The 144,179-nt window shown below is 40.5% G+C and overlaps 1 protein-coding gene across 2 annotated transcripts; it reads left to right on the top strand.

Annotated features, from left to right (window-relative positions):
* Positions 1 to 18,738: 18,738 nt before the first annotated feature.
* Positions 18,739 to 69,324, top strand: flrt2 (fibronectin leucine rich transmembrane protein 2). 2 transcript variants are annotated; one of them, XM_042503863.1, is made up of 2 exons: positions 18,739 to 18,999; positions 66,303 to 69,324. In XM_042503863.1, exon 2 carries the CDS (start codon positions 66,727 to 66,729, stop codon positions 68,707 to 68,709), a length of 1,983 nt encoding a protein of 660 aa, XP_042359797.1. In that variant the 5' UTR covers positions 18,739 to 18,999; positions 66,303 to 66,726; the 3' UTR covers positions 68,710 to 69,324. The 2 variants fall into 2 exon arrangements, with proteins under 2 accessions (XP_042359797.1, XP_042359796.1); XM_042503862.1 differs by lacking the exon at positions 18,739 to 18,999 and adding an exon at positions 63,845 to 64,355.
* The last annotated feature ends 74,855 nt before the right edge of the window (positions 69,325 to 144,179 follow it).

Consider the following 144,179-nt stretch of genomic DNA (forward strand, 5'->3'; position numbering starts at 1 on the left):
TATATGAAAAAAAAAAAAGCAAGGTTAACACTTTTGGAAAGTCAAAAAAATTCCCAGCAGTGTTTTCAGAGAGATGTAAGAAAACAGATCCAAATCAACACATTTGCATAATTGTGTTTACGATGTAAAAAATGTACAATAATTGCTACTTTCACAGGAGCACGCACACCCGGACCGTGTAATTTGCTCCTGCGTCTGTGTGTGTGTGTGTGTGTGTGGCAGATCAGAGGTTTGTAAATTGTTTATCCGAGTACAAAAGTGCAAAATGCTCCACACAACTCGGGACGGCACGATGAGTCAGTGGAGCGTGATAATAACGCCAGAAAATCAGATGAGAAAAAAGTGGAAAGATAAAAACAAAGGAGCTTCGAAAAGAAAAGAAAAGTAAAACACCGAAAGCAGGGAAACGCAACATGCTTTGCTTTGGGGCCACTTTTGCAAAATTTGCAGCAGGTCTATTGATGTTCTAGGATTTTTTGGACATTTCTAGGACTTTAGGACATTTCTAGGATTTAAGGACATTTTTAGGATATTAGGACATTTGTAAGATTATAGGACATTTCTTGGACTTTAGGATGTTTCTAGGATTTTGGGACATTTCTGGAATTGTAGGACATTTTTCTAAGACTTTAGGGTATTTATAGGATTTCAAAGCATTTAAAGGATTTTAAGACATATGTGCGATTTAGGACATTTCTGGATTTTAGGATGTGTCTAAGGTTTTAGGACATTTTTAGGATTTTCGAACATATCTTGGATTTGGGGACATTTCTAACACTTATAGGATTTCAACACATTTCTAGAATTTTAGGACATTTCTAAGATTTTAGGATGTTTGTAGGATTTTGGGACCTCTGTCGGGGGTTGAGGGGGATTCCCACTGGCACTTCGATTGTATATATATAGAACAAGCTCTATTTTGATGCTGTTTTATGCACTCTGGCACCTTATGAATACTAAAAGTACAAAAAAAAATCCCCAGTGTGAATCACTTTATTTATTTATTTTTTATTTTTTATTGTGACTTAGAAAGTGGTTGGGGGGGCCAGCTGGGACCCTATCAGTGGCCAGATTTGGCCCGGGGGCCATAAGTTGAGTATCACTGGCCTACAGAAAAGGTTATGGAGAATCTGATGCAGCCCTGCAATAAACAAAATTACAGTTCAGCTTCACTTCACATTTCTGGAACCGCAGAGGCTGATTTCCTGTTTATGTAGATGGGGCGATAAGGGAGAGTTAAGGCGTAATTTGAGTCCATATTTCATCCGACTTTAACAAGAGGGTTTTTCCTGACACACAAACGGCCGGTCATATGACTCATTAGCGTGTCACGCTGGGTGAGGGGTTATGCTGTGTGAGTGTGCGAGCCGGCGTCTGTCAGCGTGTGATGTATGGTCGGATGTTTGTCCGCATTTTTAACACTGACATTCAAGGTTTATTGCAAGAGCGTGAAGACAGGAAAACCTGCAGGGCACTCTCTCATAGTTCCCCTGATGAGCCGCGCTGTGAGTAAGATGGAGGAGAGAGACGGGAACAAAGAGGGGAGAAGCTGTCAGGAGTCAAACTGAAATGAAATATACTGAAGATAGAAAACAAGCACTGAATCTGAGAAACATCCAGGAGAAATACTAATCAGAGCAGACGTGAACCTGTTGAACGAGGTCAAGGCAACAATAACAAAACACCATTTCAGCTCTCAGATTCTTGTCAACAATGAGGGGTTCAGTGACCAGTGGATTAACAGACTTTATTCATCACTGAGAGCGGCTGCACACATCACATCATTGTGTTGTTAGACGCTCACGCTCATACTTGTCCTTGCTGCCAAATCAAAAGTTTAGATTTAACATCTTTAAAGTAAAACTCACAAATTTCTGCCCTGAGCTGCTGCAAGGGAAGGGTGTGACGTCATCCATTTTTTAATAATCAGTGTGATGTTATGTCATTTCTTGGAGGATCCTCATAATCCTAAAATCTGTACAACCTAAGCTAAAAGGTTATGCAAAGAAAACATAATAATTGATTAAAGTATTCATTAAATAAATGTTATTTATGTTTATGTTTATGTATTTTATATATATATATATATATATATATATATATATATATATATATTTTTTTTTTTTTTTTTTTTTTTTTTTTTACTTTTTGTTATTAACAATTGTAGTTTCATATAAAAGACTTCAGTCATCACTCCCGAAAGCCGAAATACCAAACAGAACTCTCTCCATAGTGCTTAAAAATTATGACTGTAGCTTTTTACCTCTTTCACAAATTATGAACATTGATCATTTTCCTTGTTGGATGATTTCCAAACTCCCAGGATGGCGTGTTGAACTCGTCCTAAAACCATAAATCCCACACATGAACCCCGTTAATTATCACGGTGCACCACAGTGCGAGGAGGCTAATATTTTTGTAAATTGCAGCCTTGGAGTTGGTGTAAGAACAATCTGCCGAGGCAGAGTCGGAGGTAATTACAGTGCAGAGGACCTCACAGAGCGGCTTTTGTTGTGTGACAGAGGTTTACGTAATCAGTCAGAAATGCAAAAGGTGAGCTTCCCTCAGGCCGAGTCTTTGACAGCTTCAACTCTCACTGCTATCAAAATACATCGGCTTTTCCTGAGTGTGGCCCGCCGGCGAAACACAAGGCCAAGTCGCCCAGAGTCCTGCGTGAAACATTATACAATAGCCAATAAATTTTGAACCTAAGCTTCGGCCTTAAAAAACCTTAACGCATAAATGTAAAACGACCTCACTTGTCAGGAAACACCCTTTTAGCGCTGGCGGGACGGAGTGGGTGGGTGGGTGGGAAGGGGTTGTTGAAGTCAATCAAATGGACTTGCCAAGGATTAGGTCTTTCAGAGGAGGACTACTTAGTGTTCATTAATACGCGGCTCAGTCAGTGGAAAGCTCGATCCACGTCCAGTTAGATTCATTCACTGGTAACTTCCTCTGTCTGACGGACCTCATCGTCACTATCAGAGGAGTGTCCTTCAGCACCGCCCACCATTATATCCATCTCAGCTGGTTTTAAGGTGGATTAAAGTAACACTGTGTGTAAATGTCATTACAATATCATTTTTATTTGCCTGCCACAGTAGATGGGTTTGGTTTATCCTGTGCTTTTACCTGTATTATTTAAAACATTAGGCCTAGTCATTATTTTATCCATTAGTTTTCCATTCTTTTTTGTTTTGCTAAATATTTACCAAAAAATAAATTCTGTTACTTTAAGCTAACAATATTTACATTTATCCATTTTTATTAGCCAAATATTTCAACTGTTTATCCATTGACTTCAGCCATTTTAATAATTAATAATTACTTTTAAATATTTTAACCATTTATTCAATAGGCTACTTTTAGCAAATACTTTAGCCATTTAGGCTAAAGTATTTGCTTACTCGTTTACTCGTTTACTCGTTACATTTCGCCATCTTTTTTGACCCATTTATACATTATCTCAAAGGAACTATTCTACCCATTTGTCCGTTAGTTTTAGCCAACTATTTCAACTTTTTATGTCTTACTTTTAGTGAACTACTACAACTGTATTAAACCATTACTATTAGCTAACTGTTCTAACAGTTGATCCATAAGCCTTCTGTCAGACAGATATGTCAACTATCTGTTTGTATAATTATTCAAAAAATCCATTACTTTTAGCTAATTGTTTCAACTTTAATTTTCACTCCCAATTTAACTGCTTTTCAAAAACAATTAGTCAACTATTTAAAAGAGAAAAATACTTTTAGGTATGAGATTACTTGAAACGTCTTTTTTTAGGTATTTTAACTATTTATCCATTACTTTTAGCTACTTGTTCCAACCGTTTATATATCGGCCTTCTTTAACTGACTATTTTAAACTGATTATCCATTACCGTTACTTACTTTTTCAACCATTTATCCACTAAGGCTACCCCACAGCCAATTATTTAAAGCGTTTCTCTGTATTATTTTTATCCCTTATTTCATATGGTAACATGTTATTGCTGTCTCACTGTCTCTTACTGTCTCAGATTGGAGGTGTGTTTTGAACAGTCGGCCTTTTGTAGTTTGTAATGTAACATTTTTTTGTGACAATAAATCTACCAAACATCAGCATCACACCAATTTCCATTTCAGATGTTGATTTCTTCCCATAAAACAAATAATGTGGGTAGATTTTTTTAAATCTTTAAAATTCATTGAGCTACTCCACAGTTTGTCCGCGTCGCCGGCAGCTTCAGAAGTACCTGCGTCGCTGCTTGAGAATCACTAATCTATCCACCGACTGAGTAAACTGAAACTAAACCGAATGTGACTCGCAGCTCGCCCTCCGGGAAGATCGGAGAACAGCAAACGACATCGAGCCGCTTCGTGCCACATGTTCCCTGAACTTGACACCACTGATTGGTTTATTAGAAACAGCCGTCTCTTCAGACTCTAATATAGGAGTGGTGCAGTGGTGCACCGCCACAGGGCAGCCTTCACTGTGTGAACAGCAACAATAAATCAGCTGGCCGCTCTTTATCTCCGCACTGCCACTGCAGTTAACAGGATTGGAGAGTGACAAATTCCATGTAGCATAATTACATCAATCTGATAACAAATTATGCTAATCCCATTACAAAAGAGTGGTAATTGAGAAAATGGAGATACTTTACGACAGTCATCTGACGCATTTGAAGAAGTAGAGGCACATAGATTGTGATGTTACAGATGCAAATATGGATGAGACATTTAGGGACTTTTCTTTAGTTATCGGAGATGGAGGTGGCTGGACTTCAGCTTTTTTTTTTGTTTGTTTTTTTATTTTCCCTGAAGCTGTTTTTTCGTGCTTATTGTTTCTCAGAGGGAGAAAAAATGATGTCTATAGCAACCTAATGCATGAAGAATAGAGTAACACGGACATACCACAGAACAAGAAAGACTGAAGAAGAAATTATTCAGTGATGAGGGGAAAAGAAACAAAATTAAATACATTATTTAAATAACATAAAATGAAATAACAAGGCATGTTTTCTTTAAAAAATCTGCAAAACTTTAAAAAGAAGGAAATAAAGAAAATCACACCAAAATTTTATCAAGAAAAAAATGCCAGAAAAAGGTAAAAAATAAATGAATAAATAAATAAAATCCCCCCCAAAGGTGCTTAAAATATTAAAAATGGAAAAAAACTCACTATAAAGAGACAAAAGGTGATAACATTTTATAAAGAAAAGGAAACAAAGTTTAAAAATAGATACAAAATACAGCCATTTTCACTTGCATCTTCCTCCCCTCAGCCATTATAAAAAAACATGTCCTCCTTAGTGCTGAAAATATAATTTGACATAACTCCCTCTTTCTGCACCACCTTCTCATAAATAGCAAATAGTCTCCTAGATTATAGTTAGAAAATAGGAAAGTCATGATGATACATATTTTTTGCCTTTTTTTGGACATTTTTTGTGTTTAAATACCAAAAATCATCAGTGTAACACTCCTAAGCCGAGAGGATCTGATAACGGCTGTAACGTTTCATCAGGCAGCGGCGATGAATCTCATTGTGAGTGACCTTGCTCCGTCTCAGCCCAGCAGCTGCTCGCTCTGTCAGGCTTTTCTCCGTGGGCCACAGCAGCAGCTGAGGAGCCATTTTGGGGCCTGATGCATTCAACAGCTGGTGGTGCCAAACCCAGGGTGGGCGTGGGAGCAGGCGGGGGGGGGGGGGGGGGGGGGGGGGGGGGGGGGGGGGGGGGGGGGGGGTCGGGTGCCTGTCGAGCCGTGGAAACATGCGACGCAGAGCATGTCGGTCGACAGGCACGCGGGCCAAATGGCAAAACAATGTTTTCAGGAGCTGCGCTTCACCGGCAGCGCTGACCTAAAATCACATTTAAGCTGCAGCTATGAGCGTCACATCGCTCACACGGCTGTGTGATGCACGCCACGAGAACCCTGCGTGTTACTCGCCCTGCGTGCTGCGTGTTCGAGGAACGAGACGCCAGCACACTCTGTGCAGGTATGCATGTGTGCGCGTGCACGCGGTGAGACAATGCATGTGTGCGTGTGCACGCGGTGAGACAATGCACCACTCGTGTTTTTTAACTTCACGGCGGTGTGAGAAAGTGGACGCTGTCCCGATTTTCTTCAGATGTCTGGATGTGTTTACGTCACATGATCCCCAGAGGAGTCGTGGGATGGAAAACTGCGTTTACAGACACGAGAGGATGTGAGACAATAACCTCTTCACTCTCAGAAACAAAGGTGCTAACTAGAACCATATAGGGTTCTCAGGCTTTTACAACCTTAAAATTAAGGTTCCAACCGCAACCCTTTCAGAGGGATCTACCTAGTACCCAACATAAAGGATAATACTTAGAACCATGTGTGAAAGGTTCACGCAGAACCACCTATGAGAGGTTCCACGGAGAATCCCACTATGATGTGAAGGTTCCCCGCAGAAACCTCTCTGGATGTTTTATCCAGAGCTTTTCCACTTTCTAAAGGTTCTAACAAAAACCACCCGGGAGGCTCTTCCAAGAACCCATTTATAGTCCAAGGGTTTTATCCAGAACCTACCCAGTGGATTTTACAGAGAACCCGTTTATATTCCAAGGGTTTTATCTAGAACCCAACTAGATGATTCTGCTAGTTCCTCTATTTTATTCCAAGGATATAATCCAGAACCTACCCAGGAAATTTTAGAACCTTTTCATGTACCAGTAGAACCCCCCCAGGTGATTTTACCAAGAATGTGAACTAGAACCCACAGAGGGGAATCTTGTGAGAACCCATTCATGTTCCAAAGGGCTCAAAAATGTAATTAACTATAAAACCCATTGATCTCTCTTTCCCTAAACATGGTTTGGTTTTTAATGGATCTCTTAATCTCTTTAATGGATGTCTTGCAAAGAACCCTTTAAGAACTCGTTCTTCAAAAAGTGTTCTTCAGAAGCTAATAGTTCTGAGTAGAACCTCAGCCCTTCAGGATGAACCCTTTTGAAATCTTTATTTTGAAAAACGTAGCTGCACTTAATGCAGCTCGATCGTGCTATAAAGACTCCCCCGGAGTCAAAGCTGTTCTCCGGTGCTGTTCTCCGGTGAGGTTCTCCAGTGCTGTTCTCCGGTTCTGTTCGGGGGCTGTGGCGTGCACAGAGCATCGCTTTGGTTAAAATGAAGAGCAGCACATGAAGGTGGAGTTTACTGTGAAGTTGTTTTTCTTCATGTAAATCTTCTCTGAAGTGACGCTCAGGGAAGAATTTCACTCTGCCTTTATGTTTCTGTTCAATCACACAACCTGCTGCGAGAGTCCCTCTCTCCTCACACATCATGCACTCTGTGTGTCTGTGTGTGTGTGTGTGTGTGTGTGTGTGTGTGTGTGTGTGTGTGTGTGTGTGTGTGTGTGTGTGTTTTTTAAGGAGAGATGACAAGACAGCTGAACAAATGCAGAAAGAGATAAACATTTGGACAGGACGCACCAGGTGGATGGCGAGTAGTTTCCAGACGGCAGCGTGACGAATCAGACTGTGAGGCATTGATAAGAGTTTGAGTCTTTTCTCATCTTCCTCAGTTTATGCAGTCAAGACTTCAGAGAAAATTTCAAATGTTGGAAAGTCTCTTTAAATCAAATTAGAAATGCCTCACTTCTATGAGACTTTTTCTCAACAGTGAAATCTGTGTGCATGACCGGATTTTATCATTTTCTGCATCATTATCTCCGTCCTCAAACCTCGAATATAAAGCTGCACAAATAAAATGTGCACCAACATGCGTTTGTCTGCAATGCAACTTGACTAAATGTGCATTTTTACAATCCGTTTATCTGTTCTGCTGTTTTTATCATAAATCTGCTGTTTGAGTTTGTTTCTTTGTTTTAAACCTAAATTTAAAAGCTTGATCAGCGACAGATGGTGCAAATTAGCTTCTGCTTGATGCCTTTTTTCACATCTGTTGCATTAAGTCTTCTTATATGTTATATAGCAGTCTGTTATTTGCTCCCTGATTAATCAACAAACAAAACAATTACATTATTTTTTATTACTATCCTCATTAAAGTGAAAATTTAGACCTGGGTGCATAGCAATATTTCTACATTGGTGTCTGACAGACACACAGAATGACAACATTAGATGTTAAAAAAATGTTTTTAAAGAACAATTTTTCTAAGCTTTCCCACTGTAAAAAAAACCCATCAGCCAATGACATTATACAAAACAGTTAGTTCACATGTCTTGATGTAAAGGAGAATTTAGCAAATACAATAAATACATTGATAGAGCACCTATACGTATGTACACAGTCTGTATTTTTACCACTCGAAGCAGTTACTGAATCATAATTGCTGTAAAACGTATTTTTCTGATTATGCACCTTGAACATGTTCCTCTCAGTTTTCTTGGTTTGGACTGATAACGCAGCGGAGGCTCAGGTTTACGATGGCTCACTGCGATTAGCCTGCGTGTCCACGAACACTGCTGCCATCCCCTGCCTTCGCTCACTGTGCACACCTCCTCCGGGGCAGCCGAGGTGTGCCAATGAATATTTCAGCGAGTCAAAATGGATATTACTCCTGAGTCAGACGTGCTGGCAGAGGCGGCGCTGCTACAGGTGGGGCATTAGTGCCAGGCGTGCTGCGAGCGCCGGGTAATGTATCGAGACACCGCGGGCTCGGGTCACTCTCTTTTTCTGTTCTGATAAGAGAAGGTCGCTTGTGGAAGATTTCGGTGCAGTTAAGAGCTCCTCAGAAGGATTACAGCAGCGTCTGCTCGTATACAGCGTGCATCTGCAGCTCTGACAGCATCAGTTTGTCTCCAGCTTTTGATCTTAGTGCAGACGCCGTGCTAACTTTAGCACACGACAGCTCAGCTTTGCATTTTCCAACGTATGCTTCCCTCTGAACGCCTGAACAAACACTAATATCCCACTATTATTACAAATATGACAACGTTTTGAATTTGGTGCAGGTCATGTAAACAGCATTCAGTCTAGATCAGGGATACTTAGCTGTCTTTGTTTGGGGGCCACGTTTGCAAAATGACTAGGATGACTAGGATTTTTGGACATTTCTGGAGCTTAAGGACATTTCTAGGATTGTATGACGTTAATAATATTTTTGGACATTTCTAGGATTTGGGGATATTTCTAGGATTTTAGGACGTTTCTAGGATTGTAGCACGTTTCCAATATTTTTTAGACATTTCTAGGATTTGGGGACGTTTCTAGGATTTAAGGATGTTCTAGGATTGTAGGACATTACTAATATTTTGTACATTTCAAGGATTTTAGGACATTTCTAGAATCAAAGAACATTTCTGTGATTATAGGACATTTCTAATATGATAGGGCATTTGTAGGATTTTAAGACATTTCTAGGATTTTAGGACATTTCTAGGATTTTAGGGCATTTCTAGGATTGTAGGACATTTCTAATATTTTAGCACATTTCCAGAATTTTAGGACATTTATGGGATCTTAGGGCATTTCTAGGATTTTAGGACATAAGGGTCTTATCTAAGACCTCTGTCGGGGCATGTGGGGGATCCTCCACTGTCACTTTTTTTATACATGCTCTATTTTAATATATTTTCTGCACTCTGCATGTAAACGGTAGCATTATTGGAGTATTTATTTCGTTAGCTTTGTAAACAGCTCAGTAGAAATATTGTCTTTTTGGAAAAAGGGCAAAAAACCATAATGTTTTGTGCACGTAAATGTACGAAGGTTGTGCAAACATCGATTGCTTAATGTTATTTATAGATGTTCCTCATTTCACTAAGCACTCACAATCCCGTCCATTCAGCCACCTGCTCAGGTGAGATTAGATCCAGTGAGCATGCTAACACTGACTTACAGCCAGACTGCAGGATACTCTGAATTTAGCTCCAGCTGCTTGAGTGTCACACAGAAGGTTTCAGGCAATAGAGTCCTCACATGGCTCATCAAAAGATAAGCTCCTCTTTCACTTCTTGTATTCCAGCTGAGATCTCTCTTCCCACAATTATAAACCCGAGCACAGGAATTGCCTTTAACCAGCCACTGTGCAAATACTTGTATGTAAACCGCGCATGAAAGAGCTCAGTTCTTCCCCCAGCAGAATTTAATGAAAGAGGAAACGTGACACTGTGCTTTTATATAAACCCCTGAAATCAATGCAGGCTTAACAAGTGATAACGTTGGACTTGGTAAACTGTGTAGCCAGGATCTTATAAGGATGTGCAAAGCACAGCAGCCATTATTTGGACATGAGAGACGCATTATCCTTGGCTGCCAGCTCTGAATTTGCAAGAGGCACTTTGACTGCAGCTACAAAGGGGCTACGAACAATACGCCTTATCATCGGGTATCCATCTCCTTTCATGTCTCTCCCCAGGGACCGAACCAGTATCATAAGTAATATGCCATGCATCAACTGTGGTTCTGCCAATTTATTTTCCATAAGACTGTGTCAGTCAGGCTCTAAAGTAATAAGCCTGCGCCGCTGGTAAAGACATTTGCAAAGTAAATAAGGCCGCCTTTCTGACACCACAGATGTGCCTGTGACTGCTCGCGCCACGGTATTGCCTGTCAGCGTCACTGTCACCGGCGTCGTCATGGCCGTGTGGGCTGATGTTAATCTTTTCTGCGGCTGCCAGAGTTTGTGGTCGAGCTCAGTGGGTGTGGCAAACCTGTCAGTCAGCTACCGTTTAGGCCAAGGACCAGGACAAAGTCAGAGGACGGAAAATGGACATGGATAGAAGTAAAACTTTGATTCACAGACTAGCAGTTCAGTGAATTTTTTACTTTTTGGAATCTTTATCCTGACAAGCAACGGGGCTGAAGGGACGACAAGTTTTAGCTGCTCAGTCCACCTCTCTGATCCAAATTCAAAATATCTCAACAAGATGAATTCCCATCTTATTTCCGCGGATATTCGTGGTCCCCAGAGGGTTGAATCGTAATGACTTGGATCTTCTGCAGGTCAAAGTTTTCAGGTAGCCAGTAAAATATCTCTATGAGATGGACTGACACAGATGTTTTCAGACGTTTGTGGTTCCCAGCATCAGGTTTGGGTTTTTTTAGTGAAATATTACATCAACTATTGGATGGATTGCCATGAAATTTGGTTCAGACATTCATGTTTCCCTCAGGATGATTTGATTTCCTTTTGTGATTTCTTAAAGCTAATATTTGTCTTTTTTCTTCTTTCTTTTAAATCACATTTATTTCGAGCTGATTGTTACCAAAAAACTGCACCAATATCTGTCCCAACAATGACCAAAAAACTATATATTGTAGGTATTTTTAATCATGTTTTATAGATCTTCATTTCCTGGAAAATGATGAAAAATCTTATTAATAATCTTACTTTCCCAATTTTGTGGCCATTGAAACACTTCCTTGAATTGTACTGTCCTTTTAATCTGCCGGTTATTGATCAGTGTACAACACCTATTTTCTAGCTTTGTTATTGTGCTGCTGCTGTTAAGACGAGATGTGTTGCTAGAAAAGCGTTGCTGGTTACACCTTTGTTTCTCCCTACGGCACAGTGTGCCTGTCAGACGCTCCTCTTTTGCTGCTGAGCGGCACGTTTTACTGCAAGTTTTAAGGGGGCACAAACAGTTAAAATATTTTCAAATTTTAACTAAAGGCACGGAGTTGAACCACTCCATGGGCTGTTTTTTTTTCAGATGTGTTTTTGGAGCGGTCGTGCCTGGCGTGATGCGTCTCTGTATGATCGGCCACTAATGCTCGTCCTCCCAGTTTCCCCTCAGACCGCCCACTTTAACACTGTTAGCTCAGATGACTGAAGTCGCTGTTGTTTTATTGTATGCCAGCAGACAGCTGGACAGCACTGGGTGTGTCCACATGTAACACTCGCAGGTGGCGTCATTTCAGAACGTGGCCGCGAGAATCAGATCACATGCACATGAAACACTGTACGGGGGTCCCTCCGACAACTGAGATCCCTGCAGGACAACAGAGTTCACTTCCCGTGTGGAAGTGTTGTTTTTTTTTATTTCTGCACCTCACCATCTGCCTGTTTTGCCTAATCCTAACCATGTTGACGGTCCGTGTGCTGTTGTGTAAACATTAGGTCCGTGTTGTGTCATCCCACCATGTGCGTTTGTTAACACTACGGTAAAGACATCCAGCAGCGTAAACAGCTGAAGGATACCTAAAACATCATCCGCAGATGCAGATGGTCCCTGACGGAGCGGCACCATGTGACGAGTCGGGATGAGAGCCTGTTGGATAATAACCACATTAAAAAATAATAATAGTAAAAGTCAACAACTACTTAAAAAATGGGATCTAGCAAGAAATCTGGATTGAGCACTGAGGTTTGCGGTGAGGAGCTGCCTTGTAGAGAAGTTATTCATCCAGAGAGGAAACGTGGTGTCATCAGACAAGAGTCCTTTGTAAGTGTCGATATTTGGTGTTCTGTAGCAGCACTGTTCGAAAATGAAAGCCATTTTTCTTTGCTCCACCTTTCTGTTTGTTCAGTTCGGGGGGGGGGGGATTGGTCTGGACTGGTCTGGGTGTGTGTTGGACGGGGGGCACCCTCTGTAGTGTGGACTGGGTGCTGGAGAGAATCACTCCTGTTTTCTTTTTCAGTAGCGTGCCCTGCAGGTTTACATTGTAGCCGCGCCATATGCTCTGCCTCGGAAATGGGCTTTATTAATACATTTAAGAGCACGTCAGGCTCCGGTGACTTATGGGCTATGTAAGCCAATGTGAAGGTGCATTGTCGGCAACTTTTCACAAATAAAGACGGAGTGAAAAGGGGGAGAAAGGATGGAAAGAAAAACATTCTCCAGGGGCCGTGTGGAGCGGGGGCCCGGCTGGTTTCGGGGCCATCAGGGGGAGAAGGCTGTTTCAGCTGAGCCTCTGCGTTCCAGGTGTTGCTTTTTAATTGGCAATTCCACCAGCAATAAAGCATTTCACTTACTTTCGCTTGTAAAGTGCTTTCTTTCCATCTCCAAATGATGTAATTACCCCGCCGTCCCAGGCGAGAGGGCGGCAGGAGAGGAGAGGCGCTCGCTCCGTGCCGCTCGCTCTCCCAGCGAGGAGCCCGCTGAAGGGTTTCCTGGAGTATGTTTTCATTTAGGAATCCAAACACCATAAAGTGAGGTAGTCGTTCGCACAATAAACGTACTTTAATTTCATTTCGAGCCCCCCCCCCCGCTCTGTGTGCGTCTGATATTTCTGAAAACAAAAAGTACATAGAGGTTTTCTTTGATGTAAGAAGGGCAGCAGGGACGTTTGCTCTTTGTTCCCGGACGCAGATGGCGATTTGTCCGACATTAATCTTTTCTTGGTTTTCATAAAGCTGCAGGAGCACATTTCTGTCGTCCTCACAGTTTGAGACGACTCCTTTTAAAAGAGAAAGTCAATACATTTTTTGCTTTCATCTGTGCTGCCACACGTCACTTGTTCACAACTTCACCAGAGCCAATGCAAATACAAAATCACTGCTCCTCACTGCTGTAGAAACACTTTTTTCAGTCAAGGATGAGAGGTTTACAATTACAGATATGCTAATGAAGTCAGCTAACCCGCACAGCGATGTTATCATTTTAAATTTTATGGGAAGAGGAGATTTTTAAAAACGTATTTTTCTGTTTGTGTAGTGTGGAAATTCCCTCCGAGACACAAAAAGGTCAAAAGCAGAGTGTGTCGGCCGAGCGTGCGAGACGTGTAACACTAACCTGAAGTCCTTTGACTAAAACGGATCCCGTGATCCACCTGAGGATTGTGAACCCTCCAGAACAAGTTCAGCCTGTCAGCTCGTGGCTCTGAAACATAAACGCCATCTGATCAGCAGCGCCCACAGACACACGAATTCCACTGTGCGACCAAATAACTCAGCGTGGAGGAAACAACATGGAGTCAAAGGGGGAAACATCTGTGTTGACATCGGCGGGAGAGCGAGTTAATAGCCTTTTTCACTGCCTCTTCAAGGCGGGAATATCACACCGTTACGCACCTCGCCGCTCTGTAATATCATGTATGATGGTAGAACGGGAGACAGGATTGTCCTCCTCCTTCAAGCCGCCAGTGTCTATATAAAAAACAGCCAGCAGGATGACTGTGACGTTTTGACAACGTGTTGTGTGTGCAAACCATCGCTGAAGACTTAAAAAAACAGCTAATAGCGGTTAGCAGTGAGTGGCCGAAAATGTCCGCAAACTAGGAAACAGTAAGATTCAGGAGCTCCCGACCGTCCGAGCAGAGGACACCATCAGCCGCCATATAACGACACTAAATGATAGTCACTGACATGTTAGGCCTTTGTTATTGTTTCGAGAGGGCTGCCGATGCTACCAATGTTGCATGTTACATGACAGGAATGGAATAGATTACTCATATTAGATATCACAGAAATGTTTTAATTTTAATTTTTTTTATAGTTTTTTTTTCACTTTTTTGAGGTAATGAACCCATGTTTATTCGTCAATGAGATTTTTCCATCGGATTTTGGATTATTGCAGAAAATCATCTCTGCAGTAAACAAACATTTATGACAGTTTGTTCAACAAGGTTCATCTTTAGAAATGAAACACCACTTTTAGAAATATTGAGTCCTAAATGCCAACACCAGAGGTAGAAAGCTAACATTGGACAATAAATGAATGGGACTGCGGTTGAATGATTAAAAATAAAAAAGTGACTTTCGAAATGTCGATAAAACCCACATGTGAGCTGACTGTGTTTCCACTGAGGGATGTTGTGCAACTTCTCCTCTGGTGATAACATCCCAGTAACCATGGCGATGGACGTTCAAAACATTAGCAGTTTTATTTCTATTGCAGCCGCCGCACTAGCCGTCATAATTTCCAATCCAAGGCCACGTAGGCGTGTTATGGAGCCATGATGGAAAGGCGAGCCCCTTACACGTGGGAGCGACCACAAGCGACCGTATCATGAGGGAGCCAGTTTCTACTGACAAGCACATAGCCATAGCATCATGTGACCTAGAAAAGACTCAAAAGGGTTTTCCGGTCCAGTTTTTAGTTTTTTTCTAATGGGTTGAAATACCACCTCATGCCAGCGTAAAAACTTTTATTGTGATATATGGGAGGTTTTTTTTTTTTTTTTTCCAAAACTAGCATGTTTCAAGTATTTTATATTTGTAGTTTCAATTTTGTGCATTTAGAGGGTTAATGGAAACCCACCTTGTGACTTAAACAGATCTCTGGATCCACCTGAGCTCCATGAACCCTCCAGCACAAGTTCAGCCCGCCGGCTCGAGGCTCTGAAACATAAACTCCACGTGATCAGCGGCGCCCGCAGATACATGAATTCCACTGTGCGACCAAATAACTCAGCGTGGAGGAAACAACACAGAGGAGAGAGTCAAAGGGAAAACATTCTTTTCGCATAAAGTCTACCTGGCAACGTTTTTGCATATCAGACCTCCCCAGCGCCTGTCAGTATTCCAGCAGTGGCAACATTGCCAAGAAACACAAAAACAAGCTGTTCGCTATCACTGCCGTTCCCATGGGAACAGGCCCGCAGAGGGTGTGCCCGCTCCGACACTCATCTGCAAGCCTCCCCAGCATGCAACACAAACCAGCCTCCTTCTGCGAGAGCCGGGGCCTCATGCACAACCCCGCTATCAGTGTAAGCGATTAGCTGGCCCCGCTTGTGAAAAGTGCCACAAGGGGAAAAAAAGATCAAGATTCCTGAGATGTTGGGCCTGCAGAGCTCGTTCACACACTTCCTCTCCTTAATAAAGACCACACATTCCCAGCGGTGGGAGCAGCTCTGGGCCGGCGGAGCTGCAGAGGAGACGGAGAGACGTAAACTGCAGGAAGTCCACCGGATAAACAATAAACAAATAAATCCCAGGCCGCTTCAATCAGCCACAGTTACTTTAGCGACGCTGCGGTACGAGAGAGGGAAAGTCCGTCTGATGATCTTTACTTTGTTCTCTGCTTATTATTATTTTTTTTTTTTGTAATTGGCTTGTTGTCAAGTTATCCATCAGCAGGAATTAGCAGCCCTCCTCACACCTCTGCTGCTCCGCCACAGGTGGCACAAACACCATATAATTAGAGTGTGCCTGCAATAGTTTTGCCTCGCTTTATGGAAGCGCATGCAAATGCGCCATTAAACAGGTGCTGCTGACAGGTTACTCATTTACATATCAGCTCTGAATTCAACTAAACGGTCAAAAGGTCAAATACAAAAACTTTAGGCGGAAAGTGATTCTGTCGTTGCTTTTACAGACCAGATTAAAGCCAAAAAAAATGTGTATCAGTGGCATTGTTAGGCCTCGGTGTCCGAGGTTTAAGCAAGAATAAGAGGCCTAAGGGACTGTTCTTCAGTGCAGGGCGGCTGCTGGTCCAAAACTCCCAAAACATTTTAAAAAAAGCAAAAAATGTTCCCTCAAAGTTAAAAACACCACATCTTTTTAAAGGATAATAAATAATTTTCTTTTTAAAAACAATAGAGATGGCCAAAAAGTTTAAGAAAAAAAGGCAAAAATTTCTATTTAACAAAAACTTTTAAAAAATAAATAAATAAATCAGCAAAAATATTAAGAAAAAAAAATCCCAAAAATGTTCAAAGAAAGAAATTACCCCAAAAATTTAAATAGTGTAAAAAATCACCCAATTTTTTTAATAATTATATTTTTAAATAAATTTCCAAAAAGAATTTAAAGAGAAAAAATCCACAGAATATGGCTCACAATGGCCATTATTAGATTTTATCAAAGAAATAGTCTCAATGAAAACTATTATATTTTTCGACAGATACTCTCTGTCCAGTTTATTAGGTCCATCTAGCTAAAATTCATATAATCCAATAAATCCTGCAATGAACCTTCCTTCATGAAGGCTATGAATGTTATGAGCTTTGAAAATAGTAATTATTCCTCTTTAAGGTCATCTTGCAGGCTGTCTTTTGCAGTGCTGTTGAATTAAATTGCATTTTAGATTTTGTATTGCATTTATATTGGCAACATTTCTCCTGTGTACTTGAAACACTGCACACATACTTCGCTCTCTCCTTTATTTAGTGTAACAAGGCGACAGATGCTACCTACTCAGCACGCTAACTAGTCAGGTTGGCTTGTGTTCAGCTGCAGAGCCGGCGTGAATGGAAGCAGCTAGCTGAGTCATTGGGAGTTATCCTGGCAGCGTTATAAGTTTAAAATGTTCACAAAGACAAAGTCTGTGTGAAGAGGAAAAAGAAGCAGTCTGAAGCCAGCAGAGCTGCTAACAGGAGCTAGCTGGCAGTTGTTGTGCACTGAAGGACGTGACGAGACAGTGAAGATTTTTTAAACTCTTTTTAAGTTCTTCCTTGGCCCGTGCTGCAGCCTTCCACCAAGTTTCCTGAAAACTGGTTCAGTATTTTTTCTGTAATCCTGCTGACAAACTAAAAGCTGAAAACATGACCTACTTAGCGTACGTAGGCTAATAGCCCCAATAACATTTTTGGGCTGCGTCTGAGCGTTGTTAGTGGTTTCTTTCAAACCGTATTAAGTTCGCCTGTTCAGAACCAGCTTCCCCCTCATTTCCACTGCATGATTTGGCCCAACACGACTCGATTCAACTCAATCTTGGTGCCAGGTCTTTTTCTCTAACTTGTTTTCCACTACGGATGGTATCCCTCAGTGCATCGCCCCACGTGAAACACTCATGAATCCTTTTAATAATCCTTTATTTATTTTTAATTGTGATTTTGGCCCATTATGAAAATAATAACTGAAAAGATATTTGACAAAAAAATACCACTCAAAAACATTGCCCCAAAATTTAAATTATCACCAACAATTTCCAAAGAAATCAAATATCACTAATTTTTTAGAAATAAAATAAAAATCACGAAAAGGTTTTAAAGAAAAATAAATTGCCAAAAAAAAGAAAAAGTTTTAAAGAAGTAAATCACCAAAAATGTATTAAAATTTAAAGGAAAAAAAACCCCAAAACAAAACAAAAAAACAAGTGATAACAACATTTTTTTAAAAGTGATTTTTTGTCTTTGCTGCATAATGTTTTTGTTGTTGTTTATCTCCTTTTAGCAGTGGCCTATTTGTGTGTTTTTTAATAATTTGTTTCATACTGCAGTTAAATGGTGCCTGTGAAGCACCTTGGAACAATCTGTACTAAATGCGTGCTATGCAAATAAAAATAAATAAAAGCAGTATTATTCCAGTGATTTGGGTCACCCTCTTTATGTGTTTTCACTGTATAATTCATATCTCTGACTGGAGTCTGCTAAAAGTGAAAACACCACAAAAGAGGAAAAAAAAGCTTTTCCCCCTGAGGAAAACAGCGCTCTCTAAGTGAGCAATAAATCTGGCACTTAGGAGAGCATGTGTGTGTGCGTGCGTGCGTGTGCGTGTGCGCGTCTTTGAGCGTGTAAATGTACTCGGTGTCCTCCGCTCCACAGCCTCCAGAGCTGTCAAACGCTGCCCGGCCCCGCAACATCCGTAACCCGTGACCCCTGTGACTCCTGTTTTGTTCTCGGCACTCGGGGCCCTCAGATATCCCTCCGCTGGAACTCCCCCGGCTGACAGACGCGCCTCTCCTCTGCGGGTCCTCCGCGCCACCTTTGACCCCGCCGGCACCTCTGCCTCTCTGCGCCGCTGCCCTCGCATTCCAGCCGAGGCGCTGAAACCTGAGCCCGCGGTGAGCTCATCGCGGGGCCGCGGCATCAACAGTTGAATGATACCAAAAAGCGGAGAGAAAACGGAGAGAGGGAAGGGGGGACAGGTCTGGAACTGGTTCTGCTCGCCGGCGCTCCTCGCGGGTTAAGTTACAGCAGAGAGCGCGAGGAGGAAGAGGAAGAAGAAACTGCTGGCGTCTTTGAATTCTCGCAGCTTTTGTCTCGTTGTCCTCCTCAGCCGGCCTGACTGGCTGGTGCCAGCAGTTTCCTCTTGACGCGCTCCGGCGAGTCCGCCGTCCGCCGCCCGCCGCCCGCGCGTTAATCTTAACGAGCCCCGCCGGTCTGCGCGCTCGTCTGGGAGCTGTGAGTGTGATGCTGCGAGGTCGTGCTCTGCACTCTGTCCCCGTGTCTCTGTTTGACTCTGACCCTGAAGACGGTAAGTGTCCCTCGTTAAATTGTCCTCCAGTGTGTGTGCGCGCGCGCTCGCGTGTGCGCGTGTGTTTGTGCGCACATTGTAAAATCTGACTTGTTGATCTTACTTAAAAGTCATCTTGGAAACCTCGAAAAAGGAAAGTGAATTGACAGTTAATTTACTTTCTATCAGACTGTTGAGTTCACTCTACACTGTAAACTCCAGCATGATGAATGTAAGAAAATACAACTATTAGTTTAAATGTATGTGTATTTCATATATTATCAGTAAGTTTACTTAAATTTTACTTGCAATTTCTTTATTTTGCGAAGTTGTTGCAACTCAAAAATGACAAGTGAATATGTAAGTTTTTATAGCAACTTAAGTTTACTGGACTTAAATGAACTGTTTTATGGATTTTGCAAGTTTAAGTTTGATGATTGTTGTTTGTGATAAAACCACACGACAGGGAGTCCTGAAATTTTATGTGAATCCTAATACATGGTTGTTTTTTTGTGTGTTTGTGTGTTTGGTTGGTTGTTAAGATTTTTTTATGTGGCTGAAATGTGAATTTGTTTTGATCGTATTATTTCCACTAACACTGGTCTGGTCTCAAGATTTTGTTAAAATCCTGCCAACTAATCACTCTGTTTTGCTTATTTAATTCATCAAATGCAGTTTCTCTGAATATTAACAAGTAAACAAAAACTAAGTCAGACTAACTTGGTTTACTGAAGTTGCTAAAACTTAGAAAGAATAGGGCAAGTCCAATTTTTAAGTTGCAACAACTTTACAAAATTGAGTAAAAACAAAATTGACCGTATGAAACCTGACTAGCTAGCTAGGAAAATATATTGAGATTAATTATCGTTACTGTTTTACCACTGTAAAAGATATATAGTATACATAGTAAACATGGTTTCCTGAAATTAAGCTTTAATTTTGAAGTTGCAAAAACTTCACAAATGTAAGTGAATATATATTAAAAAAAATAGCAAACTAAACAATTAGATGAATTTAGCCTAATAGTTATATTTTTCAAGAAAATCAGTTCAGGTCCTTTTTTTTGTAAAATCAGCTTGTGAGATTTTACAGTGCAGAGTGTGTGAGTGTGTGTACATTTGTGTGATTGTCTGTGTGCTTAAAAGTAAAGAAAAACAACTTATTTTGCAGCCCAAATGTCACATCTCCGAATCATTGTGATTCATGTCTCATATTGTGACGAGTACCATTAAGACGCTTAATCACTGCAAACACAATTAAACCAATCAGTGTCTCTCTCAAGCTGAGTTTGGAGGACGACTGCGGTACGCCGGGAAAAAAACAAAAGAGGAGCTTTTTAGCCGAGAGAGCGTCTCCAGCTGAAAGCAAAGATCAAGTTTTAAAAGTTTTAAGGGTGCCATTAGATAAACCTTTCATCCATGCATTATTCATAGCCGCCATGTTTCTTTCTAGTTCACTGCCTGTTGTTCGCCGTGTCTCTCTCTGACCTTGTGCACTTGTCTTGTCAACCTTTGGGGTGACAAATCCCTCTGAAGCGAACTTTAAAGCAGGGTGAGGATTTTAATGGGTGGCCTACAGGAGACACTAAATAAAAGGTTGAGTACACTTTATTTTTTAAAAAAATGGTGCGTTCGTGTTCTCTCGGGAGTTGTTTTAAAAAAATCCGAGGGCCAGTTTACGCTCTGAAATCTGCCACCTGCTCTTTCTTTTCCAGCAGAAACCAATTTAAAATAATTGTGAGCGTTTTCCAGCAATAACTTTTAAAAACGTCTGAGGTGAAACAGTAACAATTATCTCTAACATCTTCTGCAATGGTCTCATTATTTAAATGGGTGTGAAGTGCTCCGTTGCTCCTCGCAGGTAAACACACCGTGCTTCTGGGGAAATAATGACAACTCTATGATCAAAAGCTTTAAAAAAATAAAATAATATTAAACAAAAACATCCAGGGAACACTGCCCTGAATGCACTCAATTTACAAAGCTGTTTTATTCAGAGGTTTTACTTAACACACACACCAAAGACCACGACTGCCAATGGAGGTGATTAATGAGTGAACATTACAGAGAATAACGGCACATTGCTCACCAGCATCTACATATAACCTCTAACATTTAATTATCTCAATAAATTCACAGTTATTCATTGTTTCTGAAGCTTTTAGCTGGTGTTTTTTCACAGCTACTCGCAGAGAACATGATTACACAATTCATTATTGTTCCAAAATATTCTGTACAAAGTCAGTTTTATATACCGTACATGCAAAAGAGTGGAAGTCAAGGGTCAGAGTATCGTGCAATAAAAATATACAACAAAGTTAAAGTTTATCTACCAGTTTTTTTGTTTTTTATTTCAAACATTTATCTTTTTCATTTCATGTAGCTAATTCAACGGTTTATGACTTTTGGAACACCATTTACAGGGTTCACACGGTCATGGAAAACCTGGAAAAGTCATGGCATTAGTAAAACCCTCTCAAGTTTTAGAAAAGTCATGGAAGTTTGTTGTGTGTAATGAAAGTAAATGTTACATGAATCTTCAGAGGGAAACCTTATGTGTTTTAATATAACAGCAAACGTATTTTCTGTGGCTGCTGAAGTAATGAAGCTCAATTAAAGGCCAAACTGAAAAAGTAGATCTTGAGTTTGCTTTTAAAAATATCAGCCTCCTCTGCTGCCCTCAGGTCTTCAGGCACGCTGCTCCACAAACCATCACATGACGGCTCCCGCCCACATTGTCAGTCATGAGCTGTCCTGATTTCTTGGCAGACGAGTCGGATTTAAACGGCTGTTTTGAGAGTTTATGGAGCTTCTTTGTGTCTCACTGGTCTGAATTGCAGAGTGTTGTTACTGCAGACATCTCAGCGGTGGTTTTTTCTTTTATACGACGCTGTATAAAACTATCCAGGTGCTGCTGGTAGATGTTGAGCGAGTCATTAAAAAGAATGAAGTTAGATATTTTTCTTCTCGTGCTCAGCTGTTGGAGGTCAAGGTTGTTTCTGAGCTTTACCTTTGTGAGACTCGTCTGTCTCTCTGAATGACAGGTCGCACATAAACCGAGCGCCAACGGTCACGAGCGGGAGATTATGAGCGTTTGATGAAAATAGCCGTTGCTGGGATTCATCACGGGTGGCGATGAATCGACCTCCATGCACGTGTTGCAGCGAGGTCACGGAGGGATGTTTTTTTACTTCGCTCTAAGCCACTGACTATAATCTGATAATGATTGGACTCCGAACATCCAGGTATTATCCTCCGAAAATACACAGCAGCGACATTCCTTCTGAACTGTGTTTATTTTAAAGGAGGCGGGAAGCGTTGGCAGAATGGAGGCTGACGTGCAGATGTGTATATAGAGGGTCGTTTTTTATAGACACTTAACTCCAATTAACCTTCATTCTCCTATTTGGCCGTAATCACATTATCCTCTGGCATTTGGCTCTATTTTTCTAACATCCAGGAGAGTCGTCCTGCTACATGCCCACAGAACGCCGAACAAGCTTCTCCTTGTGCTCGATCTCCCAGTTGGCCCGAAAACCAGTCTGGTCTCTCTGCGTCTCCCCCTCCTCACCCTCAGATCTCTCTCAATGCTCTCTTCACGCTCCCTTTTTCGCCCTCGCTACAAATCTGAGATCTGCCCTCGGGCCGCGTCCGGCATCAGACGGCGTCTGATTCATGCTTTCGTTTTGCTGCTGTGGTCAGCTGACTCTGTAGGACGATCGGTTTGGTCTTGCTGGGGATCTAAGTCAATTTCACGCAATGATATGATCAGTTTTCCTGTAAGCATACATGAATGAGCATGTTAACCCTTTGAAACCAGAGCAATTTGACTTGATTTCTTTGAAAAAAAGAACATATATATATATATATACATATATATATATATATATATATATATATATATATATATATATATATATATATATATATATATATATATACTGGAAGAAGGCAAAAAAAATGAACCAAAATGAGCAAGAAATTAGTAAAAAAGTACAAGACAATTACCTGAAAATTTAGTTAAAAAAAAAAAAAAAACATGCACAAGGCAAACAAAATGCTTAAAAACAACAATCACAATTACTTGGCCAGGATCCTCAACATCCTCATCCTTTATCAAGTTTGTTAACCCTTTGAAAGATGAGCAAATTGGCTTTATTTCTTTTAAAAAACATGGAAAGAAGGCAATGAACAAGAAAAGAAGACATGAGGCAAACATTAGTAGGAAATTAGGAAAAAATAATAATAATAATATAAAAAAAAGTGAAAGTGAAAGGAGCAGGGCAAACAAGCACAAGAAAAGTGATGCCTCCCAAGGTTTCAAAGATAAAGGACAGGAACTCCAGAAAAATGTTGTTTTTTTGTTACCGTCATATTCTGCTTTATATCTTTATGATTTAGTTTTGATACATCCAGACACAGTGAGTCATTCTCATTGTCAAAATTAAATCTTAAAATGGACAGATTGAAACAGGCATGCCTCTTTCTTCCCCCCACGCTGCAAAAAAAACACATTCCAGCTGTCAAATACGTTCATTCATGAACTTCCATATAAAACCGTCTCTGACTACCTGCCTGTCCCCTAAAGCAATTATAGGTGAAAGAGCTCACTTTCAGCACCTGAATCCCCCGCGCTCCCAAAAAGGTGCGTGTTGAGCTGTCGCCCTCGCCGACACGTTAGTGGCACATTTTCAGAACTGATGCATGAATGATGAGGCGAGGAATCTGCAGTGACTTTGAAAGATTCGGGAAAGTCACCTCTGTTTGGCTCATAATTTACACCTCAACCCCCAAACTACATTTAACCAAAAAACAGATTCATTTGAACACTTTGGCTACTCTGCAGATTAAGATGCAAAATGTGAGAAAAGGATAAATTATGATCGCAACCTTGTTGATTAATCAGCCATTTTCTTAATTAATCAATTAATTGTTTGCTTTATCAAAATAAAAATAAAAATGTATGTAACACTACGTGAAAGATTATCCAGGTTATACATGCATTTCTGTGGGACCAGGCTTTTTAAAGGTGACATTATGTAATAGCCACAATATCAGTATAGTTTAACCCTTTGAAACCTAAGTTTTTTTTTTCTTTCAAAATCATATAGGAGAGGCAATAACCTACTTAGCAAGACATGGCTCAAAAATGAGCAAAAAATAACTTACTTACTTGAAAAAAAAGCACAAAATAAGCCAAAAATACTAAAAAAAAAAAAAAAAAAGCCAAAAAAGTATATTGTATTTTACTTTTTCTTGAAACAAAATTTTAAGTATAAAATTATTCTAATTACAAATTTAATTTTCTGGACATTTTTCCCTTGTTTTTGGAATATTTAAAAAATATAAAAAGAGTTTCTGTCCAAGTTAGTCACTGCTCTTTTTTTTGGCCTTTGTTTTTTTAAAAGGATCCAAACTAATTTGCTCAGTTTTCAAAGGCTTATGTGGCTTGTAAAAGAAAACTGATGTTGATTCAGATTTCAAAGGGTTAAATGTCCTTATACAAAAAGAGGAGGCTCTTTTGTCTGACCTCAAAGGAAAAAAAACTTGAAACATAAAAAAATAAACATCATAATTGACATCTCTAATATTTTTGGATCAGCTTTGTGAGGAAATGTAAACACTTGATGGCGTTTTGGGAGGCAGAGCTGTGTATGATTGAGAGGGCTGACACAAGTTTTACGGCCTGAGAGTCGGACCGTTGGTGTTTGCTTTGGAAGCGTCTGAAAGCAGCCAAAAAAGCCGAGCTGAATGCCAGCCGGAGCGGCTGCCAGCAGGCGTACAGCACACAACACACAGCGCCGCTCCGTGATTTTCTGCTCCAACCGCACTGACCTCTGAGGAGGCTCTAGCTGCTGACGCATTTCGGACCCGACCAGCCTCACCTCCACCCTCGTCTTCCCCCTTATCTTAGATTTTATGTTCACACCTCGTAAAGACTCAATTTGTCTCCGAGTCTGATCTTCGGGGTGGAAGTCCTCTGTGTCAGTTACATGTTGCATTTTGTGGTGGGGCATCGTAAACCTATCGGGATTAGTTTTCATGGTAACGACACCGCCGCACGTACCGTGACTCATGGAGCATTTTTCCAGAGTGACACCAACACGCTGCAGATCAGGTGGAGAACGGAGATGAACGCGCTCACACGTTACAGCGGCGTGCTGCAAAAACCAGAAAGGTTCGCATGTGGCCATGTTTGACGAAAGTAAGCACACCGGCACCGGACTGTGGGTACCAGACTTTAGTATTTACATTTTATGATACTTTCTACTTCTAGTTCACTTGCATTTCACCCTTCATTTTTCACTTTATAACCAACTACAGTTATTTGACAGATAAAAGTTGCTTTTCACATTTAGATCCCAGGAAACAGCAATATTCAGCAGCCTCTTGTCATGTTTCAGTCGTTCATGAGGCATTTTAGCGGAGATTTCATTTTTCTGTAGTCTGTTGCATAAAATAACCCCGTAGACTGATGAGTGCGCTCCAGCTCCTTTCTTCTCCTTTTGATTTCTCTTTAACTTTGGAAGATGGTTTTATTTAATTAAATGTTCAATGAAAGAAAAAATATTTTAAAAATGAATATATTGTGTCAGTGCAACTTTGATCCAAACGAAATTTTTATATCAGATTTTTTTGTTTGTTTGTTTTCGTGTGTGTGTGTGCGTGTGTGTGTGTGTGTGTGTGTGTGTGTGTGTGCGTGTGTGTGTGTGTGCGTGTGCGTGTGCGTGTGTGTGTGTGTCTGTCTAACCCATCAGTGGTCTCACAGCCCTTCAGATTTATCTTGTGATCCTTAAATGGAGACATTTTTTTTCTTCCTCTACCCTGTCTTTCTGCCCGCTCCCATTCAGTAGTCATAAAGTGCCGCCACTTTTGCATTGATTTTAGCGTCAGACGCCAAAAGACGGCTTTTGTGTCCACATGATACGCTGCTGGAGCTGCAGCTGAGAACGCTGACGTTACGTAGAAACGTTCACTGTGTTATTATATGCTGAACGGCCAGACGGCACCTGCTGCGGCAGCATGATGCGCAGACAAGTGGCGTCAGTGGAGAACAAAGCCGAACAAAACCTGTCGTGGCTGCATGATACGCCTTCACACAGCGCCGGGTTGAAATGCTCTTACAAAAGAAGTAGTAGGAGCACAAAGGTTCCTGTAGGGCAGGCGGAGGTGCAGTGGATGGATCCAACAAACCCTGGACTTTCATGCAGGAGTCGAGTGTTCACTTCTGGTCTGAATGTGATGTTTTTTTACATTTTACTGAGTACCTCTTTAATCCTAACAGTCCGTGCCAGTGTGTGCGTTTGTTGACGTCCCGGCGCTGGTTACCATGTGCTTTTGTTGCCTAAAGATAACCACGTGCAGCGTAATCCCACCATGTGCTTGTGTTGACGTGGAAGTCCACTGCAAAGCGGCAACTTTACGTGTTGAAAGTCCAGATATCAGGCAAATAAAGATCTAGTTATCAAGTTAGACAGCGTTCAAGAGTTCATGTCCTTGTCCCTCTCCTAAACACCTGATCAGAAATGTGTGTTTGAAGTATTCCTTTGTTCTGATCTGAAGTAAAATCTCATAAACATATCATCCACAGGGGACATTTTTCTGCAGACTGGTACTTTTTGATATTTTTGAGCACATTTTGCTGTTGAACTTCTGTACTTTCACTCACTGTGAGTCGGATCTTGAACTCTCTGCTTGTAATGGAGCAGCTTTACGTTGCTGTTCTTGCACTTTCAGTAAAGATTTACAGTAGGTACCGTTTCCCCCGCAGAGCGGCGGTCTCACGGCCAGGTGTGATGTCACCATCATATGTTCTGTGTTATTCTCCGCGAGTGACGTAAAGGACCATCTAAAAATCTGATTTGAGCGGCTCAGCTAAGTTGTTTAAAATTTGATTTGACTCAGATTTCAAACCACCTACAGGATGACTCGTACGTGTTTCTTGCCATCCACACTTGATAAAAACAATCTGATTCCAATCTGGATATGCCAGAGATCAGATTTAGGCTGCCGGTCCCAACATGACCGTACCCTCAGTTTCTCCTTTGTTATCTGGCCTGTGTGTTTGTCCTCGGCCCTCGCTGCGTCTCTCAGCAGACGCTGTGACATCATCCTTTAGTTTTGTTGTTGCAAACTTGTGACGGGTGCTGAATCAAAAGGTCTCACTGACACAAAACAGCAGCTTCCAAAATAAACTCAGCGTAGACATGATGCAACTCCCTGGACTTCCTGTTATTGTTCCTCTTTAAGTTTTCCTTTCTTTAACTTTCTCACAGATGAAATAATCGTGTCATATGGGAACGAATGTAATCATTCTGTTAATAACAGCAGCTGATTTTCCTGCTCAATAAAACATGCTGATGCAGGCTGAGGCTTCGCCGTCCGTCCTGAAGGTCTGACTTTGTGTGTTCACTCCTCAGATTTGTGTCCTTTTCACCTGCCGGCATAAATTGGTTTCCCCCCCAACCATGTGTCGCCGTCTTCTTCTTGTTTATCGTACACCTCTCTTGTACGGACGATCCTCTCTTCCGGCTCTCGACGCCATTATTTTCCTGTTTTGCATGTCGCTTGCTGAGTTAGCTCGCGCTGTCAGCTGCCTGCTGAGTGATCCGTTCGCCTCTATCTCAAAAGCTTCTCAGTAATTGCCGGGTAATTGTTTGTCCAGCAACGCGGCACACGAAAGCCCGCTCTCTCATTATGTCTGTTGGATTTTGTCGAAACAATACGCCGTCAAAAAAAAAAAATAAAGAGATCTCTGCCTTGTGGCAAGATTCTGTCACATGTTTCCAAACCCAATTATTCAAATAACCTGGACGGGATTGAAACAGGAATAATCTCTCCCAGGTGGCATACAGTTTTCACTTTGTTTTAAGAAAAATAAGCTTTCTTGACTCATAACCGCCTCTGGCAAACATCCAGCTCCGCCACATTCCTCTTTCACATGACCTTCTCACAGACCCGGCCTGCAGCGAACGCCACGCCGTCCGTCCTCGACCACACCTCCCTTTGACTGGCCCAGATAATTCAGACTCACTTATCTTTGCCTCCTCTTCCTCCTCCTCTTCCTCCTCCTCCTCCTCCTCCTCAGTGTTTTTACAAGTTTTGACTCAACTCCAGAGATGCAATTGGCTTGTAAATTTCATTTATGTGTATTTACAGTTCGGTTTTACAAGGACAGATACACCCCCGCTCAAACACTGGGAGCCTTTGAAATTTATCACAGTGTTGCCGTCGTGTCAGGTGTTCTTCAGTCCTGCAGCCAACCGTCAGAATAAAGGATCCTGCAAACCATGGATACTCGAAACTTTACATTTTAGCAGCACTGTGGTTCATGTGTGCTTAGGTTTAGGCACATAAACCACTTAGGCTTTATTTACAATCTTCTGCATTGTTCAAGTGACCCAATTTAGATTTTTTTCCTCTCATGTGGCACAGATCGAATATGTATCTTAAACATGCGAGCAGGGAAAAAAAGCACATAAAATCAATGTTTTCAGTTCAGTTTCAGGCCTCGTATTTCAGTTTGTGTTTGTTTGTTTTTGTTTGTTTGTTTGTTTGTTTGTTGGTCTTCATCAGTGGTGTGCAGGCGGGCAGTTGTCTCACCTCGGTGTTACGCCCAGCGTTGCCAGATGAACGATAATTATCATATTTGTTCGATATTTTTTGCCTCTGTAAGATGTGTGATTAATAATTCCAACATTGCCTTAATGTACGATAATTTGACCGTGATGACATAAACATGACGTCACGTTCAGGTTACATTTGGCGAGCGTGCACCGCTGTCGCTTGTTTTTGGAAACACTCGGTGTAAATGTACGAAAGTGCAAATACAAATGATTTATATTTAGTTTCATTGATTTAAAACTGCACAGTAACTGGTTACTAAGACTGTCAAAAGAATCCAATTCAGTGAATAAATACGGTTCTTAAAAGTACTTAGTTACATTACATCATTTTCTCTGATGTACCAATCAGCCCAGTTATTGATTTATTTAATTTATTGTAATAATTATAATTAATTGAATAATATTATTTAATTAGCTTAAGCTTTGTCCTTAAATATTTCATTGCGAAGCATCAAAAGGCTTTTAGTTGGCTGCCTTGTGATTTAAGTTTATAGTGATAGGCTACCACGAAAAAATGTCAAACTGAATGGACGTTTTCACATTAATGCTCCTTTCTACTCGTATAAAACGTCAGCGTACTGGAAAAAAAAAACCCAAAAACAACATTAGCTGTGGGCTGAGAAACAGCTTCTCTCTAAGGCATTCGATATTAGCAGATGTGTCAAAAAGTCGTTTAAATACTTGTTTACTAAGTTATACATTTAATCTATTCATTGTGATGATTGTACGGTAATTTTTCTCAGAATACAACAGTTCTGAACCTCTGGTTCGATAGTTTAACATTTCCAATCTGGATACGCTGGTTACGCCCCCCACAGTCAGCTCATATAATAAATACGCCACTGTAGAAACGTAGATATGATACATGATGTATATGTGGTTTGTATAAACAGACAATGCCAGCATTTTCTTCTGGTTATGTGCTGCTGCAGCGTAAATGTTAGGAATCAGTCGAATTATGCTTTAACACGGGGTTTTTGAGTTGGTCAGCTGCTTTCGGGGAATAGCTTGATTTTCTGTTATTTTTGCACATTTGTTTCCTTGCTGATTTTTAGATGAGAAGTATTGTTTGTGAACATGTCATCTTGTTGCTTTAATCCATGCGAAAACACATGTGTGAAAATGATGATTTGTAGTTTGAAGGGGATTACATGTTGCTTTCATGCCTCAGTTAAGGTATGGATTAAACAAAGGAGCTCTCGTGTCTTCATTTTTCAGGTTTAGAGGTGGTGGTAGACTGACTTTGTTATTGGATAGAGCATGATCAGCTATTTCCCTACTTTTTCAAGTTTTTCTGCCAATCAGCTGTAGCCTCACGATTATCCAGATATAAGTATATAATATATAATAAGTATTTTTTTTATTGAACTCTCTGCAAGAAAGTCAATCAGCAACTTTCCCAGAAGAACTTAAAATCTTTCAGAGATGTAATGAAATCAAAATATGTTTACATGTATATATATATCTACACTATATCAATGTGCCTTACATTACTCTTACATTAACTCATGTCTGTAACTTTTTGTAATTTTACACTTCATACTGTGAACCTCTGCTCGTTTCTCAGGTTTTTTTTTTCAGATTTCACAAACTTTCACTTTACTAAAAAGATGCACAACTCTTTAATTTAGATTTAGCTAGATTGTACATATTGGTATAGTATTTTCTAAAATTGGACCAAAAAGGTAGGCAGAGGTTAGACTTGTTATCTATTTTGTCAATAATTAAAAGGCCAAATATTTCAAGGCGCACTGTTTTTCAAAAGGTAGAAAGCCTTCATAAATGGGCTTGACGCCTACGTGTGACCCATTTAGTGAAGGCGTTTTAACTTTTGCAAAACAGTGTGCCTTGCAATTTTTTTCTTTCTTTCAGTGTTGACTTATTGACAAACTAAATATAAAGTATAACTTCTCCCTCTTTTTTGGATCATCTTTGTCCTTCAATCCAAACAGCATCTGTTTTTGAAAACCTACAGTGTGCAGTAGCCCTCCTCTGCCAAACTTTTTTAAAAAACATACATTTCCTCAAATTCCTCATGATGATTTTCGATGTTTCTTGATTTTTTTTGCAACAATTATTTCATTTTCTCTGAATATGTCTTTATGTTACGCACTAAAACACCAGAGTAAAATCTTTATCTGTGACAGTGTGCCCGATGAGGTGGATTCTCAGTATCAGAGTCAATGAAACCACTGAAACACTTTCTTAAATTGTTTCATCCCTCTTCTGTGAAGATAAAATCTGCCATCGATTTTGTTGAAAATGCCATCCAGACCGGCAGTGGTTGGATGCAGTTGTCATGAAGGGTAACACCTCTCTTCAGTCGCCCCGCTGAGTACGAGGTAACCGTTAGCACCGTTAGCACCGTTAGCACTAGCTGCAACCATTTCGGTTCAACTACCTCCATGTTTGCATGTGACATCAGATTTGATTCTATATTTCTATTGGCTGCCAAAACAAGTTCCTTCCCTCCTGTTTTTACCGTAAACATGCAGAAACGAAGCACTTTGCCAGCTCTTTCATTGTGACTTTAAGGGGCCGTTTACACAGCGACGGTTCTTGCACGAAATGTTAAACTTTTGTTGCGGTTTGGCCTTTCTTTCACTCAACAACGGCGTTTTGGGTGCTTGAAAACGCAAACTTTTGAAATCGAGTTCTAGAGTGAAATCTCCTGAAATCGCAGCCCCCTCTGTCGGCGTGTATTTGGCAATGATCCTGTGAGAACGGTGATGTCATGGCTGCAGTATGTGCATACGCATGGTCTTCTTCTATGGTATGTCATTACAAAATAGCACTGCAAACTACTGGCCAGCGTTTTGGGTTGTTTTTGCGGATCCGTGTACACGAGGATCGTTTTCACAATGTTGTCATGTGAACATGGAAAAAGCAATGGAAAGATTTTTCCGGTTTTTAGGCTGTTCTCATCTAAACGTGGCTTAAGGCGCTGATTAAGACAAAGAAAGGAATCATTCACTGATTACAGAACCTCAAACATGAGGTTTTGCAGCTTTTCTCTCTTTTAAATTATCGGAAATTAAATACTTTATTGTTTTTGTGTCTGACATTGTCACCTTTTTTCTCTGGGAACTCGACATTTTATAGATCAAGTAATTCATCCTAAGTAGATGGTTATATAATGACCATGAAATGACTGCTATTTTGCAACCTCAGTTAACTGCACCAGCAGCCCTCCGTCTGATCTCCACTTCCTGGACTGAGTTTTATTTACTCACTGAATAACAGCAGAGAGCTGTGAAGCTCGCTTCTAAAACAGGAAATGGAATTGGCTTTTGCAAATGGTGTGTGTGTGTGTGTGTTTGCATTACGGAGTCAGAGAGACAGAGCCACGCAGCACTTTAATATCCCCAATAACGCTGGAGAGACGGGGCATCTGTTTGAGAATCCCACATCAAACGCGGCGACATGTCAGCGCAGGGTTACGCATATATTTCCCTTGTTGTTCCCATCCAACAGGAAGCGGCAGGCGTTCAGGGAGAGCTGATGACGGCAAGGAGATACTGTTTTGATCAAAAAAGTGAGGACAGTAGAAACCAAGCTGGGAGAGTACTCGAGTAAACACACATTTACAATCTAAACAACTACGAGATAAAATGAATCGGTTATCAAGGTTTGGTTGTGTTCTTGTTCTGCGGCTGTGCGGGCCGGGATGTTGTTTTGCTGCGAGGGCATCTGGAGGAGATTAGGGTCCAACCTGACACTGCAGCCCCGGTGAAACATGACTCAGGGATGAATGGAGACTTTTAGACCAGTGTCTGTCTTCCCACACGTTGTTCTGCTATTCTTTATTTGTCCATCACCCAATAAAACACGCACGGCGTTATCTGATACCCACAAGCTCGCAGAGCAAAACAAGCTTCTGCCAATCTCTCTCTCTGCCCTCCTTTTTTTTAAAAACAAGCCGCTTTTTGCGTTTTTTTTTAAAAATCGTGTAAGAAAGCAAAACCTCGGAAAAACGAGATGTCACCGGCGATGTTATTAATTTCAAATCATCTGTCCGCGCAGATTCTACATCATTGACAGAGAATGTCATTAAGGTCAGCAAATGTCTGTTTTTTCTCTCGCAGCGGAGCGCCAAACAGCGAGCGTGAGGGAATGTAACAGAATAACACGAGTTTCAACCCAGCCGAGACCAAATTACCTGCAAAAAGAGGTCCGTATTCAGAGCTGGTGTTTTGCTACAGTCTACATTGCTGCGGGTTGGACTCTTATTAGATTGGGCCTGCGTTTCCACTTGTGGCTCAAACGAGGCCCTCCGACGGCCCTTTATCCAGTTACGTCTGGGCCCCGGCGCTGCGGGGGGCTCACATTTGCTCCTCAGTTGTGGACTAATGCTCGTCACCGATGCTTCCTGCAGGTAGAGCAAACAGAGCTGACCGCCACTCAGCTGGGCAGCAGAGAAAAGAAGCATCACCGCTGTCCTGCTGCATCCAGGGGCGGATCATGAGACAGCGGGGCCCTGGGCACAGACCTGCAGGGGGCCCTGTCCTGTGTCGTTTGTCGTCATTTTGTCGTTTTCTGATAGTTTAAAGTCAGTCTAAGTCTCTCTGTCTCTTAATAGCCGGTTTGAGTCTATTTGAAGTTGCTTTGCATCTCTGTGCAGTCGTTGTGAGTCTCTTTGCAGATGTTGTGCCTCTCGTTGCAGTCCTTTTGTTACTCTTTGGAGTCTGTTTGAATCTCTTTGTGGTTATTTTATACGTCTTTTTGTTGTCTTTTTTGTCTTTTTGATAGACATTTTGGGTCTTTTGGTAGTTGCTTTAAATCTCTTAGTAGTTGTTTTGCCTCTTGTCGTAGTCTTTTTGTGTCACTTTAAAGATGCTTTTCACATCTTTGTAGCTGCTTTAAATCTCTTTGAAGTCATTTTGTGTGTGTTTATGGTGATTTTATGTCTCTTGGTAGACTTTTATTTATTGTGTGTCTTTGTGTTTTTGCCCTTTTTTGTTGCTGTGAGCCTCTTTGTCACTGTTTTGAATCTCTGTGCTGTCATTTTGTGTCTCTTTGTGGTCGTTTTTCGTCTTTTGATAGACATTTTGTGTCTTTGTATATGCTGTTTGTCTCTTGTTAGTTGCTTTGAATCTCTTTGTAGTTGTTTTGCATCTTCCTAGTTGGTAATGTCTGTTTTTGAGTGATAGTTTGCAGGTAAGGTGCAGTAATCTGATGTGTGTGTATATATATATAAATATATATATATATTCATATACAGTATATATGTGTAGTAAGAATGTGCTGTGGCAGTTTAATGCTGCAGTTAGACTTCCGTATCTCAGTGAAAGCTGTTTTGTTGCCTCCATAATTGCCAGACTAGATGCCGCCACTGCTGCTGTCATTGTATTTTTACTTTTTATTGTGAGAGAATCTGTGAGTCGAGGTAGTGACACGTTAAGGCGTATCTGCCGCTTTCCGTGCTCAGCCTTACAAACATTTATCAGTGGCCCTGAGGATGTGTGTGTGTGTGAGCGATATATTCAGGAAACATACATTGTTTACATTTCTTCGACCAGTGAAAGAGAAGACTACGCGCCGCTGCTCTGTTTGAGAGCGTGCCATCTTCCCTGCACGGGTTTCAATTTCAACCCCCTCAGCACATCAGCCGCACGATTGCTTCCTACTGCAATTTATTACGGGCAAATTGAAAGATTCAAAGGTGTGAGTCAGTTTGTGTCGGCCGTGAACGAGCCGGCTTTACACCGCCTCTCTGCGTCTCTTTACACGGCCGCAGCTCCGGCTCATCTGGGTTTGTGCGAGTCATTGTAACCGAGTCCTCAGGAAAGAGTGAGACAGAGGGAGAAAAGAGGGAATTTTCCAAAGCAGAGAGGGAGGATGGCAGTGGTCCCATTAGTTGACCCCCATGCGAGCTCTCTGGAGGCATATAGGCTTACTAGCGTCAAAGCATAAGAATATGCAGCAGGCAGCATCAAAGCGCAGCGCCGGGTAGCCGATAGCTTGTGGTGACATTGTGCTGCGGGACAGAGCACTCTCCGCCATCATTACCGCGGATCCCTCACATCGTCTATTTATAATCAATTTTCCGTTCTCTCATATGGTGTCGGGGAGAGAGAGGGACAAAGAGGGGCTGAACAGGGAGCTGGTGGAGCGCTGCTGCTAACACGCCGCAGAAATTACACAACAGGGACCGTTCACATAAATGGACCCAGACGTGTGAAAGTAACGGCGGTTTAGTGAGGCCATTTCTTTAAAACCAGAGCGCGGGCGACGAGGAGTAAAAACAATTCCTGCTGGGTCATACTTCAACTACGGCTCCCTTTTAAACGAGCCCATAAACTTTTTAAAGCCGCATCATTATTCGCAACCAAATGGCCTCATTTAGGGACTGTTTGTTATTTATGAGATAGGAGGGGGCGCTGCATTTTATGTCTCTTTGCAGTCATTTTGTGTCTCTCTGCAGTCATTTTATGTCTCTTTGCAGTCATTTTGTGTCTCTCTGCAGTCATTTTATGTCTCTTTGCAGTCATTTTGTGTCTCTCTGCAGTCATTTTATGTCTCTTTGCAGTCATTTTGTGTCTCTCTGCAGTCATTTTGTGTCTCTTTGCAGTCATTTTGTGTCTCTCTGCAGTCATTTTGTGTCTCTTTGCAGTCATTTTGTGTGTGTTTGTTTTTCCCTTTTTTGTCATTGTGAATCTTTGTTTTGTTTTGTCTCTGTGGTTGCCCTCGTCTCGTTTTCATTTTGCATCTCTTTGTAGTCATTTGGAGTCTCTTTGAAGTAGCTCTGTGTATCTTTGTAGTTTAATGTATCTTTGTAGTCATTTTGTGTGTCTTTGTCGACACTTTGAGTAATTTGTAGTTGCCTTAAGTCTCCTTGTTGTCATATTGAGCCTCTTTGAAGCTGGACTTTGTATCTTTGTAGTCGTTGTTTGTGTCTTTGCAGTAGCATTTAATCTCTTTGTCATCATTTTGTGTTTTTAAGCAGCTTTTCTTTTCAAATCACCAAAATGACACCATTTATCATGGCCAGAAAAACAAAAAAACAGAAAGTCTTCTAAAATGTTCTAAAATTTCAGATGGTCCTTGGATACATCATGTGCAGGGAACATTTCCATGAAAAAAAAAATCAACTTTCAAACATGAAAGGGCAAATTTTTTTAAATCTGATAACGAGGGAGGCTCAAGAAAAATAAAATGAATAGCTTCGCAGAGGGCGAAACAAACCCACTTCCCTCCTCCGATAAATAAAGAACTGTCCCTTACGGGCGCAGATATCAGCAGTGAGCGAGTATTGTTGTGCTGCTTCTTTTCCTCCCTGCGTTTATTATCGGGGGATTTTTACACTCTGAGTTTACATGTTTTATTTGTGTGTATTGAAAACTCACTCATGAGTGGAATTTGTTTTGATTTGGTTAAATGTCAAAGGAAGCGCGCTGTCAGAAGAAGAACGCCGCTAAGACATGTTTGTTCGCCCAGATGAAAAAAACTGAAATGTAGCTCTGTGTGTGTGTGTGTGTGTGTGTGTGTGTGTGTGTGTGGTGTGTGTGTGTGTGTGTGTGTGTGTGTGTGTGTGTGTGTGTGTGTGTGTTCACTCCCTTCCTGAAAGCATTGTTGATGGAGGCGATGAACCCTGGTTGCGATGACATTCTGTGTGCGTGTGTGTTTCTGTGGTGTTATGTTTTGTCTTTGACTCGCTGATATGTTAAAGGACGTGCAGCTCAGCTCGAGCTCGTGACTGTGACGGGGAAATATGACCAAACACAGAAACAAAACGGGGTCAAGAGTTCTTCTTTTCCCCGTTCTCTGCATCCCGGTACTGAAGTCTGGCTCAGGGACACCTGGATGAGGTGTGTGGCCTCGCGGTGCCACTTTGCTCCCACTTCCCCCGCGACGACAGTAATAAGTCTGAAGGTGTAACCAGTTTGAGAACTGATGTGGCCGAAAGGAAACAAATGGTAGCACTGACCTTTTTGTTAATCTCTCTCATTTTTCTGGTGCTTCACGTCGACGCCATCAGAGCGCGGCGTGGCATTACCGCGCCCTCCGAGTCTCGCTGCGTTTAATTAATGATAAAGTAATGATCTGTGACATTTGCTGGTAATTTGCCGCTCTGTTTTTAATAGCAGGAGAGACTTTGCTGCTTTCTCTGATGAAAACACGCTGCGACAGGAAGGTCTGCTGATTCATGTTAGCTCTGTTACAACAGCAGCCGGGCACAAAATGTACCCGGTCAAACAAACATCTTGCATCGAGCCAAAAACAAACGTTAAAGAATCAGTTAGTCTATTTTTGATCCATTGATGAATTATTTCATTCATATTTCATGCAGTAAAGACAACATTTGCTTACTATACCTACTTAGATACCAGGTAAAAAATAATAAAATAAATTTGTATTTTTGTGTTTGGGGCTGTTGGTTTGGACAAACGCTATGTCATGTTTGGCTCTACAAAATTATGTGCCATTTTTGGACATTTTATAGACAAATTATTGCGGCCCTAATAATAGTTATGGCCCAAAAGCATAATCAGTTCAGTTTGCACACAAAAAAATGAATTACCAGGTCATTATCCCAAAATTATGAGAAAAGTTTTTTAATGAAAAAAATTCTCTGAATTAACAATAATTTAATCTTTTTAGTTCAGAAAAAGGAGCAGTACTTTTTCTTACATGAAGATTTTTCTCATAACAAAATAAAAATGTACAAGATATTAATGTTAACAGTTCTGAAAATGGGAATTTAAGAGGTTATTTTCTCAATAATTAAGAAAAACAACAGCATTTTTTTTTTTACAGCCGTGAAAAATTTTCTCATATTTCTGAGATAATAATCTCATTAACTCAGAAATACAAATTTGCAAGGTTATAATTGAGTTTATTCAAAAAGGCAAAAGCAGAACTTTTTCTTTCATTAAAACTTTTTTTAGCAGTCTTTGGTAACAGTGTTGTTAAATTCAGGGGAATTTTTTGCCCAAGCAAAATAAATAAAGTATATGGGCTCGCTGATGAAAACGTGCAGATGTAACTTAAAATAAAGGTAAAAAAAAAAATAGAAAAAAATCCAAGTCAAGACTGAAATGGAAATGTTAGTAAAAAAAAAGGACTTTACATTTAAGCTACAATTTTAACCTTTAAAAAAGGTTTTGAAATAATCTCGATGTTAATCAAACATTAAGCTGGGCCTCTCAGTCCTGAAATAAATCACAATCATTTCAAGTGTCTAAACTAAAAGATGTAATTTGAAGTGTAAATACTGAAAACAGCTGAAATGTCAGAATAATGGAAAAGAAACAACTGAAGTAAATAAAAGGCTCAAAACAAACTCTGCAAGTCAAAACGTTGACTTATCGACTAGTAAGTCTAAACCTTTGGAAGTGCAGTTAGTCACAAACATAATAAGTGGTTCATCACAAACTGTAATGACATCTGTGACTAAACTGATAAAATAATACATCACCTCACATGCAAAAGAACGGGGATCAGAGAAGACACATTTGATTGACAGCTGTCCTCAGAGATCGCAGAGTAAAAGCAGCAGCTCTTCTTCAAAGCTATTACTAAAATAAAAACAACTACAAATATATAAGGCTGATTATTTTTAAAAAACTCAATCAGAGTCCATCAAACGCCTCACTGACAGGCGGCGGCGTCAGTGCAAACCGCAGTCCGTCATTTTAAACTGAGCGTGAGCTCGATGGCTGCTACTTCGGGAAAGTTTAGAGAACAAAGTGAACTTGAATTAAACTTTAAAAACCATGTGAACAAATTGAATCACTGAAAACTTGTGCTCCTCGCTGGCAATTTAAAGTTTGTAATGAAGAAAATGGAGAGAGAAAACAACACAAAAGCTTTCTGAGAGAGTGAAAATTATTCAGCAAATAAACAGAAAAGGCTCTGCGACATCTGCCGCATTTTACCTGCCCAAAAACAATCAGAAAGCTTTGAGGTGACTTAATACTGCAGGACAGCTTAACCACTAATTACTCGCTTAGGGGGGATCATTGATATTTTTGACACACCGCTTATTATTCATGGCTCACATTTGCATTAAAAAGCAGGTGGATTGAAAGGACTTTTTCCTTTGAGTTTGTCCCTCTGACATCAAACGTTTGAGATCAAAATGTTCCAACAATAATGATAATCAGCAATAATAAGTACTAACTGCACCTTACATTACAGTTTTGATTCATTCAAACAAATTTGAGTTAATTATGTCATTAATTTAGAAAAAGATAATAGAATTAAGGAGACTGTTATCTTGTTAATTAAGAAAAACGTACAGATTTTTTTCTTTCAGTAAATATTTGTCTTAATTCTGAGATATTATTCTCATAAATTCAGAAACATGAGAATTGACAAGACTTTGACCTCATTCAGAAAAATTTGATTTTGCATGATTTTAATCTCATGAATTCAAGAAAAACTGGAGCAAAACGTTTTTCAGTGTAAAATCTCATAATTCTGAAATATTATTCTTGGTAATAAAAAAAAAAGATAGAATTTCCGAGGTTATTATCTCGTAACTTCAGAAAAATGAGAATGTACAGTGATATAATCTAGTAAATTGAGATAAATAAGAGCAGAACTCTTTCTTTTAGGAAACATTTCTCAGAATTTTTAAAATGACAATCTTGTTAATTTGGAAAATTGAGAATTAAGAGATATGAAAAAAGTTTACACTGAAAACAAAGTTCCACTCTTGTTTTTCTGAATTAATAAGATTAAATATTTCAGTGATAATATTCTCATTTATTTAGTTTTTATCTGGTTAATTCAGAAAAGTGCGGATTTAAAGGCTATTATGTTGTAAATTCAGAAAAACAGGAGAAAACATTTTTTTCATAATTTTGAGATAATAAACTTGTTAACTGAGAAAAGTGAGCGTTTACAAGATTATAACGTCCATTTCCACGTACTTTTCTCATAATTCAAAGAGAATAATCTCATTCGTTCTGAAAAATGAGAACATACGAGGTTATCATCTTAATAATCAGCAATGATAAACTTTTCAGACTTTTTCAGAAATGAGAGAAAAATCAGCACGGCCTCCATCTGCTAACACTTGTGGCGGCCGAGCTTCCCGGACTCGGATGTCCCCCCACGCTCTGCCTGGAGTCTAGAATTATGTGACTGCTTGATGAGTAGTTGTGTCGAGCTGGAAGGTCCTTGGCAGGAGGCCTTGGGCACCACTGGAAGACTATCAGAGTGCAGAGTCATTAGAAATCCCTCATTCTCACTCCGCTGTGTAAACGGCCCCGCGGCCTCCAATCTGAGCGGGCCCCGAGGAAGGATCACCTCCGTCGGGCTGAAATTGGATCGTGCACGGAGGGGGGGGGGGGAAGTTATGTGTTCCTATTTATTGACTCGGCTGCAGAGATCACTAAAGTGTTTCAAGGGAGAATAAAGTTTGGGGAGTTTTTCCCATAAGCATTGCGGGCGTTTGTGGAGTGACAAGTTGCCTTCATAAAAGCCCTAAATGACTATGGAGACGAGAAGTCCGTTGGAAACGTACTTAAACTCACATCAGGTCCACCACTTTATTTTGTTTGTTTTTTTAATCCCAGCACAGCAGGTCCCCAAACACAACTGTAATGGATCCTGACTGCTGGAATAATGCGTTTTTAAGTGTATTTAAAAAAAACAAAAAAAACACGACCCAAAAGCACCAAGACGGGGCAGCACCTGCAGCATCTGCAGAGCAAATTCAGCTTAATATCAGAGCCGGAGAAAAGGCACTCCCAGCATGAAATTAATCAGTTCACGCGAGCCACTATAATACTTTGGAAATGGTTGTTAAAATCACAGCATATTTTTGCTGTTCAAACCACAGTGAAGATTATTTCAGCTCAGTCGCAGCATTTGAGCCCGTGCTTTCCTGAGTCAATCCTCTTCAGTCTTTAAATATCTCCCAAATGATCAGAAATATTATAATACATCATATTTCTGCAGCTCGTTCTGCAAATAAGCTGACTGAAACAAGAAACACCTCATTCACAGTAAAGGAGCCAAAAGAACAAAAGAGACCTAAAAATGTTACTTACTACCAAATTACTTTTTAGCCTACTTGTTACTGATGTTCACATGTTCAAAATGATTATTCATTCTTTTTTAACCCTATACTTATACTGTGACACTTTGTATTTTTGTCAACTAAATGTATTAATGCTTTGATTGCTTATATTTTAGTTACATTTTTATGTTTTCTGGGTGAGGTTTTTATATAAGCCAGTACACGTTTCTACCACACCCTTACATGTACATTTTATATGTTTTATCCTGATTGTGCTTTGTATTATGAGAAACACATAAACTAAAGTAATTTTATTTATTTGTAAACAACACAGACAAATAAATTTGTGTTATTACAACATAGTTTCATCGCAAGTTATCAAACTGTGCTCAAAAGTATCAAAAAAGGCCCCTTATGGGGGTGTAGGAGAGGGACAAAATTCCTGCACACTGCCTAACTTGCAAAAGAAATACATTTATTTTGACGTTTCGATAACTAGATCTTCATTTCCCTGATATCTGGATTTTCAAAAAGTTCTCATTTTAAGTCTTCACGTTACCTCTTTGTAGTGGACTTTAACGTCTTTAATTTCGCTTAAAGTGTCCTTCTGTATCTGCTGTTGATGCTCCAGGATGCTGCTTACGTAATGTCAACAAAAGCACATGGTGGGATTACGTTACGAAAACGTTATGTTTAGGCAACAAAAGCACACAGCAGCCAACAGCAGAACAGCAGCAAACATGGTTAGGTTCAGGGAAAAGCTCGTGTGTTAAGAACAAAAAACATCACATTCAGATGGAAAACGGCGCATCATGCACAGTGAGCTTTCATCGCCTGTTGTGTAATAACCGATAACCGTACTTTATTAAATGTTTTTTTAACAGATGTATATTTAACTTTATTTGTCAGTACTTCATTTAACTTTATTGAAACTGTATTTCATTCAATAGCTTTGTGTTTTAGAAGTTAACATTTAAGGGACATTTAAAAATATCGACATATATATCGTGCATCGTGATATCACCTTAAAATATTGTTATTTTAAAGCCATATCGCCCAGCTTTAGTGTGTCAGAGCATTAAAGTGACCACCAGAAGTAAGCTTAAAAACCATGACGTCAGCTCTGCCTCCCAGAAACCAGGCTCCTGTTCAAAAACTGATTCTCTGGCAATGAATGTCTAATTTAATCCCCCATTTACTGTAACACATGTATTCTGTCCTTACGTGACATTATAATACCACAGTTTCTGCCTTTAAATCATCCAACTCAAGAAGCGCATGTTGCAACAATAGAGCTGGAACATGCAGACGTTGCGTGTAATTGCCTCCCACTTTGTTTCTTCACTGGAAGTACTGAAACTATCATAAAAGTGAAAATAGTGCTCATTAAACACGATAATGAGCTGTGTGATTAAGTCACAAGAAGAGAAAAAAAGAACACACAATGCACGTGTTGTTTAAAAACGATGGTAAGTCGAGGTGTTTTATGTCCTGCAAGCTGTTTCTAATGGACGTCTGAAAACAACGGGATCTGGTGACTTCCGGCACTGAAGGTAGAAAAGCGGCAGCAGAGCAGACAGCCAAAGCTCCTGACTGCAGCAAACATATGGTAGAGCTTTTCGACTTTTCCAGCAATAATAGCGTGCTGGAATAAAAAACTATTAACACCTTGCCTCCACACAGCCCTGCGCTCTTTGTTCAGTTACATGACACAGCGGCTGAGTAATGCAGCACTTGGCCTTGGTACCTCTTGAGAGTGGGAGCTGAATTTTACACATATACTGTATGTGTTTGTGCTGCAGTCCGAGCTCGGAAAAGAAAAAAAAACAAGGCTTTATTTTGGCACGAGTGAAGGAGGCTAATTGCAGTGGAAGAGGATGTGTGAGAGGTCTGAAGTGGAGAAAGCAGGAGAAAAAGACAGAGCGGCAAGAGAGAGGCAAGTACCTAATGCTGTTTGTAATTAAATCCTGTCAAAAAGCCTTTTCATTCAGGTAGGCCATGTTGAGAGATTAGCAGGCCGGGGGAAGGCTCTGCATTGCACTGTTTGCTCTGCTCCAACCTCGCAGTTGGCAAGGAGGTGCAAAGCTCTCCTCCCGCTTTCACTCCTATCGGCCGTTACGATCAGTGATCTCACCTTCTGTTTTTACAGCCTCTTTAACTTTCTCCTGCATTTGCCTCTCACATAAATACACAGGTATACTCTGTGTGCCCTCCTCTGGGATTTGCTGTATATCCTCCTAAAAATAACCAGAAGCACCAATCAGTGTCCATCTTGAGGAACTAGACTGCAGCCAATCGTGTTAAAATCTTTCATGATAACGTGCAGGAGACTTTTGTTGCAGATGAAACTGCATTTCGAGTGTTTTCATCTTCAGTGTTGTGACGTATTTCCAAGTAAAACTGGAAAGAGATAACATCGAGAGAAGTGTGTTTTGGTCGTTGAAAAGTGAGCAGCGAAAGTCCACTGCAAAGCAGCAACATGTGACGACTTGGGATGAGAACATGCTGGAAAATATGACCCTGAATAAATAATTTGGGTTCATAAATGAGTTAATAACGGCCAGCAGTGAGGCTGAGCTGAAGGCACGGTGTGCTGAATGTGCCGTTGTTGCCTCAACATGACCGTGTGCTTGTGCTGACATCACGGTAGCTTCATCCGAGAACGTCAACAGCAGACGCAGAAGGATGAGAGTGTCATATGTAGCCGCAGAAGTCCACAGCAAAGCAGCAACATATGACGATGAGAACATGTTGGAAAATAGGACCCTGAATAGCTTAAATTTGAGTTGATAAATGAGTTAATAATGGCCCGCAGTGACGCTGAGCTGAAGGCACGGTGTGCTGAATGTGAAGAAATTCTGTCAAATGAGGCACTTAAACCATCGAAGCCGCAGAGACACTTAGAGAAGTCAGGATGTGTTGAAAAGCCAAAATAATATTTCCAAAGGAGAAGGGACGGCCTTCAGGCACCACAGAAAATCATCACAATCTTAAACATCTGTCATCCAGCACATATTTTCTGCCCAGTTTATCTTCTCCTTTTCTTTTGTTACTGGCGTCACATTAGGAGGATTACGGCTGTATTTACCGGCGTGCTGTTAGGTGGTCGGTTCGAAGGTTGACCGGTGCTGCTGATCAATGTCACGCTGACCCGTGTTTATCTCAGCAGGTGCTCAGATCCAAACTCTCTGTGGAAACGAGGGGTGGGCCGATCAATACCTGAAGTATCAATACTACAGAAGTCTTGTTTTGGTATCGATGGCGGCTCGTGGACCCAGAGAAAAAAATAGATCTGTGTGATGTTTGGCTGTGTTGTGGCCACACTCTGGTCTGAGTGCTGTTTGCTTCTCTGTGCCGTTGTCTGCAGCCATCACCTCATTATTTTGGAGAATATTCACTGTAACACATTATACCCGCCTAACGAGACGCCGGTGTACCACCCAGGGACTCCCACACCTGCAGACACACCTCTCCTCCGCTGTTTTCTTTGCGCAATTTCTCTGAGTTGAAAGATTCAGTTTCCTCTTTCTGGAGATAATAGCATGCGGGCATTGAGTGTGTGTGTGTGTGTGTGTGTGTGTGTGTGTGTGTGTGTGTACTTGTGTGTGTTTGTGTGTGTGTGTTGTTCTGCGATGAGGATCTGGTGGGGCATTCCAGATGTCAGCACTGCTTTTTTTTACCTGTAGGCCAGTGATACTCAACTTACGGTCCGTGGGCCAAATCTGGCCCCGAATGCCAGATTTATCTTTTTTTTTTCATACACAAAATGCAGCTCAAAGTGTTTAACATGCAAGAGAACTAAGATATAAAACCTAACAATTTATGAGATACATGTATATAAATACATGTATACTCACATATGTACATATACATACATACACCCAGATACGTATACACAAAAACGAATAAAATAAAATAAAATAATTCTGCAGCTCATGTGAACCATAGCTGTGGCAGTAAGTTGCAGAACAGGTCAGAGGTAGAAAACAAGTAAAATAAATAAAAATATAAAAGAGATATAAAAACAATAGGAGTCAAAACAATAAGCATATAAAAAGCAAATTTTTAAGAAAGTAAAACCATAATGTGATTAAATTAATAAGACGGTGGGAAGAGTTGAAAGCATGTGCAAAGAAAAAGGTTTAATTTAATGTAATTTAGGGGGTTGCCTTCCACATATGTTTTTTGGAAGAATTTAAGTCAGTTTGCTGACATTTCAAAGGGTTAAAAAGATGTCATGAGTGAAAATGTGCTCCTGCAAACACTCGAGCGTGCCATCACATCCCGAGCAGGCTGGACTCTGCAGCACTCGTCGGGTTATTCGGTTCCTGTCGAGTGAGATTTCGGGGTTCTGTAACACGGGAGGCGTTCACAGGCTATGAGCTAATATCTGAACTGACTCAAGATGTCTGATAGCTAACGAGAACACGGCCTCTCTCGAAGCCGCAGTGCCCCGTTGGTCCCGTGTTATCGCGGCGCTGATCGGGGTGCATTCACACACTTGGCAGAGCCCCTGATTGCACAGTTACAGACTCAAGTGGTAGATGTATCAGGTTTGATATGAATATTACGCGGTTTGCCCATGGGGACAATTCCATTTGTAAGACCGACCCCCGTCTTTGTCTGAACCCTTTTGGATTTGTCACTTTGCATTTAGTTTAAGAGCTAAAGCTTTAAACAATCGTAATAATGGAAAGCATGCTTTGGTGGTGACACCGCTGTGATGTGTATCAAAGCCATCTGGAAAATAACGGTCCCAGCTCGTCTCTGAAAGCGCATTTAAATCCCGTTTCTTGAATTTCCACATTACATCCTGTGCTGAGGGGGCAACTCAGTGAATCACTTCATGCAAATGTTCTGTGCGATTGCACTTCAAACCGTTTTCGAGGATGCTGGCGTTAAATTTAGACACAGCAGACTAAACCCTTGTCTATCATTGTGGGTTGCGTTCATCCCCAAACGCCCTCGCATTTCCTGATCGGCCTACAAAAACAGATGTTAACAACATGCGCCTTCATGAGCCCTGAAAGCTGCGAGTTGTTTTTTTATTAAACATAATCTTGACGGATGTAATTCTCACTCTGAACGCTGTTTGGGCTCCCAGCATGCACCCGCCACAATCACACTCTGTGTGCTCTGCTTGGGGGCCACTTTTAGAAAATGTCAGGAGACCAGGGGCCAGTCACAGCGGCCCTATAATGTTTCTAGGATTTTAGGATGTTTCTAAGATTTGATCATGTTTCTTGGATTTTTGGGATGTTTCTGTAATTTTAGGGCGCTTCTATGATTTTATGACGTTCCTAAAATTTATGACATTTCTTGGATTTTAGGACATTAAGATAATTTGGGGATTTTAGGGCGTTTCTGGAATTTTAAGGCATTTCTATGATTTTAGGACGTTTCCATGATTATAGGATATTTCTGGGATTTTAGGAGGTTTCTTCTATTTTCAATAGTTTTTATTATTTTGGGATGTCTCTAGCAATTAAGGTCATTTTTTTTCGGATTTTAGGATTTTAGGACTTTTTTAGGACATATCTGGGAGTTTGGGGGATCCTCCACAGCCATTTTTTATAAACAAGCTCTATTTTAAAGCTGTTTTATGCACTCTGGCACCTTATGTGTACTAAGAGTACAAAGTCAGTTCCCAGCGTGAATCATTTTATTTTTATAGTGAATTAGAAGGTGGTTGGGGGGGCACCTGGCACTGTACTGGGGGCCAGATTTGGCCTGTGGGCCGTGAGTTGAGTATCACTGATTTGTGGTGGTTAATTGTGTGCCTCTGCACAGTAATCGTCCCTGGAACGGCTCTGCGGCATCCAGCGTGGTCTGCAGTGGTTAAACAAACAGACGATAGCATGCACACGCAGAGCAGCGGCGGCGGTTTTGTAGGTGCTTATTCGGCACACTGAACCTCTTTGTTCTCCCTCCGACCTTCATCCAGACACTTTTATTTGACAACGAGGTGCGCCCCGCAACAGCCGACTGCAGCTGATGTCCCTCTGCAGCCGCCAGGGGTGGTGATTATGTCTGTCATAAAACAGCCTTGGCTCTGTCTCCCTGGTGTATAAGAGGAGGAAAACAATAGCTGGCACATGTGCAAAAGCAGACGACCAAGGGGATGGCAAAAAAAAAAAAAATCCCCCATTCCTGTTATTTAAAACTGGAAAGAGCTAGCAGGTATTTCTCATGACTATCTGCTTTCCCCTGGGTATCGGGTATCTTCGGGGAGAGTCTTGAAATGCCTCAGAAAGGTAGTTGGAATGCAGAGACTGCACATGGAAGCATTTTAGACGACTGCAGAGCAGGCGGCCGCTGGAGAGATGTAAGACGAAACATTGCTCAATGTCCTCTTCAATGTATCTCTTGGAAAGAGAGTGTTAACACATGTTATGTTCCCGGGCTATCTACCCTCTGTGTGTGTGTGTGTGTGTGTGTGTGTGTGTGTGTGTGTGTGTGTGTGTGTATGTGTGTGTGTGTGGGTGGTGGTGTGTGGGAGTGTGGGGGGGGTTGCAGAATAGTAACTGCGGTGTCATAGCGGGGGTTGTGTGGAAATAGCCCCTGGGACTTCAGCGCTGGCTCAGGTCCAGCTCCACTGATACGTTAACAAGAAGAACTTGTTCTTATCAATGGGGTGCTTTATTCCTGCTGTACAACACACACACACACACACACACACACACACACACTCAGAGAGAAACATCAACATATAGAGATAGACAGAAATGCAAACGTTAAAGATTTTAATTAACTCACAGACAAATGCACGTCCACACTGAAACGACAAACAGAAAGAGACAGACGAGCTCAGAAACCAGTTCCAGAGACCAGCAAACACACACACGGCCCACAGCAGGGACACTCAACCTGCTCTGCATGGGGGCCACTTTTACAAAATACAGGAGGCTAGGGGCCAGTCACAGCAGCCCCATACATGTTCTTAGGATTTGAGGGCATTTCTAAGATTATAGGACATTTCTAGGATTTCAGCACATTTCCAGGATTTAAGGACAGTTCTATGATTTTTGGACATTAGGGTCTTAGCTAGGACCTCTGTGGGGGGTGTGGGGGATCCTCCGCTGGCACCTTTGATGAAGCTTCATTTTGATGCTGTTTTCTGCACTCTGGCACCTTATGTATACTAAAAGTACAAAATAATTCCCAGTGTGAATCACTTTATTTTTATTGTGAATTAGAAAGTGTTTGGGGGGCCATCAGGCACACGGGGGCTGAACGCGTCTCCCACACTATGAGCTAAAGGCTACAGGCTAAGCTAAAAACATGACACCAGTGATGGTTTTCAAAACAACTTGGCACGTCGGGGCTTCAGGACACTTGGATTACTTCAGATGAGCAGTACAGAGACATTTTGTGGTTTTATTTTGGAGCTTTTTAATGTTTCAGTCCTGGTCACCATTTGCTTCTATCTTTGGGAGATGAGGTGTTTTGTGAGATATAAAATTTAACCTGACTTTCCATCGGCATCGGGGTGAGGAGATTATGACTGAATTTGAATTTTTTGATGAACTTTTTTCTTAAGCACAGGTGCTAGCATGTCTTCAGAATTTGTCATATAGTCCTTTGACTTGTCCCACATTTCTTGTTTTTTGTTCTCTCTCTGTTCTGGTGTTGAGCCGTTGCTCCAGGTGCCCACAGACAGCAACAGTTCGTCCTTCATTTCTGATTTTCTGTGACTTTGGGAGAATGTCAATACTGATACAACACAGCGACACACACAAAATTTCAAGTTAAATCATTTTACAAATGGACATCTGCACTTATTTTCATTGTCTTTGAATGTAACTGCGCTGCACAAAAACACTCGCTTTGTGTTTAGTCTGAACACACCATAATAGTTTTGGATAAAATCTGTCTGAGTAGACGTGAACAGGAAATCCTTTAGTTTTGTTTTAATTCAAGTCAGCAGCAGTTTGTCATCTCCAAAGAGCACACTTTATTTGTTATGACTGTACTTGTATTCATTCATATATAAAGCTTTAGACATTATTCTTGTCCATGAAAAGAGATTATGTGCAGTATATGAATCAGAAAATGTATGCAGGTTGTTGAAAGTGTAATTTCACTGAAACGTTAGTTGGAGGCTCATAATTACACGTCACTGTGGTCAGTTGAAAGGCCAGTAATTGATTTCTCGGTGTTGGCGCCTGCAGGAGCTAAGAAATGCAAAAACATAATTTTTCCTCAGCTTTTTTTCTGTCTGTGTGGGACCTTTACAGGATTACAAGGACTTGTGTCAAGATTCATTATGACAAACAAATCCTCTTCCTGCACACAGCTCCCACAGCTCCCACTATGCATAACGTTAACATGGCAACCACTCAATGTTGACATGACAACCTGATCGAGCTGCCTGGCAGGACATTGTTGTTGACGTCACTTCGGTCAACATTTATCACTCTTTCAGATTACATCCTTGCGAGCGTTGGTGCCAAAAACGCCGTTAGCGAGTGCTCACTCTGTCCCCGTCCTTTAGTGCTGTTATTCTGGGCAGTGGGTCTTATAAATAACTAATAAAGACTAAAGCTGTGACGCATTCGTCTTAATGCTAGGTGGCATCAGGGACAGGTGCGCCGGCTTATTCTTACCTTTTGTACGACAGCACAATTAATCTGCTTTGTGCCAAGTTAAGAGCAAAGAGTGGACTGTGGAGAGAGACAAATGAAAAACCAAAAGGGAAAGTCATGAATTTTGCAGTGAACTTAAAGCGATGAGCACCTGACCTCGGCCACCTTTACGCTCTCTGCTTCCCCTTTCTTTATTTGTGTTGAGCCATACTCCCTTTGGCAAGACACCCCAGGTGGAAACAGTTTTTGGGTGCATTGATCAATGATTTTGATATTCTCGGCCTTTTTTTTTTAGAAAGAAAACATCCAAAGCACACATGTAGTTTCGTTTAGATATTTGTTTTAAAAACATGCAAATAGTGCATCTGTAATCAGACAATGCATCATTTGCAAATTTAAACTTAAACTTTCAGAAAACTAATCTATTACTGTTAATAATCAACTGGGAAAGTTTCACGATGATATTTATTAGTTAAAATCTTCACCCTACTGTCTTGCTGTAATTTTTGTCTAAAAAAAAAAAAGAGTGGAATTTTACAGTGAAGGCCGTTACACCAAATTTTATTCCTGTTAACATTGTGAAGGTTTTTACATCAGATTTTATTCATAGCTCATTCACAGCCTGATTTATGCTACGTTTTTTTTCCCTGCAAACATGTATACATATAAAAATCTGTAAAATGTTTTATTCTAATATGACACTAAAGTGAACAAGAATTCAAATTAGTGCATATTTCTTTAGATAATATCTCACATTTGCATATTTAAACATAACATTTCTGGAAGCCCGTAACACGAAAGATAATTATCTTTCTTCAAGCAATCAAGGTGAGAAGTTTTATATTCATGCGTCATTATTAAAGCTGATTCTGAAGCACAATTTCACCAGTTCATCTAAACAGGACATTGTGTAAAAGAAGTCATGCACTGTTTGGAAGTCTCAAAAGGTTGACCTTATTTTTGAAATTTTATTTAAACTTTATTCCCGAAGTTTTGACGTTTTTTCTCGACATTGTATTGCAACTTTATTATCGACATAAGCACTTTATCCTCAATATTTAGATTTTATTCTCGACATTATATTTAAAAATTATTGCCACAGTTTCAACTTTTTTCTCGACGCTTTATTTCAACATTATTCTCAACATTTCGACTTTATTCTTGACGTGCATGAGGAATAAAAATCTTCGTCGTTTCAAAAATATTTCTCCTGCCTGGCCCTAATCCTCTCCCGTAGTTTCATGGTTCGTCTTTTGGTGAAAAATTTCTCCCTGTCCACCTGGGGTGTCTGCCCTCCAAAAACAAGCGGAAAGAGTGAAGTCGTCTATTCCCGAAATAGAATCCGAAGGAGGATAGGTGATGAGCGTGAGCTGGAGAGGGGGAAGCGGGGAGATATTAGCCATATGTGATTCATTTACAACAGCATGCTTCAATTAATCTGGGCAGGGTGGCAGGCGCCAGGGTTGGGCCCCATGCCACCTGAGCGAGAGAGAAAGAGCGATCCGCAGCTCGGTGAGCGATGAGCAATGAAAACAGATCCCTCCCAATCGATACGCCTTACATTATCGCTCACACCAAAAAACTCATCCCCTCCTTCTCTTCCTCTGCGGCTGGCTCTCTCCTCCTCTGAGCCTCTTTGTTCGTCCTCCTTCGCGGGACTTAAAGACGAGGCCGTCTGAGCGAGGCGCTCTGATTCATCAGGCGTCCCAGAAGCACCCCGAGAAGAGCTGTAATTCTCATGTAGGCGTCCACCTAGAGACACCCTCGGGATGTTTTGTGAGACTGCTCTCAAACTGGGGCGGCGTGCTGCGGCAGTAAGTGAAAGCAGAGGGGGGGAGGGGGGGGGGGGGGGGCAAACTGGCGAGGGGCAGAAACCACAGTGACCAGATGGAACCGCAGATTGTTTAAAAGGGGCTACTGCCTCAGCAAAACCATATGGGGCAAAAATGCTATTTAGCAGAATCTCATTTATGTTTTTCACGACATGGTGAGCAGCACTGGAGGATCTTGTAAACAAAAGATAAAGCAACGCTGTCGACATGTGATGTGGAAATTAAAAAATAATAATTAAAAAAAACAAAACATCCAGCATCTGCATATCTCTGGGGCATGTGAGGAGTTTCATTTCAACTTGTGAGCAATATTCCCAAAATAAGAGCAAATGAACACTTGCCAGGATTTAATTCCATAAAGCGTCGGGTTACAGCCAAGCTTGCCAAGGCTAATACTGTGATTGTTACCAGAATAAATAAGCTGAAAAATGTTTTGATGATGATGAATTATCCAGAGGAGACAAATGTATATTAAGAATATTAAATTACGACACTTGATAGGAAAAGACAAGCGACGGCATCGGCGTGGCAAAGGATTAAACAGCCTGACAGTGTAATTATATTTTTAGCTGTCTGTTTTGTGGGGCTGGTTTCACCTGCCTTCTGATGTAATCTGGATTTATCCAAATTCCTGCCTCCTGTATCAGGGGGATATTTTTACGGTGAAAGACAAGAGGAGGGCTGAAACAGATAATAACCCCCCTCCAAACACCCGTTACAATGAGTGCTTTCGGCCATATACTGCGAGCGAAAATGTCTCTTTGCTTCCCAGGCAATTAAAACTTTCCATGTGGAATAAAGATTGGCATGGTGTTTAATCTGAGCACGGAGACACAGGAGTATAGAGAGAAAATGAAAACGCTCCCCGCCTCGTCCTCAGAGTCTGTTTTGGTTAATCTAACTCGCTGAATTAAAGAGTGATGATAATAATAATGACGATAATAATTATCTCCTCTTTATTTTTGCTCGGTAAATAAGCCAGAATCATAATATCTGTCTATATGTAACTACTTCATTATGCACTATAAAGTAATTATCTCTAATTAGAATATAGCAATTAATAAGTGTCTCAGGTCATGTGAGTGTAAATTGTTGTGAGACGTTGTGCACTCGGCGCTAATTTGAAACCGCGCGATAATAAATCAGCTGCGGGGAGAAGCTGTCAGGGAGGAGGAGGTTCAGGGGGCCGCGGTGTTTCGGTGTTTCTGGGTTTAGTTAATGAGTCGGAGGGGAAAGCCCAACATAAACACAGACTGTCGTCCAAAGCTCAGGCTGAGCCTTTAAACAGCCGTCCACAGCTGGAAGGGCCCGACCAAACCCAGGTGCACTAAACTGCCGCGTCACTGTTTCAATACGTATACATACTTATTATTTGTTAAAACGAGAAATGATTACTTTGTCATAAATGCTGGCCTTAGGTTTCTGCTAAGCATGAAAATGTACAATATGTGCTATATTATGTCCGAATATTGAAACTGAATGCTTCAACGCTGCTTTCAGGGGCACAAAGAAGCAAAGTTTCTGCTTTTCATGGCGCGATCCCCATTTATATTGATTTTAAACTGCCTGTCAGTAGTTTGTGAGTACTAGTACACAAGTCGCTGAGCTAAGTGTTGTATTTCTGATTAGTGTTTTACTTCTCTCTAGGCTTTTACTACATCGCGTATGGGAGTCTCAAACTTGTTTTTGGTGTGCCTTAATAGTGACAGTAAAGATTTCTAACTATTAATCTACTTGTAATTTGTAGGTTAATAAACAGCTTCTTAGGTTTCGGTTTCATAGCTCATCCAAAAATTGACGGGATGACTCAACGACAGCCGACACAACACTGTGCGACGCAGGACGTCGTGTTACAGCAATTTTCAGCTCTGAAGTAGTGAAATAAGAAAAAGAAAATATAGATTAGAGGAAAATAAATGAAATTTTCTGTGTTAAAAATTGGATTTTCTGTCTCATTTAAATATTTAATCCTCTCGCTTCGGGGACCTTTGGACTAAAGTCAGCAGAAAAATGTGCAGTTTGAGACAAACTTGCTCCTCCACAGTGCTGAGGAATAAACGCAGTGTGCTGTTATAATGTTACAGGTTTACATTTCTGATAATTATTGCTCCACATCGGTCCGGTCATCATCGGGGCTCCTCCATGACGAGTGCTGAATCAGGTCTGGATGTAGGTTTGCTCGCTCACTGGTTTTCTGGCTCACAGATCTACAGTATTTGTACAGTTTAGCCTGGGAGGCAGGAGCGGCCCTGAGCCCCCGTCCACCCACCCAGAAGACTTCCTCTCTGCTCGAGTCAGAAGGGGAAATTTAGCCCAGATGTGACTTCAAACAAAGGAAAAGCTGCAGGGATTGGAGGTGGGATCAGGCCCATCTTTTGCGTGACCCCAAGACCTGCTCCTTCCTGGCATCTGTCTATTTTTCTCCTCTTCTGTTCTTCCCCTTACGAACTCTTGTAAGTTGTCGTCTCGGGGGTCCTTTTAGTTTTACTCCTCAGCAGAGCGGCTGTTTTTCACCACTCGGAGCCGTCTCATTCTTACTTTGGTTGTCTAGTTTCCCAAAATCGGGTATAAGATGAATCCTGTGTAACAGCAAGTTTTCACCAAATATGGTGAAATTCAGAGATTTGTGAAGTTTTTCAAACACCCACACGTTAAAGCTTTTTAACGCTTAAAACATCACAAACACATGAAGTAGTTGACATTTTTCACCCTCGTGTTGTATCTTCTACACATAAATATCTGAGCGAAAGCAGACAACATGATGAGTTCAGTATTTCCAGGAAAAGCTCCAGTGAAGATTAAGATGAGAAATGTTGAGCTATAAAACATGAGCAACAGCATAACGCAGCACGGTCACTTCATACCCACTTTTACCAAAGAAGCTCCAGGATTTTTCCATGACTTTGAGGCAAATTTTAAAGACCGTACCTACCAAACATTTGTATTTATTTTACGGTCTACTTTTGATGTACTGCCACTACAAAAGAACTGTTGGCCGACTCAAAAGTTTTTAATTCCTGAGTAAAATGATTAACAGCACAGAAGTTTGACAGAAGTTGAAGTCAGAGTCCTGCAGTCAGGAGAGGTCGGCCTATTATCAGCACAATGTGCTTCAATTTACCTGAAGTTTGTTTAAGATGGAGCTTTACATTTTTATATAATGCTGGAAAGTTTAATAAATAATTGAATAGTAATAATAATAATTAAATAGTTGAATACCCCTGCTGTAAACCATCTTTAAGGTGATACTGCAATTATTATCATAGATCATCAGACTGATTATTGATAATTAATTAACAGCTCTCACATTAAAGCTCGCTCCAGTGTGGACATCTCCCACAGACCGCTGCAGCGCGGACATTTCCAACAGCCCGCACCAGCATGGACATGTCCAACAGCCTGCTCCAGCGCGGACATCTCCGACAGACCGCTGCAGCGCGGACATGTCCCACTGCTCGCTCCAGTGCAGACATGTCCGACAGCCCGCACCAGTGCGCGGTCATAAAAAATTACACAATTTATCACAGTCAGTAACAGTAAAAACTGAAATTCTTGTTGGATTTTCTGTTCTCAAACACATACTGTGTTATTATCCAGGTTTATGAAACAAAATTCCATGACTTTTTCAAAAACTTTCAGGGTAGATTTAGTTTTCCAAAACTTTTTCAGGCCTGAAAATTGCTATTTGAACGTTCAATGACTTTTCCAGGTTTTTCATGACCATAAAAACCCTGACAGTGAAAAAACAAAGGACTTCTTTTAAGTTTACTGGCACAGGAAGAAACATACAAATAATCTTTTTTCTCATATGAACGAGCAGGCGTGCGGTGACATTGTTCTCTCGTCATTCCTTCTTTTTCTGAACGTCATTAACCCGTTTAGGACCACACAGCGCAAAGATCTGCTCCTGACAAACTGTCTGAAGTCACCGCGGGAAATGAAGGAAATTACTGAAATGAAGTGGAAGTAGATGTTGATTGAAAGTGTAAGTGACAGCTCTTGAGTTTGCCCCAGTCTGTGCCTCTAATGCTTCGCCACCAGATTCAAGCCTGATGTTGCAAAAATATGTACCTGACTCTGCAGCCGTGCACGCAGCGCTGTCAGGCGGCACTGTGGCCCAGCGGGGCTTTGAGCTCGATGATAACGCGCCGATGTTTAGCTGGAACGTTGTTCAACATCATTTCCCATCTTACTTAAACACGCTATAACCTGCACCAAACACAAAGTGCAACAGACAGCTCATGAATTTATTTATTGAATGTGTGCGCCAAATTAAATGGAAATTCATCAAGTAGATGTTGAGAAATTTTTAAATGCAAACTTTGACCTTTTAGTGGTGCTACAGAAAAAGCAGCCCAGTACCCAGAATAAACAGGTAGAATTACACGTTTCTACAAGTGTTCAAGTTATTTGTTTTACATGTATTAAATCAACATTTCTAAATTGACGTACACTAAAAAAAGAACTGTTGACCAACATAAAATAATTACGTTAATCAATAACACATGAACGAATTAAGTTTCCTCATCTCGATTTCCAAGAGGTAGTGCTGATTAAACTCGATAACTTGATTTAAAAATAAATCTTAATTTATTTATGTCTAACCAAAAGAAATCAGTGTAATGCTGGTAATATATATATGAGCTGATGGTGTCATCAGGCAGTGGAGGGGTCACACCCAGATCGTGACAAGTTGTAGACAACAATTAAAGACCAACAAACAACACATTTGGTTGTTTTTCTTAGCAAGGAATGGCAGCATGTCCAGCTATAATTTTGTGTCCGATATCGAGTGTTTTTTTCTAGAATATGGCAGCATTTCCAACTGTAATTGTGCAGTAGATATTGGGTGTTTTTTGTCAGGAAATGTCAGCATTGCCAGCTGCGATTGTGCCAATTGTTCTCATTTTGAAGATGTTGAATACTGACGCTTTGTCAGTGGTTGCGGGTCAGTTTCAAACACCGATGGTAACAATATAAGGAGTAGGAAAGTCAAATCCCATTGGAGCGTAGAGCCAAACCTTGATGTTTTTTTCTAAAACTTACCACATGCTTTTGTTGCCTAATCTTAACCATGTGCTTTTGTTAATGTGTGACACTGGTTGCGGCATCCCAAAACATCAACAGAAGATGCAGAAGGATGCGTAGCGAGTACAATGCAGACGCGGAAGTCCACTGAAAGCGGCGAAATGTGTCAACTCGTGACAACATGTTAATTGTGCAAACAGAAGCAGGTGTTTTTTAGCGCGACACTGGTGGTATTTCATCGTGTTTGTGCCACCAAATGCTGGTGTTTAAAGCCAAAACATCATCTTTCCCTCCTATCCACAACTAAGTGTTTTTGTGCAGAAACATAAAAAATGCAAACATTATTATTGCAACTGGGTTGAGTAAAAGTCAAGGGAACACCAAAGTCATCCTCTGGATGCCATTTATATATGCACCAAATTTCATAGTTATCCATCCAGTAATGGGCAGTTTTGTCAGGTGGTATTTAAAGAGCTCAGAATGAGAGCGAGCTGCAAAAAGATGTTTGTAGTTTGTAGTATGGAGCAAGAAAAATTCATACAGTTCCAAAATGAACAAATTTGTTTTTTTCAGTGTTCAGACATTAAATTAAACAGTTTTATACTTCTTCACACTTTTTTGACTATTAAAAATAAACCCATTGTCCACATATGAGGACATCACTTCTTCAAAAATTACAGACTGTTCAAGGACAATGTTTATTTTTTGTAAACCTGATCAGGTTCCTCTCATCCCCCATAGCTGGGAGAAATTAAAAATGCATACCAAACAAAAACAGAGGTTTCAGGAGGTTAGGTGAAAAAGAGAAGCATCCAGATTACGTGTCTTATGTTTGGTATATCTACTGTATATTTAAGGTTTGCACAAATGCACAGAAGTATTTCAGTCTACACCCTCACTGGAATCTCAAAGTGGAAATTCCCCTCCTCCGCCTCGCACAGAGACCTTCCCAGAGTTTTGGCGTGGCGTATTTACTCTGCACGCTTGTGTACCTTGATAAAAGTGCAGATACACATGACCTCCGAGCACATCAAAGCCCGCTCTGTCCATCTGCTCCTGTGCAGGCCCTAAACACTGCTAAAGGAGGGACGAGGGGAAGAAAGAAAAAAAACGTCCACTCAGATATGCAGATATGTTTATCCCTCGGTTATATTCATTCTCGTCCCCGGAGACGTCATTAGCTTATCACATTCCTCCCTGCATGAATTTACATCTGGATACCGAAAGGCACTTCAAAGGTGCCAACAACATCAGTGTCTAAAAACCTCCCCGCAAGTATTGGCAGGATTTTTGAAAAAACTAACCGTGGCAAAAAAACACAGTAACACTGCAAATCGCAGAAAGCCGTGATATAATCAGGCCTTTCCCTCGAGACTTCAGTGGCTTAAAGAAAAATATGCTGATAATGTTTAGAGTGGGCGATCAATGCGTTCATTAATTTCTAAGGCGATGTAATTATGTTTACCCCCGTCGATTATCAATCTGCATGCATCTAATGTCACAGCGGGGCTCCCAGAAGAGAGTGGAGCGTTTTCACAGCCGAGGAAACGAGTCAGCCAACAACACACTGTACACTTTACTCGAGGAGCGAGCTGAGAGGAGGCGAGGGAGCCGGAGGTTTGCTCCAACTCCTCAGCCCCTGCAGACCAAAAATCTCTTCTTTTTCTTCCACTTTAAGACTTTTTTTCTGTGCAAACATGTCATGACTGGCAGACACTGAAAATTTAAATATACAGGACAAACGCAACAAATGCATGTTGTAAGAGGACGTGGTATCTCCCAAATGAAGCCCTAATTAGATTAAACAACATTTAGCTCCCAACTGTCCGTCCTTGTTAAAGTCAAACTAATCGACCCGACTGTCACGTAAGAAACTCAGTACAGCAGCGCTCTGTCGAAACCTTCATAATGTCACATGTAGGGATGTCACTTTTAGTTAATTTGGCTTCTGATTGCCCGACACCCTTCAACTGGTACCTAACCGGCTAATTTTTAAGCAAAAAACAAAAGAAGACTCACAACCTACCTTTTTAGTTTGGCTTTTAATTGAATTTATTCATACATCTTAGCCTGTTTTGCTAGATGTGATATTATTGTGATTGTATTGTTTTTAACATTTTTATATATTATTTGCTCCTTTTCTTAGATGGATTCCTCTTTTTTTTAAATTTTTTTTACATTTTATCAACTATGAAGAGTATTTTATTTATTTGTGGATTTATTTATTTTACTTATTATTTTTATTATGTTTATTTATTTTTATCTTTTATCTATAGGTTTTTATCCTGCCTCTGGTGTTTCCTCACTGCCTGGTTTCTCTTTAGGTTTTATCGTGTGAAGCAGCACTGAGTCCGGCGCTGCATTGACTCTGAGTTTTAGCGCCACATTTCAAAGTGTTGTCTATTTAGAAGTGATTAGATTTTAGAGTTTTATGATGTAAATGTCTCGACTTTTTTTTTGGTTAGTTGTACTGACAACCAGCCGGCTGGCCGCGTTACCCTGAGGTAACATAGCGCTGCTGCTCATCCGACAACACATGCAAACACTGACAAAAGCTTTAAATGGAAAAGCGAAAAAGCTGAAAAGATAAAACACAACTTCAAACCGACAAAATATCCGCATCATCTGTGGTCAGTGTTCTACATAAATTGACATTTGTATTAGATCACCCGAAGATACAACCTAAATTCAACCAAATATCAACATTAGAGGAAGATGGTGTCCAGCTGCGGCGCCAAAATAAGGCTTTCTTATACAGTGAAAAGATGCAAAGCAACAAAATAGTTAGTTAATGTGGCGTTATGTGCATTCAAATTTTATACAATATTTGCTTGAAAGATGCAGAGACATTTTTAGAGGAGTGAAATTGTCGTGCTGCTGAAGGCCGACGAGGTTCGATCAGGGCGATTTCACGAGCAGCGAAGGCAGCGCTCTCACATGAGCATGTGAATTACAGGGCGGCAGAGTGAAAGCAGTGTCCTGACTGAATGCTGCCCTGTGCTAATGCCAGGCTGTAAAAACACTGAGTTGACAACAAGCAAGCCCCTGTAGTTCTGCTGAGGGAGGGACGGGGGAGAGCGAGAGGCGGGGGGGAGGAGAGGGGAGGAGGAGGGGGGGGAGGGGGGGAGGAGAGGGGGGAGGTAGAGGGCAGGGAGAGAGGATTACTGCTGTTTCTGACATGTGGCTGCCATGTCCTCCGTGATTAAAACCTCAGATAACTGCTTGATAACGTTTAATTGTGAAGATCGGTGGAGGATGATTTGTTCATTTTGACGTGAGCGAAACCTCAACTGGGATAAATTATAAAGCTTAACCCTTTGAAACCTGCAGCGACATCACTTTACTTATGATGATTTCAGATGTCTTTCACAACAATTTAACCCCTGAACCCGGAGTAACTTTTCTTTCAAAAACATGGAAAATTAGTAACAGTGGTAACAGATGTTTTACAATTAGCAAGGAATAAGTAGATTTAGAAAATACCTTTCAAAAAGTTAGGGAAAATTTAAAGGGAAAAACTGTATAAATTAGTAGAATTATATTTTTTAAATTATGGTAAAAATTATTTAAATTTTTAATTTTAATTTTAACTTTTTTCCAGGTCTTTTTTTTACCTTTTTAAAACTTTTTTTTATTATTTAATTTTTTTAATTAATTTATTTATTTTTTACTAATTTTCGGATAATTTTGTTGTACTTTTTACTCATTTCTTAATAATTTTGGGGTCATTTCTTTTTCATTGTTCATTGCCTTCTTCACATGGTTTTAAAAGAAATCAAGCCAAATTTTCTTGGGTTTCAGAGTTAAAATCAGTCAGATTCAGAAATCCAAAGTCGTTTTTGATCTACTGGAATCAACCTGTTTTACACGTAACTCCTGCTCAGTTATTCTGCACGACAACAATGAACAAAATCGAATTAATGCTCCTGATAATGGCCGCAGCATATTTGCCTTAAGGCCGTTCTTTCGCCCATTTAAGTGTCTGTCATTTTATTCCCATTTGCGTGCTAGAAAGAGACGTCGAATAATGCAGCGCCGACCAAGACCAGAGCGCACGGCTGCAAAACATGTCCATCAAGGAGAAAATAAAAATAGGCTGTTTCCTCTAAATTCACTCAATCAATAATTCATGACGCGCACAGAAGCTTGATTTATGAAGGAATTAAATGTTGTGGACTGGGCCTCGCAGCAGCCGTCCATCTCGGGGACGTGGCAGCCGAAATTAAACATGAAAGGCAAACACTGAGAACAACCACATCATCTCGCCCAGAGTGGACGTATTAGAGGACTGCGGCGGCACGAGTGCCGGTCGGCTTGATTGGACAGAATGACACTGGTGATTTGAGTGGGGGCCGTGTAATTTGTTTGAGAGTTTTCGTGAGTTATCTCCGCTGAGTGGGTAAAAGAGCCACGTTAATACTGTTTGACAAACTGAAGGCCGGGATCAAAGGAGAACGTGCACCTGCTGACCCGCTAGGATCACGTGACCGCCGTGTGCCTCTCTGACCCCGGCTTTCACTATAAACATGGAAAACATAGAAGGTGACAGCTTTAGTGTTTTTTAAGGCGAACCCAAATCTAAATCCTGTCTTTTGTCAGGTGCGTTTATTTCCTGTGTAGAGGGATATAAATTCTAATGACACCGAGGCTGTTGTCCATATTGTTCTGTTTTAAAAGGATTAAACTGTCCAGAAGTTATTTGTAGAAACAGTTTTAAGCATCTGGTCGGGCTTTCAAGTGGCAACTTTGATAGCCAGCATTCCTTGGAGACACATCCTGTCGTACTATCAGCTGTTTCTCTAACACTTAATATTTGGCCCAACCAAATCGCCAGAATAAGTGATGACATCGTACGCTTCTGCAAACCACACATACAACAGCCCAACACGCTCTCATCCCAACTCGTCACGTGGTGACAGGTTTTACGTTCACATGAGGTGGTATTTCAGGCGATTCCAAAAAGCCATACTTAACAAAACTGCAATGGAAACACTTTTTAGTCTTTTCTAGGTCACGTGATGCTGTGTCTATGAGCTTGTCAGTAGGAACTGGCTCCCTCATGATGCAGCAGGAGCTACAAGAGCTGTTATTGCATCACATAACTCTGAGAAAGTGGAGCGGATCATCGGGAAGTTTTGAATCCACAATTCCTCTGTGAAATCGTGGACTACATCTCCCAGAAATCCCTCATACGTGGACGCTCCTGCATATAAGGGGCTCGCCTTTCCATCATGGCTCCATAACACGCCTACGTGGCCTTGGATTGGAAATAATGACGGCTAGTGCGGTGCTGCAATAGAAATAAAGCTGCTAATGTTTTAAACATCCATCGCCATGGTTACTGGGATGTTATCGCCAGAGGAGAAGTCGCACAACATCCCTCAGTGGAAACACTGTCATCTCACAATTGCGTTTCATCAAAATTTCGAAAATATTGCTTAACTTTTGTTAAAATCTTTAATGGAAAATGGCCTTCAGTCTCTAACATTTAACATTTGGCGCATCCAAATCGCCAGAATAAGTGTTGGCATTGTGTGTTTCTGCAAACAACACATACCACAGCCCAACACGTCACATGGTGACGCTCTGTCAGTGACCTTCTGTGTCAGCTGTTTACGCTCCAGGATGTTGTTACCGTGATGTCAACAAATGCACATGATAGGATCACGCAGCATGTGGTTATGTTTACATGGCAACACATGGCAACCAACGGCGACTGTCGCTGCGGTGAGCTTTAGGCAAAAGAGGCACATGGTGAGGTCACTGTGATCTCAGGTGATGCTGCCTGTGTGCGTTGCATGTGGGCGCGCCCAGTGCCGTCCTGCCGGCGTGTAATGACACAGACAACTGTCGTCACTATTGCAAGACAATGGCGAATGATAAAATGTAGTTTACTGATAGGTAAGCACAAGGAAAAGAAAGCTTTTAAATTCCTCAAAGTGACTCTGTAACTCTACGTGAAGTTTCGTGATGTCAGCCACCGTACGCTAACAGTCAAACCTCAAAGCAAAGAAAAGTGACTGACTTCAGCTCGCTCTGGCAGTAAATCAATACGAGATCAATACTATGAAATGAGACTAGATACTGTCTTTTGGATATTGATATTCTACAGTTCTACAATTTCATTTAGCAGACGCTTTTATATCATAAGTGTTGTGTTTATTTTAAGGAATGTACTTTTCTGAATTTACCGTTCTGGCTTTTCTTTTGTCTTTACACTCAGTCATTATATCCACGTTACTGATGATTATTTAGCAAAAAATCACATTGTGGAGCTTAAATATTTTGTGAAAGCACCAACAGTCAACACTAAGATATCACCGTAATATCGATATGGCGGCACTTGGGGAAAAATAGTTTTGTCGTATCATTTCATCGTTTTCATTCTCAGCTCAACTTTAATCTCCAAAATGTGCGTGTGCGTCTTTAAATATTTAAAGGTAATCTAAAAGGACGCACGTGTTAGTTTTCCGATGTGTGAAAGAATGAGTTCAGGCCATTGAAGAGTACGACGTCAGTGTGTGTGCAGGCGGTGTGTGTGTGTGTGTGTGTGTGTGTGTGTGTGTGTGTGTGTGTGTGTGTGTGTGTGTGAGTGACTCTCGGAGTGTGGGCGCAGTGCTGAATCAGTACTAGAAGCAGTGTAGTCAGATGAAATGAGTTTGGCTGTGTCTAAATGCTTCAAATCACTGAAGAAAGTCCGGGAAGTGTGCTTTTCACTCGGGGCTAATTATCCCACTGTAATTAAAAAGGAACCGAGGTTAGTGGTCCTTAAAGAAGAAATCTAACTGCAGACCTACAAATATGCCAACTAAACTATAGCTAATAAGGTCCTGCAGGGACACCGTGTGACACAGTGGCATCGTTCGGCCTGGGCGTCGGAGGCGTTAGCTCCAAATGTTTTTCAGATAACCCCGGATCTCTATATATAATTTTTAAAATTAAAAAAAGCCTAAGGGACTGTTCTTTGTTTAACAGAGGAGGGCTCTGTCTTTGTTTCTACCCTCCCCAAAGTTACAATTATTTTTCCTTGAGCCTTCCTGTGAAGTTCCTGGAAAATGCATGATGAGCAACGCAATTTTTTTTTTTTTTTTTTTTTTGGATTGCCTGCAGGTTTGTTGGCCATGTTTGCTTTAAAAATCCCCCCAAAAGGTTTTTAGCGATAAAGAATCACCAAAAGTTTTTTTAAAAATCCCAAAAAAAAATTTGAAGGAAAAAAAAACACCAAAAATTTTACAAGAAAAAAAAAAGTCAAAAAAAACTTTAAAAGAGAAAAAAGTGAAAAAAACATTTTAAAAAATACTAAAAGATTAAAAAAAAATGCCAAAAGGTTTAATAGGAAGACATGTTTCCTTTTAACAAATGTTGGCCTTTTTTTTTTTTTTTTGCATAAGACCAGGTTTAGCCCCCAGTGTCCTCAAATCCTAGCAACGCCCCTGGAGTGACTCTAAATACACATACTAGATACATATCACACTGTCGGTAAATTACAGGACTCTGTGTCCTGGAGTGATTTTTCATTGAGCTGTGACTCGGAGGCGAATTCCTGGATTTTGGTGATTAAAATGCAAATAAGAGCTCAGGCGGGTTAAAGGTAGGCCGGCAAATAACATGTGGGGATAAAGAGTGTTGAGAGACAAACTATTTTCTGCAGTGTGAGGGCAGCAGGGAGGATCTGTGGCTTAGAGCCATCACGGAGCTGCTGGAGGAGATGCATTCTTTATTCTGAGGAGGAGGAGGAGGAGGGGGAGGGGGAGGAAGAGAGGGGGAGGGAGAGAGAGAGAGAGAGAGAGAGAGAGGTGAGCAGAGCACACACGTCGCACTATCAACTGAATCCATCTAAGAAAACAACTCCTCGCAGGGAGTCCGGGCTCTGAGCTGCGGAGACACTGAAGGCAAGTTTGCGCTCCCCGTTAAACGGCGCACCGGAGCGGACCGGACGGACGAACGCAGCTGGCCGTCATGGCCCGTGGCGGACACTTGGGCGAGTGCGTCCTCACCGAGTGTGGAAGGGGAGAGGTGGGCGCCGCGATCACCCTGCCGCCGCTGTCTTTGCGCCGCTGCTGCTGCTGCTGCGGACGGTGTTGAGTTAACGCGGAGGAGCTGAAGGGAACGAACACAGACCAAAAAAAAAAAAAAAAAGTGCGGACAGCGGTGAGGACAACCGAGCGGGACCCATGCAGGGAAATATGCTGTTCCGTACAATCACCGGGCTGCTGATCGGAACCGACTGTTACCGAACGGACCTTTACGCACGGTCGTACAGCGGGACCGCATGAAGGACGGAGGCGCGGGGGAAAAGTTGAACGGGTTTTGTGATGGATAAATGCTCGCCAAAGGTACAGTGGATGTTCTCTGTCAGATAGTTGTTCGAAAAATGTGGAGAAAAAAAAACGGAGTTGATTCTTTTCCAGTTAAATAAAACGCAGGATGTATCTTTGTTTTCACCTCTGAAATCTCCGAGCATCCTGCAAGCGAACGCGGTCTCAAACTGGCATTAATTCACCAATCCACAATCACTTTTTATGATTAATTAAAACCGTTTTTTGTGGGTTAATCCGATGTTTCGTCGAGTTAAAGATTGGCGCACTACAAAGCGCACCGCTCCTCATTTTCACCCAGGAGAAAACCTGACTTTTTTTTCTTTTTTGTGTGTGTAAAGGAGGGAGGGGGGCTTTCACTCTCAATGCACTGCACGGTTTTCAATTCCCCCCTTTGAAATAATTCATTCAGATGAACAGCGCTCACTGGGCAGCCTTTGAAGTACACCTGATCCGCCTCTTATCGCCTCCTAAATACCCTCTCCGTTTTTAAACTTTTAATTGCGTTTTTGTCGCTAAATCCAGTTCTAATCGGATTGTCCTGGCCACATATCACAGCGATCATCTGGCGCGGAGAAACTGTGAAGTCGCTCGGCTGGAAATTAAATCAAAAAGAAAGAAAAGTCCATCACTCCGATGTGTCCACCGTTTATCAGCTCCAACTTCCTGCGCACCTTCTTTTTCTCTTTAGATCCTTGGTGTTATTTACGCAGCTATAATAATAATCTTGATGCTGCTGCCTTCTGCTGTTGATTCTGTGTGCTGTGGCAGCACATTTTTATCGCCTCATGTGGTTGCTTCTATACCCCCCAAGCTTATTTGATTAAATTTAGCTCTTTCAATTTAGAAAAGTAGATCACAGATGTGTGTCAAAGGATTGTTTCTGCAGCTCCGCCACAAAGCATGCACGCAGGCAACAAACAGAGCAGAGAAAGCAAAACGTTGGCTTTATTTTAGTATTTATTTTATCATTTTGTCCCTTTTTTGGCAGGATATAGCTCCCTTGGCATGGCTGAAATTTTGTTTAAAAAATGGAAAGGATTGTAATAATTTTCTTCCTCCTGCTGCTCCTTGACAATCTCATGGCCGCTCCTGTGCTTAACATTCAACCCACCGTCCCCATTATTGTGTCATCCAACTCCAGCTCCAGTTAAGCTGAGAGCCACCGACGATGACAACCGGTATCTTTCAATCATGTGCGAGGGAGAGAAAATGTTTGATGGCTCATAAAACTTGGAATAATGGATCTTTGGGTCTACTGTAATCCAGCGGCCTTGTGCTTTACCACAAGCCGTGTTGAAAAACAGCCTGTATCGATCATTTATTGCAGGTGGAGGGATTAAATTATTTTCCAATCCCATTTCGGTTGACAGCTCGTGTATGTCACCGTGCTGAGAGGAGGAGCGAGGGTCTCTATTCCTCGACTGCCTTTTTTTTTTTTTTTTTTTTTGCAATTCTTGACTCCTCGCAGCCTTAAATCCTGAGCTGGGGCGATGGCGTGCTCAGGGCCTACAAACGAGCTCCTCCTCAGGCCATCGGCAAAAAACAGGCGCCTGTGTTTACTGTAAGCACTCGTGTGTTTACTCGTGTACCTCTGCCCACAGTGTCCGCTCAGGCAGAGAAAGGAAGAAAAAAAGCACACTTGTGTTCCTGTTTTCTGTTTTTTTCTCCCCATAAAGAGGTGATGCCTTCATCATCTCCTTTTAGCATGTTTTCCATGATGTGCGTGTCCTTGCAGTGCCTCCTTTGATAGAGCGGACGGGATAAAAGCCGCCTTTATGTCTGTTAAACCGGATGTGCAAGAGCTGTTCTGAATATTTATCAGATTCTCTCTTTTTTTGGTGCATAATATGTTGTGTGCATGTTTTTATGTCAAATAGAGGCCGAGGAAGAGAGGGCCCCTTCTCTCCGAGAACAAGCCACCCCCGAAATATTCTAATCCAGCGATTCGTTGTTTTCCCACAGGTCTGTGGATCCAAATGTCACCCCCCCTGGACTCTGCCCTGGTCGGGGACCGGCTGCGTGTGACGGACAGGCGAGTAGAGCCTGCGGTGGCTCTCTTACTGCGCGGCTTTAAATTGGCCCTGGCTGAGCTCTGCATGGAGCAGCGAGTGAAGAGTCCGGCTACGGTCTGATGTCTCAGCATGGATGGAGTCAGTCAGAGGACTGGCCACCACTAATGAGACCATCGCTCTTCAGCTGAGGACTAGCATTTACAGGATTACTCCCACGGCTTCCTGCTAACTGCATCATTACCAAGCTAGTTGGACCTTTCGTGGCTCTGGTTTTTGGTGGATATATACGTCATTCTGATTTTCATATTACTCCCTTTTCAGTTTTTCTTTGTCTTTTTTTTTTGGTTTCCCTTTTCCTGTTTTGGTTTTCCACTATGGAGTTTCTGGCCAGACCTTGGAATAAAGATTGGGCTTCATTCTTGCAGTTTTGGTTGACTGTCATCCTGAGCCTCCAAATGCAGTTCAGCCCGGGCGCCTCTTGCCCGGAGGAGTGTCGTTGTGACAAAACGTTTGTGTACTGCAACGAGCGCAGCCTGACATCAGTGCCTCTGGGGATACAGGAGGGCTACACGGTCCTCTACCTTCACAACAACCAGATCAACAATGCTGGCTTCCCTGTGGAGCTTCACAACGTGGCCTCTGTGGAGACCGTGTTTCTCTACGGCAACCAGCTGGATGAGTTCCCCGTCAATCTGCCCAAAAACACCAGAGTCCTGCACCTCCAGGAGAACAATATCCAGACCATCTCCAGAGCGGCCCTGGCGCAGCTCACTCGACTGGAGGAGCTGCACCTGGATGATAACTCCATCTCCACGGTGGGGGTGGAGGAAGGGGCCTTCAGGGAGGCGGTGAGCCTCAAACTCCTCTTCCTCACCAAGAACCACTTAAGCAGCGTTCCCATCGGCCTCCCGGAGGACCTGAAGGAGCTGCGGTTGGATGAGAACCGCATCGCTCATATAGCAGAGGAGGCCTTCCAGAATGTGACACGCCTGCAGCGCCTCCTGCTGGACGGGAACCTGCTGACGGATGAGGGCATCGCGCCGGGGACCTTCCAGGACCTGGCGACCCTCCGTGAGCTGGCCCTGGCCCGTAACTCACTCACCTTCCCCCCTCCGCTCCTCCCGAGCCAGTCGCTGGTCAAACTCAGCCTGCAGGAGAACCAGATCAACCAGATCCCTGTGGCGGCCTTTGCTGACCTCAACAGGCTGGAAAAACTGGATATCTCCAGCAACCAGCTGCAGACGCTGACGCAGGGCGTGTTCGACGGCCTGTCGAGCCTGAAGCATCTCGTGGTGCGGAACAACCCGTGGCGTTGCGATTGCGCCGTGAAGTGGGTGGTGGTGTGGCTCAAGTCTTTGCCGCCCTCCATAAACGCCCGCGGCTTCACGTGCCTGAGTCCGGACAAGGTGCGCGGCATGGCAATCAGAGAGCTCACGCTGGATATTATCGAGTGCCCCGTGGACGCCGACCAGCTGCCCTGGCCCACGCTCCGCTCCACTCCCCCTCCCCCACCCACAACCACCCCTATCACCACCATGATCTCCACCCTCATCACCACATCCATCCCGTACTACTTTGACTCACCCTCCCCTCCCTTACCCCCAATCCATCACAACCCTCCTGGGCCTCTTCCGCCTTACGAGGACCCCCTTCAGATCTCCTTCCACGTGGTCAACTCCACCAGTATCGAGGTGAGCTGGGCTTCCTACTTCACCGTCACCGCCTACAAGGTCACTTGGGTCAAAAGGGGCCAAAGCCAAATAAACGAAGGGATGCGGGAGAGGACGGTGAGCGGGGACCGGCGGCAGATCAGCCTCACCAACCTGGAGCCCCGGTCCGTGTATCGGATCTGCGTGCACGTCTTGGACACCCTTAACTCCTACCGTCCCGGAGAGGATACTATATGCTCTGAGGCCAGGACCAAGGCTGTTGCGTCTACGAAGCCTCCCGGTAGAGAGCAGGCTCCTCAGGAGAGCATCAACTCCACGCTGCTAATGGCTGGGATCATAGGCGGGGCGGTGCTCATCGTCCTGGTGACGCTGCTCAGCTTGTTCTGCTGGCACATGCACAGGAAGAGCCGGTCGTCTTCGACCAAGTGGAAATACAACCGGGGCAGGAGAAAAGACGACTACGGCGAGGCCGGGACCAAGAAGGATAACTCCATTCTGGAGATGACTGAGACCAGTTTCCAGATTGTGGCGCTGAACAATGAGCAGCTGCTGAAGGGAGATTTCCGCATTCAGCCCATCTACACGCCCAACGGGGGCATTGGATTTAGAGACTGTCACCTCAGTAACAACAGCATAGCCTACTGCAAGAGCAGCAACGTGCCCAGTACAGAGTTCTGCCACACGTGATGCGGCGGCACATAGTAGAGCGGCATTCACACACACACACATACCGAAAAAACACTAATGCATAAATACACATTTGTGAAGAAAAACATAGTGAAATATAACTGTACTATATATATTTCCAAGTTCTGTCTACAATGTAATTTATACTGTGGATAATAATGTGGGATTCTCTGCTATCTTTTTTATCTTAGAAGAAGAGATACAAGTGTTTCTTTTTTTTATAACCAGCAGGGTTTTGAACGTTGTTTTAATGGTCAGTACTGTACACGAACACGGATTTGTACAATCACGGCACCCTGGGTGTAGCTTCTGACGGACGCCGTCAGCCGTGGAAATGTTGGGGCGCTTTAAGAGGGCTGGGATCCTTTGCTAACCACAGAAGCAAAAAAATAATAATAATATGGCCTCTTTTTTTTTTTTTTTTGGCTCTTTGAAATCCTGCGAGCTACAACAGAACGGTAGTAAAGACAACACAGCACAGGGGAAATCCAAACACTGCTGATTAGTGGAAATACAGCACTGGTTCACTGCTGGTGAAAAAAGAAGTGCACTTTTTTATTAACCCTTTGAAAACTGGAGCAACGTAGCTTTTCTTGTGCTGATTTCAGATGCTTTTGACGAATATTTCAACCTTTGAAATCTGAGCAATTTGGTGCAATTTCTCCCAAAAAATGAGAAAAAAAGAAATAATAAAAAAAAATTTAAAGTAGGGAAAAATCTCTAGGGCAAAACAAAATGGTTCACTACTATAATCACAGATTTAATATTATATGATATAATAAGTATATTTTTAAAGTCATTTCCTTATTTGTTTTTCAAAACTTTTTTCTTTTAGCTCTTTGAAACTTGGTTTGACACAGGGTGTTTTTTGGGTCTTTAGATGCCGTCAGATGTCTGACCCTTTAGAAGCAAATGTGATATTTTTCTGAAATGTGGAAAATGTAATGCCAACTCGACAAGAAATGTCCCAAAATTTCAAAGAAACGAGAACAAAGACAAAGAAAATTACCCAAAAATAAGTTTTAAAAAGAGGTGACAATTATTCTAAAATTATTGAAAAACTACCGAAAAAATGTCCACAAAACTGCATTTATAATCAACATTTTTATATGTTCAAAATTATGATTTTTTAGTCATCTCCTTGTTTGCTTGTTTTATTTTTTGCTTATTTTCAGGTAATTTTCTTGTAACTTTCTTGGTCCATGTGTTGATAAGTCGCTCACTGCTTTCTTCCCATGTTTTTGCTCAGGTTTCAAAGGGTTAACTGATATTTTCAGATAGTTTTATTGTACTTTTCACTAATGTCTTGCTCATTTCTCCCTCTTTCATTGCACACTGTCGTCTTGCCACATTTTTTTTGAGCGAAATCAGCCAGTTTGCTCTGGTTTTAAAGGGTTAATTAATGCAGGCAGGATATGAGCAGAGGTGGTGATCAGGTCGTGTAGCGAGGATGTCACCGGCGCTGTTAGGAGCGAGATTTCCCAAAAGCGCCTTCACACTGAGCATCTTTGTTCAGCTGGGAACAAAGATGGGCTCAGTCAGGAGACACTTTTTTTTCTGAAAAACTCTGCAAAAACGGGGCGTGTCACTTCCAGCACATTTTTGCAGCGAGGAGGGAGGTGCAATTATTAAAGGAACAGAGGATTATTGTCCCTAATGAGGCGCATGGATGTGCTGAGACTCGTAGATCCTTTTTGAGGGAAATTTGTTCTGCTTATTTTCTCTCAGCCGTTTGGGCGCCACAAGGGGGCAGCTTCCCTCAGCGTCGTGTGTGGGACAGGAAGTCAGACTGAGAGGGGGGGAGAAAAAAAGCTGCATAGATCATTTTACCTCCACCGTCCCCCCCGGAGTCCATTACCCAGACGACATTACTCATGCTCAGACAGTATTGTTTGGAGTATTATTGCTCATCGAGCTACTTAATGATGTGGAATCATTTAAAACTAACAGTGTTTTCTGTGTTTGGTGGTTAAATGATATGGATTTTCACCGCTGTGGTCTGTCACAAAGAGGAAGGCCTCTGCTCCTCGCTCTGTGTGTGGGTGTGTGAGAGTGTGTGTGATGCATTTTTTGATTATTACACACCCCCTTATTTCAACCTTGTCCCAGCGTTCATTAGGCTCCTTTGATAAATTAGGAAATTACAACAATACGATGGCGCTCCGCCCACCGTCCTCACAATGCTGCGAGCGAGCAGCTCATCATTTACTCCTTTGTGTGCGTTTATGAGACTTCATTTACGCTGCGCTCACCTCAACAATGCACCTGCTCACCTCGCACCATTACTTCCTGCACCGATGATCCTCAGACTGTCTCCCCTCGTCCTCTGATCCGAGCGTGCGCAGTAAAATCTCACAAGCTCATTTGACTTTTTAAAAAAATAAGAATCTTGGATTGCCTTGACAAATGCAAGTAATAGTCCTAATTTATGAGAGATTTTATTTAAAATTTTGTTACATTTACGTGTTTTTTTTAAGTTGTTGCAACTTAAAATTGGAAGTTTAATTAACCCTTTGAAACCTGAAGAGGCATCACTTTTCTTGTGCTGCTTTCAGACGCCTTTCACTGGTATTTAAAAATTTGTGAGCAAATTGGTGCAATTTCTTTCAAAAACATGGTAAGGTTAAAAAAAAAGAAGAAAGAAATGTTCCACAAATTGTAAGAAGTTAGTAGATAATAAAATAATATTTTAAAAAGCTATAGAAAATGTCGAGGGAAGAAAGACAAAACTGTCTGGGGAAAAACAGAAAAAAGGGAGGAAAAAATATGTAGGGAAAAAAAACAAAGGAAACACTTTTTTTTTTAATAAATGTCATAATTACATATATGAAATTATTGTTATTTTTAAGCATTTTTCAGGTCATTCCTGTGTTCTTTTTTTTTTTGACTCTTTTTAAATTTTATTTTATTCTTTCTAATTTTCAGGTAATTTTTCTGTACTTTTTCTAATTTCCTCTTTCATTGCTCATTGCCTTTTTCCATGTTTTTGAAAGAAATAAAGCTAATTTGCTCTGGTTTTAAAGGGTTAAACTGATCTTTCTAAGTTTTCCAGGCAACTTCAGTAAGTCAGGTTTCCTGTTATATATCTGTACTCTGCTGGCTGCAAACGAGTAAATCATATTTAGCTTTTCTTAAACACGTTAAGAAAACAGAGCGTGCAGATCTCCTAAACGTCATCATCGGCTAAATCCTCGTTCTGATGATCAAACTGAGTCAGACTAACTTGGTTTACTGAAAACCTTAAGTTGCTGTAACTTAAAAAGAAGTTAATTTCACTCTTTAAATCGCAAAACTTTCACGTTGAGTTAATGGAACTAAGTGAAGTAAACTCGTCATTTAGTGTTTAAATATACATAAATTAAATCTAAACGTTATATTTACTGAACATTATCGAGGCAACTGTGTTAGATTTAAGTTAATTTTTTTATTTATAAAGCCCATAAAGCCTCAGAGGGCTTTTCAGCATCTCTCTGTCCTCAGACCCTTACAGCGACTGAGGAAAAACTGCCCCCCAAAAAAGCCCCTTTAACGGGGAAAAACCAGATTTGTCAGAGTAAGATCAGAGTACAGTGTGGCGGCAGCTCTGTGCATGTGAGAGCTCTTCATTGTGTGCACTTCTTAAGCAGACTTTATTTGATTTGACAAGATTTTATTTTGAGGGGCCAAGCTTAAAGAATTCCCACCGCCGCTCCCCCTCCTCTCCTCATAATCCTCCACCAAAAAAGGGAGAAAATATGTAGACTTTATTTTCACTTGGCTTTGTGGAGCTCACGCTGGGAGACGGAGCGAGCGTTAACCCTTTGTGAGGCGCACAGAAGTTTTTTCCAGATTAACTCTCTGGTTTACCTGAAGTAGCTGCTCTCGGCGGCTCCGATGGCGATCACATGGACTTTAATTTGAGGTGACGACGTCTGCAGCCGCGGCGCCGAAAATCTGTTTGACCGAAACGACACTTTAAAAATCAGAAAATACAATGAACCAATGAAATCATCTGTTGCTTTTAGTGTCTTAAAATCTTGTTTTCATTTCATTTGTCAGACTTGTTTTGTAGATGCAGATGGCAAAATTATGAAAAAGACTTTGAGAAAAACATTTAAGGGAACAGTTTTTGGGGGAAATTCTCTTCTTTACGTGGAAGACAAAGACTGATACCACTGATGTCTGAACGCTAAATACAAAGCTGCTGTTGGCTTCAAAACTGGGAAAAAAAAAGGGGAAACAGCAATCTTAACTCCGTCCAAAGTCTGCTGTAAAACCACAACATTTAACGTTTACACTCTATATTTTTTGTGGATATAATTTGTGTGGATAAAAACACAAGCGTTCATCACTGAGCTGTGAAGGTTTGCAGGGTTGAGTCCAGGTGCCTGAACAAATAGGCTATTTTTAAAAATAAAGCACAAAGTTATGGTCAACAACATTAAAAGTAGCTTTAAAGGCAGATCTGATCTTAAATCAACTTTAGACAGTATAAAGTAAATAGCTGTATAAGTATGACCAAATACAAAACTATTAAAAATTTACATAAGATTCAAAAACACACTAAAATATTTCAGCATTAAACAACAGTTACGCAAAAAAGCAAAATGAAAATTTGAGTCGGGATCAGTAATCGTTTAACTCTACAGAGACTCTTACATGAAAGTTTTGTTTCGGTTTGGCCGTTCGTTCACACGACAACGGCATTTTGGAGGCCTGAAAACATCATTTTTTGCAAACGCCAACCCGTTCAAATACGATTATTTGATAAATGGTCAAATAATTCCTTGTTTTAGTTAAAAGGTTTGTATTCCCCTCTTTGCACAGAGCTGCTTTTACAGAGAGTAACCTTTATTATTATTCTTATTTTAAATTTTGGATGAATGATTAAGATGCAGTCAGACCAGGAGTTGAGCTTGCACATGCTACCTTTGCATGTTACGCTTATTTACACCTCAGTTAGTCCTCCGTGTTCCTCTACGATCATTTTATCAGCGTATACGTCCCATTTTTGTGATCTGATGCATCAAACTCATCTTAGTGTATCGTCTCCGTTTTCTTAGACGGACATAAGGGCGAATAAAGATGTTTAAACCGTCAGAATAGTTCCACTTTAATGCGCTCAGATCTGCAGATCACTAATGTTCCTCTCTTTCTCATTAACAGCAGGGATATTCTGAGCAAACCCGGCAGCAAAACGTTATTTTTTCAACTTTACCCCGGCTCGCACTAATGATAGGCTATCATGATGAATTAACCCTTAGGGACGGTTTGGCACATTTTAAGTGCTTTTCATTCTTCATGTTGTGATAATTGTGTGTGTGTTGATGCATGTGTCCTAAATGTAGTCCAGATTGTGTATTTGAGTGTAATCAGTGAATTTGCAGCTCAGCTCCTACAATAAGTCTAAAATACACTGTGGAAACTAAATAGTTACATTCAGACTGTTCAGGTCCAAAAATGCTCCATTGAAACCCATTCAAACTGACATTTTTGATCCCACAGCCATCAGAGCAGAAAAACAGGACTTGTATTATTTCTGGGTGTCATTCTGGGCTTTTGACTCTGAATTTGTCATTTTGACTATTTTCCACCTGATGAGGTCATTTTGACCATATTTGGCATATGGAGGAAATACATGCTATTTCCACTAGGTGACCTGTCACAGTCAATGTAGCTGCTGATCACTGACATATCCCAGACTGACATCATAAAAAAACGAGTTAGCATGTATTCACTGAAAATTATTCATTTTTCTTTGATTTTTTTTTCATCTAAAATCATAGCGGCATCATGTCAAAAAAAAAGGCGTCTAAAGGGTTAAAATTCTGAAAATGAATGAATATTTGATATTTATGATTCGGACTGATGGTCCTATAAACTCAATGAAAGCAGAAAATAATACTAATGTATAATATTTTTGAAAGCTTGATTTTGAAAAGTGCATTTTGTGATACGACTGTGAGTGATATTAAAGTGGGCCCTCAAGGGTTAAAACTTCACTGATTCTATCCACAGCAAATAAATATCACCTTAAAAACAAAACTTTTGGCAGAAGCTGATGAGGTTTGCTGGATTTTGGCTGTGGGGTGCTGAGATCTGTGTTACATGTTGCAACCCTTCCCCCTGATACTTCACGTCCTGATGATCTCATGTTGCTGGCAGATAACCTGTTTTCAGCAAAATAAGATTCTCAGACTTCAATACATGGCAGATTTTATTGTTATTATTCAGATTTTTATTTATTTAGTCAAACATGAACAAACCGACAGTATTGTTACTTGAACTCGCCCCTGTTGACTTCATATTCTTAGACCCAAAATAGTGATTTAGTAAAACTAAACACCAAATTATTACAGAGCAGCAGACATGTTACCATCAGAAAAGCCTGCCCGTGACTTAACGTGTTCGTATGACACAATTTCTTAATCTGAGTGTATGTATATCTGTGACGACCCCTACAGTCATCACAACAGAAAAAATAATGAGGAATGTTTGAAAAAACTCAGATTTTAGGAAATATAATTTAAAGGAGGCAACATGAAAAATGACTCGTCTGAACTGATCCATAGGTTTTCATTTACTCCTCAGCTCCACAGGATGAGCTCACTGGTTAATAATTGATGTTGGAAATGTCAGAAACAGGAATATTTCTACATGTGATGTTGGAAAACATCTAACCGTTTTGGGAAAAATGTGTGGATCCCATCGGGAAGTGTCTGGGTGCGACGATTCCTAAACGGGACTGAACAGAAATGTATCAAAATATGTTTTTTCACCATGTTGGGTTCATCGACAGTAAGATCTTCTGTGGTTATCAAAGCATCTCCACTTTTAATTTTTCTACCCACTAACACCCACAGCTGACCACAAACCCCACGCAGAAACACTTGAACATTTACATCAGATGTCGTTTATGACTTTACGTTTTTCGGGGAGAGCGGTCAACATATCCCACACGTCTGTGAATGTTTCTGGAGACAGATATTTGCCTTACCTTTATGCAGGACTGAATGACGATGAGGAGAGAGCGAGTTAGCGTGTGGAAGAAAAGACGAGGACGCTGAAAAAGAAAGCACATTTCTGCACCAATATGAACAGAAGCGTGACGCGCAGTAGCTGACGGGCGACTGTTGATCCGTAGTGCCAGACCTGAAGCGGAGCGCGGCGAATGATTCACCAGGAAGAGGCTTTGGCGGTTGTTTTGCAGCGTGCATCACTCCTAATTTTCTACTTGATGAAAGAACGCGGCTGCGGTGCCGTGACCGATGGAATTACACAAAACGTATTACTAGTGTCAGATTTTAGCGTTTCGGGGTGCCGAGGAGTCATTTCCCTTATAGCTCATGGTTGAAATAATTCTGTTTAATCTGTGAGAGGTCAATTCAGACAAGACAAAAAAGTTTTTTCCTGGAAGGCGAAAACCTTCACTGCAAATATCTATTAGCGACATTCATTCAAGGATTTTTGCATGTACTGTATTTAGCTTCCATTCTTTTATCACAGCGGGTTTTTGTTTTTAAGCAGCGGTGGTTGAGGTACAGTCAAACACAACGAGAGTTTTAGGGAAAGAGAGGCTGGAAACTTGCAGTGCATGTCAAACGTCTGTGCTGGGAAACGTCCCGGCTCGTCCCCCGAGGCGCCGAGTGTTCACGTTCGCCATCCACACCGAGTTTTCTTAGGAACCAAAGTTAAATTTCTGTTCTCATGATGAAATATTGATGTTGTTCCATGTATGTGCCTTGAGGTTGAACTTACAATGTAAAGTCCTTGAAACCTTTAAATGTTTTTGCACAAACTGTAAATACTTAAGTGAAGCTTTTTGAAAATAAAAGAGCCATTGGATTTGAGCGATCACTCCCTTTTTGTTTTAGACGTCGAAATGAGAATTTATTTTCTGTTGTGTTCTAAAAATTTGGATGTTTTTCTTTTAATTATTATTATACTGATCCCGGGTATATTCATTAACCCTTTATGGTGTTTCCCCAGTGGCAATCCAGCCACCGTTTCCACCGTTTTTACCATTTACCAGCATTTGAACCACATTTCCCAGGTTTTCAATCTACACTTTACTGCATTTCTCAGCAAGATCTGAACTACTAATTCTGAGTTTTCAGCAGTCCCTTGCAGCATTTCCCAGCAAAGTTTAAGCCACTGATCTCTGGTGTTTTTAGTGATCCTTTTCGGCATTTCCCAGTGGTGTTTGAACCACCGATTCTGGTGCTTTTACAGAGCCTTTGTGGTGTTTTCCAGCTGCGTTTGAGCCACAATTCCCCGAGCTTTTACAGACCTGTCTCAGCGTTTCTCAGCTGCGTTTGAACCAGCGATGATGAATGTTTTCACAGAGCCTTTATTGTGTTTTCTGGTGGCATTTGAGCTACAAATTCGCTGTTTTTTTCCCCAAGCATCTCCTTCACAGCATTTCCTAGCGGTGTTTGAGCCATGCCTGGGTGTTGTTACTCACCCCTCATGGCGTTTCCCAGCAGCGCTTAATCCACTGATCCCCGGTGCGTTTTTAGAACTTGTGCAGCGTTTCCTAGCAGCGTTTGACTGTTTTCATTGACCTTTCGCAGAATTTCCCGGGAGCATTTCAGTCAACAATTAAGAGTTTTTTCATCAAGCAGTGTTTGAGCCACCATGCCTGGGTGTTTTACCCATCTATAAGGCGTTTTCCAGCGGCGTTTTAGGCAAATATAATGGGTGTTTTAATCCACCCTACATGATGTTTCCATGTACCTTTGAGACATAGTAGTTGTTTTAAGCCAAAACATGATCTTTCCCAAACCATAACCATGTTTTTTTTTGTGCCAAACATAACCAGATTTTCACTAGTGTTGGTGAGAAATGTTTCAACACATCTGTTGTTGAAATGTGAACATTTTATCTTGTAATCCAGTTTTCTAACTGCAGGGAGTTTGTATTTTGTTTGACGACGGGCTGTCGGAGAAATGGTCTTTGAATCCAATGAGATATTGTTTGGACTAACAAGCCTTTTGATTTTTGGGCTGCCAAATCAACGGGCAGTCCCTGTATGAATACTGTGAAAGTGTCAAAAAGAGTTCAAGCCACAGAGAAATGCACACAGTCCTTCTTCAGAAACTGCCCTAAAACGAGCCGTCAGGATCTCTGTCGAGTTGTGACATCACAACTATACAGTATAAATTAGAAACTGCAGCTGCAGCGTCGTTACAGTCATTCCTCGGCTGCAGTGATGGTGTAGAAATGCCATGAGTGCAGATGTGGAAAGATCCAGAAACGCTGACCAGTCAGAGCAGACTGGGCTTTTCGTGAGGGGGTCTTAAAGCGACAGCAGCTAAAAACAGAGCGTCTCAGTCAGAGGGTGAATACAGATGTTCCAGCACAGACAGCATGAGGACAGTTAAGTGTTTTTTGGATGTTAAAGCATGTAAACATGTTCTAGTAGAAACCCAAAATACAAGTATGAACCTGAAAATGAGCAGAATACGGGCCCTTTAACGAGTGAGCCTACGCTCTGTATTACTTTTGTGTGCTGGATGAAGTCATCAAGCAATCTGAGGGCACTTTGTACACAGCTAAAACTATTTTGGGTCAGACACTAGTAATTCGGGATCAAAGATTTGTGCTGTACCGCACCATGCCAAGTTATCCTCTTATTTCTATACGGGAAGCCTGAGACGTCTTAGCGTAGCCACCGCAGCTTAGCGCTCAGCTGGGGAGAATCCAGGATACTCTCTCATTCCACTTGTATGGCACAACTAAATCCCAGAATGGGCTCTTTTCCCCAAATCCCAGACCCACCAAGGTCCAACTTTTTTTTCCTCCCCGTGACCACATCCCAGTGTTGACTCCGCAACCTCCAGCCCGCTGAAAAAACCCACATTAGCCCCGTCTTAATTCACTCTGACAATTAACCACAGCTGAAACACAGGAGGGCGTGCCGCTCTGGTATTCTGAGCGGGAAATTGGTGTTTTTCTCAAAATCCCCACATGTCAAAATGTGATTTGTTGTTGCACAATTGGAGGTTTTTTTGGTGGGGGCAAGTGGGTGAAGAGAACCGAGGCTTTGGCACTAAAAATCATCTACTTTCTGTTCTCCGCTCCCTTTGTGTTGTGTAACGAGCACCGTGAAAGATGGAGACTGTGTGATCTCACCCCCGTGCACTCATCACCGGGGGGGGCGGGGGGCGGGGGGTCTGTGGAGTTTGTGCACGAGGTTCTTTGTAACTACCAGCTTTTTAAAAACAAGGTCATCCCAATATTCCCAGAGTCCTCTGTTCTGCAGCTCAATATTCTCTTAAAGGTTCTGTGTGCAACATTCAGAGCACTAATACAGAAAAAACAGTTAGATATGTAAAGATATAACGTGGTGAAGTAATGAGTCCTAAAATGCAGAAGTCCGTTAGTATTTTAGCACTTACAGTTCCCTCGTCTCAGAGTCTCTGGGTTTTTTGAATGGGTTTTCGGTAAAATGCCTTAAATGAGGTCTGTGTTTAACACAGGCTAAAGATATTTAGACATTTTGTTCTGCAACATAAAATCTGTCCGTATAAACCCGATTTTTGAACTTTGAAGGTTTTCTGTGTCTTAAAAAAGGCACTTGCTAACAAGTGGCTAATTGGGACTACAGTGTTTGTCGGGGGCGTTAGACGACGTCAGAAACTCGGTGAGACTAGCATGACAAAGCCACGATCATGAGGTCAGGTCACGCTAACGGGCTGTAAGCTGAAGGTGATTTCAAAATACTGACTGGAAAAAGATGAACTGGAGAAATACATATTCAGTTTATATCTGAGAACTGGGGCTGGGCGATAAAACGATAACGATGTCAATGACGATAAAACTTTTCCTCAATTGAAATATGAGATGCAGTCAATTCCAGCCATGTGCGCTCGCTCCCATTGTCCGCTGGTGTCTCCGAATGTCCACTCCCCGAATTCCCGCTCCGCTCTCATAGGATGAGAGGACACGATGAGAGGACACAATGAGAGGACATGATGAGAGGACACGCTGGACGCGGTTTGAGTTCAGGTGTAGTGAGTTTCCAGCTCGGTATAGTAATAGTCGAGGAGTAATAGGAGTAATTATGTTATAGTAATAATAATGTTATATTTAAAGTTATGTTTTAGTACTTTAATATATAATTTTCGTTTGCTTTTTCATTTTTTATTTATTTATTTATACATATTTTATATTTTATCACAATTTTTTTTAACTAATTTTGTGCTAACTTTTGGGCTTTAACATGTCTTGGTTTGTTGCTGGCTGCCTTTTCCTCATGCTTCTGAAATAAATTAAACCAATTCACTCAGGTTTCATAGTTACAGTTAGCTCATAACACCCACATTTGTACATTTTAACTTAGCTAAATGTGGTGCAGTCATAATATTGAAAAGCCGTGTTGCAGCATCGTTTTCCGTCACAGTTTGTGTCCTATCATTTGTGGGTGTTGCTTCATTTAAAATAAAACAGTTGTTTTTTCATATTCCATATGGCTGAAACTAATGAAATGTGGATTTTTGCCTTTGAATGGTTTGCCGAGCAGGTGTTCGCCCTGTTTAGCTGTTTTTTTAATCTCTCCGCACCAAAACAACATTCAATTTTCTGCTTAGTGGGAGCTCTGAAACAGCTTCACTTTGTGATCCTCGTTTACGCGTCTTCTAATCAGCCAAAGCCACTAAAGGACGTCATTTAAAGCAGTCTTATTTCAGGTGTTACAAACATCGACATCTGGTGGGTTTAGCATTGAAGCGGCCGCTTTAAAGCGGCGCTCTGTTGTTATTCCCGTCTCTCACTGCCCTCAGTAGCCTTTAATTAAAGGCTGAATGCAGGTGAGGCCTTTGGCTCTTTCGCAGTACTTCGGGCTAATGCGTGTCAGGATGGGTCACTGGATTTCTGCCCATTTGCTGCCGACAGTGAATGTCATGAACATTAAGTAAAAACCAGACCAAATCAATTTAGGATCACCTTGCTGTACTTTGAATTTCTGTGAAAAAGCTGAATGAATTGTAAATTGGTGGGAACAGGTTTGCAGAGAAAAATCGCCTTTCAAGCTCTGTTTCCTCTTTTCTTGAGCTGTTTGGTGAAAGTGCTTACTCCGTTTGATGCTCGTCTTTTAAACTCGACTTTGTGAGATGAAAGAGACCAAAAAAACAAAAAACAAAAAACACAGACTCTATAGGAATTCCTCTGACAGCATTTAAACATTGAACACAGGGGGGTTATTTTAAGCAATCATCAATCAGGGGACTGTTTGGAGATGCAAATTAAATTTGTCTCCCCGATTTTAGATTACCGGTCTGAAGATTACCATGTGAGGGTAAAACGCAAACACAGTTCTCGCCTGTTTTTCTGCTTCAGCTGCAAAGAAAATGTGCTTTGTGCCATCGAGATAGCCAAGATATTTTCTCTAGCAAAATGAATGTTTTGAGAGCTGCCTGACAAGCCTGCAGGGAGACTCGCTTTCACAACAACAAAACCGCAGCACTTTCTTTAAAAATGTACACAATGTACACTGTTCTCCTTTACAACTTATGAAAAGTGACTCGCCAGCAGCACACAGGCCTAATTGGCGACAAAATGAGTTTTTACACTGCTGTCGAACTGCCTGAAATCCTCTCAGGCCTGGAAGGCATTTAAAGGTGTGGACTCAATGAAAGCAGCCCTGCAGTCACAGAATGATGCAACTCGCCAACAGGATCCTGCAACTAACACAAGCATTGTGATTGCAGTGGTCAGTTTGTGTTGACACTGTGGCCTGAAGGCACTGGTTCGAATATTTAGTCTTTTTTTGCAGCTGTAGTTTGTGGTTTTTGCTGTGTAACATATTATATATTATATATATTCTAAAGTATATCTTAAATTTGGCAACCCAGTTGCAAGTTGGCATTGTACATTTCTGCAAACCAGGGATTTAGCACATTTCTGTTTTTCATATGTAGGAAATTCCTTGATATGTTTCTTTTTGCTTTGATATTCAGTTTTGTGTTGTAATGACGTTGTGGTCACGTTAACATGTAATAGCCTTTTGGTTACGGTGAGGAAAACATGTCTTGGCTTAAAATGCCCACTTTTTTGCTACAAACACTGCAGGAAATGTCCCAAACTTCTGCTAAAAAATACCCCTGTTTTGTTGTTTTGTTATTGTTGGGGTTTTTTTGCTACAAACTGGACGAATTCCGAACTTTTGTCAAAATACCTGCTTTTGTTGCTATAGTTACAGCTCAACGTGTCTGAAACTGTGAAAAATACCCTTTTTTGGCGCTACAAACAGAGTTGGAAATGTCCCAAACTGTCATTAAAAGAAACACTGGTCCTTGTTGCTACAAAAACCAAATGAACTGTCCCAAACATCCTTTAAAAATGCTTTTGTTGCTGAAAACATAGCTTACATGTCTGAAACTGTTGTTTAAAAGTGTTTTTTGCTACAAAATCAGCTGGACATGTCCCAGACATTAGTTAAAAGAAACACCAGCCCGTGTTGCTACAAACACCAATAAAATACAATGACCTATTTTGAAAAAACACCTGCTTTTGTCACTACAAACATGGCTACACATGTCCCTGACACCTGCTGTTGTAGCTGCAAACACAGCTAAAACTCAGAAACTTTCATCAAAAAAACACCTGCTTTTGTCACGACAAACATCACTTAATATGTCCTAAATGTCATTTAAAAAATGCCCGCTTTTGCAGCTCCAAATGTCTGGAAATGTCGTTGAAAAACACCCATATTTGCTGCTACAAAAACACAGTCAGACACGTCTGCAACTGTCATTACAAAATACCTGCTTTTGTTGCTACAAACACAGCTGAAGAATTATCCCCAAAAAACAGCTGCTTCTTTTGCTGCAAACACTTATTAAAAAACACCAGCTCTCGAATAAAACACGTACATGTTGGCATTGTACATTTATGTAAACATATTTTGGGATTAAACATGGTTTAATATGAACTATGATGCAAAAAAGGTCCTAAACATGCAAATGAATGAACTCCTCTCTTGCAGTATTTCTTTATAGCCTTGTCCTGAACTGTATTAGATTGTATATTTTTACTGCGTCCGCTGCCTGTACTTTAGTGGATTACAGACGACGCTGAGTCGATGTTTGAAGGAGACCGTGAAGGTGCAGGCATGTTTCATTCTGCCAACACATGCTCAGGATCTGTGTGTTCAGAAGTGAGCAGAGAGTGTGTATAGTGCGAAGCTGCAGGAACGGTGTTACCATCACACTCCCGGCGCTCCCTGCAGCGCACAACACAGCGACTTAAAAGATCTGTGTGGAGGTGAGATAGCAGCGAGTGCAGCAGAAGTGCTCAGATCTTTTATGAAAGGAAAAAAATGGTATTGCAACTAAAATGTAAAAATACTGCGATATTCAATCCTTATTAAGTAAAAGTTGCTCTACAGCAGTATTATCAGGAAAATGTACTTTAAAAAGTACCTAGAAGTAATTACAGAAAAATCTCATTATTTATTGTTGGATTGTGAAGCGTTTTATTGTTGGTTAAGATGAAGCTGATTTTAACTTCTCTATAAATGCTTGAATAACCTCCGAATATGGAGGACCCCCAAGTGTCAAGGAAATATTAACTTAATTAATCAATAGCTAATTGTACAATAAAAATAGTTATTAATATATTTCTTTACAAAAAATATCATTTTTTCTATAAATGATAAAAAACACATAAAGTAATTTGTTTGAATTTTTAATTCTTTTCACATTGTTATTCTGGAAATATTAATTAAAGCAGAGTATTTCTCTGCTACTGCCTACACATTATTGTAGACCTGATTTAATATGAAACTCAACATTATGTATGTAGTAGGGGGTCTCTATTCAGTGTCTCTTACCGTAAAATCGACCCCTCTCAATACTCGTCCATACGGTCAGATTCAAATGTGCATCATGAATTCGTTCATCACAAACATGTCTGGTGCTACGAGCCGAGTCTGATATATATAGAGAGACCACAGATTCCTTAACAGCTCTTAATTATGCATCCATAACTGAGCGGCACAGTGTCGGAGCAGACGCCGTTCATTAGTGTTAAAACATCACGTACTTTCACTTGTTTTCCAAGCTAACGATGTATATGTCTCCGCCGTCTATGACACATTTTTCTTTGGTATTAAATTCTTCTTCAGTTGTTTCTACATGAAGCTACACAGAGTGAAACTTGTGCATATTTGTATGCTAATTGGTGATTTCTCCGTCTTGCATATACAGCAGCAGCAGCGCTGGGTGCCGTGGAGAGGCTGTTACCATGGGAAAGGTGATTTCTCCAAACACATCAGTATAGAGAAATAATTGGTACAGATCTAAACAACACTTCCTCTCTGTCTGGCTTCCTTGATTGAAAGTAATTGCACTTTCACCAACAGCGAGTTGAATTTTAAAATATATACAATTTTTAACGTTGTGGAGGAGGCGATGATGCTCATGCATGCGCGGCACGTAGCCGCCGCTTCACATTTGCAATAAATTTATGGCTGCGAGTTGTTTTTTTCCTGATGAAAAAGTCACTCGTGGCTAAACTAAATATGAACCGAGCGTTTTTTAAATAATTAAAACACCACCTGTCAGGGAAACTTGGAGCAAATCCCTCCAGTATCTGGCCAGATTAAAGTTTAACTTTCTCCCCTGGACCACATGGAGCTCGGTCGGGCCTCCGTATGTTGGGCCAGTGGGTCAGAGGAGTCACTTTTCCAGGTGGGACGGAGCAGCTGTGACCTCAGAGCGAGGCTCGCCGTCTGGTAGCGCCCGTAATGGATGAAGACGCTGATGAATAGTGAAGGCGAAAGGCTCAAGGCTTTCTGGAGGTGACCAGAAGGAAACTCGGAAAATAGTTTGTTTTTTTTTATTATTTTCATGTTCTACAAGTTCAGTTCCTCCGCTCGGGGAGATTTATCAACCGCTAACGCTCTGCAGGGATTTCAAATGTGAATAACTCATCAGTTAATCGGGTTCGTGCTCCGTTTTAAGAGGAAAAAATGTTCAGTGTTGAAAAATGTGCTTGTTTTTGTGACTTTTCTAACAAGCACATGAAAATATGTGGAAAGTGTGAGGATAAACAACAGAAGGCAGCGCGTGAGTCAAAGAGGACATGCTCAGGAGTAAATTCTACATTTGAGAACAAAACGATAATTTCACGACGGAGATGCAACATGAAGCATTCGCTCTGTCACTCGAAGCTCCAGCAGCAAGGCCTCATGGGATGTATTTATGAGGCTGACAATGACTTGTCAGTCCCGCTGAATGACTCTCTCACTGAGGGTCAACGTCTCCAAACATGACTGCTGAGGAACCTTGATAACAGACAATGAAGTCTGCGCAGTAAAAATGTCTCGTATTATCCTCGGCATGAAGTACTGCAGGTAGTTACGCCTCAAAAATAAATATTTTCAGTATTTAAAGATAAAACTTTGTCAAACCAACTGAACAAAATATGTTTTGTTGTTGTGAAATGCAGGAGGGGCAACTTTATCTCACAGTAAAATGTTATTAATGATGTTAAGTCAACTTCTGTCATGAACTGAAACATTTCTGAGGTTTCAGGTCCCTTCAACACGCGACTGTCCCGCTCACTCCAAACATCGGCATCTTTAGCCCCGAAAAATTCTCTCTTTGAGCGGTTATTCACAAAGTTTTTAGGATTTTAGGCAAATGCTCAGATTTTAGGATGTTTCTCGAGTTTCAGGACATTGGTAGGATTTTAGGAGGGAGTGTAATCTGAAATCAGGCCTCGTTAGAAATTGCTTACCAACTCAATTTGCAGACAAACTGTTGTATGTTTCTGCAGAACCACAGATGTGTTACGTTTATACGTTATTATGTAGTTGTTGGTACATTTCAACTAAAAGGTGATTAATGTGAGGTTTTAGGCGAAAAAGCCACTTAGTTATGATGAGGGGAAGATCATGTTTTGGCTGAAAGAAGGTTTTTGGGGGGCAAAATCTCTGCAGAAAACACAGCAATGACTTTATAGGAAAAAAACTGCTTTTTCACACAATACCACGACAGAAAACGCAGGGACATGTCGGGAAAAAACAACCACTTTGTGCGTCACTTTACTGGCAGGAATCGCAGCTATGTCTTGGGAAAAAAAAGATATGTATATATTTGCAGTGTCGTGGAAGAAAAAGCAGCAACATTTTGGTAAAACACAGCTGTTTTGTATCGCTCTCTCTGCAGAAACACAGAGATGTCTCGACAGGAAAGAACTGTTTCTGTCACACTATCCTGGGAGCAAACTCAGCCATTTTTCAGTAAAACAAAGGGCCACCTTTTGTCGCCTTATCGCTGCTAACAAAGAATCACTTTTTATCACACTATACTGGAAGAAAATGGAGCATGACGGTAAAAAACAACTGTTTTTTGTGGCAAAAAAACAAACAGTAACAGGCTGCTAAAAAAAACCCACCACGTTTGGTGCCTAAAAAGCCATCAGAAACTGGCGATATGTGCAGTGCGATCTGAGTAACTTACAGTAAATTAACACACGGTGAAGCAAAATTGCTGTAAAATTAAATTGTGCATTAAATAATGAGTTAAAATTTTAAGTAGGGCCTAAAAATACAAAGTTCAATAGCTGGATCTGACATGTAATTAAAATGTGTAGCAGTTTAGTTTTTGACTTTGCTCTCAGAGGATGTGTGTTCGGGTCTGTTGTCGGCTCCGGTTTCAGCGTCGTCTCATTGTTTTATCTTCTCTGACTTCGTACAAAGACGTGCGAAATCCTGCAGCTGTAACATCAGAGCAGAGCGAGCGCTGTGAAGTCTCGTCGAGTCATGCACTCGTGTTCACAGCTGCATTCTTCGGGCTGAAGTCATAAAAACGTCGTCAGTGAGAGTGAAGTCTGTGGGAGCGCGGCCTCAGAACGAGGCTTTATGAGTCAAACATGTTGCACAGTTTGTGATGGAAAGACGGCGAAATGTTTGTTTGTCTCCTGATAAACATCTGCAGCTGATGTAACGCTGGCAAACAGCTTCTGGTGAGCACTCATTTATAGATGGAAATAAGAAATCCTAAGAAATCAGTTTATATTCTTAACCCTTAAAAGCCTGCTTTGACCTCAGTTTTCTTGTGCTGCGTTCAAGCTCGTAAACCCTTTTAAACATGAGCACATTGTGTTGGTTTCTTTAGAAAACATTTGGGAAAAAGGCAATGACCAAACTGGCAAGAAATGCTCCACAAACTGCAAAAAGTGAGTAAAAGGAATGATCAAAAACTAGGGAAAAAAATCCAGAAAAATATGCATAATCATTCTACTTATATATTACAATTTTCTTTGTTGTTTTCTTTTTTTCTTGTAACTTTTTGTTAGTAATCTCTGCTGTTGTGGGCCAAGTTGCTTGTTTATTGGTCATTTTATAAACAAAGCTTAAAAAAACTAAATTACACTTGAATTTGCATTTACATAAACTTGTGACTGGCGTCCGAAAGCAGGAAAAGAAAAGTGATGTGACTCAGAAGGTTAATGGATGCAGCGTGGACAGAGATATCGGATGCTTTCGTCCTGTTAGGACACGAGGAAGCACGGACTCAGCGTGAGTTTGGCTCAGACAGAAATGATGTGAGTTCATGTGGGGGCTGATTTTTTTGGCCTGATCACAGCTCTTCTCTTATAAAAAGCATTTTAATAACTGTGGAATTCCTTCCACTACAGTAATAACACTTTTTCCAACCTGATGTTACTTTAATAACAACCGTCCCTCAGCAGAGCGGCGCTCTTGCAGAAGAGCGAAAGTGCTAAAGCGGCGGGTTACAGTTTGTTTACCCGTTCACACACAAACATCATCAGCGAGTGTTAGACTAAACAGATGAGTGAGAAACAGAGACGCAGCGGCGGGGGAACAAAGCGCGGGCCGAGCCGAGCGAGTGATGTCCAATCGGCAGCTGCCTCTGCTCCTCGGCGGTTTTCAGGGACGTCTGTGGCTAATGACTCACCATTGGAGAGCCTCCACGTCCCGTGGAGAGATTCGGATCTGCAGGCCAAGCTTGAGCGCTATCAGATGGTTGTGTCTGAACACCAGTGGCGTCTGCAGCATATGCTTAATTGGCAGTTTGAGCCTCTGCTCTGCTGTCTGTGTTCCAAGTCATTAACATGTAATGTGCACTCCGGACCCGGGGCCCATAAGAGCCGCTCCCGCCCGCCATAACATTTAAACAGCTTCGAGCCGCGCTCTCCCCAGCTGCGAGACAAAGGGCTTCTGCTTTTTGTCTCGGGTGGACTCCTCCGCAGTCTCGCTGTGTGAACTGTCACCACCTCTCCACGGCGGCCTCCTTTTTCCCCGAGCTTTCTCGTGGGAGCTCGCCCCCGTTTTGGGCGGCGGCTGGTTTTTGTCTTCTTACAGTGAGAGAAAATGAGGGCGAGCGGGACAGAGCGAGTTGTTAACAGCTTGTTAAACATGTCTGTTTAATTCAGCGCCACTCTCACCCCCGCCGTTGATCCCGAATTCGACGTTCATCTTCTCTCACGCTAATGCACTCTGCTTTAATGGTCCAGATAAATTCATTCATAATGTGACGCTGTTCCGGGCTTTCGGCGGATGTGCGAGACTCTAATGAGCTCCCAAATTTAGACCCGGAGTGTTTGTTTGGGAGAATTTGTTCCTCGTAAGAGGAAGTCGAACAGGTTCAGCAAGAAGACATGAAAATGGAAGAGAGAGTTCAAGAGAACGAAACAGGCGCTTGTTTTTTCAAGTAAAAGAAATATTGTGTCGACAACGAGTTCTGTGTTGTCGGCGTGAAGTCGGAGAGTAATGGAAGCAGCACAACATTTCCTGTTTATTTCCTGCAGCCAAGGACACAACTAAGAGATTAAAATGATGAATTTTACTGCGATAACAACACTTAACTGGAGCTACCTCGCACACACACACACGCACACACACACTTATTTCTGCTCGCCTGGTTTCTGTTAAAAACATGAGTTTAGACTTTCGAGCTCATTATTACAAACTATTGCAAACTCCAGGAGCAAGAAAACAACAATAACACGGCTGTAAATGATCAAAGTTAAACTTTAACACACAGAAGTAACTAGTGTGGAGCAAAAAAACAGAAATGCATTTTAAAAAAGAATAACATAAAACTTTATAGCCCCGGTTATTATTTGCTTAAAACACTGAAGGCGTACATCTGTGACAGGCGTCTCTGCGATGGGATTAATATAAAGTAATTCCTATAAAACAAAACTGTTGCTCAGCACAGATATTCAATCAAATTACTTATTCAACCCTTTGAAACCTGTGCATATTGGCTTCTTTTTTTCCCAAAAAACATGGAAAGATGAGGATTAGCAACAAAAGAAGAAATGACCCAGAGGTTCGCAAGAAATCTGTGAAAACTGCAATAAAATGATCAAATCAAATCAAATCAAACTTTATTTATAAAGCGCTTTTCATACAAAAAGTAACACAAAGTGCTTTACAGGTTAAAATCATTCATCATTCATTCATCTGAATAAACCTAAACGAACAAACAATAGAACAACAATAAAACAATGAACAAAAGGAAGAAATACCTGGAAAAAAAGCTTCAACATTTACATTTATAATTTCTTTTCTTGCATCTCTCATTTGCTATGCTGCTGATATTGCCTTCACTGGTGCTCATGGTGTTAGTAAAATTTACTGAATGATTGAATTTTAGAGAATTTCACCAAGCTGACATCATGTGCAGTTTGTCCGTGTTTACAAAAGTTTGATCATATACACTGAGATTTTTATGCAAGTTTTAAACATCCAAAGAATTGTTTCAAAATGAGCTGTAGGCAACCAGACCAGCTTCTGTTCTCGTAAAATAGTCGCTTTGTCAGTGCTTTTGGCGCAAGTGGGGAAGGTCAAAACTCACCTACAAGATGGCATTCACCAAGAGGTAGAGAGCGTTTTGGAGCGTAACTTTTTATAGCGGATAAGCTTAAAGAGGAGCCATCGGCGTCCAGGGGAGGCCTGTGCCACCCTGACCCCCCCCCCACCACCACCACCCACCCTCCCCTGTTTCCATCATTGACTCACTTTGGATGTAATTAAGCTTTTTTTGATGAAAAGTGAAAATAAATCTCTACATCGAATTGCTCTGAATTAAGACCAAGGATAAAACAAAACAATTGATTACATAATTCACCCACTTCTGCTCAGTATTAAGTGGAGGCTCTTCTTGGCAGCGGCCACACACTCGACTGTGTGTGTGTGTGTGTGTGTGTGTGTGGACACGTCTGTCTCTGTTCGCATGTTTGCAGGTTTTCCCCATTTTCTTTGCCAAACTCTTGAGGCTCTATGAACGCTGCGTCTCATGTCCAGCCACAGATTCTGGATCTGATTGAGGTCTGGACTTGGCTTCTTCGGGACAGCAACTTTGTTGTTTTCAGACTGTTCCTGTGTGGCTTTGGCTTTTTGTTTCTCCTCTCAGAAGTCCTTGTGCACAGTCGCAGCCGCGTTTTCTCTGTATTTTGCTCACTTCAATTGATCTTTTCTTTCACAAGCCGTCCAGAGCTTTCTGCAGAGAAGAATCCACACAGCGTGAGGCCGCAGTGAAGGAGAGCTCTCGGGAGCAGCTCAGAGGAGCAATTTCTCTGAGATCACCACATGTAGCCTCAGAAAAGACACAAAACATAGTGAAACATTTACTTCCGACTCAGAAAAGGTGTTGCAATGCAAAGTATTACTCACAAAATTATTATGCAGTCTTGGGCATACAAGTCTAGTTTCTGGAGTACGAGCTGACGGCAAAAGCCAACTTTCACGTCCAACCAAAACGCGGCTGGAGGACGTCAGATAAGAACACGCTCAGACAGAACCGGTGGTGTTATTATCATACACCGGCAGACGGCCGGACAGCACCAGGTGTGTCCACATGCAAGTGCATGAGTGTTGTCACTTGAGGAAGCGGCTGGACGGAACCGGTGGCGTTGTTAACATATGCTGGTGGCTCAGCGTTCAATGGGCACGGTTGGCATCACATGAGAACGCAGCCGACCCACCCGGTTGCGGATGAAATGCAGAAGGACAGCGTCAGGTAATAATGCTGCCGATAAGGTAGAAGGTAGATTTTTTGGTCTGTTTTTTAAAAAAAAGTTTAAAAAATGAAATTACATTTGTCCTTGTTCCTGCTACATCTTTGGAGTTGAAGGATGAGTTGATTAAAATCTGCAGCTGCTAAGAAAAAACCATCCGCTTTTTTGGGCATGTTGCTGCTGATGTTCCTGCAGTGCATTTCTTGAATTTGCATTAGTCTTGTGCCCTTATGGCTCCCAATAAGGTCCGTCTATCCAGTGCAACAGCTTGATCTAGGATCTTAGGGGTTAACCATGTCTCCGTGAAGATGTGTGCAGAGCAGTTTCTGATTCGTTGCTGAGCCTCAATCCCATCTCATCCACTTTATTCTCCTGCGAGCGAACATTAGCCAGAAGAGGGTTGGTAGTGGAACAGCTCTCTGTCAAAGTCGGATCAGCCTCTCCCTGATGCCAGCTCTCCTCCCTCTCTTTGTCCGGTGCGTTCGGTTTTGTTTCTCCCCTCTGGTCTGATCGGCCACTCGGCATATGCTGTTGGTGGGGATCCTCTCGCGGTCTGCTGTATTCAGTCCAAACTCCACACAACTTTTTCTGATTTTGATCAGTGCTTCTCTGTCGTAGAAAAGTCGTGTTTCAGCAGAAGGGGCTGTGGTGTTGAAAAATATAGCAAAATATAGCCAAAAAGTAGCAAGGATTTGAGAAGCTACAGGCTGCTGCATCCATATGTGCTGCTGTCGTCATAGCAAAAAAATAACCTTGAATGTAAGGAGTACAAGTGCGCTTGAAGGGTGGGTAGATCCTACAAACTACTGAATTTAGTGAGGGAGTCCTCTTTGGCTTGAAGCATACGTGACTTTGTTGCCTAATGCTAACCGTCGTGACGGTCTGCGGTGGTCACCGTGTGCTGTTGTGCAAACATAACATGGTGCTGTTTCATCCCACCATGTGCATTTGTTGACATCACAGTAACGGCATCCCGGAGCGTAAACAGCAGATGCAGGAGGACACAGACAGAGCGGCACCATGTGATGAGTTTGGATGAGACCGTGTTGGAAACACAGTGATAGGTCCATAAAAAACACCCACATTTGGTGGCTAAAGCTGCTGGACACACAGCGATGACTCACTAAAATACAGACAGTTGTGTTGGTCAGCAGCGGTCTGCAGCTTGGCAGGCGTCTCTCCTGGGTATCACTCTGTCCACCTCATGACAACAAAATAAGCTCAAATAATATGTTACTTTAGAAACGTTGACATGATGCATGTGAAAAGTACAAATGTAATGTATTTATGGCCAACATTTTCATGTGGCGACTGGACTGGATTCTACAGATGACTGAGTTCAAATTCAAGTTTGATGAGCACAAACCACAATTTCCTGTCCGCTCATGTCACAGTAATAAGATATTGCATTCATTAAAAAAATTGCTTCATTATTGTTCGTGTATAATCCGGTTTTAGTTACATGTAAGCCTTTATTTATTGCATGTTTATTTCAGCCACTACAACCTTGTAAATGCCATCTGCGCTGTGTTTATGCCTCCTCTTCAGAGGACGATCATTTTTCCCGCAAAACAGGCAGTTGCAAACAGCGTGACCTGTAAATCCAGTGGAATAAATAATCATCCTCTGTAAACATGTCTCCCATTATTTGTTCAATCCTCAAGGTCTGCTTGTTAATACGGCACATGTGTTTAGGGCAGAGTGCGTCACGTGTGTCTCAAAAACAAAAAAAGCCACGGTGAATCTGTCGCTCAGTGTGCTATCATCAGATGTCTCGTCTGAAATCGTATGAAACGCCTGCGTGTTGTTCTGTGCACAGCAGCTCAGAGTCATGAAGCTTCCTCAGATGCTTCGGATGTTTTGGTGGCCTCTCTGACTGCTGCGCTCCTCCAGCTGACACTTCATCTGTGCGGACGCCTCCTCAGATTTACAGCTGTACTCTGTTTTTTCCATTATTCTGAGTGACCCTCCGTGTTTCAGAGATATTCAGTAGGTGGGTTTCCATCACCGAAATACACAAAACCTAAGCGATATTTTGGACATGTCGATAAAACACATTGATAAACATCATTCTCCAACTCAGTGCCAACGAAAACTATTATTTAAAGAGTGAATAAATTAAAGAAAATAATAAGTTAAACAAAAAGAATTGAAAGGCTGAAAAAAATGCCAACCACAAATGCCATGTTTACCATTAATATCATGTAATATTTATAAATATTTAGTTTCATAAAAAACAAAAGGATTTTTTTTTATTGATTTGTTTTTACTTGGACATTTTCTGTTTGCAGGTAGTTGCTGTAACCTCACTAAAGATATAAACATCATTCTCCAGCTTGGTGCTACTAATAACAGAAAACTATTATTTAAAACGGTAATAAATTAAAGAAAATAAAAATTTAAACAAAATGCCAACCACAAATGCAATGTTTATCATTAATAATGTAATATTTATAAATTTTGATTTTTTTAATATCCTTCTCTCTGTAAAAAAAATCTTAACGTCTGCAGATAGTTTCTGTAACTTCACTAAAGAGATAAATTCTCCAGCTGGGGTTGTTGATGTTTTTGGAGAGCTGTCTGGTGTGTCGCGCTCACATAGGTGTTTAATTGGGTTGAGCTCGGGTTACTGTGAAGGCCGTAACATATGATACACCTCATTTTATGCTCATTAAACCATTCAGCGACCCCCTCTGCCCTGCATGGGTCCATCTGCATTCATTAAATATAATAAATGATTTGTTAGCTCAGATTTTAATCACCAGAATTTCTGCTCACCTGAAAAAAAAGAAAAAACGGACACGAGCGAGCAGCCATCCCGTTCTGCTCGGGATCTTTGTCGAACACGGCTCGGACCAGGACCTCATATCGTGCTATTGTTGGAAGTTCATTTTCCCGCTGATATGCAAGAGGCAAAATCAACAGTGACAATTCAATTTTCCACGTTCCACGAGTGTTGAGCCACTCCTGCGCCCAAACCGCACACATCTGCTGATAAGCGTCTCCACACACCGAGGAAAGTTGGTGCCAAAAGCAGTTTGCACAGCATCTCTTTGACCTTGGCATGATTGCCTGTGAGGCACTTTAATTTAATCAGCTTCTCCGAGCTTGAAGCTGTGCTCATTGTTAAGGGGAGCAGGACCGAGGAGCGCCGTCCACACACACACGAACACATACACATACATGAAGCCGTACTCTTGGTGCTGAGGCAAGGTTAGCGACAGACCAAAGCTCCAGGGACCGGGGCCTCACATCCACACAAAGGCCAGCAGACAGAGCAGTTTGCCAGGCATCTCCATCAAACAGGCCCGTCTCTAATTATGTCATCAATCAGGGACGAGATGACGGGCAGGTACTCAATTAATGGCCATTGGAATGCAGAGCGGGTCTTCGGGCACCGTGCCATCTCTGTCATCTTCGGCAGGCAACAGGACGTACACATCAATGCACTTGGAAAATGCATGAGGCCGGGGAAAGGACAAACACATGTGGCCATTGTACCGGACCCAAAGAACGTCACAGCTGCGTTCCTGCTGCTGAATTAAAAGAGGAAACTTGCAAATACACGTCCTGAAGATTATTATTCCACTTTGTCTACTTACTGCTGTGACGCCTATCTTCTTTTCTTGTCCTGGTTGCAATGAAAATGTATTTTATTGAAGCCAGCTTGTCCTTTTGTCCCTCTAACTTGAAATAATGGGAAAAAAATCCGTCCTTGTCATTTTGTTGGTGAAGATTCTCAGTCATCCAGCTGATAATAATTCAAGGTGCTGTATCGAAGTCGACTGGACTTGCTTGAGTTTCTTTTTAAACCCTTTTAAACCAAAGCACTTTGGCTTCATTTAAGATAACCCCAAAATTAGAAAAAGAAAAAGAGGAAAAGTATGAGAAAATTAACTGAAAATTAATAAATAATAATAATAAAATATTGTTCTCTAAAAGTTTTTTAAAAACTAATTTTCTTAATCTATTGATTTCTTTTAAATTATGATTTTTTTGTGTCAAATACTCACACTCATACCCTCTCTGCACAAAAAACACTTTTCAAAATCAGGCTTTAAAAAATATTATACATTAATATGATTTTCTACTTTCACTGAGTTTTTTTCTAAGCATCATCAGTCCTAATCATGAATATCAAATATTCATTAATCTTCAGTATGCTTTCCCCTTTTTTTATTGAGCCACTTTGTTTTTAGATTAAAAAAAACCCCCACAAAAAATGAATTATTTTCAATGTACCACATGCACAGTAGCTTTTGTTGTTGATGATCACAGTCTGGGATATGTCAGTGATCAGCAGCTACATTGACTGTGACAAGTCACCTAGTGGAAATAGCATGTATTTTCTCCAAATGCCAAATATGGTTAAAAAATGACATCATCAGATGGAAAAAAGTCAAAATGACAAATTCCAAATGTCAGTTTGAATGGGTTTCAGTGGAGCATTTTTTGACCGTAACAGTCTGAATCTAACTATTTAGTTTCCACAGTGTGTGTTGTATTTAAGGCATTTTCGGTTTTCCTCTTTTAACAATGTGTTTGTACCTTTTGTATTTTAAAAAGAGCACAAACACTGACAAGATTATTTTAAAAAATGAAGAATGGAAAGCGTGTAAAATGCACCAAACAGTCCCTGAGGGTCAAAAACGTGGAAACCTGAGGAGCAGGCTTTACAATGCTGTGACGACAGCAGCGCGTGTAGATGCAGCAGCCAGTAGCTCTTCAATTTCTCAGTGCTTTTTTGCTATATTTTATATATTTTGCATGACTTTTCTATGATAGAGAAGCACTTATCAATATCAGGAAAAATTGCAGTTTGGACTAAATGCATCAGACCGCAAGAGGATCCCAACCAACGGCATATGCAGAGCAGCCATTCAGACCAGAGGGGAGACACAAAACCAAACACACTGGACGAAGAGAGGGGGGAGAGCCGGCATCAGGGCGAGGCTGACCCAACTTGGACCAAAAGCTGTTCCTCTACCAGGCCTTCTTCTGGCTAATGTCCGCTCGCAGGAGAATAAAGTGGATGAGATGTGACTGAGGCTCAGCAACAAATCAGAGACTGCTCTGCACACATCTTCACAGAGAAATGATTAACCCCTAATATCCTGGCTCAAGCTACTGCACTGGATGGGGGAACCTTGTTCAGAGCCAAAAGGAAAAAACACTCTGATGCAAATTCAAAAAATGCACTGCAGTAATTAAATGATCAGCAGCAACAAACAACCAGATGAAATTTTCATAGAAGCTGCTGATTTTAATCAACTCATACAAAGATGTATCAGGATCAAGGACAAATTTACACTATGTTTAAAAAATGACTGATAAATACTACATTCTAGCTTCCTTCTACCTTCTACTTTCTAATTTCAATGTTATTTAAGCTCATAAATTAATCAAAAGTCAACCGCATACCTGATGCGATAAATCCACCTTGTACAATACTTTGGCATTCCAGTGTGCATCAGAAGACGTGAAGTCACGACACGCAGTTACAGTTTTTCTGATCAGCCGTGGGATGACAGTAATCATTTCATTCACAAATAAAATATGATATTGAGCCCTCCATCTAGTCATCGCATTCAATCAAGGATGCAAACACGTATGGAATCCACATAATTTGTTTACTGCGATGCAGAGGTCGTCATCAGGGCATATTTTTTCCCATCAGAGCTATTAGAAGCAGCTCAAATGGACTTTGATCAGTGATTTGGTTACAAAATGAATCGCACTGGAATTAATGATGTTCGATTATGGTGCTAGCCCACTTGTGAGATGCTAACTGCACTCATTAGCCCCTGAACTGGGCAGGCGTGAAATGGGGCACCCACGGTGTGTGTCGATGCTAGCCTCGGCCTCAATGTGCAGCACGCAGCATTATCAGCTGCTGTTTGGACGGAGCAGCTGATAAATAGGAGGGCAGGAATGCACTTAAACTGATTCATGTGATTGGTATTGGATGTATTTTTTTTCTTGGTGAAGACAGCCTGTGCCTGTCTGCGAGGGGGTTGAGTCTGTGTGTCTGCCGGTGTGTTTATGTGTGTGTTGGCTGACAGATGTTCTCTCAGTCAAACCATGAAAATATCTCCCCAACAAGTGAATTAAGGTGAAGCCGATACCGCTGCCCACACCAACAGATCCTTTATACCAGCTGGATCGATAGTTTCCTGCAGTGGAGAGATATCCTGGGGCCACCAGGCTGGACATAAATATTTGTATATATATATATAAATAATCCAGTATTTGAATTAAGATGAAGGCGGTATGGATCCAGCAGAGTTGCTACATAAAGAAAAGGTGAAGTCAGGACAATGACAGCGTGCTAAACCCAGCTGTGATTAATTATTAGTTATTTTTAACCTTTTTGAAACCTGAGAAAATTGGTTTCATGACCTTCTAAAACATTTAAGCCAATGAGCAACTTCACAGGAAATTATTAAAAATTGGCAAGGAATTAGTTAGTTAGTTATATTAATAAAATGTTGCAGGAAAATAACCAGAAAATTAGTACAAATAAATAAATAAATATTTTTTAATAATAATTTTCTGATCTTCTCTCTGTCTTTTTTTGTTTTCACTAATTTTTAGTTAATCTTTCTTCTTCCTAAAAGGCACATGGTATGGTGTATTTAAAATAACACATTCAGACTCCTGCGTGAAAGCGCTTTGTTGGATCATCCAAACCACGTCCGCCTTTGTGCTTCTTATGTTATGTCATTACCTGCAGCATTTCAACCTGAAGCCGTCCAGAGGCGTATCATGCAGACGTTACAGGCATGCTGCCATCGTTCTCAAGTGAAACTACCTTTCCATGTGTTAGGTTACAATGGTGCCGCCTGGCCGTCCACCGCATATCAAAACACCTCAGTTTTCAGCCAATGCCATCCAGCAGCATTTCATTCAGCTGCAAAAAGTGGCTTTTTTGCATCAAGATCTGATACGGAAATCACTGCAAATGCGTCGGTATTTGACGACTTTAGCATGACAACAGGCTAATGCTAAGAAATCACACTGTAGGGCCACACTGAAGTCCCCCCTTTATAGCCCCCCACCTGCATTTTTCCACAGCGGCATCATGTCGCTCCAACGTGTGATTATACTCCTCCATCCTGCAATCAGAGGTGTGACTGCTGTGACATTAAACACAAGAGCATCTGCCTCTGGTGTGACGTATAATATACGTGTCAGCAGCATTTTTTAAACAATGACAAAGACATAATTTGTCAGTCACAATCATTTACTGTCTCTGCTGCATGGCAGCTGATCTCATCCTCTGCTTGCAGGGTTAGGAGCTTCTGAATCTCATTATTTTCCAGTTTGTGGACATTTACGCAGCTGTTCATCTTCTTTGTTTTAGCCGCTAAGCTGACGGCGTCACACATATATACGTCATCAAAGCGTCACTCTTGTGCCGCCCATGATCACGTCTTTCCATCTTTATGTGTTACGCAGCTGTCATTCTGGGGCTTTTATCACCTCTGCTTCCAGCTCAGTTTTTTCACGATTTGACGTTATTTACAGAACAGCGAAGCGACATAATGGCGCAGTATTCCCGCCTTTAACCCTTTGAAACCTGGCTCGACATCGGTTTTCTCATGCTCCGTTCAGATGCCTTTCACAAACTATTTAGCCCTTTGAAATCTGAGCAAATTTGTTTGATTTCTTTCTAAATGGGAAAATAAGGAAATTACCAATTTGCAAGAGATTAGTCAAAGGTGGCAAGAAAATTACCGTTTTTTTAAATTGGGAAAGATTAGTAAGAGTAAATTATCCAAAAATAAACAATATTTATAATCATATCTTAAAATTATGTTGAATTTATGAAATAAATAACTTTTTAGGATTTTTTTATTTTTTTTTATTTTTTCTTATTTTCAAGTAATTTTTTTATAATTTTGACAAATTTCTTGCTTACATTTTGGGCCATGTCTTGTTAAGTTGCTCCTTGTCCTGTCCACATTTGCTGAAAAAAAAAATCTGCTCAGGTTTCAAAGGGTTAACAGGCAGTGTAAATGCAGCCTATGATTGGTAAATTGCTTTTTTCAGGGGAAGGTTAAGTCAACGGTCAGTTACAATAATACAACTGAATATTTCTTGCCGTTCAAATGTGTCAGTAAAAGCAAACTGGGCAGCTGTACATGTAATTTTCTACATCAGAGAGGCGACACAGCAACATGTCAGAGTGCTGTAGAGAAATGTTCACATAGCGTACAGCACATTTCTTCATGACTGCGTCTCTGCCTCTGCAGTAACAAGCAGCTGAGAACAACAACACACACATTTGTTTTCAGAAATCACCGTGAAACACTTTTATTTTCAGCCCTCTTGAAATCCAGTTGACAGATAATAACATACTTCAGTTACAAGGGTTTAACAAGTGGAAGCCTCGTTCTTCCTGCGACTCCTTTCCTGTTCTAGTAACGCTGGAAAACAATGTTCAACGAAAAAATGCATGCAAGAGAAGAATTCAAGTCATGCAGAGACGGTGGCTGACTGCAAACATCTCCTGCTTTACTCTCAGGGTTTTCCATTCATCTTCTCAAATATCTGTTAACGTCATGATCATCTTCTCCTTTCATTTTTCGCCCGTGTCAGTCAGCATGAAATGGCTTCAGACCGGTGGAGGATGACATGTAGATGGTTGCGTTGACCTTTAATTACAGCCGCATAGTACCAAGTGATGACAGGCGGCTGTGGACTTTAATAACGTCTGCATTAAAGGATAGCGGGGGATTCGTGACGAACGCTCGCAGGGGCGCCATCAGACATTCACACAAACATGACCTGATTGTCTGCGTGTGCAGGCTGACCTGCAGCAGCGAGGACTTTTGGTAATTCAGGATGTTGTTGTGAACGTGCAGCACAGCTAAGGTCCGCCTGGTAACATCACAGAGGACCCGCGGCTCTGTGTGATTGGCTGATTGGCTGATTGTCTGATTGGCTGGTGCAGGCAGAATTTAGGGTTCAGAGGTCCTCTGCTCTCAGTTTGAATGATCACCTGCCTCAGTGCTGAATTAGCAGTAAACTATTGATGCAAAGCATCGACTCGTATTGATCTGAGCCTCTTCAGGCGTACAGTGTCCTCTGGAATATTCCTAATGCTCGCTGAGATTGTGTAATTCAGGTTTCAGAGATAATATTACGGCTCAAAGGTAGAAATAGCCTTTGTGTGTGCTTTTAAATTTCAATCACTTATTACTGTGTGTATTGTGGAGTGTCTGTAGCTCTTTATGATCACTTTAGTGAAGCAATAGACTGTTGGATATTGACTGTTTACATCAGTGATACTCAACCTCCGGCCCCTAAGCCAAATCTGGCCCCAAAGTGGGTGCTGGGTGCTTTTTGGAGCCTAAATCTTTGCATCTAAGGATGTTTCTTTGGCAAAACCTCAGATCGTAATTCTGAAGCACTTAGTTAAGGGAAAGTAAACTTAAAAAGGTCGAGCAGATAAGTCTGTGTTTCTGATTGAACATGCGGACAGAGCTCGTGCTTTCTCATGACAAAAACAAGAAATGTTAGACACTCATGCAAACCCCTGAATTCTGTTCATTGATAATAATGTCACATATAAATCATGATTATTACAACCAAAATAATCTACTGCAATTCACCCAAATTTACTTCTTGTTAGCATATTAACTGTAAGAAAATCTGAATATATATATGCATCACTACAAGCACACACACACACACACACACACACACACACAGACATATATATATACTAACACATATCTGCAGTCCATGCAGTCATAAACACATCTGTGACCGTCTCTCTGCAGTGTGACACGCTGAAATGATGGCCTCAGGGCGCGAGCTCCACTCCAACACGCCGTCATTCATCAGTTACTCTAAACAGCTGCCACTGTTAGTTATACTGTGAATCATGGGAACCATAAGTTATAGAGATGAGACAGTGAAACCTTTGAGGTGATGCACATTTGTTTCTGACATGTGACTCTTTATGCTGCTGCTAAAAATAGGCTTGATTTTTAACAACATGGGGAGTAAAGCAACTTAACAAGACATGGCCCAGAAATAAGAAAGACATTTGTAAAAATAAATAAATAATTTTAAAAATTACAAGATATTACCTGAAAATACAAAGCAAAAAATAAATAAATAAATAAGACATTTGTAAAAATAAATAAATAATAAAAATAAAAAATTACAAGATATTACCTAAAAATAGAAAGCAAAATAAATAAATAATAATAAATAAATAAATAACCTTTAGAAGAAGGCAAACAGCAACTTAACAAGACATGGCCCAAAAATAAGAAAGAATTTTGTAAAAATAAATAAATAATAAAAATAACGAATTACAAGATATTACCTGAAAAGGTAATAATAATAATAATAATAATAATAATACCAACAATAATAATTATACTTCTTCTACTACTACTACTAATAATAATAATAATAACAAAAAAAAAATAGCTTTTAAAAAAGTGACAAGAACATAGGTTGTGTCAGCCCTGCGATAGTCTAGTGACCTGTCCAGGGTGACCCCGCCTCTCGCCCAATGACAGCTGGGATTGGCTCCAGGCCCCCGCGACCCTTACGAGGACAAGCGGGTACGGACAATGAATAAATGAATGACTGACAAGAAAATTACCTGAAAAGGAAAAAGTTAAAATAAAATTAAAAAAATACTCTAAAAAGTGCAGATTTTTTTCTGTGACATAATATTAAATGAACAATAATAGAAATAAAAATTTAGTTTTCAGGACATTTTCCCCTATTTTTTTTTTCTTTCTGTCTTTTTTGATGATATCTAAAAATCCCCTTCAGCTAATTTGAGGTTATTTTCTTGTCCCCTTTTACACCTTTTGCAGTTTGCAGGACATTTCCTGTGTGACTCATTATGTTTTTGGGTATGTTTTTTTTTTTTTTTCGTTTAGGTTTCAGAGGTTTAAATGCTGAAGCAAACTGATATCCTTTCAGGTGTTAAAGGGTTAAATTACAGCAGTCAAAGATAATTTTGGTCTGAATTAAAGTGTATAATTATCACAAAGTGAAAATTACTGGTCAGCTTGAATCATTCCTGAATGAGGTGCTTAGTGGCAGATAATCAATAGCCAATCATTACCTACTTACGCTACAGATTACTATTTTTTTCCATCCCCTCAAGTAAAATAGGGAATTATTCACGATCAGTAGCAGATATCCATTAAGCAGCACTTTACTACTCTTTACTCATTATTGTAAAGTCCTCGGGGTTTATTGTGGTGTGACTGCGATGAATCAGTCCGTCAAGAATTCGAGATCTCCGGCAGCAGCAGGAATGTTACGGTGGAGCCTAATGAAGGCTGACTGGGTGAAAGAGCAGAATGGCGCCAGGGAGCTCGCCGGGCCTCAGCCCCTCCAGGGAATCACAAAAGACCTGCAAGTAGAGGAGATCATGGCCCTGCCAATCCCTGATACCCTATGAAAAGGACAGACATTGTCTGGCTTGCGCTCTGATGCCTGAAAATAAGCATTCCTCTGGGCAATTTGAGCCGCTGTGGGTGCCAGCGAGGGAGAGCGGATCTGGTGACGCAAGGTAGGCGGCGGATTGAGAGGACGCTTTCCACATCGTTTTATGTCTGAGTGTGTGAATTCACGTGTTGTGGATATTCACCAAAGTCGACAATTTGCCACAAAATGTAATAACTGTATAATTTTATGAGAACGATTTCACTCTTTTCGACATTACTACTTTTACATGACTGATAATTAACAAGCAGCTGAAGTAAAGGTCACGTTAGCTATCAGCTGCTGGTGATGCACAGATCGGCTCTGACATCATTCAAATCTGCGTATACTCAGAAATCATCCTCCTGCAACCAAAATTAACCCTTAGGACACTGTTTACATGCTTTTCATTCTTTATTTTTTTGTTATTATGTTGTCTGTGTTCATGCATATGGCATACATTTAGTCCAGACTGTGTATTTGAGTGTAATCAGTCAATTTCCAGCTCATAGTAATTTATATATATAATTTTCATGAAAAAACATAGTGGCCCAATAACAAAAAACTTGGCATTTAAAGGGTTAAAATTCTGAATTCTATCTATTGCACGTCTGTCCGTCCTCTCAAAGAGGGATCCTTCATCATCCTCTGCCGCTCTTCTGGGTTTCTTCTTTTTTTATCCTGTTACAGGGGGTTTATATATATATATATATATATATATATATATATATATATATATATATATATATATATATATTTTATTTATTTTTTTTTTTTCTGGTAATATTCAAAAATCCTTTGATGGTGAAAACAGGGCTGATCTTGATTATTTGCTATGGTGTGATATAGTACCTTGAAAGAATAAATGGAAAATAATTAGTGTTAGTATAATTAGTGTTTAATGTCTGATAACATGACATTTCATATAATGAAACTGGTCATTTGGAGGCAGATCCCTTTATTTTTTTTTTTTGTTAGTGCCAGCACCTTATTGCGATTCCACAGCAAAATGGAATGTGACCAAACGGGCCAGCTGGAGGAAGTTTAACTACACAGCAAGTGTGGTTGTGATTGCCATAATCACAGAGAAAGTGTTTCACAGGATGTTTCAGCGAGAGTAGCTTGACCAAAACAGTTAGCAGGTTAGAACAGCTGGCGTGTCTCTGAATGCTGCAGCTGAAAGTACTTGCATAGAAAAAAAAAGAAGAAAAAAGATAAAACCCACTGTTGACGCCATCCATATATCAATCACTCCTCTGAGAGCTTTCACATGCAATCACGAGCCGCGGATGAGCCGAGATGTCAGAGGAAATTGTCCAGGCCAAAGCAAAATAGAAACACTCATCGCACACATCAGAAAACTGCAGGATGATTTTATCGAGCACGTCGGGAATATATTTAACACAATGTCCGCTTGTTTGCGTGTTATCTCTTTTGCCTTTTTTGTAAAAGGGACGCTGAGCACCATCAATCAGAATAAATATATAGCTTTATGAGTTTACCGCTCCTTCTTTCTCCCCTTTTTTTCCTCTAGCTGCCATATTGGGCCATAGATCTCAGAGGCCTGACACTTGGATGAGCCCATTCCAGGGGAGTGATATTGCACCATAGATTTTAACAACGTGACAGAAACACCAATACAGTGCTGAACAAAGAGGCATTAAGGCAAAGATAAACCTCTGTGAAAAGCACATAAATCTGCAGGGGCCGGGTTTAAGACGGAGCCCAGAGGGGTGATGGCCACCCTTAATCAATAAGAAGCTCATCAAGAAAGGTTTCCGTCACACTGATGAAACTTATCCTGAGACTGGAGGAGGGGGGTCTGACTGAGGAGTGCACTTTGCTTCTCTTTCACTAATTAGTTACCAATTGTGCAGTCACAATTTTGCAATAATCTCAGACAGTTGCAGTTCAAGCCAGTGGTGGAAGAAGTATTTAGATCATTTACTTAAATAAAAATACCAATAATGCAAAGTGATACCACTCTGTTACAAGTTAAAGTCCTGCATTCAAATTTTATTTAAGTAAAAATAAGTCAGCATATTTAGGAAACAGTACTTGAAGTATTAAGAGTACCCAATGCAGAAAAAAATGTAAAAAATAATGAATTAATTAATGAAAATTTAAGAAAATCAAGAATAATTAAAACACCCCCAAAACTCAAAATTTTACAGAATTTTTAAAAACCCTCATTATTAAAAAAACAAAAATCTTTAAAAAAAAAAACCCCTCCATATTATTAGGAAAAAAATCATAAAAACACCAAAATAAACCTTGAAATATTTAAAAAGAAAAAAACACCCCAAAACCTCAAAATGATTTACAAACAATAGATAAAATACCCGAGAAACTAAAAATTATTTTCAAAAATAACGATTAAAAACACCCCAAAAATCAAAATGATTTAAAAAAGCAATAGGAAAAAAACACCCCAAACTTTTAAATTATTAAAAAAAACAATAACTTATTTTTTTTAAAAAGGACTTAAATGTTATCAAAACAGTTGACAATCAGTGTTTTTGTTAATTGGTTCATCAGCCTCTTATTGCAGCTGTACTTATATAAATTGTTTGTTGATTTAATTTACAACAAAACATCATATTTAATACTCATTGTTTTCATCTTAGATCCAACATTTCCAGGTTGAGATTTTTCGTAACTTTATGAAGTCTTTTTAAAGTTGGTAATTTTGCTCATATTTCATGATGTCTGTTGGAGTGCGCATTGCGATGGGGCTCCTGTCCAAGGTGAAAGTGAGAAAAGCAATATATGGTCATAAACAAGAAGCTGCAACTGTGTTTGAGAGTCTTCTCCCGACTTCCTGCGATATGTCAATGGGCCGTCAACAAGATTTCACTCAATAGACCGGTGATAAGTATTCAGCTAACCACTTGAACACTAGAAAGGTCATCTCAAGTGCTAATCCCCAGACTCCGTCAGAGGCTGGCCAATGAGCTGAAAGTTCACTTTGAGTTCACTATGAGGAGATGAGATCAGCTGCTGCCGTCTGCCGTTACCTCAGGGTGAGGACCACACTGTGGTTGGCAATGGTTAAATCAATTTGTGGCATTATGTATTAGAAATGCAGAAAATGGCATTTGTTCCTCATCAAAGTCTCAGTGAAGAAGCAAAGAACCACACACACACTGACAATTCCTTTATTTAACTGCAGCGTTTCGCTTTGTGGATCTTCATCAACCCCAAATTAGTTTGGTTGTCACGGCGAGGGTCGGCGTGATGTGAATGTTTTGTTCTTGACATTTAGATCAATATTGTTTAGGATTCCTCTCGTTCTAAACAGTCGCCTTTCATTAAGACTTTGAGTTTGCAAGAACTTTTCAGCATCGCTAGAAATGCAGCCCTAGAGGCGGCAGTTTTGGTCGGTCAGTTTGCTACTTTTGTCCAAATTGAAATGTCTTAACAGTTATTGGATAAATTGTCATTCACGATCGTCAAGAGATGAACCCCAGTTTGGTGATCACCTGGCGTTTACTTAACTGACGAAGGTGCAAATGTTTGCAGTCGGCTCTCCGTCAGCTTCCCTAAATTTGTGCTAAATTTATACAGTTATATTTACTTTGGAAGCTGTGGTGGTGCTTTTTGTGGTGAGCGTTGGACGATGGCGGCGTGTGGTCACTGTTGGGACCGATTTGACAGAGTGCTGTACATCGATAAATAAATTAAATTATAACAGTAATAAAAAATAATAAATAAAAAAATAGCATAAATGACACAAAAGAGGACAAGAGAGGAAGAAAAGAACCAAACTATTTAAAAAGGCAGTAAGGTAAAGACTACAGAAACGGTCAACTCTCATACAAAATCACATTATGTTCAGCTCATCCGCACAATGAGCAGATAGAAATATTAAAAATCAAACATGTCCATAACAGCAATGCCGTCCAGTGAGCCCATGGAGAGGAGAGAAAATAAATGTTATTATGTTATTTCTGAGGTAGGGTGTACATGCAAAACACAAATTATGCAATGAATGCATTTCTGCACATTCACTATGTCCCCTGCTGTTAAAAATAAAGACATTTGGCCTTTGCTTCGTCTTATTTAAGTTGGCAAGCTCACGAACTGACGTAGGACGCTGAACACGTAGTGGCGTAGCACGTCGAGAAAGTGAAGGCATAAGTGGATTTGCCCTCTGCTGTTAAAAAAAAGTATCGAGGTTCATTTTTCATTTCACCGATTTGAAACTCACATACTTTTTATCGATTTTTAACTGCCTCGAGATACATAGTTACATCCCTAGGTGACAGGCATCCGTCCACGGTGCTAAACTAACTTCAAGAACAAACAAGGCGCCATCTAGTGACATAACTTAGCAACACAATATGTCTTAAAGGTACTTTCCACAATTTCAAGTGTTACAACATGCAACACTTCATAGATTCATTCACCACAATACACCACCATGGTAGACAAAAGAGATGAAAATAGTGGAAATTTTCCAACGTCCAAAGTGTCATAAAGTCCCAACATATGTCCATTCCTCAAGTATATTTTCCCGCAGTATGTAAGAGTCCATCGAGAAGATGAATGTAATTCACTTCACCCAGCAGTGGTGTTCATGTTTTGGCTGTTTGCTGTAGAGGACAGCTTAAAGACAGTCCCTGCTGTATTAACTTCAGAAAACACAGTGTTGTTTGACTTTGCTTCAAAGATTTGCTTTCAAAAGATGGAGTGAGCAATGATGTTGTGCTCTTGTTATTATCTGGCACAGTATTCAGGTTGTTCTAAATCTCCCTGTTTCTCTTCTGCGAGCTTGCTACAGTCATTACCCAAAACAAACAAACAAAACAAAAAAATGGATTTATTTATTTAACACAGGTTTGTTTGTGTGAGCATATTTTTGGAAGAGTTCTTATCAACAAGAGGAAAACATGACAGGGTTTGTATTAGCACTGATCTCTGTAGGAAAGTCTGCGTTGGTTTGCTCCCGCTCACAGGACGTTAAAAAAAAAAAAAAAAACTACACACAGACTTGTGAGTGTTTTAGGTGTTTGTGCCTCGTGGTCAATCGTCATGTTATATTAAACGTGTGAAAGCAGACTCGTGAGAGAATCATCTGAAGGAGGCCTTTGAAGACTCCCTCAGATACGCCTTTGAAGGCACATTGATCTGCAACGGCGGGAAAAGGCAAAGAGATCACTGACCAACTTCTGTAAGCATGGAAATAAATATATAAGCCATGTAATTATCCATTAGAGTAATCATGCAGTAATTACACACCTCCTGTCAGGCACTCTTTATAGGAATGTTGCCTTTAGCTTACAAGGGTCTGCAGTATGTATTCAAGCAAATGTATTGAGGTATTTATGTATAAATGTGTCTTTGTACTTATCAACAGAAGGCTGATTGAGCAGGAAGAGAACAAACGCTGATATTCATATTTGTTCCTGAGTCCTTTTTTCAGTGTAAATGCTAGTAAAGTAAAATGCACAAGGATTTTCTTTTCTTTTGTTCTTTAGTTTGTGACAAAAGTCTTTTTAATACAAGAACGTCAGCTAATTGTCAGTGAAAGCATAAACGACAGTTAAACTAAAATATAACAAAGCGTGCCTTCACGTCTAACCTGTTTGTGATTCAAACGAACTCTTTACGTTCGGTTTATTTGATTTTGAATGGCATGAAAGCTGCCAGCTGAACCTTATTTGTTTAAACACAAAAATACTAAAAGAAAGCAATAGGGTTTTTTTTCTCAGTCTTCACAAAATCAACTAAACTACCAACGCGTTCTCATCTCTGTCACATGTTGCCGCTTTGCAGTGGACTTCCACGTCTGTATAACACGCTCTAGGTATCCTCGCGCGTGTGCTGTTGACGTTCTGGGATGCCGCCATCATGATATCAACAAAAGCACATGGTTAGGATCAGACTACGAAGGCACGGATGTGTCGGTTTAGGCAACAGAAGCAGGTGGTTAGGGTTGGGAAAACACATCATGGTTTGGCTTCACATTCATACAGGAAGCTAACATGCTAACATTGGGCTCCTGGATGAAAGTCCAGGGTTTGTTGGACCTATCCTGCACCCTCTCACGTTCTTTTTATTCTGTCCTCACCGTCAGCGTTTCAACCTGACGCCGTCCAGTGGTGTATCATAGGTCCGCGACAGGCTCCGTCTGGCCACGTTATCAACTGATGTCTACATCCGTGTGTCATACAGCCGCGCCGGGTGCCGTAGTCAGTCTCTCCAGGATTTTGCAGTTTTTTTTTTTTTCAGTTGCTGCAGCTTTTCTAAAATATTGTGATGTATGTTGTTATATTTTTAGACATTTTACAATAAAATTGTGGGAGCAAGTGGAAATGTCATTCTTCTTTTTTTTATTAAGTAAAATTATACAAAAAAGGCATTTTGTTACAGTTGCCTTGGAATTTGGAATTTTCACTATTTTCCACCTGATGATGTCTTTTTTTTTTTTTTTTTACCATATTTGGCATATGAAGAAAATACATGCTATTTCCACGAGTTGATCTGTCACAATCAATGCTGCTGCTAATCATTGACATATCCAAGTCTGTGAAAATAAAAAAAAATCAGTTGAATTGAAAAAAAAATCAAATTTTTGTTTATTTAAAGGTTTAAAATTAATATTAATGTTTAATATTTACGCATGTTGTGCGCAGAGCGATACGAGCGTGTTTAATTAAAGCCAGCCTAAGGTTTAAAAGTCCTTTTGTAAATGACAAAATTTCAATGCTCAAACCAATTACTGCAATGTATTGACTTGAATAAGCTTTTAGCCTTGGCTGTGCTGATTTTAGGGATATTAAAGAATTTGAAGATATTCCAAGAAAAGACATTACAGTGAGCAAAAATACTGATGTGGGCACAATTCAGGCACCATTCAGATGGTGAAAAGAAATCCTGAAATTAAGTTTCACATCAAAGAAAACTTCTACTTTTTCCATTTTTTCCGAGCTTGTCTTTGACAAGAAGCACGGACAGACCTGCAGAAAGTCCAGGTCACAGATATTTCTCTGACACACACTGAGGTTTTCTTGGTTTTACATCAGGCTACTTTTGACAGCCGTGGGACCCCGTATGTCCTCAGCATTACATGTAACCCCACAGGGTTAACACAGTCCTCAGAAGACTTGTGCCTCCTGAGCCCGCTACACAAACACCTCGCTGCTGAGGTGACCTTATCTCCTGGCTTCAAACACGAGGGCACCATGAAAGGCCGAGAACCGCTGATCAATCAGAGATGCCCGCCTCCTGTCGACCGACGAGCTTCGCAGCGCTTTGACAAGAATGATGAGGATAAAAACACGTTTGTGTAATCTCTCCAATCAGATTAAGCTTCACCTTTGCCGCGGTGGAGTGACGGCGGCGGCGTGTATTGCTGCTGAAGGCTTTTGTAATTAATGTTTCACCATCTCCGTGATAAAATAAGAAAAATGTTGCGTCATCTCTGATTTTTCTCTGCGTTTCTCATCTTCAGTTGTTAAATCCCACCATGTCAGCATGCTTACTGTCTCAGAAAACTGCCTGGCACAAATTGAGGCGAGAGGCAACAGTGAAGTGAACACAAAGGAGAGAGATCTCTGTGACACATGATGAAAGATCTCTGATGGCAGCAGGTGGCTCGGCTGCAAACTCCCACAATCCAACTAATGGTTCGATGGAGTCCAATATCGCTCTGACAGAATTTCACTGCAGAAAAACAGGACATGCGCTTTCATATTTATTGTTGCACCATTGTGAATACCCCTACATTCCTAATTTATAAAGCTCTGTATGAAGATAATGGGAACAATCTTTCACGAACACTCAGCGGTGCTGTGATACAAATGAGAAAAGAAGTGGTTGATATTTAGCGTCGCAGCGGAACAAGAGAATCGTTGAGCACAAATCGGATGGTCTGTAATTATCTGCATGCAAATATCACCCATCTGTGCTTTAATGTGGCCTTCAGTTTTTTCCCCATCAAAGGGCAACATTTCTAAAAAGGCAGTAATTACTTTGTATTCAGCCGAGAATGCGGCCGCCATTAATTTTTGCTTTGGCACAAATACTGCGAGCACATAGCCTCTCCATGCTGCAGCTGAGATTTATTAAAGTTCAGCTGGTGCCGTTCCATGATGATTACTGCATTAGGCTACACACTGTCAGTTGTTTTTAGAAATAATCAGCAGATATATTGGTTTAGAGTTTCAAAACATATGGTTAGTCAATTTCAGAACATATGGTCTCTATAACGGAGACACTTGAGAATTATCTGGTGTAAATGTTCATTCAAGGAGAAGTGAAAGTGGTGTTTTATTGTGAGTCATAATAAGTGTGTGTGTGTGTGTGTGTGTGTGTGTGTGTGTGTGTGTGTGTGTGTGTGTGTGTGTGTGTGTTGCGCACCTCACATCTTTGTCTGAATCGTGTGAAAAAGGCATTTTGGCTTGTCGTAGGAGGAAAAAGCACAGGTGTAACTGGGGACATTAAAAGCAGCCACTTTCCAATTAGGTGAGCCAGTTCCAGAGTGCTAGAATATCTATCTATCTATCTATCTATCTATCTATCTATCTATCTATCTATCTATCTATCTATCTGTCTATCTATCTATCTATCTATCTATCTATCTATCTAGCTGTCTATCTATCTGTCTATCTATCTATCTGTCTATCAGTTGGTCAGTAAAAATGCACGAGTTAAATTCTGTTATTTCTGCTTTTGTTTGTTCTTTATTCATTTTAATTTAGTTTAATTTATTTATTTTTGTTCGCAGACTTTGTAAAGCAGCCTTGAATGCCTTGAAAGATTCTTTATAAATCCAAGTTGTTGTTGTTATTATATACAGGGAAGGCTCCATTTGTTTGTTTACATTTTTCTGCCGCAGTGTAGATGAATGATGCCCGCTGATGACCCTCTGTGCATGCGCGTTGACGTCGATGGTCGCAGGTCATAGCCTCTGATTCAGCAGGTGATGTCATCGCACAGTCTGCACACATCAAACTTGATGTCGTATCCGAGTTTATTAAGATCCATCTTGCACAGTGTGCATGCACTAAACTTTTAAGATTGCAAAAATCTCACAGTCTGCAGGAGGCTTTAAGCAACTGTGCCAGACTTTCTGTTAAAAGCAACTTATGTCAATGCAGATGAACTCATTCCTTACACTGTTGTTTTTGTGTTTTTGGTTTTGGAAAAGATTTTAAAAAAAGAAAAAAAAGCACCACTTTACAAACCCTGAGTATTGCTCTCACTACAGCTGAACGCTCCGTTCTGGCACCACAAACACACAAGAGCACGAGTTGATCCAGAGCAAAGCAAAGCAGCAGTTGCTGTTTGTGAGTTGGTGTGAGTTGTGTCTGTTTGGGCATGTTGGGTACATATTCCTGCATGTTCGTAAGCTGGTTACACGCTGCTTCCCCTCGACGTAAACCAGTGTGAGTGCTGTATGTGTCAAATGGATAAGACCTAATCTAAGAACACTCATTTCCGTCTGTCTGTCAAATGGAGATCTGGCTCCGGAGCAATAAATCACTCACTGACACACAATGTAATTGGCCATGTGATGCAATGAAGCATGTTTGAGTATCTGATGGCCAAAGGGGCCAGCTCTTAAGACAGCTCTCACTTTGCTTCCCAGCACATCATAATTACTCCGTTTCCCTGCTGGCTCACAATCCGTCTCCATAGTGATCCATCTCCTATACTCAGGCGCTGCACGTAGGTATGCGCACACACACACATGCACGTCTCCCCTGCATTCCTCTAAGCCCCCAATTAATCTCTGTAGCAGACCTCTCACATTCATTTTTCACACGTGTTCGCATTCATACGTTTATTACATCAGTAAATGAGTATCAACATCGCGCTCGGCTCGTGTAAATGAAACACGGGGGGACTGGAACTGGCAATAATTGAAGGTAATTCATTATGAAAGGTTTTCTCGACTATCAGGATGGATCTGAACTTTTAATAGCAATTCTTCTGGCAACCTTGGGACGAGTGAATGCTGCAGTGTTTCAATCCATAATGCATCACTGTATGTGTATATTCTGGTCCCCTGGATCGCATTAGATCCGATCATTTCCACTTGACACATTTTTTTGAATATTCAAAAGACAGAAACGGTGCAATCATAACCTCATGAATAAAATAGTGCACCATTACAACCTTATGAGGACTGTAATTTACATTTCATGGTGAGATAACTTAAATGATAGCCCAGGGACAGGCTTAGGACTCACACTCATCATTTATAATACTATACAGACTTAGAGGGGAAACTTTCTGGGGTAATTTTGTTCTCTTTAAAAATGATTCCTTGAGGCTTTTCCCATTACATGCTTTCATTGTCACGGTTTTGGGATAGGCTCTTTTTAATGATAGGTCATTTACTGGTGATGTCCTGAGGTTGTGGATGCCAGCAGGACTAGTACTCATTGCAATGGCAGTCAAAGAGAGAATAGTACAATTACTGCCTGTTAAAAAGTAGAGAGTTTTAAGGGGATGGCTGAGATTTTGTGAAGTGGGGCTGTATGAGGTACTTACTCACAGACCAGGGACACACAGTCTGCTCTGCTTAGGAGCCATTTTTACAAAACCAGAGGAGGCCAGGGGCCAGTCGCAGCAGCCCCATACATGTTTCTAGGATTTTAGGATATTTGTATGATTTCATGAAGTTTCTGGGATTTTAGAACGTTTTTAGAATTTTAAGGCGTTTCTCTGGTTTTAGGATGTTTGTAGGATTTTAGGATGATTCCAGGAACTTAGGTTGTTTCTAGCATTTGAGGACATTTATAGAAATGTGGGGTGTTTCTAGGATTTTAAGTGATTTCTAGGATTTATGGTTGTTTCTGGGATTTAAGGATATTTCTAAGATTTTATGAAATCTCTAGAATTTTTGGATGTTTCTATGATTTTAGAGTGTTTCAAGGATTTTATATATATATGTCGCAGCAGCCCCATACATGATATATATATATATATATCATAGGCAACAACTAATAACTACTGTCATGAACATTTTCCAATTAAAAAGGAAACCTGAACCAAAATGTTTAATTCTTGGCATACCAACTGAACTCACAGTACAAACTGATATATAATCATACAGAATACTTAGAAAAACAGCAGTGAAACAGATAAAAATGAACTGGCTGTACTTGAAATGTTGGAATAAATGGATTAAACACAATAATAACAATTTAACATTTAACAATCTACACCTCTTATTCACCCCCCCCCACACTTATTTTTAGTTATTGTTTTCTTGTATGTAGACTATTATTATTGTCTTTATTATTATTATCATCATTATTACTGTAACTATCGTCACTGTTATTACAGTCATTATTTTACTTTTACTTTATATCTCACCTGTTGCAGCGCGGCCAAGCCCGCAGGAAGTGCGCCACCCTCTGGAGCAACATGTACATAGTGGCCGAAAGTGGAGCTACAGCGTCACGTGATGCACACTGGCGCGGCTGCCACCGACACGGGAGGGCCGCCGAGGCGTCTGCATGCAAATGTCTACGCAATCAGGTGTACCTGACAGGTGGGACACATTTTGCATCGCCGGTGTCTCCTGCAGGTCCAACTTAGCTGCTGTTTTGACGGAAGAAATACATTTTTGCATCACTTTTATGGCTAGAATAACCAGGAGCCGGTAGGAGAGCGGAGCAGCAAACAGTGTAAAACTTTTAGTTTGTAATTTAAGGAGAAGCTAACTTCACCAGCCAGCCGATTCTGTCACCGAGGACGGAGCTCTTTGTTTCCAAAATTCAACCGAAGACATAGCAAGACGTCGGTGGTGTCTCCAGGTCAGGGACAAACATTTAACGTGGACACGGAGGAGGACCACAAGCTAAACCGAACCGCAGCTAGCTAACTTCCACACACGCACCGGGAGACAGGTGTCCCTGAGCCCCTACAGGTCTTCTAATGGTGAGTCCTGGTGTTAATTGCTTTATCGATGCTTTGTGGTTCAGAAATGTCTTTATTTAGTCGTTTTGTCGGTAAAAATGATGTTTGTCACGACATGAGGCGGCTCGTGGACGCTAGGCTAACATTAGCTCTGTCAGCTGAGACATGCTAATGTTAGCGTCATTAGCATCTGGGTTGTTGTTGTTGTTGTTGTTGTTGTTGTTGTGATGCGACAGCTTGGTTGAGGCAGTAGTGGTGGAGGAGATATTTGGAGTGACTAAAGGTTAATTGTAGTTGAACAGCTGCAGCAACATCACATTGAATGTAAAATTGGTCAAGTTCACTTCCTTCCGTCTCTGTCTTCCGACCCCACAGGACATTAAAGTCGGCTTCAGGTTCGTAGCTTCCGATTCCGCAAGAATCAGACTTTTGCGTTTTCACAAATAGATTAAAGATTTTAACAGTCTAAAACCTTGAGCCTCTCTGCGGTAATCTAGTCCAGGTTTCTCAGTGTCTCCGCTGGTGTCTCCGAATGTCCGCTCGCTCTCATATCTGCCGGTGAAGCGGACATGATGAGAGGACACGATGAGAGGACACGATGAGAGGACACGATGAGAGGACATGATGAGGAGAGGACACGATGAGGACACGATGAGAGGACGATGAGAGGACACGATGAGAGGACAGGATGAGAGGACATGAGAGGACACGCTGGACGCGGTTTGAGTTCAGGTGTAGTGAGTTTCCAGCTCGGTTCTGCTGAAAGAATAAACTGATATCTGATGTTTGATGTAAATGTGCAGAGATCACAGCAGAGCGGTTACTTAGGGACGGTTCTGTAGCTGCTGCTTCCTGACAGTTTGGGGAACGTTCTTCTCTGTAGATCCACTAGAACTCAAACACAGTATTATTTTCAGCATTATTTTTGTACAATTCAAGTTGACATAAGAAGATAAGAGGAAAAAAAAACAAAAATATAAAAATGAAATTGATTTTACTCTTGAAAATGACTCTCTTTACAAAAAATTGATTTTCCAGCTTTTTGTCGGAAATGTCTGGTTTTATGAAAATGCACAAATTAAATTCTTCTGTACTCACCACATCTCAGCCTTTCATACCCTCAGGTAATGAAAAACAAACATAAAGAAGTTATCGGTTATCGTTATCTTATCGGCCACAAGGAGCTGGAAATTATCGGTTTATCGGTTTCTGTTGAAATAATCATCATCGTGCATCACTGGTTGTGAAATCTTCGTATCTCACTTAGGAGTCAAGGGGAACCTTTAAGCTTGACCGAAATAGTGATTTGATGTATATTGTGGTATTTATCAATATCGACTGATATGAAATAATTATCTTGATAGGACTTTTTTCCACATTGCCCAGCCCCAAGTGAAATGTATCTTTTTACATTTGCACTGACGTGAATCTTCTGTATGTATACACTGACTGTGCATAAGTACCTCAGACTACCCCTTTTAAAAACCTTAAACATCCCTTTAACAAAAGCAGAAAAAGACATGGGAAGATAAGTTAAATGGTGATATGATTTAAAATTTCTCTTCATAAAATTGACTTTGAGGTTAATGCAGAAGCTGATGAGATCAAGCTTTTTATGTAACCTAGTTTATTTTAATGCGTTTCCAAGTATAACCAGTGTAAACAAACCATTAATCTCAAAATGAATAGAAAATTGGCATTCATCCTCAGCTCCTCGCACTCAGCCAATGAATTAAGTGTCTTTGATGTAATAAAGAAGAAAAAAGAAGAGATACACATATACAGAAGGAAAAACCCAAATTAAAAAGCCGAAAAGTTACTTAGTGTGGAAGTCTGTGCCAGTTGGTAATACAAAACAGATTAAAAGAAAAGGAAAAGAGAGAAGAGATTAAAAAGAGAACTATTTGCAGAACAAAATGAAGTCATAAACTTAAATTCTGGATTAGGGATTTTGGTTTAGAGAGGCATAACATTTAATTCACATGCCATTTGATGGAGTCCCAGTCTGGGAGGAGAGACTGTATGAAAAGGCTTGAATGATGCAAAAACGGGTGCAAAGTGTCAGATGTTGCTCTATAGTCTGTTAGGCAACACATCCAGTAATAGTGCTGCTGTGCCTTTCCTCTTTGTTTTGTCACAGCTGCCGCGACTTAAGATAGAGGTCATGAAAAAAAATCACTGAAAGAGAAATTGAAATAGAAACTGAAGGAGAGGAGGATGTGTGGGATTTTTTTTTTTTTGGCAAACATCAACAATTTCATTCTCCTTGTGAGGCCTTTGAGATGTGACAGTTTGACAAGTGGAAACCTCTGGGGAAATGCTTCCCTTAACCCTGCATGAAATGAAATATGGATTATCAGGAGCTGTCCGTGAAGGACGCCATCGGTCTGACGTAAACTGCACAGTCACTCTGGGGGTGTGTGCACAGAAAAATCATGTTATTATCACATTGAGTGCTTAACTACTCATTTTTCTGTGTTTTTAACATGCGCACAGGCAGATTTTGCACACATGTTGTCTGCAAGTCAGGCTTATTTATTCAAACATGGCAGTTCTGAACACATTACTCATTTTTAACCCTTAGGGCCCACTTTAATATTACACATTCTTGTACTGCTCTGCAGACACAAAGCATTTTTCAAAATCAGGCTATAAAAGATAATATGCATCAATATAATTTTCTACTTTAATTAAGTTTACTTTTTAAAACAACATCAGTCCTAATTATAAATATAAAATATTCATTAATTTTCAGAATTTTAACCCTTTAAATGCCAGGTGTTTGTCACAATGCCTCTGTGTTTTTGAATGAATAAATACAGAAAGTTAATTATTTTCAATACATGCAAAGTGTTTTTTTATTATTATCACAGCCTTGGATATATGTCAGTGATTTCCAGCAATGTTGATTTTCATGCATTATTATTGTTTGTGCAGTGTCGAATACTCACTCATATCGCTCTGCACACAAAATGTGCTTTTCACAATCATAAAAATAAGTTTACATTAATATTATTTTCTACTTTCATTGAGTTATTTTTTAAGCAGCAAAAGTCTGCTAGCTGCTAAGCTAATTTATGCAGGTTAAAATGCCATAGGCTTATGCTAATAAACTTGTACATGTGGGGGAAACATGACTTACTAAAGACAATTGTTTTGTGTGTGATACTCGACAGTTATATTGAGCCGTGTTTTTCTACTTTTGTTAAAAGATCTTGTTGTTTATCCACAATATGACGATCTTGGGAGAATTTTGTCTTCGAGTCAGAAAGCGCTGAAGTTTTAAGAAAAAGATCCTGGTCTGAATTTAAATAGATTTTTTTTTTTTCTAAAAAAAAAAAAAAAAGGTTTTCAAACAGAATGAACCAGTTTTAGTTATTAATAGTTCTTAAGATGTTGTTTTAATCTTTTTGGCTAAAAGCAAAAAAAAAAAAAAAGGATGGCAGCTTCCTCTGTAACCGACTGAGTTAAATGAGCATAAAATATCGGCTCATATTAATTGCAGCCCATAAATCGAATTAAATTGTATCGTGGCAGACTTTGTGATATTGGCAGATGTCTTATTGTTGTCCAAAGTATTAATGTTGTAGCATAATGAAACCAGTAATTTACACCCCTGTTAGAAATATGACCACATATTTAAAAGCAGTTCTTGGTACTTGATAGTTTTGATGTTTTGTCTTATGGACACATTTGTCTCAGTACAAAAAAATTAAAGGAACTGAGGTTCAGTAGCTTTATTTCCAATAAATAACCACTGTTTAGTATCTCACGTTGGCTTTGCTACCAACAAGTGTCTAAAGATTACAGTAGCATCCACTTTTCATGACACTGAAATGATCATTTTTGTCCTAAATAATCCCAGCAGAGCTCTCCAAGAAGGTGAGAGGGTGAATAGTGCGGCGCTCTGAGTCATAAGCCTGAGTGACTGTTAGTGAGCAGCAAGTCAGCACCCCCTCATTGCCGCAGTGAGAGGACCAGGACGCCACGCTCCTAATCACAAGTCCCAGGATGAATCATAAGTTCAGCACTAAAACATCATGTGCTTTGCTTTAATTCCAGGAGGAGTCAGAATGTCAGAACAAGCGTCGTCGCGTTAAAACGATGTGTCATTACCATGCTAAAGTTAGTTCGCTGTAAAAGCTTTAATCCCCAAAAGTCCCTCGTTCAGAAATTAAGAAACTAGGTTTGAGGCTGCTCCGGTTCACCTGTTAATTAACAGGCACAGCCACCTTAGGAATTATTACATTTTCTTGCAAACACAGCAGTCTGTTGTCCACTGCTGGTTATTTTCAAGGTTAAGAAAGCTGAGAAATACACAAAATGTTATGTTTTATCACTTATGCAATATTACATGAGAGGATGTGCTTTGAGCACAATAGTGATGCAGTTAGAGTCTGCAAGCATCGCTGAAATGCTCAAATGACGTTCAGGCACACCCTCGAGTGTAATATTGCAATTATACAACAATTACCAACAAAATGCAATTATAAAATCAAAATGTACTCATGTTTTGTTGCAATAAGCTCTCAAATATATAGCTTTTTGCAACTGTCATCTCCGTTGCCATGGAAGTAGATGGAGTCTGACTAATTAAGGGAAACCATTCAGTCACGTCAGTAGAATCCTATACGTAATGAAACTAGGGTTTGACTGATAGTGGTTTTTCAGGGCCGATATTGATATCGATTATTAGTACTTAATGAGACCAATAACTGATATTTGGAGCCAATATGCATTTACAATAAAAATGAAAATATTTCAGTCAAAATTTAGAATTTGGAATATTAAAAACTCCATCACAAAAGTGTTGGAGTTGAATAAAAAGAGATCGTTCAGTTTCCCAAACTAGATAAATACAGTAGATATAAACAGAAATGCTCAGCTTTCTCAGTCTTGTGACAACTAAAATATCTGCCAGAAAAAAAGATTTTTCCATATACAGATGTAGCTATTACATCCACAAACGTAAGCTATAATTTTAATAGTTCAGTTTCACAGTACAGCAGACAAACATTTCCAATAATCAAAGGTCAAAGTCCAAAAGTCAAAATTCATGAAAAAAGATAGTGACGTCGTCATTGCCAAAATTCACGACGTTGTTATCTGGCGAAATATTCTGCTTCACTCTGCTTCTTGATGGCGTGTCGTCTTTCAAAAACAACGTTTTCACTACGGTCCTAGTCACTTGCCTATATTTCCTATCATGCCTAGTGCTGAGTAGTTTTTAGTTTGCAGTTAATTTGCTGTTTTTTTGTTCCAAAACACAAATGTTAGTTTTTGTTAGTAATGTGTCTGTTCAGAACATGGTGGTTTATGCTGTTTTTTGTCCTCATTCTCTCTCTGTCTCTCTATTAATACTCAATGTTTGCAATAGAGTCATATCTCAAGTATATTTTATAATATCCCCCACCTCTAGTTTGATTTCATGAAACTTTAACCAACTTGTTCGTGCATCCTTGAAGTATTCGCCTTTAAAAATGTTACCAGCTTGTCTCTTTTTTTCTCTGTATGTGAATAAAGTGTCTGGGCTCACTCCGTGCCCTCTGGCTGAGTGTTATTGGTCGACTGTAGTAACGTCCCACTGCTCCGCTCTGCATCAGTGGACAACATCTGGCTCTGTGACCTCTGAGACCGAGCTCACTGGACTTTCAACAACACCTTCTGTTGCTCTTTCTGCCAGTGTGTGAAAGAGTGCCTGTCCCCGTATATATGTGTGTGTGTTCGCCTCGTCATGCATGCTTGCAGCCGCCTGGTAAAACACCCGACATGAGACCTAACGTTTGCACATCCTCGCACTCCCTCTCTCTTCCTTCGGGCCTGAGCGTCCCAGCCTCCAGAACCTGCAGATGAAACAGAATATTAACTCCATGTAAATTGGAATTTCTCCCCGCATTCCTGACCGTGCATCCCTGCATTTCCCCCTCCGTCTCAGATATTGAGTGTGTCGTAAAGGCGCAGCGCGGGAGGACGGGTCGGGGGGGAAGGAGTGTGCGTGAGGAATGTGGAATGCTGCGCGGCGGTTAGTGAGATAAGTGGCATTTGTGTTTCCTCCCGTGGCTAATTATGCTATTTATACCCCGGCAATGGAGGAGACGCTCTGAGCTGGTACACCAAGATTAGTATTCTCACTAACATTGTTTATCCTCCTGAAAGTGATAACAGCACACACCTCTTGCTTTAGGGGTGATAGCTGTGTCTGTGTATATTTGAGTGCACGGTTTTGTGTGTCTCTGTCGGGATGTGCAGGCATTTTTCTTTGGAGTTTTTGTATCTACAGAAAATAATGTCAGCAAAGTAGCAATAGCAGATTTTTTTTTTTTTTTGTATCTCATATGTCAAAGGGCAGAGTAGATATATATATATTTTACGTGTATCAGTTAACACTGGATCCTGGATCATATGTTTAACCAAACGTATTTGTCCAGTCCAAAATTGTTAATCGTTTTATTTAAATAAATGCCTGTTAGGTCCAGTATCTTTTGCCAGTGGAGGTAACACAGTGCTGATTGAGCCTAAACACTCAAAAAACCAAGCTGACTTTTAAGAACGAGTAGCAACAAAGATTTACTGTTGAGTCGCTCCACGTAGCCTGTGTCTCAGCCAAAAAGTTGTACTTTAATATTGACGGCCAACCAGCACGTACGCTCTGCACCTGCCTGAGAGGAAATAATAACAAAGAGCGGTCGTCTGTATCAGGATGGATATAAACACAGAAATTTCGCCACGAGAATGTAATTCACCATCGTTTTGTCCGTTTTTATTTCTGCAAAATGCAGACACTGCTGTAATCCTGGGCTTTAGGTAGAGGAGCTGAAAGCTGCAGATGTAGAGGAGGAAGGGCGTGTTCTTCGGAAGTCAGCTGCATCAGTGATCAGCAGAGTTAAACTGGTTCTTGTGCTGGTTTGTGAGGTGACACAAGTGTCGTTGTCTCTTTCCTCAAAAAAATATACACCTAAGGGTGTTTGTGAACATGCCAGTAGCGAACCAGCGCAGGGGGCATGCCCGACATCCGGCTCCAGCGCGCGGACTTATCCGACAGCCCGCTTCAGCGCACGGAAATGTCCGACAGCCCGCTCCAGCGTGGACATATCCGACGGATTGCTTCGACTGCCGCAGTTTTACAAACTGTCTCGCTCCTGCGAGGTTTTCCAAAAAAAACACCTGTCATTGCACGCGACCAGTACGCACGGAGGTGGCCATTAATAGCGCCCATACCACTGATTAATCACACTGGCGGACCGCGGATCTTATCCGGACCAAAACTTCGTCTTATCTGGACCCATGGCCAAGTTATAGTAAAATGTACAGATAAGAACAATATTTTTTAAGGAGTAGTGCTGGGCAATTGATCGAAAAATAATCGAAACCGACATTCAGAACCTCTAACCAACATTATCTTGCCCATGTTGGGTATTTTGGTTATATAGCCGTTCACACTGAGCTCTCATTACTATTACCAGGGGCAGATGTAATGTTTTGGGGGCCTGGGGCCACAAGCACATGACCTTATTTTCACCCATATCGACTGAAAAAATATCGTGATCAGACTTTTTTCCATATCGCCCAGCCGTACTGGTGAGGCATTAAAGAAAATTGTGAGGCTGGCAGTACGACTGTTGTATGTGTATGTACTGACGGAGTGTCACAGAGAAACTGACACCATATTTTTGGAAATGTATCAAAACTGTAAAGGTTTGAAAACTTTTTTATACATTTACAAAATTTTAAAACATTTTAAAACTCGGGTGACAGATGCTCAACAACGGCCCGTCAATGACCACCGATGAGAGCTGTGAAAACCATTGCGTTTCGGGACGTAAAACTGAGACAATGAGCTGCAAGACGCCAAAGCGTTTTGTAGCGCTGAGGTGAACTGCAGTGTTGGTTGATGATTATCTGTGGGTTCATGCAGTTTCATTTTTAACATTTAAAAAAGAAAATTGAAAAATTAAAAAAGAAAGTATAATTTTATTTAATCCCACCCTTTCTTCTTAAGTCATTGAATTTTAATTAAACAGCTTCCTTGTTAATTTAAACTGATACTCTAATTAATTAAACATACAAGCATACACCCAAATACCCCAAATCAAATATCTGCAATTGTATATTATTATTTACAGAAAGAGGAGGATAAACTAAGAAAAAATTAAATCAACTAACCAAATAAATAAACAGTAACCCCTGTAAACAGCTGCTGATTGTCAAATCCCCTCTTCATCCCTGTACCTCGTGAAAATCATGTTTTTGTACATTATTTTAAACTAATTTATAGCTGAAAGCAGTTTTAGCTCCACATTAAAACTGTTCAGTAGCTTCACTCAACAGATTTATGTACAAAAACTTTTCCTGGTGGTACTAACCTCTTTCACAGCACACAGTCATTTTTATCAGTTTTAATAAATATTCATTATAGCAGCTTTAATGTCATGGATCAAAAACTTACATTAGAACATAATTCACTTCATCCTTTTTCCCCTCGTTTCACTCGATGATGATGATCTGTGGCGAGATCAAGTTGCAGCTGAATAACTGCGTGAAGAGGATGGAGTTTGATAAAACTGGCTGTTGAGAGTAAATATCACGCCTCATCTACAGTATATCTCATAGACATCTGTACATAATACATTTCTCTTTGTCTGGTCTTTGCTCGACTTCTGCTGCAGCGTCCCTCCATTCATCACAAGGACAAATTGAAAAATTCATATTTTGTGCCTGCCCTTTTCACAGTGTGCTAAAAAGCAGGTGCAGTGAGTCGACGGCTTATCCAGATAAAGTTCACCTTACACAATACTGAAGAATTTTGTGTTCATGTTTTCAGTGTTTCTATTGCTCGGGATGTCAGGAAAAGCAATATTCCCAAAGCAAACTGTCACCGTGTTTACAATTCAGTCAATATTTAGGGTCAGTGAAAATGAAGCTAGGGTAGCTCCCTCCTTGATGGGCTTTGATTTTTTAAACATTGACAGGAACATGTATTCTGATCACTGCTGCGGTTCATGAAGTTAACTTTATGCGATCAGTCAAGAGACGAATTAACATATTGTTACTCCTCTTCTGTATTCAGTTTGACTCGAACCAACAAAAAACCTCTCATGAGAAAAGACTTGTTACATTTGAATACACTTTTTAAGAAAGAAAAACACAGGTGGGGTCTACATGCTAGCAACCATTTGAGGCTGTACTTATGCTGCCTTAATGTGCTCCTCGGAAATATCTTATTTACGGTATTTACGAGTTAGGAGCACATTAACGGCCCTCCAAAGTGGTAATTACAAGTTGGACTTTGGGAAATTCCAGTAATACCCGAGTTGCCCACTTGTGAGGTTTGCATGACTTTTCAGGCCAGCAGAAATGGTGGAAGGCATGGAAAAAAATTATATATATTTCAGCATTTATTGCTGACATGCTGAGCAAATATTAGCTAATTTTGATGTTATTGAAGATTTTAAATGAATTAAATGACCACTACATACCTGATGCACATTCTATGTGTGTTGTTCTGCCACTGAAGCACAAGCTCTGTGCTTCTTGCTTTTGGGAAAACATTAGCCCTGAAAAAAACAACCTTTTACCCTCTAGTGTTGATGTCTGTGTTTTTTTTTCTGACCAGAACACTTGAATGTGTGTATGTTGTTATTACGACTGCAAACCTGCCAAGTGTGATATCTCTGAGGGGCATGTGAAGGCAGCACGAGTCCTGTGTTTGGTCGACACGTTCTGCTGCGCGCTCCTCCGTACGCAGACTTTATTACTCTACTAAATTATTGTTTTGACCCGATGACACCCTTGAGGTAGGCCTATTTGTATACCGTAACAATAAAACAAACTATAGTGTGTTTTTCATTTCGGAAGCGGATGGTTTGCGTGCAGCGGCCAGCTTTTCTTTGACTGTTGGCATTTTTGAGACGGTCTTTCTGGGCTTGTCATCTCCGTACTTTTGAGCCGCTTTGTTTCCGATGATCACCGTGTTTCTCCATCTTTTAGACCCCTTGTCACTGTTGTCAGTTTTGATTGACAGCTACAGTCATGAGGGGCACATGTAGATTACTGGTATCAGGCGCCACCTGCTGATGTGGATGTTTATTTATGTTTATTAATAGGACGACCTCACTTTTTCAGATACATCTAAAGGGAAAAAAGTCATCTTATATTCGAGTACATACGGTATGTGACGGTGGCCATTGAGTTTGTATTTACACCACAACAAAAGTTCCTAATGGACTTTCCATTGGCTTGGTATCCATAGTGATTTGAACACCTTACTAACACATTATGTGCCACCGCCATGTAATGTGGTGTTATATCACGTATTTCTGTGCTGATAATATTTGTTGTGCTATTTCAGGATGTTTTCATATGAAGTACAATTGATTCATACCGTTCCCAGCTAGGATTAACCCCTGTCTCCACTCCCCTGCTCAGCTTTCACATTAGTCTTGTTGTTCTGTACCCAAGTACAGTAGTGCCATCATCTACGTGACCTTTATATTGTGATACAGTAAAGTAAAGGGCGCTGCAGATGGACACTGCTGCCCCGGGGGACAGTCATCAGCGCGGACCGGTGGGCACGCAGCTTTTTATGCCTGATCTCCAACTGAATGTCGAAGGTGGCGGTAAAGCCACATCAGGGCTGCTCTGAAGTGGGCTGCGCTGCTGTGATAGCGATTGTTTTTATAACCAGTTAAAACTTATAGTTAAATAGCAGTTCACCTCTGTGTTTTGGTACAGTTGGTGTTCACACTCCTGTGTACTGTCCTCAATTCCACTATGCCCACAGACATTACAAGGAAAACTCAACTTGCTTTGCCTTGGGGGCCACTAATGCAATATGACTGGAGGCCCGGGACCAGATGCAGCAGATCTGTTTTTCTAAGATTTTAAGACAGTTCTAGAATTTTAGGACTTTTCCAGGATTGTAGGACTTCTCCAGGATTGTAGGACTTTTCCAGGATTTCAGGACATTCCTAGAAATTTACAAGGTCTCTAGGATTTTAGAATATTTTTTAGGATTATGGGACATTTCTAAGATTTAAGTTAATTTCTAGGACTTTAGGACATTTTTAGGATTTCAGGATGTTTCTGAGCTTTTAGGACGGTTTTGGACTTAAGGATAATTGTCGGATTTTAGGATGTTTCTGGGTTTTCAGGATGTTTTTTTTAAGATTTTAGGAAGCACCTAGGATTTTAGGACATGTTTGGACTTACTAATACTTCTTAGATTTTAGAGTGTTTCTGAGATTATAGGATGTTTCTTGGATTTAAGACCATTACTTGGACTTTAGGATGTTTCTAGGATTTTAGTCAGAGCAGGAAATAACTCACCAGCCAAAAAAAAACAATGGTAATCTAATGAGTTGCTGGTAGATTATGTAGTCCACCAGCCACAGTGGCAGATGGACAAAAAAAGTTAATTTCCATCCCTGATTTTGTGACATTTTTAATATTTTAGGAATTTTCATGATCTTGGGACATTTCTAGGATATTAGGACCTCTGTAGGGGGATGTGGTGGAACGTGTCGAGGCACGTTTTAAAATGTTTTTTAGAAACAATCTACTTTTATTCTATTTTTTAACTCTGGCATCTTAGGTATACTAAAAGTATAAAAATAATTCCCTGTGCGAAGCATTCTTGTTTTGAATTAGAAAATGGTTGTGGGGTGACCTGGCACCCTGTCGCGGTGCTTAATCCTAACCATCCGTGCCAGCATCCGTTCTACCTCCTTCTCTTTTGTCTGATCCCAGATCCTGGCATTTTACATTTACTCCCTCTTCTTCCTTACTTATTCAGAGCTGGATACCAGTGGGCATGACTAACAGGCTGTGTCTTTTCCTGATATTCTGCAAGAGGCTCTGAGATGTTGCAGATAGTAAAGAGGCTGTGCCAGATATGAGCACTCTGAGAGCGATCTGATATGCAGATTGCAACAGACTTGTTTCACTTTCTCATATATTGCTCATGTGTTGGAAAGAATCCTTTACAGTGTCACGCAATAAGCTACACTTCAGCTTTAATGAGTGCATATCAAGTATTTTTACTGTAGTTTCATATGAAACAGATTTTATCTCGCAGCTGGAGAGCTGTGACGTGCAGCCACAGTGCAGGAGACTTTCCATCAAATTCACTGCCACTGTACGTCCACTTTCCTACCTCAGTCAGAGATGGTGTCATAGACGGTAGATAATGGATTTTGTGGCGGCTCACTGTGATAAAAGGCGACACAGCTGAGTCATGTGGTCTTATCAGCTCTTTGTGTGCAGCGGGCAGGACAGATCATCCCACAGCAACAAGAGAATGCCATTGTCTCTTTTCCCCTCCTCTGAAAATGAATTCTGATTTCCAAAATGGGTTTTGAAATCCCATTTTTTCCCCCCAAATCCTGCTGCAAACGAATCATGCCAGACTTTTCGTTCCATTCCTCTGTTGCCTGTTTTGTATTCAAATGTTTTGAAGAATTATGCTTGTGAATGCCTTTTTAAAAACATTACGAGGTCTGGCTCATGCAACCTGGAATTATAACAAATCGTTCGTAAAATTAAACTGTAACAATAATGCAAACAATTTAATTTTGTGTCAGGTGTCATAAATCGTGTCTACCCGTATACATGAGCCGGTTTGTTTTTTATGTTTCAGGTTCTGAGCACAATTTAATCAACCATTGCAGGTGCATAAAACAAAGACGACTGCGGTTTGCGAGACAATAGCAAAAACAGAAATTGGATTTTCCATTTGCCTCCACAATTAAACAGTTGAGCTGCTGATTAACACTTTTCAATTTCCCCCTTCCTGAGCTGCAGCTGCTCTCCATCCCTCCCTCCGTGCATCCATCCATCTCTCCGTATATTTATTGTAACAGAACACGGTGTTATCATTTTTAAAAGCCTCCACAAAATAATAAAATGTAATGCAAAAAAATTGCGACCACCTGTGCTCACTTGTGAATAAGCGGCATTCAGATTTCCAGAAAGTAGAGTGTTGTTCCTCTCAGTGCCAAATCCAGTCATTACTGTATCACCAGTGGCCCTGCACGGCTGATTTGTGTGACATCGGACAATTTTCTTGCTCTTGATTGATGCAAGTAACAAAAATCAATTTATTGTTTCCGTAGACAATTTGGAAATGCAGGAGGTGTCGTTTCTACGGTTTGCCGACAGATACTGTTATTGGAAGTGCAATAATTCTTACTTGGCATGTGTATAACTGATTAAATTAGTTTTCTGTCTGTTTTTTGTCAGCTTTCTCATATGGGTGTCTCATTGCCCCCAAAGAAATGCTGCTTATTGTTTTTTTTTTAAAATCAATTTGTTAATCTCTGTGTTTTGGCGTTCTCGTGTCTTCAAATCCCAAAGTGTTCCCTCGGTAAAGCAGTGGTAACGCTGTCTCATAATTGCATTGTGAGCGTATTGACATATACAGAATATGACTTGCATTTTAATAAATCAAGAATCCAGTGTGACAGTTTTATGAAAGTGAGAGTTTGGTGCCTCCAGACACTGAGAGAACAGCATAGCAATATGTGATGTTTACATGAAAATACTAATAATGCTTGTTAGAGTAGTATGTTATATACTTGGAATATGATTAATGCTGCATTCACAATCAGACAGACAGTAGAAGGAAAACAACTTCTTAATGGCAAGGGAAAAACAAACAGACAGAATGGCAGGATGGTAAAATGAAACATGCATGACAATATGTTGTTATGGTGACGGTGTATTTTTTTACATATATTATATGCAAAAAATATTAACCCGCTAAGCTACTGTGTTGCCTTGAGGTAAAATACCCATTTTTGGCTGTTTAAACTCACACAATACATCCTAAATTATGTTGCAATGCTTAAAAAAGGAGCGAGGGGCCCCAAAGAAATCAATATCATTGTTTGTATTGTAACATAACTCTCTGGAGTCCATGTTACATCCTTTTTTCTTTTCAGGGACTTCTTAGCACGGTATGAAAACATATTTTTCTGTCATTTTACAATCTGGAAAATTGATTCACAATAGAGATGATTAAAGTTTGATTTTTAAACGGTTTATACGACTTTATTATGAGCCTCAAGTTTGGCGTTTGACTGTCATATTGTTTTTTTGGAGCTAAAAGTGATGAAAAATGATCATATTTGGAAAAGAGGAGGAAATTACCCCAAACACTAACCGCTAGCTTGATAAATGGGTTCATTTATAGTCTGTGGGTAACTGAAATAATGCTAACAAATAAGAATATTTTATTGTACTAAAAACATACTGAAAATGCAACAGCAATGGCTACTATGTGATTGTAAGGTTACGTCATGGTTATGTTACCTAACCAGTGCTATCGCCATGATAGCAACTTGTCAACAAACAGCACCCTCAAATTTGCTATGCCCTTAATAATGCGTAATTTTATGACCTAGTAGCATTGAATTGGGTGGGTTACTGTAAAACTTCAATTAAGAGCTCGGGCTATTATTTGCTAAGTCACTGAATTCAATAGGCTTATATTTGGGACTTTGATTTTTTTTTATCAGTCCTGATCATAAATATTAAATATTCATTAATTTTTCAGAATTTTAATCCTTTAAATGCCAGGTTTCTGTCATGTTGCCACAATGTTTTCAGCTGAAAAATAAAAAACAACCAAAAATGAATTATTTTCAATATACTATGTGCTAAGTAGATTCTTCTTAATTTTTGATGATCACAGTCTGGGATATGTCAGTGATCAGCAGCTACATTGACTGTGACAGGTCACCTAGTGGAAATAGCATGTATTTCCTCAATATGCCAAATATGGTCAAAATGACCTCATCAGGTAGAAAATAGTCAAAATGACAAATTCAGAGTCAAAAGCCCAGAATGACACCCAGAAATAATACAAGTCCTGTTTTTCTGCTCTGATGGCTGTGGGATCAAAAATGTCAGTTTGAATGGGTTTCAATGGAGCATTTTTTGACCTTAACAGTCTGAATGTAACTATTTAGTTTCCACAGTGTATTTTAGACTTATTGTAGGAGCTGAGCTGCAAATTCACTGATTAAACAAAAATACACACTCTTGCCAAAAAAATGATCAAAAACTTAGGACTGGAAAGCATGTAAAATGCACCAAATAGTCCATAAGGGTTAAACTTTGCACATTAAACCTTGATTTCCACCTTAGCATTAAATAAAAACATATGAGTGTTGTATATGTTGCCTCTGGGCCTGCAGGCTTTCTTCTGGGTATAGAAATGAGGTAATTAGACTGCAGAGGGCAGATACAGTAATCGAACTGTACTTCACAGGCCCCTCCACACACACACACACACTCAAACATACACACTGCAAAGCCTTTGACAACCTTCCTAACAATCACCACAGTTCACACACAACTTTACATTCCCTGACTCACACACGGCCGCCAGTCCACAAGCCCCAACACACACTCGCTGTTTTGTCCGAGCGTGATAAGGATCTGGTGAAGGTCGTGAGAGGGATCTCATTCTCAGCAGAGATGAGCCTGTCGATAGCGTCAGTCCTGCGGGCAGATTAGCCCAGTCTGATTCCGCCGCCGCCCCAGTCGTCCCAGTGGTGTCATGGCTGCAGCTGATGCTATCGCGCCCAGCCGGCCACCGATGACCCTTAAAGCACAGTTTCCATTTAACTCATGCACAGGAAGAGTGTGAAGTGTGATGCTGTGTGTGCAGAGTGTGAGCCTGCGGTTTTGAGTTTGTATGTTTTTTTTAAAGGATGAATAAATTTGAACCTGCTACACATTTACTCAACTGGGAGCTGCCAAGTGCGAGCAAAGTTTTCTGAGCAGCTCAAGTGGAGTAATTCTGGGATCGTGTCTCGCTCAGGGCACATCAAAGCTCGGTGCTGAGGGAGGGGGCGAGTATTTCTCTCTCAGTCCCCCCGCTCCCCTCCCAGAGCTTCCCAGCCAGCCTGAAACTCAAGAATAATAATCTGGAGGTCAGAGAAATGGTTGTGCTGACAGCCTGAAGGTGAAAAGACAGACATAAAAATGGGAGAAACGTTGTCTTGTCTGCAGTTATCGCAGCTATTACATTGTGGAACTTGGTGTTGAAAGAGAGGTTGTTTTTCTTTGTTGTCATTTTGGATATTCAAACCTGACAAGTCGATCTATTTTAATCACGAACATCCTCAGTGCATCTCGCTACTTTGAATATCACATTATTCAACCGCATACCACCGCTTGTTGTTTTTCTGCACACCAGAAGATGTGTTTTTATGCGAGAGTGACAAAAAGCCAAGTTTAAAAATAAAATAGTGGCTAGAATGTGCTCATTAGAGCTGCTACCAAAGAAAAGATTTATTAAAAAAAAATAAAAATCAAGACCCCTTTCTTCTGTGTTGATAATTAGAACGCTGGTGTCATGCAATATTTACAACCATGTACGGATACAAATGCTTGTTTTGGCTGAGGACGAATCATCAGTGTCACATATTTCTAATTAAGAAAGCATATTATGAGGGATACAGCTTATCACAGTTTAAGTATGAAAGACCTTTAGTAATGGATTACACAGGTTCATAGAATGAATTATTAAAAGGTTTTTCTGGTATTTAAGTACTGGCTCAGGATTAAACTGGAGGAATTCACATTTATATTTATATTTTGCAGGACTGCAGTGTCGGATTTTGATAATCCCTTTAGTTCTGGTCTCGCTTGTTGTGCTTTTTCCTGAATTGTACATCACTGTGGCCTGAGTCACGTAAAAAAGGTGTCTCTAGTCATGTGAGGTGAATTATTTTATTTATTATTAAAATTATTTGAAAATAAAATCCAGCATACCCTTTGCATGTGCTATGAAGAGAAACCTTCAGATTAACCCTTTGAAACCTGAACAAATGGTTTTTATTTATTTCAAAGACAAGGGGGAACAAAACATGTAAATTAACAAGACATGGCCCAAAATAAGCAAAAAAAATGTAAAAAAAAAAAAAAAAGAAAAGAAAATTACCTGGAAAAAAAAGAAGCCAAAAAGAAACAAGAAAATGGCCCAGAAAAGGTGCTGAACATAAATAGATATGTATTTTATAATGTGATTTCTATAACAAATTTTAAATGTAACATTATATATATACATTATATATATATAATGTTTTATATATATATATATATATATATATACCAATGTCTCTGTTTTTACCAACCATTGCAGCGTTTCCCAACCTTTTCTGAACCATAACCTTTTTTTTTTTTTTTGTGCTTAAGTCTAACCACCCTGTCAACACAGCGTCTATTGACAGACATGTACCTGTAGTCAATAGAAACGCACAGTGAGTGTGCAGGGAGTGTGTATTTTTGGAGAAACAGAACTTGGTCAGCAATGGTCGTTTGTCTTTTAAGATAAAAGGCTATCAGACAAATGGGTTTTTGGTCAAATGGGATGGTTTTTTTTTACTGTTGGGACTTCAGCACGTTATGCCATCAAAACAATGGATAGTCCTCTTCCAAGCCAATCTAATAGCAGTTATTTTGACAGTGCACATTCACTGAAGTGTTTGAGAAAGGTTTCTTACTACAGTGCAAGTACGGCTTTATTTCACAGTCCACACAATGTCAAAATAAAGCAGTCTTTTGATTTTCCCTTTTTAAGGTAGTTTTAAGGTAAATATTGGGTAAGCAGGCTGTACATTGCAGCATTATTTATTCCATTATACACAATATTAAACACACTAGACCATCATGGATAAAAAAAAAACAAAACAGAAAGAGTAGTTATTTGTTTGTTTTCAGTTTGAGGTGTCAACAGTTTTGGGGATATTTCTGTTAAAATGATGGTCAGTGGGGAAAATGCTTTTTAGGGCTGCAGGAGAATTTTCCATTTCAAGTGGCCACTGGGACAAATTGGCTGCAGAGGTGAGAGCTGGTGCCATATTCAGCTCTCTTAATGCATGCATTGGGAATTGTGGTGTACTGGCCACACTCTGTATCTCAACTTCCAGCAGCATCATGTGACAGCACCAAAAATATACTTTCTACACATGGAAAAGGAGCAGCTGAAACACATTGAATACAATTTTTGAAGCATCACACACTGGAAATAACTCCTGGTATTATTTGAATTTGATCCATTTGTTCTTAAAACATTTGGAAAGTCTAGTAGAGACATATGCTGAAATAATTTTAACACATTTGTGTGTGGGGGCAGCCAACAGGAAGTCAGCCAGCTCGGCCTGAATAATGTGAATGCTTTTAACCAGCTCGGCTGGAGAGACAGTCAGCTGATGCTGAAGGGACGGAGGAAGAATGCTCTGCTGTGATTGGTTGCTTTGTCATGAGTGTCTCATAGCATTATGGGGCAATTAATTTAATGAACAGTCAATTCTCTACTGCACTTGATTTGACCTTCACAATGTGGAATATTTGGGTAATTTTGACATAGGAAGTCAAACTTTGTTTGGCATGAACAAGGTCCCACCTCCAATGCTGTATCCAGGTCTTTTTATACATCCATGGGCTCTCCTGAACATCTACATCCTTAGTAGTATTTTTGGTGGAAGCTGCTGAAGCAGTTCGCACCAGCTCGTCTTTACTAAGCCTAGTCCGCACTGATAAGTCGATGTTTGTTAAGAGCAGTCTTTGGAATAGACAATATGTCGCTTGTGCCAACCATTCTTAAGCCTAGCAATGCAGCGTTTCCCCTGGTTTGGGTCGACATTTCTCCATTAATGACTTACTTGTTGGCTTTTAGACTATTGGTATTTGGGGCAGTACAATGGTATGAATATATGAATGACAGTGTTTGTGTGGCGACAGCAGTGGGAGGGCTTCTTGTTTCTTTTATTCATACAATAATATCATTCTGTGGACCTCTAAAATCCAACATTTTTGCAAGTTCCTGAATGCAGCAAAGTGCAGCAGGCATGACTTTCTGTCCTCTTCTGCTGCACTTTTCACTCACGATGTGGATAATTGATCTGTCAATCTGTTCACAGCTGATCAGACCATATCAAGGAATGAGAGGAAATGTTTGCAGATATTCGTAAGTGAAAGTAAAGTTTTAGACCCAACAGAATGAACAGTTATGTTTCATTTTCAATGCACCTGACATTCTGCTGCATTAACCCAACAGTGTATATATGACAGTAGTGCTTCTAATTAACAGTCCAGTTTCAAAAATCTAGTTGTGGCGGCAGATGATTTATTTGTGGCAGCTCACCACAAATAACAGTATATAAGTGAATGTGTAGGAAACCCTGCCTAGTCTTAACTTTGCTTGCCAGAAAAGGGTGAAGCCCAGATGGTAGAACTAGTGTAGCTAGGTCGGATTAAACTAAGTCGGTTGTAAACTGGTGTTCTAGGACCAAGACGGAGCCCTGTTGGTGCCCCCTATATGCAAAATTGTTACCTTTGTATTTCGTGTACCTTATTCCTACTGGCGGGTATTCACTTCTGTATGTTAAGAAATATTATTTACACTCCAGTGTGTGGAACCTATCTCACATGATTTGAAGCTATAAATGTTAAATATTAAGATGTCTATACCCACAACACGTTGTGTGGTTCAGCCTCCAGACAGAATCCAGTCTCTGCTCCTTACACAGATATGAGAGTTATTAATCTGAAGTAAACTTGAAGATAACTCGTATAAAGCTGTCTGGCAGCACAACACCAGATCTGTGAATATCTAAAAGCTGTTTTGATTTGAAATATATACAAGTTTATGTAATTTTCTTGAACTTTATAGTCTGTATGATCGGGACAGAGGTCCAAACATGAATGTCCTCTGTGATATTCTAAAGGATGCATCAATGCTGAATACATCCTCATTTAAGCCGTCTTCATTTTGCCTTCGTTCTATTGAGAACTGCGACATATCCAAAGACCTCCTCTTCCTTTCTACCTTGAAGGACTCGAGTTTGATAGCAATCTCAACACCAAAGCGACCCTCAGAGAAAAAAAGGTTATTTAGTTGAAAATGAGATATATTCTCCGTCCTCTGTGTTGTTTCTCTTTTTTTTTCTACATTCAGCCGAACTTTTTCATTTCAAAAGGAAACACGGTCGTATGTTTCTTCCCCGAGGAAGTATGCTCTCTGAGTGAATCAAATACCAACTCGTATTCATACGGTGTCTGGCCTTGGCTGAGAACAAGTTCTCAAATAATGCATTCTGTTATTAAAGCCCCTCCTCTCATGCACTTCAGTCTATATGACCCCTGAATAATTTCAACCTCCGGTGGTGACGCTGGAGGAAAAATATATTTTCATTTCTTAAGGTCGAAAATATACAGAAACATAACTTTCTGTTGTCCGTTGCTGCTTCTAAATATATCATTTATATTTGATATTTTTTTTGTGCACATGTCGCATGCATGTTCCTCCTTCAGTTCCCCTCCGTTGGAAGAGAGCAACCATTCCTGAATCATGAATAATTGGTTTCCAGCAATGGAAAAACCCACTGTCAAACAATGCCCAGCGAGCATTATTAACAGGTAATCACCTCGTGCCAAATTTTTCATTTAAGCCGGCTGCAGAGATGACTGACGTGCACATCTCCCCCCTGCTGTTTTATTGAGGTAATTTGCTGGTGAAACAGAATCATCTCGTGCAGAGCCGAGTCGTTGGGCTGTAAATACTCTGGTTTCATTCTTCCTGCACTGATGATGTAAATCCAACCAGCAAGCAACCTGTGAAATGTTAATCAAAACATTGTGTCAGTGATCAGTTTCCCAGTGTTTCCAGTTATTAGTGGGTGTTTCCAGAATACTGTTTGCTTTACTAATGTCTGAAATTTAATGACGTTTGTTTTGCAGCACAGAACAGGTCCCCTAAAAAGCTGCAACATTACAACAAAACGTGCCCTCTCACACAAGCATTGCCTCAAAAAATGATCTAGGCCATGAGAATGTGACTCATTAGGGACTGTAAGTTATGTATGTGGGGGTGGGGAAGGTTGTCATATCAGTTTTAGGCACCAGGGCATGAATTGTGTTTTTTTATTTTTCGCTTAAGGAAGAGACATACAATTGTATTTTGTATTCATTTCAAATGTGTTTTTCCTTTTCTAAGTACATGTCTTACTGCTGTATGACGACAGGACTCACTAAACCTGGTAGCTTCCACCCCTACATTAACTTCCCACTGGACGCAGTGCATGAATAATAATAGTCAAAAACTAGGGTTGTCAATTGCAAGCACTTTCTTTAATCGATTATTGGTAAAATTAATGATTCATTTATCAGCTAATTGTTATTTGACAAAACATTACAACTTTGCTTATTTCTCACAATACCAAATGTGTTCAAAGCTCGCAGCAACGTATTGCATGTAATTGACAGCATTGCATAACCTATTGATTAACTTTCACGTTTATTTATATTCCTAATGACTGATCATCAATTAATTGTTACCATCCCTATGAAAAACAATGTTTTCTTTTTTTTTTAAAGGGATAGGTCACCCAAAAATGAAAATTCAGTCATTATTCGCTCACCCTTATGCCGATCGAAAGTCAGATGAAGTTTTAACATTCCTAAAATATTGCTGAAATTTAAGGTAAAGTAAAAGGCGTTGCACTCATCTCCCAAACAGTTAAACCAAATGGTGACCAGAATTCAGACATTAAAAAAAAGCATAATAAATCCACAAAATGTCTTCATACTGCTCGTCAGAAGTAATCCACGTGTCCTGAAGCCCCAAAGTGCCAAGTTGTTTTGAAAAATGTCACTAGCCTCATGTTTCTAGCCTTGTAGCCTGTAGCTAGTTTTGGAGCCGTGTTCACGTACGCACGCTCCTTCACAGTAGATTTAAATCTGACAAAAGGACGAAGTCTCTCTGTGTGTCGGGGACGCTTCAGGTAGCATGTAAACACTGAGCACGCATCTTATCCACTACACTGTACACTAAGCCAGTGGTCCCCAACTTGTGGTGGTGGTCCAAAACTGGGTCACGGGTCCATTTTGAATGGACTGCAGGTGAAGGTTGTAAAAATGCACTCAGTTTTTGAAGTGCAGTGAGTTTCCAGCACAGACTTTTTTTGTGCTGTTTCCTGCTGCAGATTGCGTGAGTAATAAAGTTAAGAGACAGCAAACCATGTGGATCTGGAACTAATGAACTCAGGAGAAACCTGGACCCCGTGGCTGGATCAGCTGGGAACCGCTGCACTAAACTACACACAACTTTGCTCTTTAGCAGGAAATGAGTTTGGATTGCGTCTTCTTAAAGTTAAAAATAACTGGCATTACAAAATGCACATTAAAGGACAAACAATATATGGCTTTAAGCCTAAGAGCCCACACATCTGACTCCAGCTAACAGACAGACATGGAGGGAGGGAACAGGACGTGCTGGGTGTGAATACAGCAGAAAGGTTTACTATATGCCAGGTTTAAATATAAAAGTGTTAAAAAAATACAGCATATCAGCAGAATGCATAAGTATTGCAAGCTGATATAAAAAATGTTCTCAGCTATCAAAGAAGTATTTCAAAGAACATTTCCACAGGGGGCCTTCAGGGTGAATGTTATCTTAGGGGAAAAAATCCCTGAAGAAAAAGGGAGATTTCTTCTATAAAGAAATGAAAAAAAACTTATGAGCAACTTTAGCAAAAATCGTTGTAAACACAAACTTTTAAAATAAAATCACAGCAAAAAAATAACAGGATGACAAACTGCCGATTTAAATGAAAAACTAATAAGAGTCAGTGTGTTTGTAGATACAAATGACAAGAAGGGAGCTGAAAAAAACCCCTCACCATCTTAAATCTTTCATGCAGAAAGCATACTCATATTCTTACTCGCATTAATCATCCTGTCAGAGTTTAGATCAAGTACATTTATCATTAATAAATGAGTCTGTGATGGTGATGGGAGGAGGAGGCCTGGTGGTGGTGGGGGGGGGGGGCTCGGATGTGCATGTGTGATTTTAGGTTTTTGTGCTAATGAGATCTTTGAGAAGGCTGAGATGCAAGGTTTATTCGGTTTGTTAAAAAACAGAAAGTCATGGAATTTAAAAATAAGAATTTCCAGGGTTTGGTGTGTTTAAGGACCATCCCAAATTTAAAAATCCAACATTTTTACAGTTTCTAGCTGTGATAAATTATGTTATTTTTGGTGATTTTTAAAGAAAACATACTTGTCTAGCCACTATTTTAAGGCATGTTTTTGTTTTTCTAAATCTTTTGAAAAATCAGCCAAAACATTTAAAGAAAGAATAATTACACCCCCCAAAAAACCCTTTAAACATAAAAAAAAATAAAGAAAATACTTTTGCCAAAAAAAGTTTTTAAGAAACAAAAATCACCAAAACTCTTTCTTTGAAAACTGCAAAAAAAACACAGCAAAGTTTCCCCAAGAAAATGTTTTCAAGAAAAGAAATGATCCAAATTAAAAAAACAAAACAAAACAAAAAACAATGTCCTCTTTAAAAATCTTCAGCAAAATAATAGAAAATACAGCCATTTAAGGCTGTATGTCCCTTAAAAAAGTATTTGACTTGCCTCACTCTTTTTGCACCACCTCCTCCCCTTTCATTAATAACAAAAAGTCCCTAAATTATAATTAAATATTCACTTCTAATCCTGTTCTGATTTCATTATTTTTTCATGTAATATATATTTTAAAAATCTGCAATGTAGGAATGAAAAGAACAGATAAGGAGTATCGATGGAGGTTTCAGAGAATGAATGGTCTTTAAAGTTTGCTTCAAAGTGACGGAGGTTTATTGGTAAAAATGTGAACCCTGGAGATGTGCAAGTGTTTCTTTATGTCACGCAGAAAATATCTGTTGGTTAAAGAGGCAGTTTGAGGCCAGTTTTGCAAAAAGGTGAATTCTGCAGACAGAGGTTTTATCTCACGTGTCCAACGTCCACATCCACCTGGTGCTATTGGCAGAACATGTTGTTGTGCAGAAGAAAAGTTCATGGTTCACTGTTTGTGCTTATTTCGTGAAATTTAATGAGACTGTTTGGTTTCTTGGCTTCGGGCGAGACCACCTCTTCTGAGTCCAATTCAATTTTCAGAAGAGATCCAGTCCTGCTTGAGTCTCGGCCGTGACCAAAGGAAATTCTCGAGGCTTATCAGTTTACATTTTATTTATATTTGTGAGGAAAATGTACCTTTGGAAAAAATAAAACCACATCATATTCAGAGTGTTTCTAATGTTTTGTTCACCGTAATTTACATACTGAGGAGAATATTAGAAACACCTCTCGGTATGATAAAATCAAACCTGTTAAAAGTAACCATAGTGTTTAAATAATACATCTGAACAGGTGTTTCTAACAAACCGGTTACAGTGTATTTATCTTTGTTGTCAACAGCTGTCAGCGCCAAAGCTCTGCTGTGTGACAGAAGTTATATTTTACAGATAAAGGAATTACAAGTGTAGAGTGAAATGCGAAACAATTATCAAAACAGCGTGTTTGTTTACAATATGTATTTGTGTTTCCCTCGAGGGATCGTTCTTTGATCAGTGAGATGCGTGAACGCCACATGGAATATTTATCCTCAAACAGTCGCCATACTTTTGAGACGAGATCTCAAACGTCCGCGAATTCAGTGACGACTGATTGTCACACACGAGCATGAACAGTCACCTTTGACCGTCATCCCAGTGCAGCGTCACTCTGATTACTCTGCCCTGTATGGTTATTATACCAAGAGACAAAAAACAGCTTCAACAGCCAGCCCACTCCTGTTTAACCCCTTGAGCTCTGAGCAAATGGGTTTGTTTTTTTGTAAAAACATGGGGAGGTGAAATAAGTAACTGAATAAGGCATGGCCTTAAAATAAGCAACAAATTAGTAACAAAGTTCAAGGAAAATTAGCTGGAAACAAGGAAAAAAAAGCACAAAAAGTCTGGGTAAAATAAGACATAATAGATATAAACCAAGGTTAAAGACCATATTAAAACTGAAAGTAAGCAAACCTGAAGCAAAAGAAAGAGGTCACTAAATTTATGGCATAACAACATAATTTTATGTAATAATTTTAAATATCTTTTTTTTTTTTAATTGTTTAGGTAATTTTCTTCACCTTTTATCAATTTCTTTTAGTTGGTAGTACATTTCTTGCCAAGTTGCCGTTTATTGTGCCTTTTTTGCCATGTTTTAGAATGAAGTCAAACTTATTTGCTCAAGTTTCAAAGGGTCAGATAGCTTGTGAAAGTGGACGCAGCACAAGAAAACTGGTGTTATATTATATATATATATATATATTATATGGTGTTATATTATATATATATATATATATATACATATAATCATTATTCATCATTCGTCATCCTATATTTTCCGTATGATCTCTATGACCTCAATTACCACAGAGCGAAACAGCAAAATAGCATAGCAAAATAATGGGTTTGCATATCTATACCATCATGCCTGATCATTTTCTTTGTATGTTTGCTGGTTTTGTTTTATTTTTTTGTTTTGTTTTGTCTTGTCTGGTCTAAATTTCTGTTTCCATCTTCCCAATGAAAAAAGCAGCAAACTTACATCAACATAAAAAAAGAAGCTCTATGCTGCGCTCCGTTGGCAGCGTGGTGCCCTCCATATGCCATAACTTTGAGCTTTACTTTGGCGATATACAGCCCCTGGTAATTACTCTGTCTAATCATCAAATATGGCGACAGCTTTCAGTTTAACTTTATCTATGACTCTTAAGGTCAGATTTTATGACATCACATATTACTGTGTCCTGGAAACGATGAACTGTCAACTTGCATTTACCTTTTTAATAGAGGTAGTCCATAAAAGTGAAGTACAGTTTCAGTTGTGTCGTAATGTTCTTAAAAATGCAGATTCATTTGAAGCATCTGCTGATGAAAGGCTATAAAAGCTGACACATGAAAGTTGGCTGTGAGAGGAATGCATGAGCTCCTCTGTCGGAAAAATCCAGGAGACGACATGGATTTGGTTAAAAGTGTGACGTGGAAGTGACAGTTTCAGTTCAGCAGCCGTGTTTTTCTGCTGCAGAACATCAATATCCAAATAACAGTCTGTAGTGGTCTTGTTTTACCTTGTGTTTTTCTCCTTCTTGAGTCTTACTTGTGTATATTTTTGGATTCCTTCGGCGGCTTTTACATTTGTACCTAACAATCGATACATTAGGGCTCTCAGAAATCCTGTTTGTTTCAGCAAATAAACTTTCCTGGTTCCACAGTGATGTCTTAAAAGTAAATGAAGTTGTAACAGGAATACAGTATACCCAGGTAATGGATCTACTTTCCTGGGTATTTTTTTTTGTAACAGCGAAATCACAAAGTGGCTTTTAGGCTGTTGCTAGGAAACAACAAGAAAGCAGACTGTCAGTTTCATCAAGCCACAGCCAGAGTTACTTATTTCATGGTTAATACTTTGTACCCTGATGATTAAATCAGTGATTTGACTACCAGTCATCATCTGGTTCATGAAAATCAGAGCTGAGCCTCGAATAGTTCAAAGAGTGGTGGCAATCCACCTGAATCTGTTAGCAAAAAATGCCAAGAGAGAAATAACTTACAACATACAACAACACACTGAGAGTCTGCGTGTCAGCACGCCTTCCTCATCATCAAAATATTACTACGCTGCTTCTTAAGCACTGCACTTGCAAAAATTCCAGAAAAAAAAAAAATTCTTAAATACTTGCCAAAAACCTTTTAATTTTGAGAACTAATTGTCCCAAAACATGAATACATTTTGATTCTGCATGTTTATTTTGTTGGTAATAATTATAATCGCAGTATTACTCTTGAGGGTGAGAGCAGAGAGTAATCATGAATATCACGTTGGTTCGAGGCAATCAAAAAAACAGCATACATAAGAAAAAAAACGCCTGCGCACGAGTTTAATGAAGACAACGTTTCTAGGATTTTAGGCTATTTCTCAAATTTTAGGACGTGTCTAAGACTTAGGACTTAAGGAGATTTTTAGGACAATCAAGTGTTTCTAGGATTTCAGGAGTTTTGCTTGAATTTTAGAAGCTTAGTTAAGACCTCGAGTTGAGGGGTGCGGGGGATCCTCCACTGGCACTTTTTTTGATAAACAAGCTCTATTTTCATGCTGCTTTATGCACCCTGGCGACTTATGTATACTAAAAGTAAAAAAAAACAGTTCCCAGTGTGAATCACTTTATTTTCATTGTGAATTAGAAAATCGTTGGTGGGCCACTCGGGACCCTATTAGGGGGCCAGATTTGGCCTGCGGCCATAAGTCGGGCATTGTCGCTCAGAACTAAAGCCAGTATAACCCTGTTGACGTTATCAGGGTTATTTTTTTAGTGTCAGAGCCAAGAAGACAGAAACCAAGTGCTCACAGGCTCAGCACTCCCTAAAACTAGTTAACGGCACTTTATATGTATGGACTGGTCTGAACACACGAGGACATTATCCTTTAAAGGTACTTAAATTAACCAACTTGATGACATGAGCTCATGATGATGTAAGTGTATGAAAGAATAATAGCCCCTCTAATAACATAGTATCACTCACATTTATCATGACAACCTCCATCATCCCACAGAGGAAACGGGGAGGGAGGATCCAGAGCTGCGTGCGACAGCGCTCTGACAGAGGACGCTCGCTGCGTTCCAGAGGGAGCCATTATTTATGCCGTAGTGATGTGAAACTAATTGTATTCATCAGGAGCCCACAGAGCTGACATGTCATTTAAATCTAGCACACAGAGACATTTACATATACCTGCTGCAAAAAAAAGACGGACGAGTAATGTTTGATCATGCATGGGTGCTCTGATTGAAATTTCAAAAAAACTGACCGCTGTTCTCTCGCTGTCATTTTCCGCTTGTGTAGAGCTTAGTGGTATCATACAGCCTGCACTGAATGCAGAGCGCACAGGGCGAGCCTCCAGCGTCAGAGGATGAAAGAAAAAATGTTTACAAGCGCTCATGTGTGCAGAAATTGTAATAGATGATCTTAAAATAGTGAAGAAAGAAAATGAAGCATCGCTAACCCCAGAATACAAACTGCTTTTGTATTGTGGCCCGTGGAGCGTGGAAATATTAATGCAGCGGAACACTCCAAAGTGGAAAGTCGTCGCCCTTGTTTGCTCAAACAACATAAAAGAAACAAAATAATACAGTGGAAGTTTTGGCAAAAACCGGCGTCGCAAACTTGGCAGGCGAGCCTGTGCAGTAGCCTCGTATCTTCTCCAAACTACTGGCCCAAAGCCTCATCTGGGCGCTGGACTGTGACTGGCAAAGCTCTTTGAGAGGAGAGAAAAAAAAGACAATGGAGTGAAATGTGTTGGCACCAGAGGGGAGAAAGTTTGGCTCTCCCCTCTGCTCCGCTCTCAGCTCCCCCACCCGCCGTCATCCCACTTGTGTCTGTCTTTGTGTCGTCTTGTTGCACCTCCTTCCTCGCGCTCCTCTTCCTGCAGCACAATCTAATCGCAGCAGCTTCGCTCCCCTTTGAACCTCCTCACAATTAGGCGGAGGCGAGCCCTTGATGCACTGTAGCTTCAACCACTCTGCTCTGCTGGAGTTTCTCTTTGATCAGTTAAAGCAATAACGCCGTTCGGCTATAGTATATCACTCTCGCCTCATCATCCACCGCCACTGTCGATGCATTGAGATCTTCAAGGGCGTTTTTCAGGTTGAAGGACAATGAAGGCTCAGCCTGGATCCTCCCTTTGATTGGAGCTCTATTTTGATGCTTTTTTATGCATCCAGCACCTTATTTACCCTGAAAACTTTTCTTTAACTTTAATTATGAATTGTAATGTAAAACATATTTGTAGTTTTTAGTAATTGGTAATGAGAAGGAGGAGAGTACTGTACAAATACTATCATTAAAATGTATTGACTGGAGCTGGAAAAATAGTTTGTATTTTTGTAAAAAAGTGGCAGAAACTAAGTACATTTAGTCAAGTTTAATAGACGGCATGACAGATTTTAATTTCCAGGGCATTTATGCCTTCCAGACATGCAGGTCCATGAGTTTTGGAAGGCATATTTTCTTGAAAAAAATTCCAGTGTTTTTGTGTTTGCCTTTTTTTTCTCTTTTAAACATTTTGGTGTTTTTTCCTTTTTTTTGTTGTTGGTGATTTTGGTGAGTTTTAAAAGCTTTTGGCCATTTTTCTCTACAAATTTGTGTTGTATTTTTATTTTTTAATTTTCTAATTTAAAAAAATCCAGCGATTGTTAAAAATATTTGGAATTTATTTTTTCACAATTTTGGTGTTTTCTTTTTTGTCTAAATTATTGGGTTTTTTTGTCACATTTTTATTTATTTTACAATTTTGGTGATTTTGAAGAAAAAAAGCTTTCCAAACCCATGGGCCTGCCAAAATACATCTTTGGGGAGGGTAAAAAAATCAATACGTGTGTGTGTGTTTATACATATATATATATATATATATATATATATATACATACATACACACACACATACATCTGGGGCTATTTCTAAAACATTCAGGGCTCAGCTCTGAATGATGCCACTGCAGATGGTCGTGACGGTCCCCGCCCCTGAGACCTGGCGTCAGATATGTAGAGGAAATCACTGTATCACTCCCACTCAAAAAAAAAAAAAAAAAGTGGTAAAAAGTATGAAGGAAACAAAAGCAATGGCAGCATCAATGTTTTAAGCGCTGTCGTTTTGGGGTAGTTGACTTGACACAGGCTGTAATCTAGCACTTTACCTGACACGCTGTGGCAGGATGGGCCGGATAAACTCTGTGCAGATGGGGAGCGGTGTAAGCGTTGCAATAACAGCATCCTTTGAAGATTAGTCTGACTGGTGAGCGTGGTAAATTGCTCTCTCCGTGTTCCTCGGTGGCAGAGACAGTTATGGAACATTTGTCGCCAGTCTGTTTGACAGAGAAATGTTCGACTTTCTTTAGAGGGAAAAAAAAAAGCCCGGACAAGCTCTCTATCCAAAAACAGCATGCTGTAAAAGTCTGATTGGACTGTTTTTTTTAGCCCCATAGATGCAATTCCCAGTTCAGAATAGAGGGTTAAAATTATCATGTTTGGTTGGATATTGGACCCGTTACCAGGGTCCAACTGTCGGAGCAGAATGGATTAGTGATGCAGCAGACAGTTAGTTTGGTGAACGTGTACTGAAATCTGAGTTCATAAGAATTACTCTCAGGATCTTGTGCAAAATCACTTTTGAATACTTTTTCAATATCATGCTGCATTAGTTTCTATTCTGCTTTAGTTGACTCTTCGGTCAATGTATCTCACTATTATTGATATTCTATAAGGCATTT

This window comes from Plectropomus leopardus, chromosome 16, assembly GCF_008729295.1.
Source record: "Plectropomus leopardus isolate mb chromosome 16, YSFRI_Pleo_2.0, whole genome shotgun sequence".
Classification (NCBI taxonomy): Eukaryota; Metazoa; Chordata; class Actinopteri; order Perciformes; family Serranidae; genus Plectropomus; species Plectropomus leopardus.

What these genes read in the sequence shown, in the direction of transcription:
- flrt2 (XM_042503863.1), top strand. Translation starts at nt 66,727, where the DNA reads ATGGAGTTTCTGGCCAGACCTTGGAATAAAGATTGGGCTTCATTCTTG.